The sequence below is a fragment of the Rhinatrema bivittatum genome, chromosome 8 (assembly GCF_901001135.1).
Source record: "Rhinatrema bivittatum chromosome 8, aRhiBiv1.1, whole genome shotgun sequence".
Lineage (NCBI taxonomy): Eukaryota > Metazoa > Chordata > Amphibia > Gymnophiona > Rhinatrematidae > Rhinatrema > Rhinatrema bivittatum.
In genome coordinates this window covers 169,848,018-169,974,364 of record NC_042622.1, presented here as the reverse complement: position 1 = coordinate 169,974,364, position 126,347 = coordinate 169,848,018, and the positions used below count along the sequence as shown (strand labels likewise).

Here is a 126,347-nt window from a genome sequence, read left to right as displayed (position 1 = left end):
TCAGTTTGAGGGTCCATCAAGCCCAGCATCCTGTCTCCAACAGTGGCCAATCCAGGCTACAAGTACCTAGCAAGTACCCAAAGATTAAGTAGATCCCGTGCTACTAATGCCAGTAATAGCAGTGGCTATTCCCTAAAGGCCGGATTTTCGAAAGGTTACGTGCGTAAATCTGCCAGATTTACGTGCATCACCGGCCTTATGTGCGCCGGGCCTATTTTTAAAAAGCCCAGCAGTGCATGTAAAGCCCCGGGACGCATGTAAGTCCTGGGGCTTACAAAAAGGGGCGGGGAATGGACGGGGCAGGAGCCTCCAGGCACAGCGGCCATCTGCTGCTGTGCCCAGGATCGCGTGCCGACAGTTGGCCGGCGTAACTGGGTAAGACAAATTTTTTGGAGGGGGGTTAGCTTAGGGCTGCAGGTAAGGAGAGTTAGGGGAAGGGAAGGGAAGATGGGGTGGGGGAGAAGGGAACGGGGGAAGGCAGCGCGAGCTCGGCGCGCACAAGGTGCACAATTGTGCACCTCCTTGCAAGCGCCAACCCCTGATTTTATAATGCGACTGCGCGCACATGTTATAAAATCATGTGTCCATGTGCGCACGCTAGGTAGCGCGTGTATATGGACGCACGAGCACACCCTTTTAAAATCTACCCCTAAGTCTGCTTGATTAATAGCAGTTAATGGACTTCTCCTACAAGAACTTATCCAAGCCTTTTTTAAACCCAGCTACACTAACTGCACTAACCACATCCTCTGGCAACAAATTCCAGAGCTTAATTGAGTGAGTGAAAAAGAATTTTCTCCAATTTGTTTTAAATGTGCTACTTTCTAACTTCAAGGATGCCCCCTAATCCTTCTATTATCTGAAAGAGTAAATAAATGATTCACATTTACCCATTCTAAACCTCTCATGATTTTATGGACCTCTATCATATCCCCACCCCCTCAGCCATCTCTGCTCCAAGCTGAACAGCCCTAACTTCTTTAGCCTTTCCTCATATGGGAGCCGTTCCATCCCCTTTATCATTTTGGTTGCCCTTCTCTGTACCTTTTCCAGTGCAACTATATCTTTTTTGAGATGTGGCAACCGGAATTTCACACAGTACTCAATGTGCAGTCTCACCAAGGAGCGATACAGAGATATTATGACATTTTCTGTTTTATTAACCATTCCCTTCCTAATAATCCCTAACATTCTGTTTGCTTTTTTGACTGCCACCGACGATTTCAATGCATTATCCACTATGATGCCTAGATCTCTTTCCCGGGTGGTAGCTCCTAATATGGAAACTTACATTGTGTAACTACAGCATGAGTTATTTTTCCCTATATGCATCACCTTGCACTTGTCCACATTAAATTTCATTTGCCATTTGGATGCCTAATTTTCCAGTCTCACAAGATCCTCCTGTAATTTATCACAATCTGCTTGTCATTTAACAACTTTTAAAAATTTTGTATCATCTGCAAATTTGATTTCCTTACTCACTCGTCGTATTCCTTTACAGATAATTTATAAATATATTGAAAAGCACCGATCCAAGTACAGATCCCTGAGGCACTCCACTGAGAAAATTGACCATTTAACCCTGCTCTCTGTTTCCTGTCTTTTAACCAGTTTGTAATTCACAATAGGACATCACCTCCTATCCCATGACTTTTTTAGTTTTCTTAGAAGACTCTCTTGAGGGACTTTGTCAAATACCATCTGAAAATCCAAATACACTACATCTACTGGTTCACCTTTATCCACATGTTTATTAGCCACTTTAAAAAAATGAAGCAGATTTATGAGGCAAGACTTCCCTTGGGTAAATCCATGCTGACTGTGTTCCATCAAACCATGTCTTTCTATATGTTGTGTGATTTTGATCTTTATTATAATTTCCACTATTTTTCCCAGTACTGAAGTCAGGCTCACCGGTTGTGCAGTGCATAAACTGCTTGCGAACGATTGCAGGAAGTGGAGTGCAGATGAAATGACAGAGACAGAATCTGATGAACTTCCATTGGGACAAAACTTTTTTGATTCGCAGGATCAATGAAAATGCTATGGACTCAGATTCAGAAGGTAATTAAAAAAAAAAAATCAAACCTGAAGATTTCAGCTGGTGGGGGTGTATAGGATTTCCAAAACCCCAGCTGGTAAATGGTCTTTTTCAAAAAATGACATTTAGATCAATCAGAATGGTGTACAGCATTCTTACAAAGTATTTGGCTGGCATTCGCCATGATGATTGCGATGGTTTTCTTATCGATGAACCAAGTCAAGTGGATCATGCCTGCATCCAGTGGAATGCCTTTGACATCCAGGAAAAATTAAGGACTGTTTGTACCAGGTTGTGCCTAAAATGTGTTTTGAATCTTATTGTTTTAGCAGTATATAAAAGAGGTGTGGTAAGTCTAAACAATGACGATTTGAATCTGATCATTTACCTTATACATAGTGTGAAAAGTGCTCTAAATCCTGTAGAAAAATGAAACAGTATGGACCAGATTTTCCAGAGGATTTACGTACATAGGTGGGATTACGCGTGCCGGGCCTATTTTACAAAGGCCCGGCGACACGCGTAAAGCCCCGGGACGCGTCTAAATCCCGGGGCTTCGAAAAAGGGGCGGGGAGGGTGTGGGGTGGTCCGTAGGCAGGGCCAGAGGCCTCCAGTACAGCAGTCATTTGCCGCTGTGTCGGAGGATCACTTGCCGGCCAGGTGCCGGTGCGTGCAACCTGCGCCTGCCTGGAGACAAGCGCAGAAGGTAGGACAAAGGTCCGGATGGGGGCCTAGAATAGGGATAGGTGGTGGGTTGGTTAGGGGAAGGGGAAGGGAGGTTAGGGTAGGGGGTTGGGAATGGGTGAAGGTCACGGGAGTCGGTGCACGCGCCGACCCCCGATTTTATAACATGTGCACACCTGCACATGCATGTTATAAAATCATGCATCCATGTATGCGCACCGGGTAGCGCACGCACATGGATGCCCGCACGTAGCTTTTTTAATTTACCCCATGCTTAGACCTACAGATGAGATTTTAATGATGAAATATAGAAATGCCATCATCTCTGGGAGAAAGCACTAGTCCTTTTTTAAAAATGCATAATGATAATAAAACAACTGATGTTTGCTAGCAATGTTTTTCATGTCTGTATTTTCAGAAGTGTGTATTGAACATGAAATACCTTGTGAAGAAGAAAAAAATGTATATTGATATTTAATAAATGTTGCCATATATATAAATTAGTTAATAAGGAAACATATAAAAGCAACTAATAAACACCCCATGCTCCCCCCACACACCACCCTCCCTCCCCCCCTCCCACTCCCCCCCTCTCCCCTCCTTACCCTCTACAGCCTCCCCCTCCCCTTTTTACCTTATCAAGCCCTCTCTTAACATTACCTCCTCTTTCTCATCTATTTCCCCCCCCCCCCCCGCTCCCTCCCTCCCCCTTCCCCTCTCCCCTCCCCCCTACCCTTTAACATATAATGGAATATAAGGCACCTGCCCCCTCAATTTGTAAATAAGTTTACATATGTAATTTTAAATATGTGCAACATATCTAATCCATAGCGTTCCAATTAAGTTATTCATGCTTGCTTACTCTTTCTCTTGTACTTCACTATTTACCTTATTCTTTACTATCCAATTATTATCCAATTAATAACCAATTATTATCCAATTTCTCCCAGTTAAACACCCTTGTTCAATGTAATTTCCTTTCCTTTCTCAGTTAATTGTAAACCGACATGATGTGTCCTACGAATGCCGGTATATAAAAATGTTAAATAAATAATAAATAAATCTGAATTAACAAAATGTGTCAAGTGTGATTTAAGGATGTATGGAAGGTTTTGGGGGCTACAAAGGGGTACCCCACCACCCCACACAAGCACACAAAACATGTATAGCAAGTATTACTTATGGCTTTATTAAGTCTCATTGATAACAATGCCCAGACTGTAAAATGACTGATATTGCAACCATTTCATTAACTAAGGAATGGACATTGCAATGACTTAGCTGGGGGGGAAGTTGTCTGGGTTAATCTAATGAGGGAGAAACAACGGCCAGGAACCATTAAATCACAGAAGGTTCAACAGACTGTAGTTTTGTGAAGTGGTCCAGGATCTAAAGAGTATTGATAATACACACAAAAGGCCTATAAATGATAATCCAATCAAGAAAACTATCTTATGCTATAAGGGGGGTCTGGGATAGTTGCAGTAGATGTCCATCATATGACAGAGAAGGACCAAGCAGCTTTTGTGTTACAATACACAATGTTTTTGAGGATTGTTGATGGTTATCTGTTATATTAGAAATAGAAATAAAGGGCTGGATTACGAGCATAACCGGCCTTATGCGCGCCGGGCCTATTTTCAAAAGGCCTGGCGGTGTGCATAAAGCCCTGGGATGTGCGTACGTCCCGGGGCTTGCAAAAAGGGGCGGGGGAGGGGGCGGGGCGGGGGCAGGGAGGGGTGGAGCAGGGCAGGGTCAGTGGCTCCTGACACAGTGGCCATTTGCCGGTGTGTCAGATATCACGTGCCGGCAATTGGCCGGCGCGTGCAACTTGCACCTGCCCAGAGGCAGGCGCAAAAGGTACAACAAAAATTTTGGGGGGGGTTAGAGTAGGGCTAGGGGGGGAAAGGTTAGGGGAAGGGGTGGGAAGGTCAGGTTATGGGGTAGGGAATGGGGAAAGGCTACGCAGCTTGGTGCACACAAGGTGCACAATTGTGCACCCCCTTGCGTGCGCCGACCCTGGATTTTATAACTTGCACGCACCTGCACAGGGAAGTTATAAAATCATGTTATGGCATTTTTGCATGTGTTAAGTGCCTTTAACGCATGCGAAAACCAACGCATGGTGCTATGCAAATCTGAAAAAGAGGAGGAGTGGGCTCACAATAACTACACCTTTTTCATGAGAGAGAGAGAGAGAGAGAGACTAGCCATAATGCCCTCCCACTAGATAGGTATTTATATCTCTATGGGAAGCCCACCTAGTAACTCGAGGTGAGGTTTAGGTATTAGTGTAGGGGTTGGGGCCACTTTAACATTCAAAGTGAGACGTATGAACAGCACAGTGGTCTCTTGTGAAGATTTGATCACCTTCAGAGTGAGGAAACCTAGCCAAAGATGAGATTTATGCAATGTTCTCTCAACCTAGTTTGATGTTACCCAGGTAGAGAGTCCATCAAGCTCCGAGATGAGTGGTAAGGGATAGTGGTCTTTCACAGTGATCTCATTTAGACCTCTGTAGTCAATGCATGGACGTAATGTTCCCTGTTTCTTTCCCATGAAAAAGAAGCCTGAGCCAGCAGGAGACTTGGAGGGTCTTATGAAGCCTTTCTGAAGATTCTCCTATATGTACTCTGACATAGCTTTATTCTCTACTACGGAGAGAGGGTAGACCCTTCCTTTGCAGATGTGGCGGTAGCCATCTTCCCGAGGCTAGCGGGGAGAGCAGAGAGAAAGGTGAGGCACAAAGGTCTGAGAACAGCAGACGGAACAGTAAACTTTTCCCCTTGTAAAATAGTGGCTTGCACTTTTTCCACCTCCTTTAAATGGCTTTCCACTTCTTCTATTTTATGACCTTGTAGTGAAACTTCTTTGGCATTTAAGGAAACTTGATTCTTTGTTTCTTGTATCATTCTTTTTAATGTTGTAATAGATTTTTCTAATGATTGCAAAGAAAACCATATAGTTGACAGTTATTTCAGAAGGTGCTTGTAATACAGTCTCAGCATGAGGCATTTCTTTTCTCTCACCTCTCTCTTCCAATGTTGCATCAGCTCCCAGCTCCAGGCCAGAGGCTCCCAGGGTCTCAGCAAAGTCCAGCCTCTCTCCTTCATCCCTCACACAAGGCAGAATCTCCGAACCACGCTCTGTGTTAGCAAAATCCAATGAAGATTTCCTTTGCTGTACCACTCCTTCCCCTCCTCAGGTTCCTCCTGTCGGGGTCGCGGTTCTCCAGTCTCCTCGATCTCCTTCTAGACCTGGTGGTGCCGGCCTGTCTGGACAGTTGGGGCTTAGCGATGTTTCCAGGGTCAGAGGGGAAAGCACACACTCAGCTGCCGTCCCCTCAGCGACCAGCTCACACGGCGTTGGGTGTGGAACCGCCGCAAAAAGCTACCTATGCAAGTTTGGTTGTTCTCTTTCAGAGTGGAGGTAAGATCCACTCCTCTCAACCTTGCCTTTTTCTTAGTATGAGGCATGCTTAGAGGCAAAATCAAAGTTTCAATAAGGAAATTTCAGGAGCTTTCAGCGACACATCTCAGGTGGTCATCTTGAGAGGACGCATTTTTTATTTTTATATTTATACAAGCAAACCTCCAAATAGTTCTCAGCTATGTAAATGAAAAGATATTACCATGTGTTTTTTTACATAATAGACCAAGAGCAGCATATGCCAAAGAAAGCTGATGAATGACCATACAAAAAAACAAAAGATAAACAGAATTGTTAGCATTTATACTGTTATAGTTTTACAAAATTCTTCTTAAAATATTGTAAAATCAATAAATATTGTAAATCAATAAAAAGTATGACCCCCGTGTTAAATTTTTTATTATTATTTCTAATTTTTAACCCATAAAATGATACAAAAGGACCTATTTCCAAAAGAAAAGACAGTGAGAACTTCAGAGAAAGGGAACCAGTGCACAGTGACACAGTAGAGAAAGAATGTGAAAGCTTGGCCTTAGATAATTGTATCGATGATGACGGTGTTTCAGAGGGTTTGGAAAATGTATCTGCAGAAAATGAACTTGTGAATTATGTGCAATTTGTGAGAAGATGGAGTCGTGATTTAGAAAAATGTTATTTATTTATTTTAGTTTTTTCTATACCGGCATTCGTGAGAGTATCACATCATGCCGGTTTACAATAAACAAGGGTTTATTGTAAAATGTAAAATGTAATGGTATACTTTATTCAGAGGAATTTTGTTTTATTAATATAGAGAATGACTTCATTCAGAAATGCACAAGACATTGTGTGGCAAAGCATACAGCATGTTCTAAATGAAATAAGCAACAGAGTTTCATCCATGATTATGTGCAGGTGCATTTACATTCTACAGGTTTTCATAATTCTTTGTATTCAGGAAAGTTAAATCCTCAGGATCTGAATGCTCATGATTTCTTAGATCAAGTTAGTAAACTCATGCAAAGTTATAGAGAAATACAGATCGGCGAGACTTTCCACATTGCTGTTCTTTTATATGGAACAGAGGGGGAGAGGCACGAAGGTTTTTAAGGTCTATTCTATACAGCCAAATAATACATAAAAAGAGAAGACATTTAACAGACTTGAATAACATAAGTAACAATCTATGCTTTGCAGGGAGCCTTGCAACCCTCATGTTACCAATAAAGCTCACAGATGCAGATCTGTTAGACAATGCTAAAAAAAACTGCATGCAGAGCTAGGTTAGTCAGAGCTCTGATGGCACCTGTTAGAATGTACTATAGTACACTTTTACCTACATTAAATATGTGCCTACATGTAAACCGTTGCGATGGTATATAACTTAGCGACGGTATAGAAAAGATTTTAAATAAATAAATAAATAAAAATAAATAAAAAGGTCATGCTATATGATGTCTCAACATTTGAACAACATTTAGGTGTAAACATAAGGGTTGTACTTTATACAAAAGCATGAGGGTGTTTTAAAACAAATGACAGACCTAAATTCCATAATACTGTTTTTATATTGCTACACAATGACCACTTTTATGGAATCTTAGATGTAAAAAAGTTCTATGGTGTGCGAAACTTCTGTAAATTTTGCCAGAAGCAATACAGTCACGATCATAATTGTGCATTATGGTGCCATCTCTGCTTAACAGCAACATGTATAGACAATGTTGGTACACAACAGAGATGTCCTAAATGCAGACTGTATTGTTGTTCTAAAGAATGTATAGAAAGGCATACAGTTCTGGCTTTAAAAAAAGAAGTTGAGTGCTTGTTTAAAATACTGTGTGTGAAGCGTATGTGGATAAAAGGCATAAATGCAGAGGCAGGCAATGTATGCTGTGCTCTGAACCCTTGACCGCTGGCAAAAAACACTTATGTTTTATGCCCCCTATTGATCAAGCATAGATATCTGAAAAATATATATTTTATGATAGTGAATATATGCAGGAAACTGGCTTTCATGTTCCCAATTATATATATGCAACAGATTTAAACAACAAAAGAAACTAGGAGTTCAAAGGTCTTGAGAGTCTTTTTGAGTTTGTTAAGATTTTTTGTGACAAAAAGTTCAAAAGATACACCTTCATAGCACATAATTCTAAAAGCTATGATGGTTATTTTATAGTTAGCGAGCTGCTAAAGGAAAAGATGGATGTATGCTTGTTAGCTCAGAATCCTAAGCTCTTACAAATCACAATCGAACCCCTGGGTATATGATTTAAAGACTCTAAATTTCCTGCCCATGAAGCTTCCACAAGTCATAGGGTTTCAAGGCTGTAATGTGAAGCAGGGTGGCGGATCTAAAACTGTGAAAAGATGCATAGATCTCTTCCAGTATATAACACTGGCATCTGTGTGCAAGGCTATGTATAGGTTTATGTTTTTAGAACCCAGGACCGTGGCACTTATCCTTTCAGACAACTATCACAGGCACACAAAAAGACGTTCATCACCCTCTGTCCAGTGGCTGATGTATACAGAGGCCAAAGGGCAAATATAGATCACCCATGCTTTAAAGGGGGATGAAAAGCAGGTGGGTCCCTATTTTCTTGATGGTTATGCACTTATTGATGAGGTACAAACAGCTTTTGAATTTAATGGCTGTTTTTTCCATGGTTGTCCGAGGTGTTAAAATGATAAAGACCAGAAACTTTAACAGCTACAACATTTGGTTTCTCAATTACAAAACACAAATCAAAGCAGATTTCCTGAAAAGAACATGTGGGAACATGAATGGAAAAGAATGGTGAAAGAAAATATCAGGGGTTGTGCAGACTTTCTGGTTAAATCTGACTTAGAGCAGCCATTAGTACCCAGAGATGCCCTTTTTGGAGGTAGAACCAATTCTGTTTGCTTGTACTATAAAGTCAGGCCTGGTGAAAAAATACATTACTATGATTTTACCAGTCTATATCCATTTGTCAATAAAACTAAGGAATATCCAATTGGCCACCTGCAAATCATTTATGACAATTTTGGCCCCCCTCAGACTATTTTGGGTTTGTTAAAGCCAAAGTGTATCCACCACAAAAGATCTTTTTCCCTGTATTACTAGTCCATGTGGGTGGTAAGCTCATGTTCCCGCTGTGTCATACATGTGCTGACAACAGTCATCAGGAAATGTTTACCCACTCGGATGAGGAGAGAGCCCTCATAGGGACTTGGTGCACTGTAGAGATGGATGTGGTGTTGCGTTCGTGCCTGCTTTCACCCTCGCTTCACCCTCTCTACCTGTGTGGCGACTCCCTCCATGCCTGATGGACGGCTTGATGCCGCGGCGTCTCCATGCCGCTTCTCCCCAGCATCCCCGGGCCGGCTCGACACTGCGGATCCACCATGTTCCTGATGATGTAGGGCATGTGCGCGCGCTCCAAAGTATATACCAGCAAGGGCACGAACCTCAGGGGCGTCCCCCTGTATTGACGTCATCTGCTTCCAACATAAAAGGTTTTTACTTTTGCTAACAGATCGAGTTAGCAAGGACTCCGATTGGACTAGCTTTGGCTCTCCAAGACTACTTTGCACCCAAAGGATTGTTTGCGGGATTTCCATCGGACCCGCTTCACTCTTGCAACATTGCCTCTCCGGCCCTACCAGGGGTACCCGCTCCTCAGGGGCCTCATTCTCTTTCTCTATTTCAAATTACAGAAAGGAACCGGTTCTCGCTCCTCGAGGGCCCATGTTCCTAAACTCTCTAAAGACTCGCCATTGCCTGGAAGCGATCGCAAGAGACGGACATTGTGAGTTCTTATTTCAGACTACAGATAGGAACCGGTACTCGCTCCTCGAGGGCCTATGTTCCTGAATACTCTGAAGATTCTCCTTGTCCAGAAGCTATTGCATGTACAGACATTGTGAGTTACTATTTCAGAAGATATATAGGAACCGGCACTCACTCCTCGAGGGCCTATGTTCCTGAACATTCTGAATATTCTCTACTGACTAGAAGCTATTCCAGATACAGATTATTGTGAGTTACCATCACTCTCTCAGAGCTTTCCCTGGAACCAGGTCTCGCTCCTCGAGGGCCTAACCCTTTCCAGCTACTGAGCCATTTCAAGACCTTATGTGAGTTATCATCTAGTACTGGCTATGTATATCTGCATACCCTGTCTATTCACTATCTACAGTCTCTTTGCAGCTTAGCAACCTTGGAATCGCAGTTCCAGTATCTGAGGGACTTCAGCCCTGCCGGGCATACCAGCTCACTACTGCCACCTCTGGTGGTTATACTACCTTTCTAATAAAAGATCTATCTGTGTCTGTCTCCATACTCCAGCCTAGCCGGTGGTCCCTCTCGGGACTCCCTCCTGGGGGCGCTGTCATCTGCCATCGGCCCAAGGATTCACCTATCTACTTTCTGTCCAGCTGAGCACCATCTCCAGTACTCCGCTGGTACAGATTGCCAACTCTGCAGTCTACATCATAACATATTGCCATTCCTTAGCAGACCCATAGGAGGCAGTACACAACAGATTGCTACCTCCTCCTTTCCAAAGGAGCCACAGCACAACAGATTGCTAACTCCTCCTTTCCAAAGGAGCCGAAACTAACATGTTGCTGTTGCAAAAGGGTATGTGGTTGCTGAAATTTGTGAAATATGGCACTTTGAACGTAAATCTGACAGTCTGTTTTCTGAATACATAAAAATGCATCTCCGTCAAAAACAAGAGGCCTCTGGTTACCCTCAATAGTGTACTGATGTAGAAAAACAAAATATGTATATATCGGATTTTTATTTTAAAAAAGTGTGGTTTTATGGCCAGAACAGGTTAGTATATAAACCCTGCAAAGTGCCAACTTGCTAACCTTTTCTTAAACTCTTTGTGGTGGAAGTTTGGCCAAAGAACAAATCTACCTGTTACAAGTGTTGTGAGAGATCCTGACGATCTCTAAAAGTATTTGTTTTCACCCGAATATGAGGTTTCATCATGTGACTTTACTGATGATGAAACAGCCTGTATGACATGGAAGCACTCAAAAGACCTCAGCATGCTGTCAGGTAATACAAACATCTTCATTGCCTGTTTCACGACAGCTTATGCTCATTTAGAACTGTACAGCCTGCTTGACAGTTTGCAAGAATGTTGTCTGTACCACAATACAGACTGTGATATTTGTGAGTTGTGAGAGGGACAGTGACCCCCCTTTGGGAGATTATTTAGGTGAGCTGATGAGCGAGATACCTGCAGATGAGCATATCACAGAGTTTGTATCGGCAAGGCCCAAAACATACGGCTACAAACTGTCAAGCGGAAAGACCTGTATGAAAGCGAAATCCGCTCTAAGGAAACATGCACTGTCGACAGCGGGCCCTTCACTTTGGAACTCACTCCCTCCAGACCTGCGTCTGGAACCATGCCACACTACATTTAAAAAGAAACTTAAGACTTGGTTGTTCAAACTAGCTTTCCCCTAGAACCAAGAACAGGACAAAAGTCTTTTCACTCCCACAATGATATTTTTCAGATCTATCTTATTCTTCCTTATTCAATTAGAGATTCATATATTCATGCTGTCTACATACAGTCTACATACATATACTCATGCGGACTTACATATCTCCATGTTATTTATTGATTTATTAACCGCATGTTTATTAACAGTTTAATAGTATTTACTATTTGCTTACTTCTATTAATTTGTTTCAAAGTAAAAACTTGTTTACTTCGTTTGTTTCAATGTAAAAACTTGTTTACGTCTTTTGCTCAATGTAAAACTTCGTTGTTTAATCCTGTTCTATGTAATCCGCTAAATGTAGCGTTTGTTACTGTTCTATGTAAACCGGGGTGATATGTATATTATACAGGAACCTCCGGTATATAAATTATTTAAATAAATAAATAAATAAAGTGAAAGGGATTACGCTAAGGGGTAGATTTTAAAAGAAGCGCGATCAGCCTACTTTTGCTTGCGCATCAGACTCAAGCAAAAGTACGCTGGATTTTAGTAGATACGCGCGGAGCCGCGCGTATCCACTAAAATCCTGGATCGGCGCGCGCAAGGCTATCGATTTTGTATAGCCTGCGCGCGCCGAGCCGCGCTGCCTCCCCCCGTTCCCTCCAAGGCCGCTCCGAAATCGGAGCGGCCTCGGAGGGAACCACAGGTTGTAGATAATGGATATTGCAATTGTCTGCTGTGGTATAATATATCCTCACAATGTTTATTGAAAAAGTTCATAATACTGTTAGGGAAGAATAAGCTATCAGGCTGATCAAAAAATTCTCCTGTGCCATTTTCAGTCACATAAATTGCTAACCAGTGTTCTCCAGGAAGGTCAGTGGGGATGGGTATTTACTACCAAGCTTGCAGGTTTCCTTTCTATTTATACATCTGACAGCCAGTCACTGGGCAGGATGTCTATAAAAGAGTTTGTAACATACGGATCCTTCTTTAAAATATGGAAGATCTGTACGGTATTCGTTATTAGGGATGTGAATCGTTTTTTGACGATTTAAAAAAATCGTCAGATATTTTTTAAATCGTCAAAAATCGTTAGAGTCGCGATACAATAGAAATTCCCCCGATTTATCGTGAAAAATCGTAAATCAGGGGAGGGGGGAGGGCGGGAAAACCGGCACATCAAAACAACCCCTAAACCCACCCCAACCCTTTAAAACGAATCCCCCAGCCTCCTGAACCCCCCAAAATGTTTTAAATTACCTGGTGGTCCAGTGGGGGGGTCCCGGCGCGATCTCCCGCTCTCGGGCCATCGGCGCCATTTTGCCTGCCACTAAAAAAAATGGCGCCGATGGCCCGATAAAAAAAAAAACCACCCGACCCTTTAAAATGACCCCCTTAGCCTCCCCCACCCTCCCGACCCCCCCCCCCAAACCTTTTAAAATTACCTGGTGGTCCAGTGGGGGCACGGGGAGCGATCTCCCACTCTCGGGCCATCGGCGCCATTTTTATTAACGCAGCCGATGGCCCGAGAGCGGGAGATCGCTCCCCGCACCCCCACTGGACCACCAGGTAATTTTAAAACGGTTTTTGGGGGTTTGGGAGGGTGGGGGAGGGTTTTTTTGTTATCGGATCGGGCGCAGCCGATAAAAAAAAAATCGAGCCGGACGATAAAAATTTTAAGATTTTGAATCGGAACCGGAACCGATCAGATTCCGGTTCCAATTCACATCTCTATTCGTTATCATAGATAATCAAAAAGGACATTCCTTCTGTGGTTAATTTCTATCACGTTGCCAAAGACACCATACACAATCATATTCACCGTGTGTGGCAAAACGGATTTCAACCTGCAGATAACCTGTGCACTCCTGGTCAGGTGATAGGTCAAAGGCCAGTAAGGTATAACCTTGCTAAAACTCATGAATATCAATCAACAGAGCACTGTCTTTCAAATGTTTACCCGTCGCTTGAACCAGCTGCATGTATTCTCTGACACAGTATCCATTCTCGAAATCTGGTTGGAGAGGTTTCCCGGGGACTTGCTCAACGTGCAGCAAAGTTAAAATTGTAATGTTTAAAATTGAAGGGCTTATCCACAAAGGCCAATATGATAAGTTTGGGTAACTGCCCCAAAAAGAGGTTTTCCTGGTTGGTCACATGGGCGCCAGCAGGTTTGCTAAAGACTTTCAGCCCTATGCGTCTACCTTGTACTTGGCATTAGCTCTCAGCATTGCTTCTGCATGCCCCAGATGCACTCCCAGGGACACTTTCGCTCTCCTTACAAAGAGGGCTGCAGATAAAATAAGGAGCTTGTAGTTCTCATTGGCATCTCTGCTCATTAAGGAGAATGTATCTTTGTTCCATTTTAGTTTAATTTTCACATCCACGCCATTTATGAGCAGCTTTTCTTGAAAAAACAGATCGCTATGTAAATGCCCCAGTAGCTCTACTTTATGGCTAGCTGTTGTGAAAAAAGTTATTTCGGTAAAACCGGCATTACAGGGCCCCAAGTCTCTCACTTCATGGTTTCCGGCTGTGTCTTTTTATAAAACAGGTCGCTTGTAAACTGTGTTTTGAGAGGTCCTTCACCATAATTGAGAAGCAGCTCTATGAGGGCTCTGTAGGGGTTACAGTTGTTGCTCTGACTAATGAATCGGTCTCCGAGAGTGACATCCAGCTGGCTAAAAATAGAGGCCACAGATAGTTCACGAGAACTACTTTGGCCCCTTACGTGAAGATCAGTCCCATCTTCTTTCCCAGTTTTACAGGTCAGATACAGCAACATGTTCAAATCCAGGTAATCCTCGCCATGTCTGGCTATATAAAAATCTAAAGGGGCTGTTTCTGACAAGGCAGATAATAGTGGAATCTCCACATAAATACTTTTTTCGATGCTGGTTTGTGTGGGGGCCAGTTGAATCAGATCCAATTCTGATTTACAGCATTCTTCAGACCCCTGATGTACAAAAGCCATAGTGCTTCCCAGTGAAGAGGTTTCTCTTCTTAGCCTTGCAGTTAGTCTTTTAAGAGTTGACACCTTTGGGCTTTTTTGTTTTAAAAGGTTCAGGAGACCCCTGTTGATTGGTTCTCTTTCTTTTAACAGCTCTTCTAATAACCACTAATCCTGACCCCTCCTGCTCTGTGTTATTGTTCATTTTATTCAGGATGGCTGTTGTGACATGGCCCATAACATCTTTGGCGATGTTTTTTGCTGCACTTTTCACATGCAGTTTAACAATCTCAAATGCTCTTCTCAAAACTAGGTATTGCTTTTCTAAAGAGGCTACGAAACACATCACCTATCCCCACCCTGTACGTATCCGAAAGACCTTGACTGGCTTGTGCTGCATAATAATTTCTGTATGGGTCAGGGTCCCCAATAGTCTTTAACTACAACTATTTTAAAAAAACAGCTTTCTGAGGTTACAGGTGTAGCTTAAGGATCACTTTACTGTAGCAAAATGAGACGTGTTGGTTCTTGTCTGTCTTTATTTCAAATGTTATGGTGTCAATGTGCTGCTTGTTCACAGGGACATAATGCAGCTTATAATAAGTGAAGGTGATAAACTCGTCTTTACCCACTTTAGAGGGAACACAGCGAAGTAGCTACACAAAATGGTCTCCCACCAACTGGTGCTCTACAATATCTGTGTACAGGTATAGGATATTAAACCCACCTGTGGTATCTGTTGGAAATAGCGAACGCCTCGTATTCACTTTAGCTTCTAGCCCCAAAATGGTCGCTAAATCACTAAATTATTGCATTCTCCTCTGACTTTAATTTGATTCTTCGGCTATTGGGGTCATAAATGGCATGAGTTTAAGGAGACTATTTCATGTTGTGGTTCATTTGGTCCACTAGGCTTTGATTGGTTGCATAATACCCTCTTCGTACAACAAAGTGATGCTCCATGCTTCCTTCTTCTGTGGTTCACAGGGACACATCGCTGTGTCGTGGTTAAAAGGTGAGGTGAAAGAGGCTATTTTAGCCAAAAAAACATCCTTCAAAAATTGGAAGGATCCATCTGAAGAAAATAGGATAAAACATAAGCATTGTCAAGTTAAGTGTAAAACATTGATAAGACAGGCGAAGAGAGAATTTGAAATGAAGTTGGCCATAGAGGCAAAAACTCATAATAAAAACTTTTAAAAATATATCCAAAGCAAGAAACCTGTGAGGGAGTCGGTTGGGCCATTAGATGACCGAGGGGTTAAAGGGGCTCTTAGGGAAGATAAGGCCATTGCAGAAAAACTAAATTAATTCTTTGCTTCCGTGTTTACTAATGAGGATGTTGGGGAGATACCAGTTCCGGAGAAGGTTTTCAGGGGTGATGAGTCAGACGAACTGAACAAAATCACTGTGAACCTGGAAGATGTAGTAGGCCAGATTGACAAAGTAGAGAGTAGCAAATCACCTGGACCAGATGGTATGCATCCTAGGGTACCGAAGGAACTTAAAAATGAAATTTCTGATCTATTAGTTAAAATTTGTAACCTATCATTAAAATCATCCATTGTACCTGAAGACTGGAGGGTGGCCAATGTAACCCCAATATTTAAAAAAGGCTCCAGGGGCGATCCAGGTAACTATAGACCAGTGAGCCTAACTTCAGTGCCGGGAAAAATAGTGGAAACTATTCTCAAGATCAAAATCGTAGAGCATATAGAAAGACATGATTTAATGGAACACAGTCAACACGGATTTACCCAAGGGAAGTCTTGCCTAACAAATCTGCTTCATTTTTTTGAAGGGGTTAATAAACATGTGAATAAAGGTGAACCGGTAGATAAAGTGTATTTGGATTTTCAGAAGGGTTTGACAAAGTCCCTCATTTTATTATTTATTTATTTAATTCTTTTTGATATACCGATACTCAAGATACATGTCTTATCGTACCGGTTTACAGCGAAACAAAGGGATAACCAGCAATATAGGCGAAAGTTACAAAAAACAGGGAGATGAATTCAGGGCAACTAAGATAGGTAGAATTAGCTTAACATAGTGCTAAGATAGAGTAAGCAATAAGCAATTAAAATTTTTAAAATTTTTAAAATTTAAAAAATGGTAGACAACAAGCAATAGTAAACAACAAGCAATTTAAATAGTAACTTGGCATGAGACCTGGATGGCACTCAAACAGTTCTTCAAGGGGTGATTAAATCTATACAGAGTGATGAAAAGAAAAACGGAATTTGTGTTGAGTCTTAGGGGAAGAGGGATAAAGAGGGAATGGGTTAGGAGACCGAAGAGGTGGGTGAAGGGGGATCAGAGGGCTACGAAAACTAAAAAGTCATGGGATAGGAGGCGATGTCCTTTTGTGGATTACAAACTGGTTAAAAGACAGGAAACAGAGAGTAGGATTAAATGGTCAATTTTCTCATTGGAAAAGGGTAAACAGTGGAGTGCCTCAGGGATCTGTACTTGGACCGGTGCTTTTCAATATATATATAAATGATCTGGAAAGGAATACGACGAGTGAGGTTATCAAATTTGTGGATGATACAAAATTATTCAGAGTAGTTAAATCACAAGCAGACTGAGATACATTACAGGAGGACCTTGCAAGACTGGAAGATTGGGCATCCAAATGGCAGATGAAATTTAATGTGGACAAGTGCAAGGTGTTGCATATAGGGAAAAATAACCCTTGCTGTAGTTACACAATGTTAGGTTCTATATTAGGAGCTACCACCCAGGAAAAAGATCTAGGCATCATAGTGGATAATACTTTAAAATTGTCAGCTCAGTGTGCTGCAGCAGTCAAAAAAGCAAACAGAATGTTAGGAATTATTAGGAAGGGAATGGATAATAAAATGGAAAATGTCATAATGCCTCTATATCGCTCCATGGTGAGACCACACCTTGAATACTGTGTACAATTCTGGTCGCCACATCTCAAAAAATATATAGTTGCGATGGAGAAGGTACAGAAAAGGGATGGAACAGCTCCCCTATAAGGAAAGGCTGAAGAGGTTAGGGCTGTTCAGCTTGGAGAAGAGACAGCTGAGGGGGGATATGATAGAGGTCTTTAAGATCATGAGAGGTCTTAAACGAGTAGATGTGACTCGGTTATTTACACTTTCGAATAATAGAAGGACTAGGGGGCATTCCATGAAGTTAGCAAGTAGCACATTTAAGACTAATCGGAGAAAATTCTTTTTCACTCAATGCACAATAAAGCTCTGGAATTTGTTGCCAGAGGATGTGGTTAGTGCAGTTAGTGTAGCTGGGTTCAAAAAAGGTTTGGATAAGTTCTTGGAGGAGAAGTCCATTAACGGCTATTAATCAAGTTTACTTAGGGAATAGCCACTGCTATTAATTACATCAGTAGCATGGGATCTTCTTAGTGTTTGGATAATTGCCAGGTTCTTGTGGCCTGGTTTGGCCTCTGTTGGAAACAGGATACTGGGCTTGATGGACCCTTGGTCTGACCCAGCATGGCAATTTCTTATGTTCTTATGTGGTGACAACGTACTTATGGTCTACTGTAATTTTATCCCATATGTGCGGGTACTGTATTTCCACCAGCCCCACTTCCCATGGGCCATGTAGGTCCAAAGGCCTAGTTAATTGTGTCGTGAAATTAGAGCTGGTGTTTTGTGGAAGTATCCTCACAGAGGCATTACTAAGCAGCATTATATAAAATCCCCCTTCATTCATTTTTTCTTTTTTATGATACAAGGCCTTTTCAAATCAAACATCTTGAATCTCTTATGCTTTTATCCAACTGTTACATTTTTCAGGCCACCCTCGCCATTTCACAAAGCACTGCTTGTTCTTACCTCTCCCTTTTACCTTTAGAACCTTATCAATGTGGTATATTCTATCCTGTCGAGGATTGACTTTCAGCAATTCTTCAGGATAAAAAGAACCTTGAACGGCTTCCTCACCATAATCTTGTATCTTGTACACTGTTTTCTGCCCCCTGTTTAAGGCATTAGTTATTATAAATATCTCATCTGTCCATGTTTGTTCATAATCTTTTTCAATTTTCCCTTTAGTTTTTGACAGTCTAACATGATCCCCCTTTTCAAAAAATGGCTTAGCAGTTTCATATTTATTGTTATTGCCGTAGATTACTTTCCAGAACTGCAGAGAGTTTGAGGCTGTTACATCGATGGGGCAGGCCTATATTGTTCTGTGAAAGCTGTGGTTATAACTATTCACAAAAGCCTGAAGCACATCTTCAATTCTTCATATCGCAAAGTGTTGTGCGATGTAAAGTATCGCCACATTTTGGATTTTAAAATCCTGTTAAATCTCTCCACAACCGCTGCCTTAAATGATGAACGCCTCTGTATTTTAACGAATTTTTCACAGAGCTATTTAAAAACTCTTTACCCCTGTCTGTTTGTATTTTATTGGGAACTCGGTTGCCTTTAAATATAATTTCAAATACCTTGGCCACTTCACAACCTGTTTTTGTTTTTAGGCTCACAACCCATGCATATTTTGACAAAACATCTATCGTCATCAAAATGTATTTGTAGCCGCTGTTATAACTGGACAAGACGGTCAGGTCGACCAGATCAGCTTGCCATTGCGCATCCACATCAGACACTATCAGCTGAATTTTAAATCAGTTACGCACGTGGCCGGGCCTTGCGTGCGCCCTGCATTTTCAAAGGGGCCCGGCCACGCGCGGAACCCCCATTATGTGCAGAAGAGCCGGGCTCAGAGAAAGGGACAGGGAGGGGCCGGGCTGGAGGCAGACAGTACAGCAGCCATTTGCCGCTGTGCCAAGGAAGCACATGCCGGAAGTCAGTTGGTGCGCGCAAGTTGCTTCTGCTCCGACGGAGCAATAAGCAACAAAATAAAAAAAGGGAAGGTAGGAGAAAGGGTTTAGGGGGTAGGGAAGAGAGGGGAAGAGAGGGGAAGAGAGGGGAAGAGGGAGGATGGGTAGGGGGTTAGGGAACTTTCCTCCCAGTCCGCTCCTTAATTGGAGCGGACTGGGAGGGAACTTGGGAGGCCCGATTGCGTCGCCACGCATAATCTTATAAAATTGTCCCCCTCTGCACGCGCTACCTGCAGATGCGCGGATTATAAAATCCCGCAAGTGGCCATGGGATTTTATAACATGCGCGCGTTATAAAACCGGCATGTCCATGTGCGCGCTGGGAAGCGTGCACACCTGGACACGCGTACGCACCTTTTAAAATCTACCTCTATGGTTTTGTTTCTTTTAAAATGTATCCTAGCAGGTCTGTGTAAGGAATAAGCATCTTGATCTGTAAGCCATTCAGTCACTTGTTTTCTGGTCACTGTCTCATTACATGTTGTAGCAGCCTGAAAAAGAGGATTTATTCCACCAAAACTTCCTACAGTGCCTGGTTCATAATAAATTTTATTTAAGAGCTGCTTGTGCTGTATTGTTTTGTATGGCTGTAAACACAGAGATCTGTTTTTTTAAAAGAAAATTAAATCCTTGTTTTATTCACTTTTGCAGTCCCCCAACCTCCAACAGCCAACAAGCTGTTAAATATCCTTTTAGTATACCACAAAAGAGCTGCTCAAATTTCACTCTGCAAGGATAGGGGCCGTTGGGTTTCTACAGTGAGGGGAGGAGGGAAGGGGGTAATTCTCCCTATCACTGTGTACAGAATGAGAGAAAGTTTCCTGCCACATCACATCTAGTAATGTTTAAAACAGAGGGGCAAGAAAAAACCTGCTTCCAGCTCTGTCATCATTAAAAAGTGACAAGGAACATTTCTGTTGATGTTGGGGGGGGGGGGCGCATTTTTGGGTGTGGGTTGGGTTTGTGTTGTACTTCCGGTGAGATCATCAAAAACAGCCGGAGTCCATTCATTTTATCATCATTAAAAAGCAACAGGGCCTTTTCTGATGATGTTCTAGGGAGCGTGTTTTTGAGGGTGTGGTAAGGGTTGGACTTCTGGTGATATACCAGTGACATCATAGGGGGGTTTGGTTTGGGGCAGGGAATGGGAGGGGCCACTCCATTCACTTCTATTGGGTGGGAGGAACATGGGCAGGGTCAGGGATGGAGCTAGAGGCATGGTCGGGGTGGGATGGGTGTGGCCAGGGGTGGAGTTTGGGGGCATGGCGTGGGTGGGGCTACACCCATTCACTTCTATGGGAGTGGGCAGTGCTTAGAATGGAAGTGCATGCTGAATGGCTGATGTCAGTTTTGAGTGACAGTGTACCCATAGACTACTTACAGTACCTGAATGTAATCCGCTTTGAAGTGCTGAAAAGCAGAATATAAAAATCTAAACTAAAATAATAAGAATAAAAAAATAAATAATGTCATCTTTACACTGAAAGCCATGTGCACACGCAGCGTCAGGGATTATGTGCACACCATACATTTAGAATATTGTAGCTTTATTTCCTGCTACCCAGAATTAGTAAGAGAAGAGCTTGAACTTTGGTTCAATTTTGCCACTGCTTCAGCCCCCTTGGAGGTTTGGCAAATCATCATAAACACTAAGATAAGCTGCTAATAATCATTCAGCATCTCCGTTTTCCCCCACCCCCACGCCTTGCACTCAGTCAGAGGCAAGGAAGACAGAATTCCCATCAGACCAGAATGCAACCTTCAAGGGGACCAGGGTCCTGTAATCATTGGGAAAATATTTAAGATCTTGTATTTCTTGTTTCCAGATCTTTTTCTGGTCACAAGCTCTGCAGCATGGCAGGAAGTGGGCACCAGTAAGTGTGAGGAGGTGCCAGGGTCTGTAGGATAGGGAGCTTGGAGGAGGTGTGGGGAGCAGGAAGATAAGACTGTAGTAAGAAGAATCTGTGGGGCCTTTCATTTAAGATGATGCTGAGATAATTGAGTTTCATCCTTTCAGTCCTTGGCCAAGGAAAGAAGCAGTCCTGCACATGGGAAGTGATGGGAAAAGGGAAAGATATGGGAAAAGTCTTCTGCAGAGGAGGATACTGTGGTAAAGGGCAGCCACTGGCACCAGCAAGTCACTGCATGCACTGTGCAAAGGAATGCCCCCTACAGGTGTGAGCTATTTCATACCAGCCCCCAATGAGAGGGTGAGAAAAGTCACAGCAACCAGCCAGACCAGTATTAGCACCAATACCTGATGGAACAGCAGGAGGAGATGTAAATCATCAGGACTCCTAAAGTCATGGGGCCCCATTACTCTCAATCACACAGTGCCAGCCTCATGTAGCGCTAAGATGTCTAGGCCTCAGATATTGTGGTGCCCATCCTGGGCAAGTGGGCTGGTGGGGACACACTTTGGGATATTTTCAACTGATCATGAGATCCAATTTCGAGTGTGATCTGAAACCAAATTTCCATATCAGTATTTCAGCAGGACAAAAGAGATGAACACAGTTCCCATCTGAAAGCATCACTGACCACCATCCTCCTTGGACAGTGGGTCGTGACTTCCTGGCTACCAATGGCTAAAAACAGGGAACAGTTGCCAATGTTTCCTTTTTGGTGGGGTGGGTGGGGGTAGGGGAGGAGCTGGGTCTTTGTCTGGTTTAAAAAAAAATATCATTTTTCCCACATTTTCCCACCTGAAAGCTCCCAGAAGAAGGCCTCTTCATTCTTTATTCCCCAAATCCCCCTTTTAACCACTTTTGCTGGTAGAATGTGAGCACACTTCTGTGTGATGGGCTAGGTCAGTGGCACGTGTGTACAGCAGAGAATCCTGAAGGTTTAAAATCAAGAGGTGAAACTATATGTCAGTAAGGCCTCTGAGGCCAATAGCAGGTATCTGAGATAATGAAGCCCTCCTGTGCAATGGTGGAGGCCCACTAGGTCCAAAGGCCAGGCATGGGACCAGGATGAAATGTTAAGTGAAGAAACACTAACAGAAGCAGCAGCTCCAGGGGTCTATGTCTTCTGAGTCTCTGTCAGGCCAGTTGTGGTCTCCCTTCCAGAGGCCTCTTCTGGAGGGATTACAGAAACTGAATTTAAAGGCATCTTCTCCTCTGTACTCTGGTCCCCGTCCCTGGTTTTTGACCACGCCAACAAGTTTCTCCAACTCTTTCCTGCATGTTAAATAAAAAGATATCAGAATAAATATGGTCCTATCATCCAGGACTCTAAAATGCACTTCAGAGAGTCTGAGGCGCCAATCCTAGGATTCTCAGAATCTGGTCTGGCTGGTACTTGGACAATATTAGGGCACACTCTCCATATTGAATCTATGCAACAAAAACTCCACCAGGGAGGACACTCTTCCTCCAATCCAGGACTGACCCAATGTCCCAGCATGATGTCAGGGGAACAATCTTCCCTCTGATCCAGTATTGACCTAGTGTCACATTATGATGTTAGAAATCACTCTTCCCTCTGACCAATGTATCAGACCAGTATATAGGGTCACTTTTCCCTTTCATCCAGTGTCCCAGCATGGTATAAGAGGGCACGATGCCATCTTTCATGTAAGACATTACTCTAGGGTCCTGTCTATGAACACTGGAAATCCCAGGGCACTTTACTGAGAGACAGATATTTATTCTAAGGTGAGGGCTGAATTACATCGCTGGTCTGGGCGTACAGTCTCTCATCCGGAAGCAGCCCGAGGCAGACAACAGGAATTACCATTGCTTTTTGTGAAATTGGCACCGACATAGTCACAGAAGGCCTCTGCACTTTAGTGATTGTTCTGCATAATGCAAGTACTTGTGACCTGGACTGGCCACTGTCGTACACAGGATGCTGGGCTTGATTAGGGTTGCCAACTGGCTCCAGATTTTCAGGACAGGTTGATCCCATCCTGGTTTTACACCCCTGCATGCAGGTACTTATAGTTTTGCTTTTCTTAGGGAATACAATAGGGAAATCAGAATCAATCCCAGCATGCAATGGGGGAAAACCAGGACAGGATCAACCTGTCCTGCAAATCTGGAGCCAGTTTGCAACCTTAGGCTCAATGGACCCAGCATGGCACTTGCTATGTTTTTATATTGTAAGAATAACACTCCCTCCCCAGTGCAGAAAGATTTCCAGGGCAGGATTAGCAGATGCTGCCTGCACTGGGTCTGTATACAGCACACAACCCACCTCTGGAAGGGTAAATGCCAGAGTCACCAGGACTGCTCTGGTTGGAGTCCTCATAGATCTCAGGTTCTTCATGCAGGAGGCCCATGTCCCGGTTCCAGTTATGCCAGTTCATTTCTTCCACCCTGACAAGACAGAGATTTTAATGATGGCTTAAAGGGGCACTCAGGAAGACAAACAGACAAATAAAGGTACTCTCTCTCCCTGCTAATGTTTTAGAGTTGGGGAGACATATAGACAGGCTTACAGAAGTGATGTCTCTCGCTGCTAAGGCTACCGGAGTACTTTTTCAAAGACTTGGATGCCTGTTAGGTGGGTATAAATAGAATGAACTCACTTAAATTATCTGTTTGCATGTGAGACTGAAAGTATGTGCACAATCTGGGCCACATACAAAACAGGCATCCCTGGAAGGGACATTCTGGTGCCATGTACCCTTAGCTTTTCAAAAGGTAAGCAGGTAGAATAAAAGTGCCTAACTTACACTCCCGTTTTACTTTGTCTGCATTTGCTCCCACAATCAATGTGCCTGGGTAATGTTCTGGCCAAGCTGAGCAACAGAACGCCAACATCTTTTTCTCTATCTGGCACCTCTTTAGCCAATTTTGTGGTTTAAACTGCTCGTGACCAGCAACTCCCACAGTCTACAGGGCCCTGCTTCAGACTGTGAAAGGGCTGGAGTGGTGCCAGGTGGTGGGAAAGGTATCAGCGGTCCTTCTCCCCCCACCCCACATACCTTGTGTGTGAAGTTTGCCGGCTTCTGTGTGGGTTTGTAAGTGTGCGTGTGACTGCAGTTACAAGGGTGTCTGCAGGTACTGCTCACCCAGGGCCTTTGTCGCCCAAGACAAACGAGGCCCTAGACACTTATGCCTCCTGTGGGTGCTTTCCATGACTGCAAAAAGATGCAGGCACCCCCCCCGGGAGCACCTCTGCCACACGAGGGCAACAGTGTACAGGCAATGGGGCACTTTCTGTCTCGTTCAGGGCAGGCTGTTTTCAAAGGTAAGCCAGGGGCTTAAGAGATTGTCCTCACTCTGCCTGGCAAAGGTGAATTAACTTAGAAAGGAGATAGCCCATGGTCACTTCCTTTTTTTGAAGTCCAAATGCCAAGGGAGAATAATAAAACTACTTTAAAAGACAAATGTTCTGTGAACCAACTGGCAGTCCTTTTGTTGGTTTAGACAGAGAGATACCAATGCAAATTCTTTCCTTTGAAGCCACAGAAAAACGTTCAGTTAGCCTCTGTCTCCCCAGCAATAGGAGAGCTATGGCTGGAAGCCAGTGCTATTATCTCCTGGCTTGTAATGACACCCAGTGGATGTGACTGCAATTGCTAGTAGGAAATGCTATAGATAATTTTCCAGGAGCGAAAATTGTGATTCAAATGGATCTATGGCATTTCTTGAATCAAAGCTTGGGTGTGTAATGAGAATAAGGTGATTGAATGCTATTGCTAACAAACCTTTTTAAGGGAAGGAAATGTGAACATACAGATTTATTGATTTTTGTTGTATTTCTAGTTAGATGTTAGAAGAACAGTAGTAGGATTAGTATCTGCACACATGCAGTACTAGGCTGACCCAATTGCAGGGAAATTTGGAAGATTTGTCATAATCTTATGTATTATATAGAGTAGAGAGGGAGTAATTCATTTTTGTGTGTGTGTGTGTGTGTGTGTGAGAATCCCTTGAAGCAAGGGATCTGGCTGTGTACTGGACTCCAAGCATCTGCAATAGCTTCATCAAGCACCCAACAGAGAAGCTCGTCTAAAAAGGATTCAGAGAATCTCAAGAAACTTCACTGAGAATTTATATTATTCTTCTGGCCAGAATTTGGGTGGGAATTTTGAAATATTTTGCAAGAGAAGTGAACGGAGATTTGGGGTGGGAGTAGTCAGTTTTTATATGTAGTTTACAAACTAATTTTCCTGAATTTCTACTGCTAATTAATTTTCTTTCTTTCTTTTACCAAAATGCCAAGCATCTGTTCTTGCTGTAGAGCATAAGAACCATAAAGTGCACAGATTTTATGTGAATTACATGCAATAGTAATAATACATAGTGGGTTCTATTCTATTGTTTCTTGCTTTATCCTCGGCTCCAGGCTCTGCTCCCTATCCCTGGGAGAACCCTTAGTTGTGTGGGCGCACCCTATATACACATCTGAGAGGTGGTCTCTCCCATATATGGTGGGGGGTTTAGGCAAATAAGACCATTTCTGCAGGTAAAACGTTTCTTATCCCAGAACTCACTTTGAAAATGGTGCTCCCAGAGCCTTCCTGAAAAAGTTCTTGTCAATGCTGGGACAGGCGGCAGGCTGACAGACGTACGGATCTGCCAACTCCCGTTGCTAAGGCTGAACCTGACTGCTCTGCTTTCTTGCATATGGCTCAACCAAGGCAGCAGAAATCAAGGATCAGGTGGCTAATGTTGATCATACAAATGATTTGGCTATTGGTTTAATTAGTTAGTTGCTATATTAGCTCAAAATGCCAGTAGAATTCCAACCACTTCAATCTTTGACAAAATGCAAAGGCAAAATGTATTTGTATCACAGAGAAGAAACTCAGCCCTTTGAAGGATGCAAACAGATCTGATTTTCATGTATTCAAAATATACAAAGTAGCCTCACCTACAGACCTGATGTATGCAAATAACCTGACGAACATTCATTGTGGACATCCTGTTAAGCAGACTGGTTTGTGCCTCCTCAGGACCAGCATTGCTCATCCAGTTAGACAATCAAAGCAATTGACCCATGGGACAGGAGGGCATTAAGTACCCCAACAAAGCAGACTAGAATAGCTGCACCACAGGTTCCCTCACCTGGCTCCCTCCTCCCAATTACTATCAAATAAGAAAGTAAAGACACAGAAAACAAAATATACAACTTTTCTGAACAGGTGCTCCAACACAGGCATCACAAATCCGTCCCTTGCACGTCAGCCCTCCTAAAGAGTCATGGAGGAACCCAAGGCATCTTCCATTTACCTAAAGCACAATCGTTCATCATCCTTTCCATCGGGAGTTGTGCCCACCCTGATGAGGCTTCCAGATCTCAACTTCTTCCTCATAAACTGTGGCAAAGTCTTCTCGATATTCAGGATCGTGACAGCTCTCTAAGAATAAAGCGCCTCGTTAGGGTGGACAGAGAGACAGTTAGGAATTACAGTACATATGTGTTTCATGGGTTGTTATTATTATTTATTTATTTATTTATTTATTTATTTTTATATACCGACATTCGATCTCAATCGAGATATCACACCGGTTTACATTTATGTTGTTATTTGTCACGGAGAAGGGTCAGATTCGTACTTCTGTCACAGGAATGTGTATTACAGCCACACCTTGCTGGCAGTGGATGCAGTACATCCCATCCTGAACTCTGGCACTGCCAACAGTGAGGGTAAGGCATTAGCAGCCTCACAGGAGACTGCAGGACTGTGGATGACAGCGCCTGGGAAGTGATGGCATAGCATAGAGGGCAAGCTGTTTCATCAGAGGACAGCTGGGGAAGGCTCACCTGCAGCTTCCAGATGCTCTTGCTCTCGTTGGAGACCTTGTTGACGGTGTCGCTCATCAGGGCAATGAGCATGTTGAGGAGGAGGATGTAGGTCAGCACCACGTACAGAATCAGCAGGAACATAAAGAAGTGCTTAAACTTCAGATTGTCATTGAACTCCAGATCACCCATGCCGATAGTGAACTTGAAGAGTTCTAGGGAGGTGATGTATAATCCCCCATAGTTCCCATGGTCCTCACTGCCTTCGGAGCTGGTGCTGTTCCCCGTCTCGGCTGGAGCTCGTCCATTCAGTGTGACTAAAGCTACCGCAGCAAAGCAAAGAGTCTTGTCAACACCAACCCAAATGCCTAAGAACTCAAGATGTCTTGCAGTGCACAACATAACGCGAGGCCTACCGTATAACAATAAACCCAGAGCTGCAGCGAATGCACAGTACCTGAGGTGCAGCGGCTAATCAAGATACAACGGTGCAGTGTGTGCATGAGCATACATACATTTTGGAATGTCACTAACCAGGTGATAGCAGCTGAAGAATACACTTATTATTCAGTCTGCCAATACAAGGGCTCTCAAACATCAAAATGAGTTGTTAATAATAGCAGCAGAATGAATCCCACCATCACTCACCTGCTGCAAAGCCAAAGAGGAAGACAATGTAGACAAAGAGAAAACGCAAGATGTCCCTCAGGATGGTCTGAAACACAAGGTAATGACAAGCAGTTAGAAGCAACTAAACATTTGACCTAGAAAGTCTCCCAAGAGTCGGCTGAGCCCATGAGCGCCTGCTCCTTACATCTAAACACAAAGCCACAGCAGCCTTTGACTCTTGTTTTTACATGTCGTAGACAAGCTCTTCATGGAATAATCACACTTTAATTAGTATCAGATGCCGAAAACCCCACTTCATTAGTTACATCATTAACAGATGCAATAAGATATGAGAATTTTGCACCTAATGTACAGAAAGCTGCATTCAGCAGGAGGCCAGGCCTCCACAAGGTCCACTTTCTAGACTTCTAATTTCAGCCAGCAGACTGTAGTTAGGCACTTATGTCTTTCCAAATTCATCAGAAGTCTAGCTGACCCATTTGCATATCTATAATTCTATTTCAGACACCTAAATAGCACAAGATGTTAGGCCAAAGATTAAAAAGTGATTTATAAATACTAATTAACAAGATTATGAACAAGGAAAGTCTGTTTCCTTAGAGCCTGCTGTGCTGACCTTCTGAATCATGACACTGTAGATCCCCGTCTGCTGGAATCCTCGGGTGTAGTATAGCATGTTCACCCAGCCAACCACCAGAGAGAAAACCATCAGGGCAACGTACTCCTCATATCCTGCCAAATACATTATGCCAGAGCACAGCAGCACGGTTGACTGAAGCAAGCTGGAAGCAAAGAGACTGAATGATAGAAAAAGACCTCCAGGCCCACCCAATTTGTCCATTCTCCCTTCCTACTGTGACAGCACAGATCCTACTTGCTCTGTGGCTTTTCCCTCACTTCCCTGCAGTTAAGGCTCACTCGGTGTTCCTCGTCCCATGCCTTCTGAAATTCTAATGGAGAAATTACTTACCTGATAATTTTGTTTTCCTTAGTGTAGACAGGTGGACTGAGGACCAATGAGTTATGCGCTCCTGCCAGCAGATGGAGACTGAGTCAGATTTCAAAGTTGACATCACCCCAAATATAGCCCTGCAGTGACCTCAGCCCTCCAGTATTCTCTTCAAAAGCCACTGTGGACATACTAGTGAAAAAACTTGATTAAAATATGATTAAAAAACAGATAACCGTAACTGTATTCAAACAGCCATAAACACTGAACCCCAGTAAATATATACTCTGATTTAGGGATTGGATGAAGGCTTACCCGTAATGTCTTGGATATGATATCCATTCCACGAGCGAATCCTTGGTACCGTTCTTGGGCAGCCGAGGGCAGGATGCTGAGTCCATCTGTCTACACTAAGGAAAACAAAATTATCAGGTAAATAATTTCTCCATTTCCTAGTGATAGCCAGATGGACTCAGGACCAATGGGATGTACAAAAGCTACACCCGACTGGGGCGGGAGGCTGCCCATGGTCCAGTTAACACAGCCCTTGCAAAAGCTGCGTCTTCTCAGGCCTGAACGTCCAGGCGATAGAACCTGTAGAAAGTATGCATTGAGGACCACGTCGCCGCTCGGCAGATATCGGCAGGAGACAGCAGTCTAACTTCCGCCCATGAGACTGCCTGAGCCTAGGTGGAATGAGCTTTAACAGGAGCCTATGTGGAGGCAATGGCTTTCCTGCCTCCACATAGGCTCCTGTAACCACTTCCTTAAGCCAGCGAGCTATGGTAGCCCATAAAGCTGGTTTGCCCTGCTTCCTTCCACCCTGGAGGACCAACAGGCGGTCCATCTTTCGGACCGGTTCTGAGACTTCCAGATACTGCACTAGAAGTCTCTTGACATCCAAATGACAGCGGAGGCAATACTCCTCTGTGTCCTTGAGTTTATATAGAGACGGTAATGAAACCGACTGATTAAAATGAAACTCCAAGACTACCTCAGGCAAGAAGGATGGAACAGTACATCGCTGTAACACTCCTGGAGTCACCCGGAGGAATGGTTCCCGGCACAATAAGGCCTGTAGTTCCGAGATGAGTGAGCCAAGCATAGGGCCACTAGGATCACCATTTTCAAGGTCAATAAACTCAAGGAAAGACTGTGCAGTGGCCAAAAGGAAGGACCTGCCAAAAATTCCAGTACTAAATTAAGATTCCATAGGGAAACCAGCAACTGTAAGGGAGAAAACAGGCCATGTCAGGAGTTCCATTCACCTCACCCCTGAAACAGGAGACAGCCACTACCTGCATCTTCAAGGAGTTAAGGGCCAAACCTTTATTCAAGTCGTCCTGCAAAATTTCCAGAATAAGAGGGATTTTGACTGCCCAAGGGGGGACACCGGCATTTCTTGCACCAGGCCTCAAATACTCTCCAGAACCGCACATATGCTAGGGATCTGGAGAACTTCCAAGTGCGAAGTAAGGTGCAATTACCACTGCAGAATATCCTTGCTTCCTCAGGCGAGCCCTCTCAAGAGCCAGACCATAAGACAGAATCAACTCGGATCCTCATGAAGGACCGGTCCCTGCTGCATCAGGTCCCTGTGCAGTGGGAGGCACATGGGGTCCTCCACCAAGAATCTCCGCATGTCCACATACCACAGACACCTGGGCCAATCTGGAGTTACTAGTAGGACTAAGCACCTGTGGTGTTCGATTCTGCAAATGACCCTGCCCAGCAGGGGCCATGGAGGGAAGGCTTACATTAACTCTTCTTCCGGCCAGAGCTGAGCGAGGGCGTCGATTCCCAGGAACCATGGATCTCTTCTGTGACTGAAGAATCGAGCAACCTTCGTGTTGTGAGATGCAGCCAGCAGGTCGATGGACGGGAGGCCCCAGCAATCTACTATCAGTTGAAAAGCTTTGTCTGACAACACCCATTCTCCTGGATCCAGACTCTCCCTTCTTAGAAAGTCTGCTCTGACGTTGTCTTTTCCTGCAATGTGGGAGGCCAATATCATCTGTAGATGTATTTCCACTCACTCCATAAGGAGGTCTGTCTCCTGTGATACTTGTGGCTCTTGGTTCCTCCCTGGCAGTTGATGTAGGCTACTGTCATTGCGTTGTCCGAAATTACACAGACCGCTTGACCCTGGAGTCTGTGGCCAGATTGTAAGTATGCCAGCCTTACTGCCCGGGCTTCCAGGCAATTGATGTTCCAGAGGGTCTCCACTTTCATCCAACGGCCTGGGCCATGAGTTTCTGATAGTGAGCTCCCCAGCCCCGGAGACTCGCATCTGTTGTGAGAGCCAGCCAGTTCAGGGAGGACAGGGACACACCCCTGTTCAGATGAGCTTCCTACAACCACCACTGGAGATGGGAGCAGACTCCCATCGGTAAGTGATGCTGAATCGATTAATCTTGAGACTGTGGGTTCCAATGTGACAGCAGCGAGTGTTGAAGTGGGCGAATGTGTGCTCTCGCCCATGGCTCTACTTACAAGGTTCTGCCATCAAGCTGAGAACTTGGAGATAGCTCCATACTGTTGGGCAAATTGTGTTTATCAACTGATGCACCTGGGACATCAACTTCCATATCCATCTGGTCAGAAGGAAAACCTTGTCCTGCCTGGTGTCAAACTGGACTCCCAGATACTCTAAGGACTGGGAAGGCTTGAGACTGCTCTTATCCATGTTTACTACTTAACTGAGTTCCTGAAGCAAGGAGATCACCCTGTTGATCACCCGGAGGCTCTCTTCCACAGACTTGGCCTGGATCAACCAGTCATCCAAGTATGAGTGTACCAGGATTCCTTCTCTTCTCAACACTGCCACCATGACCACCATAATCTTGGAAAATGTTCTGGAGGCGGTGGCTAGGCTAAAGGGCAGTGCCCGAAACTGATAATGGCGATCCAGTCCCGCAAAGCGTAGGAAGCATTGGTGTTCCTGACAAATTGGAATATGCAGGTAGGCCACGGATAGGTCCAGGGAGGTTAGGAACTCTCCTGATTGTACAGCTATTATCACGGACCGTAAAGTTTCCATGCAGAAATGACTCACTCGTAGGTGACGGTTGACACTCTTGAGGTCCAGGATGAGGTGAAAAGAACCTTTCTTCTTGGGTACTATGAAATAAATGGAATAATGCCCCGTATTTTCCTGGGGCCTAGGTACTGGGATTACAGCCCTCATCCTAAGCAGCCTTAAAAGAGTAATCTCCACTGCCTGCTTTTCATGCTGGGAATGGCAAGGAGACATCATGAATACATCCGGAGAAGTGCTGCAAAATTCCAGTACATATCCTTCTCGTATGACTTCTAGTACCCATTTGTCTGAAGTGGTAAAAGAGAGACAGTTGACCCCCTATCTCCTCGTTCCGATGGAGGGTTGGAAAAATTTCACTGGGGGGCTTGGGACGAATCTGAACTGGAATTTGCCCCTCTCTTGGGCTGTCGACTACGAAAGGACTGGGTTCACCCAATGGGCTGAGACCTCTGAAATGTCGAGTTTCTGTAGGGGCAGAAATGTTGGGAGCCCCTGGACCGGCCCCTCAACTGCTTCCTCTTATCTTCTGACAGCCGGGGACTGGAGATTTGCCCCATTTACTGGCCAGTTTTTCCTATTCATTTCCGAATAGGAGCGATCCTCTAAAGGGCATCTTTGTAAGGTTGGCTTTGGAGGTTGCATCGGCTGACCAATTCCACAGCCTTAGATGTCTTCTGGCCGCTACCACTGAGGCCACTCCTCTGGCTGAAGTACAGACTAAGGCAGAGCCCCTGTCTGCTAAAAAGGTGGCAGCAGGTTCCATAGCTGCTCTGGGATTCACCCCCGAGTCATTCACCTCCTGAAAGAGAAGTAGGCATGAACGAGCTACTAGGGCACAACATAATGCTCAGCCCCCTTTAAAACTTGCTTCTGGGGCATCCTATTCCAGGTCAACCAATTCCTGGATGGCTTTGAGTACTGGAAAGTAGCAAGAGCCTTACTGCAGGGAAATAAGAATGGGATTCTTCTTTGGTTCCATCATAGAGTCCGCTCCAGGAACTCCCAGGATCTTCAGGGTCTGGGAAACCAGGGTTGGCAATTTGTCTCTATGAAAGGATCGTAACATGGTTCAATAACGGTTCCAACTCGGGGGGAATTTCCACTTCTTCCAAGGGATCTGGCTCCTCCTCTTCATCTGTGCCATCAGGGTCCCAACTAGGGATACCCTTGGTCAGACGAGGAATGCTTTGAGGTCTGCTGATAGGAATGGGAGAGGGAGGGGTACCGGTCTGGACAGGGGCAAGCAAGGTAGTAGACTGCGCCTGTACAAATGCTTGTAGCCCCTAGAAAAATTCCACCCAAGAAAAGGCCGCTGGATCCATGCCTAGCCCGAGGGAACTGGAGTGGTCCCTGTTGAGTTTTCCTCTCCCATGGATGACCCAGTCGAGGGGGTTTTCAGATCCGTAGTACCTCCAGTTAAGGCTGTGACCAACCCATCATCTGAATGGGAGGAGCCAAGCTTAGCAAAGTTCGGGGGGGGGGGGGGGTGGTGCTGATTCCTCACAGTGCTGACACAAGTTGGAATCCAGGCAAAACAGCACGCACAAAGATGTGTGCAAGATGGCACCACTGTGGCCTACCATGCAGTGTGCCAACCAAACCTAAAGAGGGGCCTAGCCCACTGGAGGGGGGGCCGCTCAACCCGCTCGGAAGCCCACTTCCCCTTATCCCAACGGGATCGGAAATGATGTCGGTATGGCAAGCTGAGCAAGGAGACTGGAGGAAGTCTTATCAAAACCCCTCTATACATCTCTGAAGATAAATTTTCTCTCTTTTTTTTTAAACTTACCTGGGCTCAGCAGTTACCGACTGAGAACAGAGATGGTCTCCAGCTGCAGGGAGAGAGGGCTTTGGCCATCACTGCTGCGCTCAGCTTCCTGCACCTGCTGCCTTTCAGCTGCTTGAGCAGCAAAGTCCATGCTAGGAACCAGCTACCGAACTAAGGCACACCTCTGAGGGATCTCGGAAATCGCCTCAGGAATTCTCAGCTGAAGAGGGTCCTTTAGGTATCACTGCAGGAGAGTGGGGCTCAATTTTTCTCTCCAATTTAAAAGTAGAATTTCTCCTTCCAAAAAGTACAGCAATCCCCGTAGGGGGAGGTACATCAACCATCTGCTGGAGACGGAGAAATACTGAGGTCACTGCAGGGCTATATCTGGTGTGACGTCAGCTTTGAAATCTGACTTCGTCTCCATGTGCTGGCAGGGGAGCATAACCATCTAGCTAGGAAATACTGTTTTTGTGAATTCCCCTACCCCACATCACCTCTACTGGAAGGTTGATCCATGCATCCACCTGCCTTTGCTCTACTCTGCCTCTAATCCCCACTAAAGATCAGTTACCCTCATGGTTTGAGGATAGACGAATGGATACATTCCCAGTTCCCAGATATCTTTTCTTGGGATGGTCATTCCTGACACATTCATCAGAAGGAGAATGTTCAAAAACTGTTTTATATATAGGGGAACTTGTTCTTTTGACACCAGAGGAACCAACTCCCCCTTTTTAGGAGGGGCATTTCCTTATCTTTAACCAGAATTGTTCCCATTTTTCCCTACTGTCTTCCAACTAAAACTTCTCCTCTATTGGTGTTTAGTGCAGCTGCCTTCAGCCGGAATCAGAAAACACAGGACTCTGTCTCACATTACTGTCTGTCCCACTCAGCCCCCATGCATTAACTATCATATGCGACATCATCACATATGCAATGCTATGACCTCATAGCACATGAATCTTGGGACAGACAACAGAGAATGCCGGCAAGAAGCTACATCGACACACAAAAAAGGATGCATCTAGCAAATGTGAGAACTTACAAAAGTGCTTCACAGTAGCCATCAATCAACAGCATCCGTAGAGAGGGGCGTCGCTGCCAGAAGTAGATGATCTGCAAGAGAAGAAAAAGTCCACAGTAATGCCTAATGTTACCTGTCACCAGTGGCAAGGAGGAGCCACCCAACTGCCTTGGACAAGCAAAGCGTTACAATCTGTATGAAGTTCTGAGCTGGGTCTTTCTTGTTAAAAGAAGAATTGCTCCCCGAACAGAGGGGTGTCAGGATGATAAATACATAATGGGGTGTCTAAGAGGAAGGCCATAAGTTATCCTCCCACCTTCTTTCATCCCAAGTGATGCCCACCTGGGAGATGAAGAAATAGACTCCTCCAAGCATGACCAGGATTTCACCAATCAAGCGAAGGCGACCCTGAGAGGTTTCTTCCATTGGAAATGGAGGCTGCGAAGAGGAAAATCAATATGCAGTGAACAGTGGCAGGAGTCAACAGTTACCAGGTTTTTCAGGAGCAAAGAATCTATCTTTCCCTCTTTAAATATGCTCACTGCGCTACCTGCTTTCCCAAGATGTTAAACCTCTAAGATCAGCCCTCCTTTTAAGTCCTTGGAAAGCTATCTGTGAGCACACAGAGCTGTTGCTCTATGAATAAACATATATATAGTATGTTGCCGGTCATAAAGTTATGACACAGCGTTTCATATCACACATACCATTATACAGAGGATAATATAGCAGCTACCATGCTCACACTGTGAGGCTCTGCCAATGTCAGTGACCTGTCAGAGTAAAGCTTGCAACATCTAATCTCAGGTACTAGTGGGCCGCAGTGATGTATGGAGAGAGAGAGAGGCTTATTATTGCTGATAGTTTATGGAAAGGAAGTAATGGAGGAGAGAGCTGAGAACTGAAAGCAGCAAGGGAGGAGCTACCTGAAGAGGGGGGAGTATACAAGAGGGTTCAATGACACCTGGCTGGAGGCAGATTAAGGCCATTGGTTGTGATTATATTGACCTATCTATGTCACAAAGGATAATGGAACCAGTGGGCAGGAGAGTAATCAGTACATTGTGGACAGGAATACACTGTGTGGGTGGCATGGTTGGTGGATCATGCAGATATCCTTAACAACGAGGAGTTGATACCTTTCCTGTAAGTGGCCGGTGATAGGCCACAAGAGTGAAGATGATCATGTAAGCCACATACAGCAGAAACTTAATGCAAAATATTTTCTTGGCAAATCTGTCCCACTTCTCTTGCAGCAGATTATTCAGTGGCTCCAAAATGACCATTTTGTGTCCATTCTGTGAAAAAAAAAGAAATTTGAACTGGGAGATACTGAAATAAAGAGCCCTCCTGAGATCAGCTTTTCAGTCTCACAAACTAAACCTTCCTCTCCTTCCCTCATTCCAGGACTAACCATTCTACTAAGTGTAGTTGCTCAGTGTCATCAGAGCTGTGTCCGGGCAGTACACACAGCTGTAACTAGCTGGCAACAACACTTGCTAATAACACTGCTCCTTCTCACAGCTTCCCTTTGGTTGATTTCGTGCTGCCTGCTTGCCTATGCACCCCAAAACTGGCTGCATCTGCACCACAGAACTTGGGAATCTTAGACGCACTAAGGAAATCCATGCTTTGGTAAGAGGGAAGACCTGGGTAACAAGATCTGACACCGGCCCCCGTGTGACTGCTAAGGTGTGCACTTACAGGAGTGTCACCGCTAAACGCAATGATCTCAAGCACTGAGTTCTTCTCAGAGGTGTCCACTGATGTCAGGTCATAGACGGAAGAATTGACGGGTCCATAGGCCCACTCTGTGAACTTCCGTGACAAGTGTCTGCATTGTGGGTCGGTGATCTCCCGTCGGAGGATGTGCTGGAAAATCTAAAATCAGCAAACACAGAATAGAAAATACAGATCATAAATGCCAAGCACACAAATCAGAGATTTTCTGTTTCTTTCAGGAGAAAATAGTTAGGACGGTCTTTGTAGTGGATGATTTGATCATTAGGAATGTAGATAGCTGGTGGGCATGAGGATCGCTTGGTAACTTACCTGCCTGGTGTGAAGGTGGTGGATCTAATGAACCACATCAATACGATTTTAGAGAGTGCTGGGGAGGAGCTGGCAGTTGTGGTACGTGCAGGTACCAATGACATAGGAAGGTGCAGGAGCAAGACTCTGGAGTCTAAATAGAGGCTCTGTTGTGCTTGCCGGCCACGGAATTCCATGGCTGGTCTCGCTCACTTCCCGACACCACGTTCCCTCTTCGCAGCCCGAAGCCGCTGTTGATGCCGCCAACCCTCGGTACCCGCAGCCGCACTCTCTCACTGCTGCCGATGCCACAAGTCCTCTTCGTAGTCCAGAGCCACCGCCGCTGACTTCCTGCACTTGCCAGCACCCAGGTAGGCGCGCACGCACGCCTCTCTTCTTCATTTAAAGGGCCCACGGCGGGAAAACCTCCGCAGCCCTTGTCAATGACATCAGCACTCCGGGACTATTTAAGGCCAGTCCCTGCCCTTGGTCCTGGCCTCTGCATCAGGTCAAACTCCATGTGAGTAGCTGGTTGCCTGACTCCTTGTTCCTGACTCCGTGCTTCTGCCCTTTGTCTTGTCTTCGCCTGGATTGATTTTTGGCCTTGACCTCGGACCTCCTCTGGACTCTGCCTGATCGCTGCCTGTCTCGACCTTTGGCATGCTTCCTGGACTTGCTTGATTGCTGCCTGCCTCAACCCTTGGAACGTCTCGACTCTTCTTTTGCCTGCCATCCGTCGTAGGAATATTCGTCACCAGAGACCTGCGCCTAAGTCCAGCCAGCCCCAGCACCCAAGGACTCAACCTGCAAGGAACATGAGCTATTATTGGTGAAAGTCCTGTTGGGTCTCCGCACCGACCAATACCGCCCGCCAACGGCGAAGACCTGCAGGGCTCCTCCCTTCAGGTAGCGTCAACCTCGTCTCAGTCCAAGGATCCACCTTCACAACAGGCTCTTAGTTAGAAAGCTGAAATCCAGAACCTCCAGGATTGCATTCTCAGAAATGCTCCCTGTTCCACATGCAGGACCCCAGAGGCAGGCTGAGCTCCAGCCTCAATGCATGAATGAGACAATGGTGTGGGGAAGAGGGGTTTAGGTATATAAGGAACTGGGGGACATTCTGATGGGATGGCTCCACCTTAACCAGAGTGGAACCAGGCTGCTGGTGTTAACTTTAAAAAGGAGATAGAGCAGTTTCAAACTAGCACATGGGGAAAAGCCAAAAGCCACTCAGCAGTGCATGGTTCAGAGGGAGGTATCTTCAATGGATACTGGCAAACTAAGCAAGTTAGAATAAGATAAGAGAGGAGGTTGTAAAAGCTGAAAAAACTCAGATGTACTTAAATATAGAGCATGCAGATAAAATTAACTCCTAACTACATGTATTATCTGTGTGGTAGGTACATATAAAAATAGAAATACAATAAAAATTACTTTAAAATGTCTGTATGCAAATACCAGAATTCTGAAAAATAAGACTGGAGAATTAGAATAGATGGCGCTAAAGGGGCTTATAGACATAAGAGGATATTGGTGACCTCATAGACGGAGGATAACCAATGGGACATTGTAAATACCACGGTACAAATTATTTTGACATGACAGGGCAGATAAAATTGGTGGAAGGGCAGCATATGTTAAGGCTGGCATAGAGTCAAACAGGATAAAAGATTTGTAGGAGACAAACTGCACTCTGGAATTCTCTTGGACAGAAATTCCAAGAATGAAAGGGAGCTAAAAACATGGTTGTTTAACATGGCTTTTCCACCTTATGAATAGTTAAAGTCAAGAAGGCAATGATAAGAAGACATGTAGTGTTAATTGTACTGTCAGGTTTCATAATATGTATGTTTCATTGTAAACTGTTACAGAAAGACGGTATGTAAATAAATATGTAAATGTAAATGTAAAATGTAAGAGTATATAGTGGGGATATATTACCGCCCACCTGGCCAGAAGGAGGAAACACCCTGAAAAATGCTAACACTTATCCGGCCGGCTAAGTGACAGCCGCTGAAAATCCAGCTATGTGCAGCTGCTGCCACTGATCTGGGTAAGTATTTATAAGCAGATAGTCAGATATCTTGGGGGCGGGCAATGGGCGTATCGGAGTGGGGCTATTTATCTGTAAGAGAAGGGGAGCTTATGCTTCCAGCACTCCCTCTAGCTCCCCTTCTCTTACGGCTAGATACTTAATGTAAGTTTATGCTTCCAGCGCTGCCTGTCTTAGAGCAGCACTGGAAGTGTCAGGAGTAGGACAGAGGTTCCTTTGCGTGCGGCAACAACAAAGAAGGTACCAGGGGTGGAAGTGAGGAGAGTCAGCAGGAAGGGGGGATCCGTGCCATTTCTCAGCTTTATGAAAGGGTGGGAGGGAAGGGAGGGGAGCAGGCTGCTCTTGAAATTGGTGGAGGAAGTGACGATATCCACTGCAATGGACATTTAGACCCAGGGCTCCCATCGTCTACAAAGCAACAAGATCAATAGCAGCGCTCTCCAAGGACAAAAGAAAATCCCAGAAGACTGCAGTCAAACACTGAAAGCACTGAGGATGGTGGCAACGAAGAGAAAATCTGATCTGCAGTGCTTCTCCTTTGCCTGCAGAGAAGCCTGTGACACGTTGAACCCGGAAGAGACCGGGGAGAAAGATCACATGGCGTCAGCAGCGGCGGACAGCCACGAAATTCATAATGAAAACTGCATCAGTGGAGAAATTAAAGATAACAGCGAAGCAAAGGATGAAGGCTTGCTGACATACACAGAATTCTGAAAGTGGTTTGATGAAATGTGGCAGGATATGGCAACCTTCTATGCTGAAGTCGGGAGGGGGTGGATCGCAGAGGTAAAGGAAGACATAGCAGCGCTGGGACACCGAACAGAAGAGGCAGAATCATGGCTGGACAATCAAGCCTCAGACATAGCTGCCCTGCAGAAGGAAAATATAAACCCCGCTAACTCCATCACAGCACTGGAAGACAAACTAGAGGACCTTGAAAATAGGTCCCAGAGAGCCAACCTGCGATTCAGAGGAGTGCAAGAACTCCCTGAATACAACAACCGCATATGCTCCACCATACTAGAAACCGAAGAAGGCAAAGCGGAAGACACAGTGTTAAAACTGGACAGAGCTCATAGATCCCTAGGCAACACAAGGGGCAACCTATCGAGGGAGAAATCAAAGAGAGAGTAGCCCAGATTGCCAGAAAAATGGGCCATGTGGAGTGGCAAGACCAGAAAGTGGAAGTTTTCCAGGACCTATCAACAACTACAATCAAGAAGCACAGGGAACTCTGCGGAACCATCAATACATTAAAGAAATCTGATATCAAGTATGGTTGGCTAATCCCTTTTGGACTACAATTCACCATACAAGGGAAAACCTTCAAAGTCCAGTCGGTAACAGAGGCCACAGACGCGCTGAAAGAAATTGGAATCGGCATACCAGTAAACCCACAGATGATCCACAACAAAGCACAACCTCAAAACAAGGAAGACCAGACCAGATGGCAGAGGGTTCCAGGAACAAACACCTTCAGAGACAACCGGTCAATACCACACCACCAGGAAAAGTGAATGGATGAAGGCCTCAAAGGCGATAACTGTTAAATAACTGACTTATTTCTTCCCCTATGTTGGTGGAAATGCCTGAGAGGTAACACTTTGCCTCCGACGTTTCTCACCATAATATCGCTAAAGAACATAAGTACATATATGTGCACTGTATGATCTTTTCAGGTACTGGGTTGGATTCAGGGGGCGGGCCAACTTGCCTGGATGGAATCATTCATCTTGGGCACCAGTTCTGTATGCTCTACATACCGTACTAACAGCTTACTGATGTTTAAGTGGCATAGGAGGTGGTAGTCTTCCAAGTCCTTGTGTCTATCTAGGGACGGTAAGGAAATGGACTGGTTCAGGTAAAACTCCGAGACTACCTATGGCAAGAAGAAAGGGACGGTCCACATGTACGCCAGGGACATCGAGAACTTCTGCGGGCGGAGCAAGGTGGCAATTACAGCTGCCAAATATCCACATTTTGTCAGGCAAGCCCTCTCAAGAGCCAGACTGTAAGACAAAACTGAGTTGGGTCCTCGTGAAGAATCGGACCTTGTTGGAGAAGGTCCCTGTGCAGGGGGAGGCATCGGGGGCTCTCCACCAGAAGCCTCCTCATATCTGCATACCACGAGTGTCTGGGCTAATCCGGGGCCACCAGAAGGATTAATACTCTGTGGTGTTCGATCTTGCGATTGACCTTGCCTAGCAGAGGCCACTGAAGGAAGGCGTATAGTAAGTCCTCCTCTGGCCAGGTCTAGACAAGGGCGTCGAACCCATGGGAGTGCTGATCTCTTCTGCGACTGACGAATCAGGGGATCTTTGCATTGTAAGATGTGGTCAGTAGGTTAATGGATGGGAGGCCCCAGCAATCTAATAAGAACTGGTAGGCTCTGCTCAATAATGCCCATTCCCCTGGATCCAGACTCTCCCTGCTGGGAAAGTCTGCTCTGACATTGTCTTTTCCCATGATGTAGGAGGCCGAGATCCCTTGTAGATTTAACTCCACCCATTCCATAAGGGGGTCTATCTCCAGAGACACTTGGTGGCTTTTGGTTCCTCCCTGGCGGTTGATGTAGGCTACCGTTGTTGCGTTGTCCATTATCACATGGACTGCTTGTCCCTGGAGCCTGTGGCTAAATTGCAGACACGCTAATCTGACAGCTCAAGCTTCCAGGAGGTTTATGTTCCAGCACGCCTATTCCTTGGTCCATTGCTCCTAGATTATCAATTCCTGACAATGGGCTCCCCACCATCAGAGGCTTGCGTCCATCGTGAGAACTAGTCAGTTTGGTGAGGACAGGCTTACACCCTTGCCTAGATGCACTTCCTGTAGCTACCACTGGAGCTGATGACATATTTCCATCAGTAGGTGGAGGCGAATCGAGACAGTGGGTTCCAATGTGACAGCAGGGAGTGTTGGAGTAGCCACATGTGTGCCCTTGCCCATGGTACTACCTCCAGGATTGTCGCCATCAGGCTGAGGACCTAGAAATAGCGCCATTCCCTGGGCATATTGTGTTCATCAACCAAACACACTTGGCACATCAGTTTCCTTATCCTCAAGGGAGGGAGGAAGACCTTGTCCTGCTTGGTGTCGAACTGGACTCCCAGGTACTCTAAAGACTAGGAGGGCTTGAGACTGCTCTTATCCATGTTCATGACCCAACTGAGTTCCTAAAGCAGGGACCTGAACCTGCTGGTCACCTGGAGACTCTCTTCCAATGAATTTATCCGGATAAGCCAGTCGTCTAAGTAACGGTGCACCAAGATCACTTCTTTCCTCAGTGTCGCCGCTACGACCACCATAATTTTGGAGAATGTTCTGGGGGCGGTTGCCAGGCCGAAGGGTAATGCCTGGAACTGATAATGGTGGCCTACTATTGCAAAGCGTAGGAAACACTGGTGGTCTTGATGGATTGGGATATGAAGGTAGGCCTCAGAGGTCCAGGAATGTTAAGAATCTCCTGGTTGTATGGCCATTATGACAGAGCAAAGAGTTTCCATGCGGAAGTGAATTACCTGCAGATGACGATTGATGCTCTTGAGATCCAGGAAGGGGCAAAATGAACACTCCTGCTTGGGTACAATGAAATAGATACCGGGGTTATAGCCCTCAAACTGAGGAGCCTGATCTACGTGGATTCTACTGCCAGTTTTTTGTGTTGGGAGTGATAATGTGATATCATGAACATGTCCCGAGGGATGCTGCGAAATTCTAGAGCATATCCTTCTCATATGATGTCCAGTACCCATTTGTCTGACGTGATCTCAACCCACCTCTGATAGAAGAGGGATAGTCTGCCCCCTATCTCCGCGTCCCATGGATGAGTCAGCCAAACTTCATTGGGAGGTTCGGGTCTAACCTGAGCCTGAACCAGTTCCTCTTTTTGGTTGTCGGCTCTGAAAGGATTGAGACCTTCCCGAGGGTCAAGATGTCTGAAATGATGACTTTCTGTAGGGCCGGAAGTGCTGGGAGCCCCTGGCCTGACCCCTCATGGGCGAGGGGTACTGTGACCTCTTTTTCTTATCTTCCAATAGCCGAGGCACTGGAGATTCACCTCGCTTACTGGCTAGATTTTCCAATTCGCTTCAGAATAGAAGGGATCCCTTAAAGGGCATCTTTGTGAGGTTTGCCTTAAAGATCACGTCCACTGACCAATTTTGCAGCCATAGCTGTCTTCTTTCTGCTACCACTGAGGCTACTCCTCTGGCCGAGGTATGCACTAGGTCAGATCTTGCATCCACTAGGAAGGCCACAGCAGGCTCCATCGCCTTTCTGGGAAGCGCAACTGAGCTATCTGCCTTTCTTGAGAGAAGCAGACACAAATGAGCTACCAGGGCATAACAGGAAGCGATCTGCAGTGTCATTGCCGTCACATCAAAGGCCTTCTTAAGGATGGACTCCAACCGCCTATTGTTTGCATCCTTCAAGGCCACTCCTCTCTCTACTGGGATAGTTGTTCATTTCGAGACAGCGCAGAGCAGGGCATCCACTTTTGGGAAACACAGGCGTTCTTTGGCTTTCGAGTCCAAAGGGTACAAGGCCTCCAAAGCCCACCTCATTTAAAACCGGCTTCCAGGGCATCCCACTCCAGGTCAATCAACTCCTGGATGGCTTCCAGCATCAGGAAATAGCACTGGATTCCTCTTTGGTTCCAACATAGGATCTGTGCCAGGAACTCTCAGAGTCTTAATGGTCTGGGAGACCAGGGCCGACAATTAATCTCTGTGGAAAAAAATGTAACATGGTCCAGTATGGCTCCAGGCGTGGAGGATCCCCGACCTCCAATGAGTCTGCATCCCCATCATCATCTGTGTTGTCTGGGTCCCTTTCAGGGATACACTTGGTGAGGCGAGGCATGTCCCAAGGCATGCTGATAGGGCTGGGAGGATGAGGCCTTCCCAGCTGGAGCTCAGACCGGACAAGGGCAGCAGCTGACTGTGCCTGAACAACAGCTTGAAGGCCCTGAAAGAATTCCACCCAAGAAAAGGTAACTGGGTCCAAACCTATACCAGGAGGAACTGGAATACAGGCCAATGAACTGCCCTCTCCTGGGGAGGATGCAGCCCCGGGATTGCTCAGATCCGGGGTGCTACCAGATAAGGTCGTGGCTGACCCATCCTCTGACTCGGTGGGGCCGGACTTGCAGAAGTTCTGAGAGTCCAGCCCTCCCTGGGCTTCCGCAAAGAGCTGACACAGGAAGGATTCTAGGTCAGACTGTGCAGCCCTAATATGGCAGGCAGCACAAAGGGTGTGTCGCTTGTGCTTCTTTGTTGCTGGACCCATAGTTGCCAGAGCTTGTGTGTTTGGCCAGTTAGCACGTGAGCTCAAGTGCGCATAAATCCACCCCGACGCGCGTAAGTATAAGCGTCCGGTTGTGCGCAAATATATCCGTGTACTTATGTACGCAGGTATGCATGCAGTTATGCGCACAGGTGTGCACCCACTTATGTACGCGTTAGGCGCACAACAGGGTCAGCCCGCACCACGCATGGGGGGAAATGGTGCCACACCAAATCGCGTGCAAGATGGCGCCGCCATGGCCTGCCACGTGGAATGTCCACCGAGTCTGAAGCGGGGCCTAGCCCATCGGGGGGCCACTCAACCGACTCGGAAACCCCCTAGCCTCGCCCTAACGGAATCAGGAACGTTATCAGAACGGCGTGCAGAGTAAGGAGACCGGAGGAAAGACTTACTGAAGCCCTTCCACGTCTCTGAATCAGAGGAGTTCTTTACTTACCTGGGCTCAGCGCTTACCGGCTGAGTACAGAGATAGTCTCCGGCTGCAGGGAGAAAGGGCATAGGCCGTCACCGCTGCTTTCGGCTTCTTGCACCCGCTGCCTTTCAGCTGCTTCAGCAGCAAAGTCCAAGTCAGGAACCAGCTACCGGACCAAGGCAAACCTCTGAGGGATCTCGGAAATCACCTCAGGAATTCTCATTTGGGAGAGGGACCATTAGGTATCACAGCAGGAGAGCGGGGCTCAGTCTTTCTCCAATTTAATGGTAAAATTTCCTCTTCTAAAGAGTACTGTATTCCCGATAGGGAAGGCACAAGCCACATCTCCTAGGAGAAGGAGAGATACTGAATGGCTGAGATCACTGCAGGGGTGTATCTAGGGTGACATCAGCTTTGAATCCTGACTCTATCTCCATCTGCTAGCAGGGGAGGACATAACCCATTGGTCCTGAGTCCATCTGGATACACGCTAGGAAAAAATGAGATACCTCAGAAATCTCATATTAAAATCAGGGTTGCCAATCTTTATACTATGTATAGACTCACCACTCTTATACATGACTCCCTACCTAAATTCGAAGGATCATGGGCACCATACATTGAGTGATGAAACACCCAGACTGAGACCCAGAATAAGATCTTGAACTTCTTCACAAGGTGAATATGAGCACAGCCACAAACACATTGACACCAGATCAAGAGCTGGATACCACAATAGGCATCACAAGGGAGGGGGGCAGGGTGGAGGGAATCTTTTTGGAAGGGGACATGGGGTTCAAAATTAAATAACACACTGAACACAATATGTTATCCTTTTGAGTTGTCACACTTATGTTTGTTGTATGCTTATGTACAGTACAATGCTGTAATTGATGTGTCATTTATACAGAACATACCAATTATTGCTTTAACTGAAATAAGGATGGATTTGTAATACCTTAACTTTGTTATTGTGCATTAAACAGATAATAAAAAAAAAAAAAATTGGTTTAAAAAAAAAAAAAACGGGACAGGTAGCCTCGGCTCCATAAAAACGTTTTTGGGGGGTGTCAGAAGAGTACAGCCCAACAGGGTCTTTATATGATATTGTCGGGGAGGAGGAAGGGGATTACCCCAGAATCTCCTATATTTGATAGCTTTTCTATTTTTATGACAGTACTACTTAGCTGGATATCATTTAAAGATATCCAATTAAGTAGTAAGTTATCCAGTCACACATGGCTGGATAACTTTAGAACTGCTCGATGCAGGGCTAAAGTTATCTGGTTAACTTAACTGGATACATGCAACATTCGACTAAGTTTGCCGGATAACTCAACTCCTTCGCAGAATGCCCCTGAAAACCCCTTTTTTTATATAGCTATACTTTAGCTGGATAAGTGGCTGAATATGCCACATTTGCTATTTAGATGGATAACTTTTGACTTATCCATCTAAATAGCTTTTGAATATAGATCTCAATAAAACCTTTTTCTTTTTTTTTTTTTTTTAATTATTTATTTATTGAATTTTCAAGTGCATGACAAAGAAACCTTTGTACAGTAATTAATGAACGTTTACAAATAAGCAATATATTTCAAATTATTTAAATCATTCACCAAACGAAACAATTCTTTCATATATTTCAAAGTAATATTGGAGAGAGAGAATTTAGGAAAACATCAGGAGCATTAAAGAAGAACTTAAACTAAAAAGGAAATAAAACCTTTTTCAAGTAGATTTGAAGCAAAACGTCTGTGAGGATGTCAGCTGGGCTTTTAGATGACCGAGGGGTAAAAGGGGTGATCAAGAAGGAGAAGGAAATACTGTAGCAGAAAAACTAAAGGAATTCTTTGCCTTTGTCTTTACTGAGGAGGATGTCAGAGTCATACTCACACTGGAAACATTTTTTGATGGTGATGACTCTGAGTGACCAGATGGAATCACTATTAAACTGGAGGGCATAACAACTCAAATTGACAGGCTAAAGAATAACAAATCACTGGGACCAGATGGTATTCACCCCAGAGTTCTGAAGGACCTATAAAATGAAATTGCAGACCTGTTTCTGGTGCTTTGCAAGCTATCATTTAAAACAGAAGACTGAAGAGTGGCCAATGTGATGCCAATTTTCAAAAAGGGCCCCAGGTGTGATCTGGGAAACTATAGCTTGGTGAGCCCAATATCTGTGCCAGGCAAAATGGCCAAAGCTATTCTTAATAACAAAATTACTGACCACATAAATAAACATGTTTTAATGGGGAGTATCAACATGGGTTTTGCAAAGGGAAGTCTTGCCTTACCATTTTACTAGATTTTTTTTGAAGGTGTAAATAAGCGTGCAGATAAAGGTGAGCTGGTTGATATAGTGTATTTGGATTTTCAGAAGACATTTGCCAAAGTCCCTCATGAGAGACTTCTCAGGAAATTGGGACATTATGGGATCGGAGTCAATGTCCTATTGTGGATTGGTAACTGGATGAAAGACAGGAAACAGAGGCTAGGACTACATGGTCAGTTTTACAAATGGAGAAGTGTTGTTAGTGGAGTGCCCCAGGGGTCTGTACTGGGATCTGTGCTATTTAGCATATTTATAAATGACCTGGAGAAAGGAACAACAAGTGAGGTGGCCAAATTTGCAAATGACACAAAATTGTTTTAAGTCGTTAAAATGGTAGCGGATTGTGAGGAACTGTGGAAGGACCTGGGGAGACTAGGAAACTGGGCTTCTAAATGGCAGATGCAATTTAACATGGACAAGTGAAAAGAATGCAGGTAGGGAAGAATAATCTCATCTGTACAGGTACATGATGCTGGATTCCATGTTAGGAGTCACCCGGGAAAGGACCCTGGAGTCCTTGTGGACAATACCTTGAAATCTTCAGCTCAGTGTGCAACGGGGGTGAAAAAGGCAAATAGAATGTTAGGAATTATTAGGAAAGGAATAAAGAATAAAACTGAGAATATCATAATGCCTCTGAATAAATCCATGGTGCGACCGTAACTCGAGTATTGTGTGCAGTTCTGGTCGCCCCATCTCAAGAAAGCCAGAGCGGACACAGAAAAGGTATAGAGAAGGGTGAAAAAATAATAATAAAGGGAATGGAAAAGCTCCCTTATGGAGAGAGGCTAAACAGATTATGGCTCTTCAGTTTGGTGAAGAGATGGTTGAGAGGGGATATGATTGAGATTTATAAATCAAGAGTGGGGTGGAACTGGTAAATAGGGAGTGGTTACTCTACACTTTCAAACAGCACTAGGACTAGGAGACATGCCATGAAACTAGCAACTGGCAGATTTATAATAAATCATAGCAAGTATTTTTTCACTCACTGCAAAATCCGCTGCCAGAGGATGTGGTCAAGACAGCTAACTTTTAAAAGGTGTGTGTGGAGCCTTTACACACATGTGACTGGCTGGAGATGGGGAGAGAGAGAGACTCTTTTAAAGAGCCAATCTGACACTCTATCTATATCCACTATAAGAGGGGCACTTTCAACTCAGGGTGGGGTTTTGGGGAGGGGGCAGTGTTATATTGGTCTGCTTAGGGCACAAGGGTCTGTAGACCCTTGTAACACTGCCCTCCCCCCCCCCAAAAAAAAAACCCCCACCCTCTTACAGTGGGATATATATAGTAGAGATGTGATTCAGCCGAACCTTTTGGTTCAGCCTTCGTTATCGGCCCACTGCGGGAAATTTCGTTTACCGCGGTTCGGGCTGAGTTTTTTTTCGGTTCGGGACAACCGAAAAAAAACCCCCACCCCAACCCTTCAGATTTAATTAATTACAACCCCTCCAAAACGTACCAAAAGTCCCGGGTGGTCCAGCGAGGGTCCCGGGAGCGATCTCCCGCTCTCAGGCCATCAGCTACCAGTAAACAAAATGGCGCTGTGGCCCTTTGCTCTTACCATGTGACAGGGGCTATCGGTGCCATTGGCCCTGTCTGTCACATGGTGGGAGCAAATAGCATGGACCATCCATTGCTCCTACCTTGTGACAGGGGCTGACCAATGGCACCGATAGCCTGTCACATGGTAAGGGCAAAGGGCCATCGGCGCCATTTTGATTAGTAGCAGCTGATGGTCCGAGAGGGGGAGATCGCTCCCGGGACCCCGCTGGAATACCAGGGACTTTCGGTAAGTCTTTGGGGGGGGGGGTTCAGGCAAGTCTTGGGGGGGTTGCAATTAATTAAATTTGAAGGGTTGGGGTGGGATTGGGTTTTTTTGGAGTTTTTTTTAATGTGCCCTTTCTCCTCCCCAAAAAACAATAAGAGAATCGCACAAAATTTCATGGGTTTTCCTATCTTTTCGTCAGCCCTCCGAAATGCAACAAAATAGGAAATATCATCTATATTTCCTATTTTGTCGCAAACGAATGCAAATCCCTAATATATAGTGTCAGATTGTCTCTTTAAAAGAATCTCTCTGTCTCTCTCCCTCCCTCCCCCACCCCCACTGTCAAAATCTCCAGACTTGTGCCTCACCAGGACCTGTGCATGTTGCCATGGTCAGCCTTTCAAAATTCAGGATTTATGCACACAGCCCACATATGTGAGGATGGGGTTGTTTTTGTGTGAACAATGCTTTTAAAATCTACCTGCTAGTGGGGTTCAAAAGAGGACTAGACAAGTTCCTGCTGTAAAACATAAGAGTTATTAGCCAGACAGCCTTGGGAAAGCCAGCGCTTATCCCTGGGAGAGTGATACAAGAAACAAATCCATTATGGAGATGATGGGTACTCGTGCTCAGACTGGCCAATGTCGGAGACAGAATGCTGGGCCTGATGGACCTTGGTCTAACCCAGCATGACATTTCTTATGTTCTTACCTGTCCCTCCAACCATCCAGTATAAAATGTTAAATATCACTGCTGTAATGAATTAGCTTCCCTGTAACTCCAGTTTGCTTTATTTTAAGAAGGACCTTGAGGAGGCTTCATAGTTGAAGTGATTGGCACAAGGATACAGATTCAGTCGGTTCTAAGACTGGAGGGCTCAGGCAATCGGCACAGTTGAGAAGTAGCCTAGTGGTTAGCACAGTGGGCTAAAAACAGGGTTCAAATCCCACTACCACTCCTTGTGACCTTTGGCAAGTCTCTTTACCCTCCGTTGCCTCAGGTACAAACTTAGATTCTAAGCCTTCTGGGGATAGGGAAATGCCTACAGTACTGAATGTAATCTACTTTGCAGTGCCTGAAAAAGTGGAATATAAATCAAATACTACAGAGCCTATCACATCTAGGACTAGAGATAGGGCACAGTGATACAGAGCTTATCACCTCTAGGACTGGAGGGCACAGGAATACAGAGCTTATCACCTCTAGGACCGGAGGGTGCGGGGATACAGAGCTTATCACCTCTAGGACCGGAGGGTGCGGGGATACAGAGCTTATCACCTCTAGGTCCGGAGGGTGCAGGGATACAGAGCTTATCACCTCTAGGACCGGAGGGTGCGGGGATACAGAGCTTATCACCTCTAGGACTGGAGGGCACAGGAATACAGAGCTTATCACCTCTAGGACCGGAGGGTGCGGGGATACAGAGCTTATCACCTCTAGGACCGGAGGGTGCGGGGATACAGAGCTTATCACCTCTAGGACCGGAGGGTGCGGGGATACAGAATTTATCACCTCTAGGACCGGAGGGTGCGGGGATACAGAGCTTATCACCTCTAGGACCGGAGGATGCGGGGATACAGAGCTTATCACCTCTAGGACCGGAGGGTGCGGGGATACAGAGCTTATCACCTCTAGGACCGGAGGGTGCGGGGATACAGAGCTTATCACCTCTAGGACCGGAGGGTACGGGGATACAGAATTTATCTCTAGGACTGGTGGGTTCATGGGACGAGCACAGGTATACAGAGCCTTTGATATTTATAGCTGGAGGGCTTAGGAGATGGGTGTAGAAGGATACACAGCCCATCACATTTAAGACTGGAAGGCTCATGGGAGGAGCATAGGGACATAAGCTTGTCATCTTTAGAGCTGAAGGGTTTAGGGGATGGATGCAGGGAGGAGACAGAGCACATCATATCTCTAGGACTGGTTGGCAAACTAGGCTGACTAAACTTATATTTGGTGTCTTCTGACTGAATGGCAGATCTGTGTTCATATGTGCAGAGCTTCAATGATCGCTGAACCTGGCCTGAAAATGGCTCCAACAGTTTTACTCACCTCTATTTTTCCTGACTTTGCTGCCAGCTTCAGTGGTGTTAACCCTTTCCAGTTTGCTATCTCCTCCAACTTCAGTGTTGGGTACAGTTTTGCAGCCGACTTTAAGATGTCATCGTACATCCTGGTTATAAACCTGGTGTTTTCTTCTGTGTCATCAGCTACCATCACCAGGGCATGGAGGACTGTGTTACCCTGGGAATCCCGGGCGGCAAGGTCAGCTCTTCGGTAAGGGTTCTCCAGTAGGAAGCTGACTATGTGAGGTTGGTTGGTGCAGGCAGCCAAGGAGAGAGGAAGTTCTCCTAGAAAACAGGAAAGGATTTAGACTGATAAGAGAAGTGATTCTCTGGTGCTGTACAGTTATAAAATATCATGCAGAACTTTGATATTATCCTAGTCATGATATTTTCTCAGACACTAAGGCTGCTGGATGCCACTTGGACTAGTTAAAGATACATAAGGTGTTTAGGAATTCAGCAAGCAGCAGGATCCCAGCACTGACACCATTCAAATACACTGATCCTGAGCCAGCTGCTGATTCTGTGGTGATGACATACCAAAATAAAAGCCAATGCCCTTTTTCTTTGGTTTGAAGAAGTCTCCGTCTGCTTTCATATGAACATCTGCTCCGTTCTCCATCAGCAGTTTCACCAGATCCAGGTTCCGTCTCTCTACAGCGATGTGCAGAGCTGTCTGGCCTGGGGAGACAGCAGAAATCAGAAGGGCAAATTACTTCTGGAGTCAAAGTCCCACAAGAACTGCCAGTGTTGGAGGATCTCTCAAATTCATGAGCGCAGGTACAGCACAGGAGTCTGAGCTGAAAAACACTGGGTCACCCAGTGGACAGAGCCTTGGTGCAAAGGATATTCAGGCTCTCATCCTGGAATGCCTCAGGGTTTTTTAGACCTGAATCAGTTGTTACAGTTGTTGAGCTGTAAAAGTGCTGTGTTGTGCTATAATGTGTTGTGCCAAGCTAGACTCTTGCCATACAGGCTTATGCTATTCTCTTCATTGCATTGCCATTATCTGTTTCTTAATTACTTCTTGTGGCTCTCCCAACAGGGAAGGGATTACTCAGACCTAATGGAATGGAATGGGCTCAAAGAGGTGGAGACAGAATTCAGATATTACTGACATCATCATGCATTAAATCTTTTATGGAGCAAGAAGATGAATTCCTAGCAGCTTGGAAAATGTATGAGAGGTTCCTATTACTTGGTCACAGCTGATATTCACAGTCTGAGTGCACTCAGAAAGAAAAATGTTTTAAAGCATTTTTAAACCTGTAAAAAGTGCAATGGGAGCCTCACCCCTTGCTGCCACTAGTCTCAGGAATTCTGGATTGCTTTTGTTCCTTTCAGTGCATGCAATTACAATTAATATGCAGTAAATTAAATGAATATGTGACAAAACAAAAAATGAAACAAAGCAAAACAAACTTTTCAGCTGCACACATTTGCTTTGCATAGGGATTCCCTCTCTTTTGTATTGCATCATACAGTTCGCTATTATGCTACGTTTTTATTGATAAATACTGCTCTTTCTATCTGACATTTGGTTTCCCATGTAGTTCTTCCCGGATACAGGGGTGCATGTGCATGAAAGTTGTGTTTGAGGACATGTGTACAGTGCTGGTCCCAATAGTGTATTTGCTATATTTATGTAAGAATGTGAACCCTGGGCTGAGATGAGAGGTGTCTCCACCCACAGGGAGGAGCCCTGTGAGCCTCACTGTCAGCAGGCACAGTCTCAGTGGCGTGGTACACAGCTAGAAGTGGAGCCTTTATTATAGATAAAGGAAACAGTAATGTCCACAGAAATGCAGATGTAGTAGTACAGTCCTGAGCAATGGGAAATGCCCAGAGTGAGGCCACAGATGAGAAGATCCGGTAGTGTCCCACAGTGTGGGGTACACCGGGGATCCCCTCTGACGAGTGTAGGCACCTCAGGAACACAGATCCGGTAGTGGTCCGCAGAGCGGGGTATGCTGGGAATGTCCGTACAGTAGATGTTGAAGAACTGGTAGAAATGCCGGAACCCGGAAGTGGCTCCCGTAGTTGATGTGTAGATATTTTGCAGAGCAGGAAAGCTGAATGACTTCTTATTGAAGAAAGACGGTAGTGGCCCGGGGTTCGGGATACACCGCGTGGAATCCTCAGTACAGTTCATAAAGAAGAAGTCAGTAGAGATGCTCACAATAGATGGTTCCTGGAGAAAGAGAAAGACCTGAGAAGCAGGTCGTTGTAGTCAGGCAGATAGGCCCTCCGAGGAGCGGATAGCTGGGAACACAGGGGAGACCCCGAGGAGCGGGTACTCAGAGCGTTTAGATGCCAAAACCAAGTCAGGAACAGGACGTCCTTGAATGAGGAGAATTCAGCAAGAGAGAACTCCTTGCTAACTCAAAGAAGGCAAGGGCTGGTCGGATTAAATACCCAAGCGGGTTGACGCCATCGGGAGGGGACGCCCCCGAGGTTTCCCGCCATGACGTCTTCAAAGGAGGCCCTTGCAAGCGCACGAGCGCCTAGGTAATTCCAGATCCAAGATGGCGGTGGGCAGCACCCACGCCGTCCCGGGAACACCGGAGAGGTCGGCGGGGATCGGCAGAGACCGCCATTCTGCCCAGACTTGATGGAGCGAGGGAAAAAAAGAGTTGAGCATGAGAGGTCGCAGCCGTCTGCAACCGACAGGCATAACAGTATTCTTGTGTGAGTGACTGTGAGTAGAGAGATCTAGGAGTGAGGAAGGGGGGGGGGACGTATATATTGTTGTGAGAGTGATTGTGAGTGGAGAGAGCCAAGAGTGAGGAAGGGGAGGGACATATGTGTGTTCTTATGAGAGTGATTATGAGTGGAGAGAACCAGAAGGGATGGGGTACATGTGTGAGAGAGTGACTGTGCATGGAAAGAGCCAGGAGGGAGGAAAGAAAGAGGAGGAGGGACATGTGTGTATTCTTCTGAGAGTGATTGTGAATGGAGAGAGCCAAGAATGAGGAGAGGGGGAGGCGCATGTGTGTATTCTTGTGAGAGTGATTGTGAATGGAGGGAGGAAGGGAAGGAGGAGGGACATGTGTATATTCTTGTGAGTAAAGAGAACCAGAAGGGAGGGGGCATATGTGTGAGAGTGACTGTGAGTGGAGAGCCAGGAGGAAGTGGGGGGCATGTGTATGAAAGTGATTGTGAGTGGAGAGAGCTGGGAGGAAGGAAGGGAAGGTGGGCATGTGTGTATTCTTGTGAGAGAGATTGTGAATGGAGAGAGCCAGGAGAGAGGAGAGGGAGAGACATGTGTGTTCTTGTGAGAGTGATTATGAGTTGAGAGAACCAGCAGGGCGGGGAACATGTGTGAGAGAGTGACTGTGCATGGAAAGAGCCAGGAAGAAGGAGAGGAAGGGGGAGGGACATGTGTGTATTCTTGTGTGAGTGACTGTAAGTAGAAAGGTCTAGGAGTGAGGAAGTGGGGGACATGTGTATATTCTTGTAAGAGTGATTGTGAGTGGAAAGAACCTGGAATGAGGAGGGAGGAGACATGTGTGTGTTCTTGTGAGAGTGATTATGAGTGAAGAGAACCAGAAGGGAGGAGGGACATGTGTGTGAAAGAGTGACTGTGTATGGAGAGAGCCAGGTGGGAGGAAGGGAAGGGGGAGGGACATGTGTGTATTCTTGTGAGAGTGATTGTGAATGGAGAGAGCTGGGAGGGAGGAGGGGGAGACATGCATGTGTTCTTGTGAGAGTGATTATGACTGGGGAGACCAGGAGGGAGGAGGAACACGTGTGAGAGAGTGACTGTGCGTGGAGAGAGCCGAGAGGGAGGAAAGAAAGGGGGAGGGACATGTTTGTATTCTTGTATGAGTGACTGTGAGTAGACAGATCTAGAAGCAAGGAAGGGGGGAACATGTGAACATTCTTGTGAGAGTGATTGTGAGTGGAGAGAACCAGGAGGGAGGAAGGGAAGGGGTGTATGTTTGTATTCTTGTGTGAGTGATTGTGAGTAGAGCGAGAGTGGAGAGATCGAGGAGTGAGCAAGGCAGAGGGGGGACGTGTATATTCTTGTGAGAATGATTGTGAATGGAGAGAGCTGGGAAGGAGGAAGGGAATGGGTTATGTATGTACTCTTGTGAGAATGATTGTGAATGGAGAGAGCTGGGAGGGAGGAAGGGAAGGGAATGGGTTATGTGTGTACTCTTGTGAGAATGATTGTGAATGGAGAGAGCTGGGAGGGAGGAAGGGAATGGGGTATGTGTGTACTCTTGTGAGAATGATTGTGAATGGAGAGAGCTGGGAAGGAGGAAGGGAATGGGTTATGTGTGTACTCTTGTGAGAATGATTGTGAATGGAGAGAGCTGGGAGGGAGGAAGGGAAGGGGAGTATTTGTGTATTCTTGTGAGATGACTGTGCATGATGGCAGGGATTGTCAATGGTGTTTTCCAACAGACAAGGGCTGTATCATCTCTATAAAAGGGTAATAAATGGTTCCAAATTGAACTTTTTTGCAATTTTTCCCGGAGACTTTTTCAGCATAATTTTGTATAACAGGATAAGAAAAGAAAAACCATTTTTTTTTCTCCCAAAGGAATTATTGGTGCTGCACAGGCAGCAGGGACCCCTTTTGATTTACTCCCTCTTTGAGCGAGAGGGAATCTGTTTGGGGTGAAGGCCTCAGAGAGGTGTATATAATGACATATTTAGATAGGTGAATCACTGCTTGTTGGCAGAGGTGGAGATGGAGGGATCCCAGTAATGGAACGTACTGACAGATTCTGTCTCCAGCGCACTCCAAATATCCTTATGTCGGGACTTCCAGAAAACCTTTTAAAGAATTTAAAAAAACAGTGGATGGCGATCGGATATTCCCTTTTGAGACTGTAGATATTCAGTAATACTTGATCTTGGCCACTGTTTGTCCCCTGGAGGTCCAAACAGCCAGGGGTTAAAGGAGCCCATAGTTTGTACAAGATGCAATCTCAGGGCGCAGCTCTGCTTGGGGTGAAGGAGGAGAGCACAGAGCTACTTGGAAAAACTTTCAACCAAAATAGTAATTGAAATGCAGGAGCCGCAAAGTCATTTACTTAAAACAAACAGACTGGTTTGTTTAGTAGGAATTCTTTTAATAATCACAATAGAGACATTCATTCTGAGCATGCAGTCGCACATAGAGGTGCCTAGGATCCACCCTCTGAATACACCAAGAAAATTGTGCAGTGCAGTGTCTGTTATTACATGCCCTTCTTTCCTCCCACCTAGATTATACACTCTTCAGGGCAGGGACTCCCTTCATCCAATCTTTCACTGCAGCTGTATTGTCTCAGCCATGTTATTATGGCCGTGAGAGCATACACCGTCAATGTTGTAAGAAATAGAATAATAAAAAACTAATAACAATAATGAGGGGCTTCTCGAGCAATTGAGCAATGTCTTCTGTAAGTATTGTCTATCAAAATCAACAACAAAGGTAAAGCAAGACTGAATGAGCCGCCTCGTGAGAGATGGGCAATACTGTGAAGTGTACCCAGGTTCACATTCTGACTCGAAGATCAAGAAGCAGAAATTCAAGTGTGCCTCATGCAGCAGGTGTGTGTGCCTGCATTTACATAAGACCAGAATTCTGTCTCCAACAGTGGCTAATCCGGGTCACATATGTGCCTCATACAGCATGCAGTGTGCATGTGTGTGTGTGTGTGCCTGCATTTATATAAAACCATAATCCTGTCCCAACAGTGGCTAATCCGGGTCACAGGCGCCCAGCTGATCCTGAATGATAAACCATTTCTTGTTGCTCACTCACAGGGGTAACCAGTGGCTTTCCCAAGTCTTTATTTATTTATTATTATTGTTTATATACCAACATTCGATCTGAGATGAGATATCACATCGGTCTTCCTGGCTAATAATATGTTTTGGACTTTTCCAAACTCCTTTTAAAGCCCAATATGCTAGATATCTTGACTGGCAACTAATTCCACAGCTTGATTGTGCATTGAATGAAATAATGTTTTCTCGAATTTGTTTTACATGTGCTACTTTTAAGTTCCAGGGAATGTCCCCTAGACCAGTGGTTCTCAACCTTTTTTCTGTCGGGACACACCTGACAGATGGTTCTCACATGCATGACACACTGAACCCATGATCGTCACAGGGCTAGATGTAAAAGTACAGTTTGCATCCACGGGAACCCCCCCTGGCCCACAATAATGGATGTAAAGCAGAATTATGACATTCCCCATACAACTCACCCTACAAAAAAGATATTCTGGTTCTGGTATCATCTCAATAACAGCAACTCAAACTCCTTCTACTACCAGGCTCAATAGCCCTACTTATGAAAAGACAGCAGTTTACCACCAATGCATGTTCTCTTGAGAAAACACAACAAATAAAACTGATACAAATGCTTACATGCTAGTAAAATATCTCATCTCCGTAACAGACACAGAACCGACCTAACATACTCCCAGGATCTGCAGTTACTGGTATGTACATAAACTAATCCGCACACAGTTACACCTCTATTATGGAATGAACTGAACCAGTAACAACCCTAGCTATGAAAAGGCAACACTACAAATATTAAATCAGGCCCTAAACACCAATACACCTCCTATTAGGAAAACAGATCTAGCAAGCAGCTATAGATCCCCACACAGAAATAATTATAAAACTATACTAATAAGCAGAATAAATGTTTCAAAACAGTTATGAACAGAATAACATCCAACAATTAAAAACTATTAAAAATTCTCCAAACACCAATAAAATATTTTAAAAAAGCAGACACATCACATAATATTAAATAATTTAAATGGCAGTCAATCAAGAAAGATAAACTTAAAAAGCCACCTTTACTTACCCACTCCAGCAGCTCTCCTACTCCTGTCCTCTTCCATGCAGGCCATAGCACACACCAGAAGCAGCAGTAGTGGCTGAAGCTCTATACTCATGGTCCTCTTCCTTAGGGCCCATGACCAGTCTCTCTGTTTCTCACACACACACACCATACCAGTCACATCCCCATGACCAGTTTCTGTCTCTCACACACCAATCATCTCCTAACCAGTCTTTGACACACACACCAATCACCTTCCTGAACAATTTCTCTCATGCCATACACAACACACAGGCTTCTCACTCCCGTGTTCTATCTTACATATATGGGCTTCTCACTCCCATACTGTGTCTTACACACACCCAGGTTTCTCACTCCCATGCTCACTCTCTCCAAATGCACAGGCTTCTCATTCCCATAATCACTTTCTCTCTCTTACACACACAAGCACCAGTCTCTCTCATATTCCCATGCTCGCTCTCTCCACATGCACAGGCTTCTCATTCCCTTAATCACTTTCTTTCACATACACACACCCCAGTCTCTCTCTCTTACACACCATCACCTTACCAACCAGTCTCTCTCTCATGCATGTACACACACACAGGCTTCCCACTCCCATGCTCTCTCTCACATATACAGGCTTCTCAGTCCCATGCTTTCTTTCACACACACCCCCACAACACCAGGCTTCTTACTCCCATGCTTTCTCACATACCCAGATTTCTCACTTCCATGCTTTTTCTCTCTCTCACACACACACACACACACACACACACACACACACCAGTCACCTCCCTGACCAATCTCTCACTCTCTCACACATACTCCAGTCATCTCCCTGACCAGTCACTTTTATTGTCTCTCACATATACACAGATTTTATTTATTTATAGATTCTTTTATACCGCGGTACGTATAGACATACATCACCTCGGTTTACAGATCACCTCTCTGACCAATTTCTCTCAATCACACACATGCTCTCTCTCACACATTTACACACATGCTCTCAAATACATGCTCTCAATCACACACACATTCTCTCACTTACAGGCTGGCTGTCTTCTCTCTCTCTCGCTCACTCCCCCCCCCCCCCCCCCCCCCCCCCCCCCCCGAGCACAAAGAAGAATCCCATCGGCCGTGGGAAGCTTATACTGCTGTCTCCTTTGCTGATTGCCAGTTGCTTCGATTGCTCCGGGCCACGCTACTGCTCGGGGGCTAATACTGCTGCCGCCGCCGCTACTTTTCCATACGGCACAGCTTTCTCCTTCCCGCACACTGCACTGCGTATCACTTCCTGTTCTGGGGCAGGCGCGGGAAGAAGAAAAGTCCAGCCGCGGATGCCACAGCTTCCTCTAACAACTCTGCCGTACCCATTGGGCTTGAACGTGCTGATAGCCCGGCGGCAACGGCAGCAGGAAAGGAAGAGCAGCGGGAGAGACCGGGAACACACGACACACCTGCTGGTGCTTGGCAACACAATGGTGTGTCGCGACACACCGGTGGAGAAGCGCTGCCCTAGACTATAGGCAGCTACTCTTATCATGCCCATTTTATCTCTCTTCTAAAATATCCTGCACCGTCTAACAGGGCAGCATCACAAGGGTCTGAGCACTTGGTGTGCTCTCCAGCAGCAACGCCTGGATTCTGGACTGCAGGCTCTTCCTATGAGCTTACCTCTATAGTGACGGTCTGTGTACCCAGATTTCACCAGCTCCTCCAGGTTGTCTGTTTTCTTGGCTATTTCCAGTAACAAGGGGATGGTGTCATTTTTCCCATTCTTTAGATTCAGCATTGCTTTTAGCAGACAAGTTTTCCCGGTGATTGAATCTGCCAAAGGGAAGGACACATGGAAAGGCATTTCTATGGTATAGATGATTGACCTGTGTCAATGTCATTTCCCTCTCTTCCACAGTCCTGCATAGGAGGGGCAGGAAAGACCTGTGGCCCTTGGCAGGACTGGAACCAAAACAGATATTCTAACACTTCAGCTAAAGGAGTGTCTCTATGATCAGTCAGTAACAATACAACGAACAGATTACTCAGGCCTCCACCCACCAGAAAGGTCACTACTTTACCAGTCCTCCTGAGCATAAGCAATGCATGCTGGCTATGAATTTTTCATGTCATTTCCGACACAGTCTTTGAAGGAAAATTAAGCTGATTAAGGCCACTAGTGGTGTGCCTTGTAAAAAAAAAATATATATCCCCAATCTAGGGTCTCTGCGATTAAAAGGGGACTTAAATGAAGTACAGTGACTGGGAAATTCAACGCTCATTAACATGTCCCATCAGAACCAAGGGGGCTGATGGAGAATGCTTGGACATGCTGGGTAAAGATGCTGAATGAACGTCCATTTGTGACGCAAATGGCGAGAAAGGGAAAACCTTCTCATCGGACTAAGAGGATGTCTTATGCAAGCTGTGAACTGCAACACTGGGACGAAATGTTAGCTTGCTGTGCAGGGGACAGAATGAGTCTGGGATGATCGGGGCTTGGCATCTCGGGGAGGAGAGTGGGGAGGGGGGCGGTTACCTCTGAATTCTGAGTTTGTCAGAAGTTTCATGGTCCTGCGCAAGTAGTCCAGAAGGCCTCCCAGCTCCTCCGTGTCCTCCCTCACCACGGCGTCGTAGATCCTCTGCCGCGTGTATACGTCTAGCGCCTTCTTCGAAGAATCCCTTTTTGTGGCAGAATAAATTGCAGATTATTCTAGAACCTCTTAAAAGAACCATATTAAAACTGCACCAAGGAGCAATGGAGAAAGCCTCCAAGAACGTTTCAGTCATGGGTAGGGATTTGCCTGTAAACTACTTTCCACAATTTCATAATTCAACTTATGCAAAAAAAGGTTCACCCGGGGGGAAGAAAAAACTCACTGGAATTTTTTAAATGACTTCACACTGAAGGGTGCAAGAAGTCTTTAAGTTCTGATAGGCCATTGACTTGTCCCGCCAATAAAATATCATGAAATCAAAGACAGAAAAAAGGGAAATAAATCCTAGAAATACGTCAAATCATAGGAAATGCTGAATCCCACAAGAGCAGATTTCCGAAAGATTTTTTCATATGGATCGCTCTCTCCCGGCACAGGATTGTGGATGACTGCCTACACTTCCAAGCTCCTGAGAGAGAGAGATACGGTGGCAGAAGTGGAACAACGATGCCAACTTTCCTGCCAATGCAACAGAGTGGGCACCTCAGTATCCGGTTATTGTGACAAAAAAAAGAAAAAAAGCAGTAACATAATATCATTCAGTGATGTGCTATATCAGCTTCGTATCAAGGGACCTCCCTCCTGCACTGTACTCACTGAAATATTTGATTAAAACTAACCCTTAAGGTAAGCAGGGGCACCCCTGTGGACTCCTCCGACACGTCACTGGCCCAGACTGTATCATGGGCTTCTTCCCGCCAGGACCCATCCTTCCACAGAGAGCACGATGCAGCTTAAGAGCCAGGGGTGCTGCATGGTATACAAAGCCTGTCATTGTCTGCAGTTTACGCACAGAATCCAGCCCCCAGTGTGACTTCTCTTCCAAAAGCAGCAGAGCTGGGGAGCTGCTCTGATGTCACAAACAAAGAACAGTGGAGTCTGCGTGCAGGAAGTGTCCCGCTCAAGTGCTCTAATGCTGGCAGGAAGTGGAATCTATAGGGTGAGGCTGAACTGCATAACTGATGCCTTAGCTTGGTTAGTTCTAATTGTAGATGCATAAATTAAGATTTGGCCTGCTTCAAGTAAGTTGGGAACGGAGATATTTCATGAAGTAGATCATTTCTGACCACAATCTTAGCCTATTAAAAAGAAAAAAAAGAATAAATGCTATGATTGTAGTGTGGTGTGCTAAAGGGCCTACATGAGGCTGCTGGTAGCCCAAAAATCACCACACCCAGCCCAAATACTTGTGCTCTGGTTTAAGGGTTGAGGTTGGTCATGGGTGAAGACAGCTGTCAGCACACGTTCTCCCTCCCATGCTCCAAAAATATCATCTTAAACTCTCCTCATCTTTAGCTGTTGCAAGACTCCCTGAGTCTTTATCTTCATTAAAATGTATGAATCGCCTGCAGGATATCAGCAATGTCTACATACACAATCAAAAAAGCAGAAATTCACCGCAATAATCATAGACGAAATAAACCTTAAAACAAAGATGGAAAAACATCAATGTCAAAAATTCGCAGGGCTTGGAACTGAACAAATTCCTATAAGACAGGCATTTATTATTAAGCTACTATTTTCTCACAGTTTCCCCTTCCCTCTCCTCTCTTCCCCTGCAATACTTTTGTTGAAGTTTTTTTCTAATTCCCAAGAAATAATTCTTATCCCTTCTACCAGAACCTTATGCGTGTGTGTGTCCCCTGTACCAGAATCTCACATATGTGTCCCCTCTACCAGAAACTCACATATGTGTGTCCCCTCTACCAGAACCTCACACGTCTGTATATGTCCCCTCTACCAGAAACTCACATATGTGTGTCCCCTCTACAGAACCTCACATGTATATGTGTATGTACGTGCGCATGTGTGTCCCCTCTACCAGAACCTCACACATCTGTATGTGTCCCCTCTACCAGAAACTCACGTGTGTCCCCTCTACCAGTACCTCACGTGTGTGTGTGTGTCCCCTCTACCAGAACCTCACGAGTGTGTTCCCTCTGCTTGAACCTCATATACACGTATGTCCCCTTTACCAGAACCTCACGTGTGTGTGCATGTGTGTGTGTGTCTCCTCTAACAGAACTTCACACAAATGTGTCCCCTTTACCAGAACTTCACGTGTGTGCATGTACATGTTTGTGTGTCCCCTCTACCAGAACCTCACATGTGTGTCCCTACCAGAACCTCACATGTGTATGTGTATGTGTATGTATATGTGCATGTGTGACCCCTCTACTAGAACTCATGCATGTGTGCGTGTGTCCTCTCAACCAGAACCTCATATGTAGGTGTGTCCCCTCTACCAGAACGTCACATCTGATTTGTGTGTGTATGTGTGGAAGGGGAGGGCAGAGCAGGGAATGTGTAAAGGGGTTGGCGTGTTGCTTTTCTAATGTAGAACGTCAAGTGCCTTTATCACTTTGCTCCATTTCCTGTCTTACTGCTGCTGCTCCAGCATGGACAGCTGTAATCAAGTGAACTGAAAAACTGCCATGACCCCCGAGCATGGAAGACATCAGTGCAACATAGCCCAGCACACCCAGTCCTCCCTCTTTCCAATGCAGAAAGACTTCCCTTTCCCAAGTGAACCAGCATAAGCTGTTGTAACTGAAAGGGAGCCCTAGCGCCTTACAGATGTAAGCAGGAAGCTTGAAATAAATGTCCTGGCTTAACCCTCCTTTCTGCAGCGTGCTGCAGCAGTCACTGTTAGTTCACAGACATGAATCGGCCATGGCCATCCCATCTACTGCAGGTAACATGGGTATCTGCTGATAACTCACGCCATAAAAAGGACCTTAAGGGTGGCTTGTGCAGAACTGTTGCTTTCTGGTTAAAATCACGTCTCTCACATCTTCAATGACTTGATGACTTACAAAGCTCAGGGGGTATTCGGTCTGGAGGTGACATCATCAGGCACATGCCTTCTTACTGCAGACCCGGATTTAGGAATAGGTAACACTGGTGATTGCCTAGGGCGCCAAAAACCCAGGGCAACTGTGCCAAGGAGGAGCCTGCTCCAGCAAGCCACTTCGACGGGGCACTGCCACAGCCCTCTGGGCGTATAAGAGGCGGGGAAGGGTCTTTCCTCCACTTTCCAATCTCCCCCCCCCCCCCGCCCCCCTCCCCTTCCTATTTTCCAATCTTGCCTATGGGTGCCAAATCCTTAACTCCGGCCCTGCTTACCGACCAATGATGTCATGGCTCCTGAAAGAACTATCCAGAGCTTTGCATTCCTTGTGAGGGAGGTGAGTCACAGCAAAAAGCACAAGGGCCCTGAACATTTTCTTACAGCAAAAAAACCCGAGATCCTTTATATGGGCTACCTACGTGTTTCCATTCTCCTCGACAGTGCCCAGAAATTCCAGGTTGAAGCCAATGGTGTCAGGGAAGCGGTCACTCTCTGGTTGGTACGAGGACTCCATGGGGGCTTTTCCTGTCTCGTCATCACCTTTGCTTTCCTTTGACCTTGGAGGTCTCGAGTCCTTGTCATGGGCTTCCAAAGAAAACTTGTTCTGATCAGCAGGCTCAGACTGCCCCACCTCAGAATCGGAATCAGAATCCGAGTCGGAGACGGAGTTCTGCATGTTCCTTCTGGACGGACGAAGATCTCAGATCTTCAAGGATGCAGCAAGGGTCTGAAGACTTCCAGAGACTGATGTGTGCTAAAAAGAAACAGAGGGGGGGGGGGGGGGGAGGGGGGGAGATAAATGAAAGAGTCACACTCCGGAAGTGCTGCCTGCTGACTTTGTAGCTCTGATATGCAGCTGCAGAAGACAGCGAGCCTGACTCGCTACTTCGACTCTTGTCGTGCAGTGCTAATCTCTGCCCTTTTCTGCATCCGCCCCTGGTTTTTCACATCCCCACCCCTATGCATTCTGGTCTTGGTTGTTGTGATGAAAAGGAGCAGACTGTGAATGCTTGAATGCTGAGGAACTGGACAGGACCATTCTTCTAGAAAGAATGAATGGTTTGGCCTCGACTGGGATCCCTAGCACTAGACTGGCCCTGCCTGAGGAACCTAATCAGAATGATGGGAAAAATCTATTTCTACATGACCTGGAACCAATTCCAACATCTGTTGGGAAGCAAAGTCAAAATCTGGTTTTCCACCCCTAAAAACATCCTTAAAGTGCATGGATTTATCACCGACAGTGCAGTCTGCTTCACTTCAGATCAGCTTTGGAGTGGACTAGAACCAGACTTATCTCTTAGAACCTCTCAGTACTTTCCAGTATCTACCCAATTTCTTTTCTATACAATACTTTTTATGCCTTCTAGCCAATGAGCCACCGATAGAGGGGATACAGCCATACTGTTGTCCTGGGCTCAGCAAATCCACCTCACACCAGGTCAAGTAAAAATGCTGATGCATTCCTGGCTTTGTCCAATTGCTTGCATGGACTTGTTCTGATTTTCTCATTGAGTCCCATAAGAAAAGCAGAACTACAAGTCCCAGCATGCAATGGGTCAAAACCAGGACTGGAGCAGACTGTTCAGTTGATCTGGGGTGAGGTGGCACCCAGTCAGAGGCAATAAAGTACAGAAACTGTGCCAGAGTTCCTCTGAGCCATAGCCAGGACTGACCTACTTCCACAGGTCCAGAGCCCGCCCGGCCAGGGCCAATGCCCACCTAAAGGCTATCAACTTTTTGGAAGGAGTGGGCTGCGGCAGCTGCTGTGCCTATGCCAGGTACCGAGGATGGGGATGGGAGAAGTGCTCCAGGTGCCACTGGACCTCTGGGTCCTCAAGAGTTGCCAGCTGGTTCCAGTTTTTCAGGATTACATTGATCCAGGCCTGATTTTACCCCCACTGTATGCAGGGACTTGTAGTCCTGCTTTTCACAGGGAAATTTAAACTACAAATCCCTGCAGGCAGTGGGGTAAAACCAGGCCTGCAGCAACCTGTCCTGAGAATACTGGAGCAAACCAGCAGCTCCTTGCCTCTATCCTGCTACTGCAGGACTTGCAGAGTCAGGGAGGAGAGTGGGACCCGAATCTCTGGCCCTAAGGAGCTGGAGAGAGGATATGAGTACTGACAGACTCGGTATCAGCAGCAGCCATTCAGGGTGCAGGGAGGGAAGGGGGGCCTACTTTCTCTATCTTTCCTGGGCCCAAGAAGCACCATAACAAGCTTACGGCCTCTGAACACAGGCGCCCTGTGCAGCTGGACTGGAAAATAAAGTTAGGACATAGCAGTAATTATTGGGATTTCTGGCTATTAAAGCTCTTCCTTTTCCTAATGGATTCTGCTCCTCTGGCTGTGAGTTTCCTTCACAAGTGAAAGACTTGTGATTTCATTAGGGAGAAAACTCTTGAGATTGTGAGATGGAAGATTGGAGCTGATGGCAGCTTTTCTTAAGTGCAGCCAGTGAATGATTAGTTAGCATCAGACAGCCGATCGGCCCATCCAGCCTGCCCAGCTGAGATTCCTCCTTGCCGGGTCTCGTCCACTTTGAGTAGATGAGCAAATAAATTCCTGTTCTTAAATCAGCACCAGTTTCCCCACCCCCATATCTTTTCCCCGACCTCGCAACCCTTTTTACCCACTACTGCCCTCTGTTGCCTTACAAGCATTGGCCTCCCTCACCCCAGGCCCCTTGTGGTCTTCTCTTTCAGTTCTTCCCAGACTTAATCCAACACCCGCCTCACCTCCGAGCTTTTTGTTTGTAATGATCCTCACAGCCACCAAAAAACCAGCGAGGATGCTAACCAGAACCTCTGCCTCCTGCCCCCCCATTAGGCTGCTCTCTGCAGGCTAGGCCAGCCTTCTCGGAAGCCCAAGGCGACCATACCCATCTGCCATGCATGGCTTGCACCGGGCCTGACACGGCTTACGCTACAGCTCTGCTGTTAAATAACATTTCCTGAATGGCTTCATAAATATTAAATTATCCTAGAAAATGAAAAGAGAAGTCCAGCGGATGTTATGGTGTTCTGACAATTAGTACATGGGAGGGAGGGGGTGAATATTTGACCAGCTGGATTTAATTGCCAAATGGAAGAACTGAAAGTGATGCATCAGAAACTGTCTAGGCCACCAGCCTGTCGTAATTATTTAAATTGACTCTGACACCGTCTAAAACCTAGGAGCGGGTCTGCTGTACTGTTTAATGACACTTAAGCTGCGGTACACGATATTATGACATGGCCGAGGGTGTGGTGCACTGTGTGTAATATGACAACATGCGATGTACGCCAAGGGTGTGCTACACTGTGTGCTGTGGTGTGAGAGGGTGTGGTCTGGTGTTGTGCAGTAACACACTGGGTGATAACAGGCATGGGTGAAGTCAGTTCTTCACTCAGTGCATCTCAACGTGCCCTGCACCCATACAACGGGACGAACGCAGCAGCAGCACTAAGGCATGGATGGAGTCAGCAAAATGTCTGAGCCTGTAATGACCGAGGAGGCCATTAACTGGGGGCGGGGGGGAGTCGCCTCCACTGTGCAGAATTTGGTTTTTCACACCAGCAGACTTCTAACAAAGGGACGTTTTGTAAAACATCGTAAAGTACTGCGGGGCTAACTTCACATCATGATTTGGGGTGCACAGATTCTTAATCTCGTGCAATCAATTTTGTGCACTGTCCGAGGTTAAGTGAAATGATAATTATAAAGACTGTCTGCATTTTGTAACTCAACCGCTTTCTCCCTCTCTCTCGCTTTTTTGTGGTGAGGCGCAGCTTTTGAGAAAGTTATATTTACATTTAAATAATAGCATGCTTGTTATTCCCTCCCTGCCCTCTCATTCCGCCTGTTCTCTGGTAGCTCTTTGCCTTCTTTTACAAGCTTGTTGTCTGGGTTTTTTTTCTTTTCTTTTTAGATCTGAGATTTATACTAAAGATAACATTGCGCACTTAGTGAGCCTAACGTTAATAAAGCAGTCACTATACACGATCATATCATTTTCATTACCAGAAAAATCCAACTCATTCCCACAGCTGGAGGAAGCGCAGAATAATATTTGATCAGTGCAGTAATTCAGCTCGTTATCCGTTTTATTTAACATCGCCTTTTCATTATATCTATGTCCAAGGCAAGCTTACAACAGGAATAAATTCAATTGAATAAAAAGCAGCGATAGCGGCTTTAGTCTCTCTGCAGACTAATCTAATCTTTGTTTTATTGCATTTATTCCATTTGTGCTGGGATCACAAATCTGGCAAGAGAGGACTGGGGGGCCGCTCCCTTTCCCCATATCCACCCCAAGCGCTTCTCCTGAAATAACTATTGATAGGAAAGCTGAATGCCAGTGAGAAGGTCCAAGCGGACTCGGAAGGGATCTCGAAGTCGGAGCCCTGCAGAACTTCGCGCTCGGGCAGGTCCGGTCCCTGCAAGCTGGGAACAAGTGGTCGAGGGCGAGGAAAGTGGGAGTCGCACTTACCGCGGTCCCGAGGCAGGAGGCACCGCCACCCGAAGCCGAGCGCTGTCCGGAGCCCAGTGCAGTGCAGGGGCCACCACCGCTGCTGCTCCTGCCCGGGGGAAGGAGGCGCGGATCTCAGCAGCAGCGCCACCTCCCTTCGCTCATCCCCTGGGCTGCAGCAGGAGAACATCTGCCAGGGGGGGGCAGGTAGCAAAGCAACTTCTGCACTCACTCAGCTCGGAGACTTCCTCTCTCTCTCTCTCTCTCTGGCCCTCTCCCCGCCCCCTCTGGCTCGCCGAGCCCAGGGCTGCAAAGGAAACATCTGCTGGATGACGGTCTCCTGGTCTCAGCAGCCACCTGTACGAGGGCTTTCCTTCTGCTTAAACGGCATCGGAGCTGCAGGGCAACGAAGCCCAACCACACATATATGCAGACATAGCTCCACTCCGCCTTGTCCACTCTCTGTTACACAGAGCTGTCCATACACCCCCCCAAAGCTGGACATTCCCATCCTCAGTCATGGAAACCTGAACCTGCAAACACAGAGCCCCACCCAAACGCATCAGGATATGCAGGGATCCGCGCTGGGACAGAGTCAACCATAAACTAAACCGGCTGCTAACCGAGGACCTGCTGGGTGGGACTGCCAGCTCTACAGCCTGCTCCCAAACAGAGCTGCAGCCTCCCTCCCTTCTTCGGTTTGCTCTCCCTTTGGGGACCCGGGGTAGCTGCGCTTCAGACACTCCAGGTGCAGACAGGTTTGGTTGTGTGTTTAAGGGGGGGGGGGGCATTTTATAGAATTATGTTGTTTGAAGGGTCAGATTGCTTTGGTCACTCTCCTGTTAGAAATCTGGGTTTTTGAAGCCTCTAACTCCTGCCCTCTGCACATTTCCTTAGCTGCCCTATTACTGTCTCCAGCCCTGAGAATAATGGATAATTTTGCAGTACTGGCGATGTTTCCATCATAACACACACAAAGCCACACATGCAAACATGCTCACTCACACACACTCTCTCTCTCTCTCTCTCTCTCTCTTCAGCCCTCACACCTCTCAAATCGGACACATGTTTGCGATCAGGCAATGACGTGTATACTGTCTGCCGCCATGACCCCCAGCTGGCTGTTATCAGAGGACTCCAAAATCCCCATCCCTGCGGCTGTGGCGAGGTGATAGTGAGCAGCAGGACTTGGGTGTGAAGAAGGGGTAGCATTCATCCTGTCTGTATGAGCCACTGAAGAAACCTCTTTGCTGTGTGAGGGGCGCAGGTATGGTTGCCTCTCTCTTTCTGACTTCCCCAAAATCCAAGAGTTCTCCAACCTTGGGAACAGTTGCTTATTGGAACAGTGTTTTCTGAACGTGTTATTGTTTCTTTAGCAACATTCAGTCCATGCTGTAATGGAGTATGATCAGAGGAAGTTACATAAGTTTCTTTTATACAAAAAGCTATCCTTTCACCTTGCAGGTTCATTTGATTTGATATTCTGGCTTTCAGCACTTCAAAGCAGATTACATTCAGGTACTGCAGGTATTTCCCTGTCCCCAGTGGGCTCACAATCTTCAAGGCCTGATTCACTAATTCACAATGGTTTTTCTTCCATTCTGAGTCTATGGGGAAAATGCTTTGGGGCGGATTTTAAAAGGCGCGCGAATAGCCTACTTTTGTTTGCGCTCCAGGCGCAAACAAAAGTACGCTGGATTTTAGTAGATACGCGCGGAGCCGCGCGTATCTGCTAAAAACCTGGATCGGCGCGCGCAAGGCTATGGATTTTGTATAGCCGGCGCGCGCCGAGCCGCGCAGCCTACCCCCGTTCCCTCCGAGGCCGCTCCGAAATCGGAGCGGCCTCGGAGGGAACTTTCCTTTGCCCTCCCCTCACCTTCCCCCTCCCTTCCCCTACCTAACCCACCCGCCCCGCCCTGTCTAAACCCCCCCCTTACCTTTGTCGGGGGATTTACGCCTCCCGGAGGGAGGCGTAAATCCCCGCGCACCAGCGGGCCTCCTGCGTGCCGGGCCGCGACCTGGGGGCGGGTACGGAGGGCGCGGCCACGCCCCCGGACCGCCCCGGGCCGTAGCCACGCCCCCGTACCCGCCCCCAAAACACTGCCGACACGCCCCCGAAACACCGCGACGACCGGGCCCGCCCCCCGACACGCCCCCCTCGGAGAACCCCGGGACTTACGCGAGTCCCGGGGCTCTGTGCGCGCCGGGAGGCCTATGTAAAATAGGCTTCCCGGCGCGCAGGGCCCTGCTCGCGTAAATCCGCCCGGTTTTGGGCGGATTTACGCGAGCAGGGCTCTTAAAATCCGCCCCTTAGTGAATCAGACCCTAAGTTTGTACCTGAGACAATGGAAGGTGATGTGACTTGTCCCAGGTCACAGGGAGTGGCACAAGATTTGAATGCTGCTTTTCCAGGTTCACAGCCCACTGCTCTAACCACTGGGCTATTCCTCCACTCCGTAGATGCATAGATGTAATTCTCAAAATGCTAGATGCTGAAATTTGATGCCAATGTGTGCCTAATGCTGCATCATATTTTCAAGTATCTGGGAGTGCTTAATTGCATTTTCTTAATTTTTTAGCATCAGTTTCCACCACTGGCATCCCATGTGTAGGTGCGGCAGTGTAAATATACCACCAAAGAGATCTGAGATACAAACAGGTAATGGAGAAGGATGGGGAGGAAGGGTGGAGAGAGGTGAGAGGAATGAGACAGGTGGGAGGGCCGAGAAAGCAAATGGAGGGAGGGAGAAGCAATGGCAATGGTGTTTGTCGCACCATGTACTGGGAGTAGGGCAGATTTAAAGAAAATTAAGAAAAGTCATTTTTCAGTCCATGCACAATTAGATTGTGGAATTTGTTGCTGGAGGATGTCGTCAGGCTAGTAGTATAACTAGATTAAAAAAAAAAAAAGTTTGGACAAAGTCCTAGGGGAGGACAGATCCATTAACAATTATCAGTCAGGTAAATTTGAGGATCACCAATCACATCTTGCCTCTGGAAGTCAGCAAGAGAGAAAGGATCTCCCCTCTCCATTAGGCACTTCCAAATGACCTGGATTGGCCACTGTTGGTCACAGAATGCTGGACTTGATGGACGATTGCTTTGACCCAGCATGGTACCTCGTATGTTCTTATGTACTCTTTAACCCACCAGCTGCCACTGGTTTACACCCACTGTATATAAAATGCTTGTATTGTTTGAGTGTGTAGACACTTAAAGATATTTTTGAATTGCACAGGTGTCTTGTTAATTCCCACATAGTCTTTGTTATCACCATTTGGAGATTTATAGAGCTATAAATATAGAGAGATACATGTTTCTTTGGGCTTCCAGGTCAATCAGACATGGCCTCTCCTTAGGTTATGACACCATAAGCCTTAATTCACATCCATCCAGGGGGGTTTTCTCCCCATGTTTAACCCGCTCCCCCTGCTATCTAGCTCAGCCGTCATGGTAATTATACAACGACACACATTGCAGAACTGTGGTGCTATGACCGTGTGCACACCGTGCTATAGGATAGCCATGAAAAGGCATCAGTAGGGTCAGGTCAGGGCTTCTAGGGGTTATTGCACAGGTATGGTCTGGCACAAGAGTCTCTTTCTGTGCGACTATAAACCTCTGGAAGCAGCAGAGATAACAGCAAAAAATCTGATTAAAGGATGAGCTGAGTAAGGGCAGAGCATGGAAAACGATAGAAGCCAAGAGGTGAAAAGTGAAGGAAGTTCCACCCGGCTCCTGTTAGCAGCTTCAGCCTGCATACAAGGATCACTTCTGAGCCTCCTGGTTTTCTGTGGTCCAGATAAAGCCAGTGTGAGATCTTTGTACGTGTTCTTTATCAGAGAGCAGAGGAAAGGGTCTCATCCAGATGCCTGCTTTGCTCTCTCTCCCAGGCAGCTGGGAAAGTTCAGAGTTGGAAATGCAACATCAGGCACTCAGCTGATGGACGGAATGAGATCCCAGAGGGTTTGCAGAGATGCTAGAAGAGGGGCTACAGTGGGAAGAGCTTTGCAGCTTCTCTTGGGTCTGTTTTATTACATCATAAAACTAATAATTGCTCCTGGAGATACCTGCATGAGCTGCTTTAGCAAACCAATGTAAGGGTCCAAGCCCCACCAGGGTTCTCTCTTGGATCTAGGTCATAAGGGTCAGACTGAACCAGTTCTAAACTTGATGGATTGAATGTATGGACTGCGATGGGAGGAACGCACCCCACAAATCAGACAGGATTAAGAGCTTCCCCTGCCTTCAAGAACCATTTTAAAGAAGACTAGTGTGGTAAGGGAGCCCCAAGAATAAAGTATTGAGGTTCTGCATCCCATGGTGTGATTCCCCCCCCCCCACCCCCCAAAAAAATATCTCTTTAACAATATAACTCTTTGGGTGATTTCTCCTGCAGTCAAGAAGCTGGAGTCAAAAGGTACAGCCAGCTGAGCCTGGGAAATGAATGAGCTGGGGGGGGAGGGGGGGCAGCTGCAGCAGGGCTTGTTAAGAGAAGAGTTTTTGCTGCATTTTTTTAAATAGTTCTTTAGGAGCAGAGCCCAAGGTGGACAGAAAGGAAGCTGGGACAAGGGCTTTTGCGTTCCCTTAGTGCAGAGCTTTCCAAACTTTTCATGTTGGTGACACACTTTTTAGACAAACATAATTTCGTGACACAGTAATTCAGTCTACCAGCAAACCAGAAGTTAAAGGTTAAACGAACAAAATGTATTTCAACAATTTATGTATGTTTCCTTAAATATATACATAAATAAAATGTTTCACAACACAACCTATCTCATAATAAATATTTGCAGGCTTCCACTTCCTCCATGCTGATCTCGTACATTGTGAGATCGGCATAGAGAAAGTGCTACTCTTGCACATTCCCAAAGATTACATGTGCCAATCACTAAAAAGTAATTTTTTTTTTTACCTTTGCTGTCTGATCTTAGTTTTCTAATCGGTTGGTCACAGGCTTTTTTTTCCACCTTTCCTTTCTTGTTTTTTTGCCAATTCCTTTTACAGGGTCTTTTTTTCTATTTCTTTTCTCTCCATCTGTCTTCCCTCAAACACACAATCAGGTTCTCATTCTCACACGCTATCTCACACATTCTCACACACACAGGCTCTCACTCACATGCAATCTCACACATCCACAGCTCTCACTCTCACATGCCTCTCTCTCATACATACATACATACTGTCTCTCTCGTGCACATGCTGTCTCACTCTCACACACACAGGCTTTCTCACTCCTACATGCTCTCTTGCTCAAGCACAGGCTCTCACTGGCACATGCTGTCCCTTTGCACGGGTTGCCGAAGGATGGGCTCTTCAGAGGCCCTGATCTTCCCTGGCCGTGACATGGGATCTGCAGCGGCCCTGCTATCGGGTTTCCTCCTCTTCTCGGGCTGCCGCGACGTGGGATCCGCAGTGGCCCTGCTATCGGGTTTCCTCCTCTTCTCGGGCCGCCGCGACGTGGGATCTGCAACGGCCCATTAATGCTGCTCTTCTTCTGTACGCAGCAGATGCTCCTCCTCCTTCCTGCCCACGCGGCTCCGGCAACGTTTTTCTTCCAGGGCTGCACAGGCAGGAAGGAGGAGGAGTGAACGTGACCCTTTTCTTTGGGCCGTGGTGATGTAAGCTCCACCACTGCCCGCCGATCTTCCTGCTATAGTTCCCTGCTTCCGCCGGCCCTGTGGACCGGGCGACACACCTCCACACTACAGGCGACACACTAATGTGTCCCGACACACACTTTGGAAAGCTCTGCCTTAGTGTTTTCTGCCCACTGTTTGAAGCTGTTTCTCTGGGACAAGGGTAAGACACTACACTGTTAGATAAAGGACTTCTCTCAAGGACAGTGAAAGTGAGATAATTAATTGTATCATTTGGAAAATTGTCTTAAAATAAAGCGATTCCAGATCCTCTGAATCAAGGTTATCAGAACAAACACAATATAAAGAATTTGTGTTTTAATTTAATGTAATGTGCCATTTCCTTCCAGTATGTTTGGTTCTGTGGTTAGAGCAGTGGACTATGAACCAGGAGACCAGGGTTCAAGTCCTGCTGTTGCTCCTTGTGACCTTGGGCAAGTCACTTTACCCTCCATTGCCTCAGGTGTTTTAGTTTATTGGTTTTTATATACCGACACATCAGACAAGCCTTCACATCGGTTCACACATGATAAAAAAGATTAGAAATACAAAAGAGGTACAAAAACTTAGATTGTAAGCCCTCTAGGGATAGAGAAATACCTACAGTACCTGAATGTAAACCGGTGTGATATCTCAATTGAGATTGAATGTCGGTATATTAAAAAAAACAGTAGGCTGGGGAGAGGGGCAAGGAAGAGGCATTAATGATGTATTGGTTCATTGTCATTTTATTAACTGAATTGTGGTAAACATTCTTTCAAAGTTTGCCCTGCAAGACACTGAGGCCTCCTTGTATTTGCTGTGTCTCACTTCCTCACAGGGTCAACCCATTTTTCTAAGAAATCTGAACTACAAATCCCTGCATGCAATGGGACAAAGTCAGGCCTGGCTCGGTTTCTTCATTCAGTGTTCTCCTCCTGTCAGAAAGTCTGTCTCACTGCTCGTGACATGGCACTGGAAGATGGGAGGAAAGCTGCCCCCCACCGAGCTGTACAGGACAGAGACTTCCTTTTTTCTGTTCACTTCCCTAAATGAATTTCTCCATCCTCGAACTCCAGACCTTTGTGGATTTTTCACAGTCATTGTCAGCTGACAATGTCCTGTTTTTTTTAACTAGGACTTTATGCCCTTTTTCTTGCCAGTAAATGAAATATTTCACTGCTCTGGGCAGGTGGTTGGTCTGGCTCCATGTCATGACGAGTGTTTTGCCCACTCCTGCTTTTCAATGTGCTTTGTTACTTGTTTCTCTATTAGAGCTCTTCCATTCAGTCCTAGCCCTCAGTGATGCCTCACAGAGGGGTTGTTTTTTTTTCCTTTTTTTTTTTATGAGGACAAACTAAGCATTCTCTGGACTAAACAGAGGTCAAATTCATGGCATGTGTGAGCCAGAGCCCTGAGACACCGCTGCACATCATTGTATAAAATTTCCAGTCCCTCCAGTTCACTGACATTTTCCTGATGGCCCAGGGAATAAAGCAGAAACACGCACTACAGACAAAAAGAAGGCAGCTCCTGGCAAAGCTTCGGTGTCCGTTGTCCAGTGGTTTACAGTGTGAAAGGCACCACATGAAAGACAAGGGGCTTCTAAATGGAGCCTGTGTGTGGGAAAGTTTGAGGGTTTCCATGTGACCGGATGGATGTTTATCCTCCTCAGCAGTGGGAGGCCTGCCCAGGCTCCAGTGACTGTGGGAAAAGCAACTTAATTAGGCATTTAGGTCCTGTATGCAAAAGGTCCTCCTTATATGCAAATACATTAAATGCAAAGTCTTTGATGTGAGAATATGCTAAATACAAAAAATGTTACATAACAACGTAACTTAAATGCAAAACTTTCCTTTTTTCTTGGTAGGAACAAAGTATTTGTTACCATGGAAACCTGTAATTAGCTGAGCCCAAATGACCTATGCACATACTGGGACAACGATGTAATCTTTACTTTTTTAAAAGAACTAATCTCCAAGGACAGGGCCTGACGGAGAGCCTGTGTAGGGATCATAATAACTCCTCCAGTCCTGAGGATGTCAAGGGTAGAAGCTCCTCCGAGAGAAAAGAGGCACAGCAGCAGATGACTAATGGAGGGTGAAAGTGGGGAAATAGTAACTTTTTGTCCAGGTGCAGAGTCAGTCTGATGTAGAGTTGCCAACTTTTTCCATAGACCAGGACTGGACATTCGAGAACCGGGGGGTGGGGGGGAATGGGACCCCCTCATTTGCATAAAGTTTAGATCCTGCCAGGGAACTGCCTAAACAGTGTATCTATGTATCTGCAGAACCACTGGGAGCTGAGGGCTGTGCTGTGCACCACTTCCTCTCCCTGTGCTGTCCAATCACAGCATGGGAAAGGAGGCAGGGATACAGCACAGCTCTCCTGAGATAGGCTCCGACCTGCTTTTCTCTTCCTCTAACTAAGAGGCTATGGGAAAAAGCAGGATCCACCTGCAAAACCAGACATTTAGTGTCTGGTCGGTACTTTTGACTGGACACTGTACAGAATGCCTGAAAACCTGGCTGTCCAGTCCAAAACTGGACAGTTGGCAACCCTAGTCTGATGCCACGTTCTTATCCCAGATAGCCAGGTTTCGGGAGTCAGAGAGACAGGGGCAGGAATCATTGCGTGTTTATAAACTCCAGGCCAGGCGCTGGAGAAAGACCACAGCCAGGTCCGGAGGCACCAGGTGGCAAACCGTGCAATTGCACAGGGTAGCACACCCGGTGGGGCGGCATCGGGAGCAGAGAGAGGTCCGTGCTACCACTGGTGGACCTGATCCCAAGCGGCGGAAAAAGGAGGTCCATGATGCCACTGGTGGACCCGATCCCATTGGCGGCAGAAGAAGAGCATCCTTAGTGCTGCCAGTAGAGGTCCGTGCTGCCAGTAGAGGTCCGTGCTGCAGGGCCCTGCTGAAATCGACAGCGTGATCAGCGCTGTAGGGCTGCACTGCTTTTCCACTTACTAAGGCTGCACCGCTTTTCCATTTACTAAGGCAGTGCTGACCATGCTGTCGACTTCAGCGGGGCCGCACTGCTGAGGAGGAAGAGGAGCACACCCTGCAGGAAGTAGTCCAATGCCCTGTGACTGGAAGTCATTTCCTTGGCCATGGGAGCTGAAGAAGGAGACTCTGCTGCTGCTGCTGCTGCTGCTGCTGCTGCTGCTGCCTGCTAAGTCAAGGGAAGTGAATAAGAGAGAGCTGTTTACTTGTGTGAGGGAGAGTGAGAGAGACCATGTTTGCTTGTGTGTGGGAGAGTGAGCATATGTGTGGGAGAGAGCATGTGTGCTTGTTTGTGGAAGAGTGAACATGTGTGCATCTGTGCATGTGTATGGGAGAGAGAGAGAGAGAGAGAGCTGTGTGCGGGAGAGAGCATGTGTGTAGTATGTGGGAGAGTGAGAGAAAGCATGTGTGTGTATGAGAGGGAGCATGTATGTGCCCAACTACCCCAGTTACTCGCTGCCTGAAAATCCATGACAATTTCAGGGCATCTGGAAATCAAAAGTTCCCAGGTATGGAGAGTGTGAATTTTTAAAAACCTTTTTAGTTTTATTTTTTAGGTGTTATTTGCTGTGTCTGCTGGTTTGAAATATGTTATTGGTGTTTGGGACATTTAAAAAAACTTGTATATGAGTTATTAATATTTGATCTTTTATTCATAGTTTTTAAATAATATTATTAGTATGTTTTTAGTATTATGATTATGTATTTATTTTATTTCTTGATTTTATTGTTTGATGTTTGAGGAATGATGATGGTTCTGTTGCTCTGCAGAGAGTCCAGCTTCTTGCTGTTTCCAGTTCAGTTTTTGTCTGCGTGTTTGTATTTTTACTTTATGGTTGCTCTATTCTGTATTTGGTGAGGGTCTGTTTATGTTCTGCATGTGTGACTGAGGTGAGGCATTCTCCTAATAGGAAGTGTATTAGTGTATTCAGGCTTTCAGAGGGTCAAACCCACACCCAACACCCATCACAATAGGCCTAATACCATATGGGTTCCAGGTGGGGTTTTTTGCAGGAATTTCTGGTTGGTATCACAGCAGTGCATGTAAATAAAATGTAAGTGATGTTTTTACCTCAGAATTCTGTGCTTTGATATTTTTCATTTGTAATATAAATGCATAACTCTTTAACTGTGTGTGTGGAATGGAGCGGGGGGCGTTGTACAAGACTATAAGGTTCACCTGGGGCACCTAATACCCTTGCACCAGCCATGAGTTCGGGGGGGGGGGGTCAGTTTTTAAAGTTTGTATCACTGAAGGGAGCTGGGCTTGTTTTTGGTGGGCCCGAGACGGAGAATGAATGAACGGGGGGGGGGGGGGGGGGGCAGCACAGAAATTGCTCGCACAGGGCAGCAGAAAACTTAGCATCGGCCCTGACCACAGCCCTGAAGAAGTCACACTGCGGATGGTGGGCAGGAGAAGAGGGGAAGGGCGAGCTTTCAGGTGCCGCTTTGGCTCAGTATCTGTGTATTTTCTGATGGACCAATATGTTTCATTAGGAGAAGAAATTCTGCTGAAGCTGGGAACCTCCCTATCAGGGCAAATTCCCTGTCATAGCTGAAAGTGGTAAAACGTAAAATGACAAATATCAACTTTGAAGCTTCCTTTCATTTTTAGCTTTTGCGCTCGTATTTACCCAGGATTTTATTTGCGCTTTTCTTACGAATGTTTTTTACATGAATTGTGTATGTACTTTTCCTACCTGCCTAGAGCTGTGGATGGTGCGGGTTATAAAATAAATAAATAAACAAATGAAAGGTTTGATTCTTGTTAGCTTCTAATTGCTAGTTACACAGCCGGAGCAGCTAATCCGGAGTCTATAGGACCATTGCACATATGACATTTTTAAAAAATCTTGATACTGAAACAACCCAGGGATGATAAAACAAAGCATTAAAAAAAAAAAAAACCCAACCCTTTCAATATCATTGTGAGATCCGTTCTATTCTGATATTTCTTTTTAAACTACAAAGGGCGTCTGAGTTTTTGAAGTTTCAGAAAACTCCTTAGAAAGTCGCTCTCACCATTATGAATGTGAGAAAGCTGGTGAACATGAGAAGAGAGATGGGGGAGATATGATACAGACCTTTACATACCTGAACGGTACTGTATCATTGTACAGAGAACAAACTCTGCCATTGTAATGCAATTCCTCTTTTTCCTATGCAGGGCTAAAGAGATCTAGATGGGTGGGTGGGGACTGCTCAGACAGCACAAGATTGTGTGCTTGAATCAGGAAGCTATGTGTGGCATTGTGTCTTCTACAAAGGGCTGGGTGCCCACAGGATATGGCAGTGTTGGTAGGCACCAGCAGGTGCCACACTAACGTACGACACGGTTGCATGTCAAGAATGATTGGAGATATTCTAGGAAACATTCGGACTCTTGATCCTTACTGACATAAACATTTTGCAGTCTTGACCACCACTTTCATCCCCCGATCCCTTGTCCTCTGCTAAACCTGCAAATGTACCCCGATACACAAAAGCTGACACTCTGGGCCCAATATTCAAACAGGCTGATACAGAATGGTGCGCTCTCTGAGCGCACCGTTTAACACACGATTGGTTGTGAGTTTCTCACCGGTGTCTATTACTCCTGATACTGTAAGGAGTAAAGCGCATGGAAAACGCATGCCCCCCTCTCCCCTGAAACTAATAGCACTCATCACATGCAAATGCATGTTGATGAGCCTATTAGTTAGTCCCCCTGAATACTAAAAGTAAAATGTGCGGCCAAGCTGCACATTTTACTCTCATAAATTAATGTCTGCCAAGGGCAGGCGCTAAGTTCAAAACAACCCTGAAAAGTGTACAGAAAAGCGGAAAATACTGCTTTTCTGTACACCCTCTGACTTAATATCCCAGCGATATTAAGTCAGAGGAACCAAAAATTTAAAAAATAAAAAAAAATCTGCCCGCCAGTTGGCGGGTTCGAAAACGGATGCTCAATTTTGCCGGCGTCCGTTTTCCAAACCCGTGGCTGTCAGTGGGTTTGAAAACCGACGCCGGTAAAATTGAGCGTCGGTTTTCTGACCTTCTGACAAGCATCCCTAATACTAATAAGGAGGCGCTAAGGACGCGCTATTGTCCCTAGTGCTTCCTTATTAGCGCTTGGCCTCCTTTAAATACAGAATCGCATGCCCAGGAGAGGTGTCTGGGTGTGTGTCGGGAGAGCGGGCGCTCAACTCAGAGCGCCAGCTCTCCCGCACCTTTTATTGAATCGGCCTGAAAGTGTGTTCAGTGCTAATTATCCGGATAAGCGAGACTTATGCAGCTAAATAGTGGCTGTTGAATATGGGCTCATGTTCAGTGGCCGCCACTTAGCTGTACAAGTCCCTTATACAGCTAAAATGTATGCACAAAAAAATGGATGTGCATTGGGCAGATCGGGGGTGGAACGAATTAGGTGTATAAGTGTATGTCTAAATTTAAGCGCCGCATACAGCAGGTCTAAGTTTAGCCGGGAAGACTTATTCATTAAGTACGCACATATACACGTATATTCAGCAGCTTTGCCATGCCACTGAATATACATCATAACTTTGCCGGGTTAGTCATATCTGGCTTTAAGTTACTTAAACAGCCAGCTTTGAATATTGGGCCCTGTGTCTGTAACAGTAACAAGTGACAACTACTGATTATGAGTGCCACTGTTCTGAACTGCCTCTTTTCCCTGGTGCAAAACAGCTGGGCAGTGGTGAATCTGGCTTCTTGGAGGCAGATACTCCATGAAATACTGTCCATCTATCTCTCTAGCCTTTCTGGCATTCAGTCTCTTCAGCAAAAGCTGCAGATTCCTCATCTCGTTGACCTAAATTCAGATCATCATGAAATTTCAGTTGAATTCTGGTTTCCAGGCAGTCTTCCCCAGGCATTTGGCAACAGGAGAATAGCAAGAAGCAGAGTGTGGTTGACACAGAGAAGAAGTCCACCGATAAGGACCACTTGGTCTGCCCATGTGCTGTCACAGGTCTTACTCCATCTGTAGTCTTCTCCCTCCATCCCTCTGTGTCTATCCCTGGCGTGCCCGAATTCTGCCACTGTCCTGGCTCCTATAACTTCCCCTAGGAGTTAGAACAGAACTGATTCATCATTTTTCATGGCATGGATGTTAGTAATTGACTTTGGCAAAGGGATCTCTCAGCATCAGGCGCAATGAAAGCATGACTCGCCTGTCATTATTCTCTAAGTGTTCAGTTCAATCAATCCATTTTCTGTTGTGCCAATGGAACAGGGCTCTGGGACATCTGGTTCCACCTCCCTGTACCTTGCTTTACCCAACTGTAAATGAAGAATAATATGAATGATAAGCACTTAGATAATGAGCTGTTTTGGGCAGGGATTATGCTGAGTAATCCCTTTGTGTAGCAACAAACACAGCATGTTGTATATACTGATATCCTCAGCAATGTTTTCTAAAGAGACTGGTGAACACTGTATGCCTGTCAGGGAGATTTGGTCTCTGAAAGTATTAACACCGCCCCCACCCCAGGGGGGAAGGGGTATTTGAGTCTGTTCTAGAGGGTGACCCCTGTATATAATGTTTTGCACACTTGCAAATCTGAAAGACTGGCAACTTCGATGGTTTGCGTTGCCTCGCGTGATGCTTGAGCAATAGAATCAAACAGTACAATGTTATTTTTAATGGCTCCAGGGGCAAGGCTGCAAGGCTGCTCTATGAAAAAGAGCGGGGTTTGGTTCCTGGGCTTAGGGGGTCTGCTTCGGCAGCATGCGCAGTCCCTGGGCAGAGGGAGTCTGCTCTTGCGTGATGGCGATGCCCAGAGTCCCATGTTACCTGGCGGGCGCTGTGGTTTGGGAAGCCCTGGCAATACTGGGAGGGGGGAGAAAATCCCAGACAGCTTTAGGTTTCGTAGCTGCTTTGCTCCTGAAATACCCTTCCTTTAACGAGCAGGACAATGATTTATTATTATAATTAAGGGTCCAGTTTGCACTACTGTATTCTGGTTTTTATTCTGTAAGATAAATTATTTTGTCCTATTTTTGGTCCTTATAATATTTTTATGGTCTGCTAATTATCGCCTTTGGCAACTGCTGTCAAATTTCTACGTAAAGTCCTTTGCTTTTATCTGTATATAAGCTTTCTTGTTTTGTAAAGCTCTTTGAAGATGGAAATGGAAGTGGGGCACATCAGATTAAATGAATAACAAGTTGTGAATGAATGCTCATGGTGGTGACCAGTTCCAATGAAGCTCGGAGCCCGGAGGAGGAGGAAACTGCCCCAGCCAGACCGATTCAGAAAGCAGGCTCCTGCTCTCACTTTAAGCTGAAAGCGGGCTCTGCCCAGCCTCCTCGGTGCCAGGCAGCAGGCTTGGACAGTTTGCTGTGGTAACCAGAGTTCCTGGTGACTGCAGGCAGGAAGTGAGCAGCACACTGGGGTGATGGCAACAGCCTCCCAGCCTCTTCCCTGGCTGGAGAACGTCAGGACCCAGATCGAGAATTCACAGGTAGGGGTGGGAAACAGACCTGCCAGCTAACCTCATCTCCCCCCCAGTCTTATGTGATTTTAGTTTCTCCCGGCAGGGACAGTAAGCCAGCATTACCTGTCTGGCTCAGAGCCTAACAGCAGGACTCTGGAGTATCTCGTGGGAAGGGGATACATAGGATTTCCAGCTGAATGGGAGCAGAGTAGACCAATCTTGCAGTCCTTACCTAATCTGGTTCTCTTTTTTACAAGTTGCTTTACAGCAGCAGTGTTTTCTCATATTTTGGGTATCATTGAGATGAGATTTTGTTCTCTGTTGGGTCATTCACAGTATCATTACCTTAAAATATCAGAAAACCAAGCGCATGAACTCCAAGCAGTAAAATCTAGGGGGGAGTCACAGACAGGCCGATACAGTAAAACCCGCGGGAGAGCCGGCGTTCCGAGGAGAGCACCCGCTCTCCCGACGCGCGCACAGGCCACTCTCCTGTGCGCGCGATTTAGTATACAAATGAGGGCCTGCGGTAAACAGAGGTGCTAGGGACACTAGCGCTTCCCTAGCGCCTCTTTTTTGACGGAAGCGGCGGCTGTCAGCGGGTTTGACAGCCGATGCTCAATTTTGCCGGCGTCGGTTCTCAAACCCGCTGACAGCCACGGGTTTGGAAAACGGATGCCGGCATAATTGAGCATCCGTCTTCTGACCTGCGGGCCGATTTTAATTTTTTTTTTTTTTTAATTTTAAATTTTTTTTAAATTTTGGGGCCTCCGACTTAATATCGCTATGATATTAAGTCGGAGGGTGTACAGAAAAGCAGTTTTTTCTGCTTTTCTGTACACTTCCCCGGCGCAGGCAGGCGTCAATTTTTGAAAGTAAAATGTGTGGCTTCGCTGCACATTTTGCTTTCTGGATCGCGCGGGAATAACTAATAGGGCCATCGACATGCATTTGCATGTTGCGGGCGCTATTAGTTTTGGGGGGGGGTTGGCCGCGCGTTTTCGACGCGCTATTACCCCTTACTGTATAAGGGGTAAAGCTAGCGCGTCGAAAACGTGCGGCCAAACCCGGGCTAACAGAGTGTACTGTATCGGCCCGAGAGTGGTCACAGAGTCAGAGAAACGAAATATCATTCCCTTGGATAGAGCCGGACAAATCCCCTTCATTTCCTCTGGGGATTAGTGATTATGGTGGTAATTGGTGATTCAGCCCTGGCTCGGGGTGACACTATGGCATGAGTCTTTAGGCAACGCATGGACCAGGAAACTCTTCACCTAACTGTGTAAACTGGTGCAAATTTTGGGGCCCTGTTTACTAAAGGTTTTCTCTCACTTTGGGGCTGTGGGGAAAATGCTTAGTCAGTAGGGCCTCTGTCTGATGATGCAGAAGTAACACATGAAGTGAAAGTGCTGTTTGACCTGGACAGGAGTGGAAGGACTTCACAGGGAAACTGGGTGACGCAGTCCAGCAGCAGATGAACGAAAACCACGTCGGCTTCTTCACAGACCTCTCGGAAACAGAAAAGACTTTCATCCTAGAAAAAGCCACCAGGACCATTCAAGGAGGTGATCAAAAAAAAAAAAGCTGCTGTAATCCTGTTTTAACTTAACTGAGTTCTTCCCTTTGTTCCTTGTTTGGTTGATTTATTTTCAATGTTTCTGACTGTTTTTGAGAATGAATATATATGAATGTAGAAATGCTGAGGGAATGGCAGTGGAAGCTGAAGCCCTTTCTGCTACACCAGCCAAACAAGTTCCATTGTGCACAGGCAGTGTGCAAAACTTCACCCTGCCCTCTCTCCCTGCCTTCATCCAACATTTCCACCTCTACCACAACTGTCGCCAATGATGCCACTACTTACTGGAAGGGTCCACGCTCCCCAGAGTGAGACGGCATCCTCCCACAATGTCAGGTCAGGCCTGAGCTTCGCTGGAGATTTCCTGTTCAGATCTTAGGACTAAATACAAAATTACGCATTTTATTATCCAAGGGAATTGGTAGAATCACTAGTGCCAAAAACTGCAGTTGAAAGATAGGTGAGAAATAAAGCACGATGTGGCGTCTGAATGTGCTATGAAGAGCTGACTATAGCCTAGCATGACATGAGCAAAGGAATTAACGCCACGGGGACTTCTGCTATGGGCATTTTTTTCCTCCACTCAATATCTCAGTTATAGTTTAGTAGATTATGATGTCCGTTCCAGCCAAGGCCATTTCACATGATGGATCAAAAGTTATTCTCATGCATTACGAGAGATGGACATGGTCCTCTTCGTGTCTCCTTTTCTGCACTGCTTGAAATGCTTCTTGGCTGATTATCCTGTTTCTTCAGAGATCCTATTACCTGTTGCAGGTGACTTGTATCATGCACTCAAGGCTCACATCAGCACTTGTTTGGAAGAACAGCTCTATGGATTTGTTGCTCAGGAAATGCAAGATGGCTGCCTTCTGAAAAACAAGTCCGAGTTGGTGATGAGCAACGTGAGGAATGGCATGGTATGCTCAGAGCTCTTTATCAAAAGTCAACATTGTATTACATGAAAATAGCCACGATTCCATCCCTCCACGTGCTTAACTCTCCCTTCTCCCCACCCCAAAAAAGTTTAAATAAGTTAAACACCTTCTGAAAATGATACAAAATAATCCAGATACAGAAAAGAGCAAAGCCCAGACAGTTGCCTGAACAATGTCCTTGATTTAATAGTGGTCCTTTTGTAACTAGCTCTACTTTATGAAAATATGACCTTTGAGAAACCTTTACAGGAGTGGTCATATCTGTGCCTGGTTCCTGCTCATTTGTACTCTGTATACTGGGTACGTTTATATTTATACAACTGTGCAGGGGTGGGTGTGATGGCAGCTGACTGATGATGTTATCTTGTGTTTAAGGCTCTCACACAATGGACAGGTTTTTTCCTTAGGACAGAATGTTATGGAAGGCTGGGCCTCAGAAAAACCCCCGACAGCTGTGCATTAATTTTTCAGATGTATTTGCTGGAGAAAAGGCCGGATATGAAAGGGAAGTTGCATGTTCTCTTCAATCAGCATTTGCCTGCATCCTTGAGAAGACTAATCTGGAGACTCTACCTGTCCAATACAAAGAGTAGGAAATTTTAATGTAGTGCATCTGTAGAAATGGCCTATCACAGTCTGATGTTCATAGACATAATCTATAAGTATTAGGGCCGGGTCCAAGGCTAGCCCATTACTTAATGTTAACACTGCAAGGCAGTACTAGGGGAGGTGTTACTCCAAGCACTGGTCTTCCAGTTCTGACAGTATTAGGGAAAGCACTGTATCGCCAAAAAAGACACTGTCTTCCAGTGCTCATGCTGCTGGGTTCTGCTAGGGGAAGCATTGCACTATTGGAGGTGATGTTCTTCCAGTGCTGCTGAAATTGTAAGCAGTGCCAGGGGAGGGGCTGGAAGCACTCTCCTTCCTGTGCTGACACTGCAGGACAGTACTAGGGAAAGCACTGCATTGCCAAAGACACTGTTCTTCCAGTGCTCATGCCTCAGGGCTCTGCTAAGGGAGGCATCGCACTATCGGAAGTGATAGTCTTCCAGTGCTGTCAGTAGAAGAGATCCAAACAGTCAGGGCTTGAGTATCAGAGGTTCTGAAATCTCTTTTTGCCATAGAATTTCATTCCCATCAATGCTTTTGGCTCTTTTTCAGCTCGCATGGAATATTTGTCACATGTGTCTATGAATAAAGCCACATCAGTGCTGGACAGAGAGATTTCACTTCAGTGTCTGTCTGTGCTCACCTCAGAAAGAACCTTCCAGCACTTGCAGGATAACAAGCGTAAGTGAGGCCAGATCATCAGCCTAGAACGTGGCTACAAGTGATGTGAGATCTTACCACAAGGGCTGCATTTTTAAGACAGGGGCATGAGGACTGTCCAGCTGCTTTCTGCACATTATTAAGGCCTGTTATTGCATTTTAACAAGCGCAGTCACATAAATGGTGTTGATGTTTGTGGGACTCTTTTTCTCTTGCACACTAGTGCTAGTGTTACAGTGTTCTTGAGCCTTTTTGTTCTGAGCTTCATCCCAATGTGCTATGATCTAAGGGAGAATAAACCAGCAAAACTCCACTGCATAATGGATATAGTGACCAGCTTCCCACTGTTACATGGCATTAGCTTAGCCTCTGTGTTCAGAGAAACCGCCATCGTGCAAACGTGTTGGGACAGAATGCGATCAAACTTTCCATTGGTCCAGCCAGAAAGGGCACAGAGAGGGGAGAATTTCAAAGTTAGCCTACACTGGGAAAGGACGGCGTGTGCTTTCCACCCTAGGGCTTTGCATGCACATGCTGCCATGTTGACACTTTCTGCATGGTCACTAGCACCGGCTTTCTGTGCAGGTAGAACTTTGCTTGAAAAGTGCACGCATGTAAATTTGAACATAGAATCTCTGCGTGCTCTTTTCTTTCCCTGACTGGAACCCGCCCTGGGAATGCCTCCTCCCAGTGCAGCTACATGTGTGTGGTCTGTGGGACATGGCGCAAACCTTTTAGTCACATCTTGCAGACAGACGCCTTTAATCAGCATGAATTACTTTGGAAATCCTCCTCCGACTGTTTTGTTTTTGACCAGTAAGGACTAAATGCTTTGTGATTCTTAACAACGCTGTAACTGATGTTGCTGTTTGTTGAAGTTGCACTCAGGGCTATGAGAAACGTCCTCTCTTACTACCACAAGCGTCAGCCCCTTCCGGCCGGCCTGCACCACAGCGATTACTTCCTGCTGGTGCCTTTGCTCCAAGCTGTGATTGACACAGCCACTCCCAGTACCTCCCTGGACTCCGTATCCACTCTCCTGGTCGAGGAGTACTTTACATTCATGGACCTTCGGCCTTCTTGCATGAGGCTGGCATCCACTGAGGTAAATGACCTCAAAATATTCATGCAGCAAGGCAGCTTCCTGATTGGCTACAGGTCTGACCATAGAAAGACCCGGAAACCTTTCTTTTCAGCCAGAATAAGCCACTGTTGTTGCTGTGACTTTCTCTATCACTGATTTTTTTTTATTTTTTATTGTTGTTTCCTGGTGTATAACAGTAATAAGGTTGAACATTTTGTAGTGGTTTGGTCAAGCAACCTCAGCCTTTCCTCAGGACTGAAATTCCCAGGCACTCATTAAGTGGCAAGAGATACCTCCCTCAAAGACTCTCCTTGATCAATGAAAAGATGATTTAGTTCCATGTCGATTTCTTGAGAACAGTACTGCAGAGTGGTTTATTGCTACTGTAGCAAAAGCCATTCTGTCAATGGTACTGTTGACCCAGCACAAATTGTAATTAGAGCATCTAAGTAAGGTTAATGTTAATTAAAACAGACCAGTAATTAATTTTCTGCTGTACTGCTGATGTACCTGGTCTGCTGTAATCTTTTTTTTTTTTTAAGAAAAATGTTTGCTTTACTTGTGTGGCAATGCCCACAGAGCAGTGCATGCCTCATCAAAGCCCTTAACTTACCCAACACATCCTTTATGTTTCATGCTGCAGGACTCCACTGGCAGAAAAACATACGAGAAAGTTGCTTCTCTGTTAAGTCAACTGAATCGGGATCTGGCCAATACCATTCAAGGCATTTACACCCAGCAAGGTCTTTCAGTGGTGGAGAATTATGGAATTTCTATATCGTTAAGATGTTTCTGCAATAATGATTGGTTGGCTATAAGCTTCGGCTAGAAAGCACCAAAGATCATTTAGGAAATCAACTCGTTAGAGAAACTGAACGTTCCAAGTCCTCTTATTCTGTGTACACTGTGTTCTCGCAAAGGAATGGCACTGAACTGCTACAGAAAGGGCAGACCCTAGGAGGGTAGGCACAGAGACAGATTTAAGATTTTGCTACCCCCAGGCACTTTTGGTGCTTTCACCCTCCCATCTCCTGCGAGGGGCTGTTACAGGTAGCAGAGGGCTGTTCTCGGCTGAATGAGATTCAGCAGAGCTGGAAGGCAGCAAATCTTAGCCAGTCTGCTGCCCCTAAATGTTTGCCACCCTAGGCACAGACATAATGGGTGCTTGTTGACAAATCCAGGGCTGGGTAGTGGCTGTGTGGAATTTCTATTTTGGGGGGGGGGGGGGGGAATAATTGCCAGCACAATTTGATGACTGAAGGGGGTGTGGGGGATGCCGGTGGCAGAGTGCAAGCTCCTCACACACAGGCAGACCAAGCAGCACACACCTTGGGACACTTTGAGTGCCAGAATCAGGGGAAGTCACCCCATTCATCACCCCATAGACCACCTCTGGCTACACACACTCTCTTTCCCTCTGCTAATCAAATGAATAAGGGCATTTTTTTTTTGTATGGTGACTAAATTTCAATAACAAATAAATGTCAGCGTAGGAATAGCAGACATCATAGACTCCCTCACCCACTGGGCGTGATCAGTCTTTCTCTTTGGATTTCTCAGGCTCTATGAGGGAAGGACGATGGTTGTTACTACCACGGTGGTCCCCAGCAAATCAAAAGATGGCACTGAAGGTGGGCCTCAGAGGAGGCGTCCTCCAGCTCCTGGGCCAGCTGGTGGTCTCTAGAGTCAGCTGGGCAAGCTGTCCTCGGGAAAGAGGGGAAATAAAAAATGGAAGGAGGAAGAAAAGGGAGAAGACAGCATAACATAAAGTATTTCTTATTTTGGGGGGGGAAGAATGTAGACATCATTATTTGGACAATGTTGTGCAGACCCTTGGCACAGATGATGCACTGTCGTTAGTGTCATTGCTCCTAACACTCTTCTGTCTTGTCGCACTGTAGCCTATAACGCCCAGGAGTCCCTGCTGGTAGGGGTACAGCATATGTTGCAGCCAGTGCTTCAAGTTCTCTTTGCTGGTAAGGGGTTTTAAAACTTCTGATTTACAAAAGAGATGAAAACCGCAGAACTGAGCTTCTAATGGCACCTGAACTGTTGGCTGCTGTTTGTCTGCCTGCCTTTAGCACTGGAAAACGTGGCTGAGCCACAAACTTACAGATAACCCCCACCACCAGCCCCCCACCCCCTTTTTGGGGGACAAAACGTGGGGCCCCAGCAGGAGGGAAATTTTTGTCTGTGGAGATCAAGATGCCTTAAACCTGATCCTTGGAACATATCTACCCCTTAAAGAAACAGCCCCGAACGGGCACACGTTGAGTCCAACGCAGGGCGGATGATGAGCACATGTCCGTGGACCTACTCTGGGACCCCTGCTCACAAGTTTCATTTCTTTCAGCTCTTACACTCAGAACCAAAATTAAGGCATTCCCGATTTAGTCAGCAAGTCTCCCTGAGTAGAGCACCCAGTCTGGTAAATGCTGTGTTATAAGCAAATGGAGAGGCAGGCAGACAGGTATTCCAGCCTACTGGAAATCACTGCTGACTGCTTTGTTACACACGGATGGGATTTCATAGCAATAACTGTTTGCTTGCTTTGCATTGCAGACCCAGGAGCTAATAGATGTTGATTTCTGAAAGGAAGAACAAGCTTTACCCTCCCTCCCTATTCCTCCTCATCTGCCCCTGGAATCTGCCTGCTTAACCTTGCCTATAATTGTTATTGGAGACCAAGGAGAATGGAAGAGCAATTGGATCTAGCATTTGTGTCACTGACCCTGTTGGCTTGATTCCTGATTATCTTTGCACTTTCCAGTCTTGTACAGTCACCCCCCCCCCCAATACACACACACAATTGTATGAAACTACAAAAGCTTTGTTCCCTCTCTCCCCAGGCTTCCTGTGCATGAGCACCCTCCTCTATGTCTGGGATCAGTTCATCCTGGGACTCGGTCAGCCAGCGTATAATTGCCTTCCAGCTCTCAGTGTGGCCTTCATCCTCCTGCTCCAGGAGCCTCTCGCAGCATGTCAGACGGTAGGTGGCCGGCTTCCTCTCTGTCAAACCCAATTGTTTTAAAACGGTCGCCCCAAATAAAACAAAATAGGACTTGCGTCTGAGCAGAGGGATGCCCACACCTGCATTCCTCCGTAAACTCCCCTCACACCCACCTCAATGTCTGGCGCCCTCCAGATAGCAGTGGCCTGCAGTGACTGAAAATTTGTCAAGATATTTTGCAACAACCCACCCAAAACGTATATAATGCTTGTGAACCTGTGTAAAAACACGGCAGATCATTGCATCTGTTCAGAAGCTGCTATCTGACTCTGTGTCCAGGGGAGAGGTTTAAGAGTGGCTACTAGCAATGGCTGTAAGAAAAGAGTCTTCTGCATGCCAAGGCAGAAGAAGCAACCAGAGGACATGAAATAAAAAACTGGCATCAAGATCCCTTCTGATAATGTTGTGAAACTCCTGAAGGAAGCACAAAATAACTAAGTAGTCATCAGCTTAACCAATACTCACAAGACAACATTACGAGCTTTAAAAGGCTTGCTTTAATACCACGAAAGTGTAGTGCTGGGTGGTGCAATAGGTAAGAGATATAGACAGAAATGTCTGGACACCGGGCTGTCTATTTTATTACCTCCCATTTGAGAGGCACGTGGGGGTCCTAGAAGCACACACGGTCTTGAGAAATTCCAACCATTATGTCCAAAGAAACAGAGTAACAGAGAATCTGACAGAGAACGTGCTGGGCAGCTTGTCACCAACAGAAATGCCTTCGCTTCCCCACTACCGAGGATCCCCTCTGCCTATCCAGAGCGGTTTTGAATTCTAGTACCTGTTCTGAATTGGAAGGCTGAAGGCTGTCCCATGCATTCTTCCCTTTGTCTGTTTCCCAGTGCTGCTTCTGCGTCTGCCTTCTTCCAGCTCTTCCTTTCCAATGAAAAAGGTCTCTTCTGTGTTATTTATGCCACTGAATGGGCTCTAGGGTAGAGCGGCTTTCTGTAAGCACCTGGAGAATACCACAGAGGACTAAGCATAAACTTCTTAAGGAACTAGTTTTAGGATGTGAGTTGAGAAGTATTTACTACTGGAGCGCTTCCAGCATGAGAAAGCCATCGGGGGGAACCATTATTCTCTGACGGACCATAAACTCCAGTCTGATCAAGCTCATGAGCCACCTGCAGGACCAGAAAAAGAAAAACGCTAGCTTTCCAAAAGAAATCCCACAAAAACAAGCAGAACGCTGTACAGCCGCATCATTAGGTAGCGGAAACTGCCGGCTTCAAAGCTACTGGCATTTTACCCCAGGCCGGTCAGCCCCTCAAAAGTGGACAGAGTGCAGGGATCTTTTGGGTCCTTTCTTGCAGTTCTCCGGAATGCCCGAGATGATTGCTTCGCGCAGGGCCCTGTGGCCGATGCCTTTTTGTGACATTGTCACTAGTTAGATCTGGGGTTCTGCGCATTATTGATATCTTTTATTAGCATCGCTATAATCAGGAATTTCCAGTGACTCAGCTTTCAATTAGCTTTATTTGTTTTCCTAAAAATATCTGTTTTCTGTCACTCTTCATTATTATTACTGTAAGCTGAACACAACAGGTCAGTAAAATAGTAGATGACAACAGATAAAGACCCATTCATTCTTCCCTGTTGTCTTCTTCCCTGGTTGTCTGCTAAGTATCTAAATTCCCATATTTAAACCAGCATCGGATCTGCCTCTTTTCACCCTGCTCCCCTGCTGAGCGCACTGTATAACCCGCAGTTGGATGTGGGTTGTATAGGCGCTAATTAATCCCCTTATGCAATAAGGGGATTAGCGCCTCTACAACCCGCGTCCAGCGCGGAGTGAATCTAATAGCGCTCATCACTAGTACGGAAGAGCAGAAAAATCTGCTTTTCTGTACTGCCTCCTACTTAATATTGTTGCGATATTAAGTAGGAGGAAAAACAAAACTAAATAAAGTTAAAAAAAAAAAAAAACACCTGCAGTCGGGTGCAGAAAACGAATGCTCAACTGACAAGCATCCTTTTCCTGAACCCCTCTGGCTGTGCGCCTGTGCAGCATTTAGGGAAACCGACGCCGATAAACTCAGCGTCGGTTTTCCTAAGCAGCGGACGGCCAACGCCAATCGAGTTCTCATAAGCAAGGAGGTGCTAGGGGCGCGTAAGCAATCCTGGCGACTCCTTGCTAACGCGTCCCCCTAATTTAAATATTGCATGGCACTCGCTTTCTGCGCATATTTATTGCATCGGCCCCTCTGTGTTTTATTCAACCTCTCAACCCTGTTCCTACCGCTGCCCTCTGTATCTCTTCCACTCGTGCTCAAATTCCCTTACAGTGGTGGCCTCCAGCACCTCTGCTCTTATAGGCCTTAACCTCTTCCTTACTGGTTCTGACAAGTCCCATTACAAGTCCCATACTTAAACCAAGTCACAGGCCTCCTCCCATGTCTTAGTGCCACATTTCATAAATCTGAACAGCTGTGTCCAAAAGATCTGTCCACTGCAGCGCTCTGCTCTGTGCAGGTTACCACAGCTGCCTCAGAGGCGAGATGCAGTCATACCTGCGATGTGAGGGTTCTAACGTGGCCACTCCATGCAGGTTTACTTCAGCCTTGGAAACCTGAAGCAGCCCAACCACTACTCTCTGCCCATTGGCTTGTTTACTTACCTCTTTGGCCCTCTCATATGACTGAGCAAGCACTCAAGCCCCCACCCTAATTTTTTTTTTTCTACCTGATAACCGCTCATCTGCTTTTACCCCACGTTCCATGTCTGTTTTAAGCAAGTAAAATTCGGTCACGGTTTTGATGGTTACCGCCTCTGCCATTACATTATTCCAGGTTTAAATTCGGTCCTGGTTGTGGTGGTTACTGCTTCTGCCAGTACATTTTTCCAGGTTAAATTCGGTCCTGGTGGTGGTGGTTACTGCCTCTGCCATTACATTATTCCAGGTTAAATTCGGTCCTGGTTGTGGTGGTTACTGCTTCTGCCATTACATTTTTCCAGGTTAAATTCGGTCCTGGTTGTGGTGGTTACTGCCTCTGCCAGTACATTTTACCAGGTTAAATTTAATCATAGTTTTGGTGGTTACTGTTGCACTGGAGGTGGTCCCTTGGCCTGGTGCAGGATTGGTACGGCCCTCTGGTCGGACCCAGAGAGCGCCTGCCACCAGGAGGCGGAGCACACAAGGAGACAGAGGCTAGCTGGAGCTTCACCAATAACAGTCCAGGGTTTCCGCAGGTTGAGCCCTTGGGTACCCGGACCGCCTGGCCTCAGAGGATCTCCCGGAGAGGTAGCGGAGAGGTGTGCCCACCACGAGTAAGGGTGCGCGATTGATGCAGAGAGGATGGTCCAGACCTGAACTGAAGACTCCGGAGACCTCAGGGAGGTAGCAGTTCAGGAAGGCTCTCCAGGCGGAACAGGCAACGCCTGTGGGTCTGGTCGGATGAAGGCTGTGGTCAGAGTCCAAGCAGGTCGGTCTGGTGGTCATGGAAGGCAAGAAGAGGTTGTCCAAGTGAAGTGCAAGGGTCAAAGCCAGGGTATCCATCCAGAAGTGGTCAGCCAAAGCGGGGGTCAAATCCAAGGTCAGTCCAAGCGTAGTCAAGGCAAGCGAGCGTCAGTTCCAGGCAGCGGTCAACGTGGTCAGGCAGGCAGAGGTCAGTTCCAGGCAGCGGTCAACATGGTCAGAAGGCAGGCAAAGGTCAGGTCCAGGCAGCGGTCAGTCGTAGTCAGGCAAGCAGATGTCAGTACCAAGAATCAGTCCGAAGGGTACTACCAAGGAACGTGGAGCAGGAACAAGACAGACGCTGGAAGACACGGAGGACCACTGGAGCACTGGGACACAGAGATGCTGGAACACAGGAGATGCTGGAACAAGGAAACACTGGAACAAGGAGACACTGGAACACAGGATCAGGCACAGGAGCAAGGAACAGGCAAAGTAGAAACACAGAGGTGTTGACCCGATTGCCAAGGCCAGAACTGGTGGAGGGCAGCACGAGGTGAGCAGGCCCGACCGCAGCGCCAACGCAGCCGGGACGTGCAACAGTTACTGCTTCTGCCAGTACATTATTCCAGGTTAAATTTGGTCCTGGTTGTGGTGGTTACTGCCTCTGCCAGTACATTATGCTAGGTTAAATTTAGTCATAGTTTTGGTGGTTACTGCTTTTGCCAGTACATTATTCCAGGTTAAATTCGGTCACGGTTTGGTGGTTACTGCTTCTGTCAGTACAATATTCCAGGTTAAATTCAGTCCTGGTTGTGGTGGTTACTACTTCTGCCAGAACATTATTCCAGGTTAAATTCATTCACGGTTTTGGTGGTTACTGCTTCTGTCAGAACATTATTCCAGGTTAAATTCATTCACGGTTTTGGTGGTTACTGCTTCTGTCAGAACATTATTCCAGGTTAAATTCATTCACGGTTTTGGTGGTTACTGCTTCTGCCAGTACAGTATTCCAGGTTAATTTTGGTCATGATGTTGGTGGTTGCCGCCTCTGCCAGTACATTATTCCTTCTATCTACCCCCTCCCTTTGAACCTTCCAGCCTGCAGCTTTATAACATGACCCTTCGGCTTGAGTGTCCCTTTCTATGGACATTTTTACCTTCCTGGACTTTATTGCAGTTTGTCAAATATTCAGATGTTTCTGTCATCTCCCCCTTTCCTCCAGAAAACACATTTGGAGAGTTTTAGACCCTCCTTAGGGTTTGTGGTGAAGGCCGTGTATTATTTTGGCAGCCTTTATCTCAACTGCTTCCATCTTCCCAATGTCCGTAGAAAGGTGCGGCCTCCTGCCCTGAACACAGTACTCAAGATGGGCTCTTACTGGATAATTAATATTGCCTCTAATTATGCCACTGAGCACACTGGGAGCTTTCTCAGTTACTTATTACCCTGCCTGGATACCTTTAAGCCATCCCAGGAGATTACTCCCAGATCTCGTTCTTGTTCCTCCGTTTCCAGTTCTTATTTTTCTAATTGACATGTGGCTAATGGATTGTTACACCTCCAATGCATGATTTTACACTTTGTTTTAGCACTGAAGCTCATTTTTGAAACCTTTCACATGTCTCAGTTTGTTCCAGTCACTCTTTTTTTTTTTTGCCCCTGCCAATGTGTACACTTCATTAAGATTTTTGTATCTTCTGCAGACTAGCAGATTTTCTCCTGTCGCTAATAAAGATGTTGAAAAGAACTGGTCCTAGTACCAAGGCCTGGGGTACTTCACTGCTCCCTGCAGTCTGTTGCTCAGCCAGTCCCTGCCCATTCCATCCTGCAGCCTCCTTATCCGTCTACTCTGTAGAAAAGCCTTACAGCCAGATAGGCAACATCCACCGCACCGCCCTGATCACAGCTTCTACCGGCTCCGGCTTGCTGGAGGGCAATTTTAAAAGTTTCAGAAGTAACTTATGTGAGTAAACAGTGATTAACCAGAGAAAGATGACTGACTGGAAATCATCCTCCCTCGATCCGGCGAAAAGTCCGTACAAGGTTCCGCAACGTGCAGACTTCCCCTTGCATCTGGGGGAGGCGTTCCTGAGGGCCCTCGGGCATTGTGTTTTCAAGTCTACCTGCGCAAAGGGGTACAGCAATCTTCAAAGGGAAAAGTCCACTTACATCTTCCTCTTGAAATCGGGTGCATCAAAGCAAACAGTTTAAAAAAATCCCCTCCTCCTCCTCCCCCTACGTTTCCCGAGTTTTGCCCATTCCTCCTCATCCCCGCTCTGGTGTAGTTGGACTCCATCTGCACTCGTCCGGTTCCCCAAGGCCATGGCGAGGGGTGCGCTCCGTGCCGGACTGCCTGTAGCTGGGCATTTAGCAGCACTGCAGCGCCATGGCAGCATTTCACGATGACTTCGTGGCATCCTCCTTGTCAGCAAACAGCACAAGGGGCCCTGTGGGAAACGCCCCGGAATAAAGAGGGTTAAACAGCTTGTGTGCTCAGAGCTTAGAGCCGGAACCGCCAGCAGGATGTTGGTGTTTGCGAAGGATGGATCAGAGGGCTGCAAGGTGCCCTGGGAGGCAAACGTCTTCCCAGCATGATCAGGCAGCGGCTGGGCCTCCACAGCTACCAGCAGCTCTGGTTACTGAATATTCAGGACATTGTGCTTGCTTTGAAGAACTCCTTCCCCAGTAAAAGAAAGAAAAGTTGTTTTGCCTGGAGAGAACCTTCTCCAATCGAAAAACATAATTCTCAATTTAACTTACTGGTATAATGTTAAAAATAAATACATAAATAAATGCGGAGCAAATCTGAAACCTGAATTTTGTGAGGCAAAATGAACACAAGAAACCTGTTGTGAGGAGGAAGAAGTGATTGCAGATGATTCCTGCGGTGCCTCATACCCCATTGCCTGTAGATAATCGCATTAGTACCTCTGGACTGTGCCAGAGACCTTAATGATATCTCCCTCTTGACTATCAACCACCACCCCCCAAAATCTCACTCAGCACAGACATCAGCCCTGTGTGAGACTGCAGAAAACTGGTTGAGGAGGGATGCACAGAGTGGTTGGGAGAAATGAACGGGGTAATGTGGGGAGGGACTTCTGATATGGGAGGGTGCCAGAGACATCCAGGCTAGGTCCAAGAAAAATCTTTAGAAGAAAATACACAGTGAGCGGAGGGAGGAGGGGGCCTATGGCTGGAAGCAAAAGGAGAAAGCTGGAGAATCTTACAGAAATGTTCTCTCAAGAGATATCCAGTTTTCGTTTACACCGGAAAGTTAGCCACAAATTCTTCATGGACCAAAATGTTTTAACTCTGATAGGCACTTACAGGCTGAGTCTACAAGGTCTCAGGAAAGTGGGTACACAAAGCAAAGAGTTTGGCCCTCAGAACTCACCGCTCCTTAGAGCGGAACTCGCTAGCACCCCGTTTTCAGTGATTAAACAAATCTTGTTTCTTTGGTCCAGACTGGGGAAGTGGAAGAGGTGATGCGGACCCAAGGCCCAGCTTTATCCATCCAACAGTTTCAGAATGTGATCAGCAAATATTTCTTTACGAGCCTGTACAGCACACTGAACAAGGAAGAACATGAGCCCTACCCAGTACGTGATTCCTCTCAGGGTAAGCCCACATTCTGTGCCAAGCCTGGAAATTGGTTGAGATCACTGCTGCTTAGTAAATATGAAGTATCGTGTCAGAAAGTGATGAGCTCTGCCATGGGTTCTGCTGGAGCCTGTGATACTTTTGATGGATTGTCAGGAGCTGTAGATACCAGCAAAATGTGGGAAGCAGAGAGCAAAAATGCTGGGAAGTGGAAGGGCTGGAAGATGCCCTTTGTTCCAGCTGGCAGAATGGTGCTAGGAAAAACTTACATGAGGGGATGTAATGTGGATTGAGCTAATGTCTCAGTGCTTCAAGCAGATGACTCTTGAGAGCATCCCACAGGTCCAGAACTGCTGGTTGGTCCTTAGGTGCTCTTTTGAAGTGAACATAAAGTTCATTTAGTCCAATATATCGCAGAAAGGCACTGTCTTTACTCTTGATCCCAAAGAGCTGAGGAAATCTACGGCTAATCCAACCAAGGTTCGTTATGATTTTCTCTTAAGCTGTGCCGCTATGGAGCCATCTGTCCAGAGCACCCCAGCTTCCAAGAACCAGGCCTCAGGACAGAAGACAAGCAAGGTAACTCAGTCTAGCTGCAAGGAGAATATACAAAGAAATGCAAAATGCTTTATTTATAAGATAAATAAAGGTGAAGATGAAAGGTGCTAAGTTGGCCCTCGGAACTGAGCTTTATAACTATGTTGTTTCAGTAAATGGTATTATTTCTTGTATCTTATTCAAAGATGCATTATGAGTTAATTTGTCTCCATCCAATTAAATCATTTAATTCAAGTTACCATAGGCTGTGTTGGCATGACATTCAAGTCACAGTCAGTACATGTGTCTAGTTCACTCAACTTTAAATACCTGACTTAAAGAATCTATGAAAATAGATGCAAGAACCCAGTCTGTACACAATAAATATGAGGATGCATCAGAGCAGTTACAAATACAATCCCATTTTGGTGGTTACAAGTTACTGCAGTAAAGCAGAACAAAAAAAATATGATGACACACAAAAACTACATAAATGGCACTACCAAAATGTGAATTCCAGTATGTGGTGTGCAGGTGCCCAAAGAGGAGTTGCTTTTGATGGTGCTGAGGTTGCTCCATGGCATTGCATGTGTGCAGTCCACATAAGGCACATAAAGTTCTGTGGTGCATGCATGCAGTACACATGCAGTCCTCTAGGCGGAGCTGCATGAAAAGCATTTTGCATCAGGTCTGTGGCCTGCGTATGTGGCTGCATTTCATCCTCAGTCCGAAAAAGATTTGCTCTGGTTTTCCAGAGAGGAGCGTGAGATGCTTCGAAGACAACGAACAGAGAGACAGAAAATGGAAGAAAGTCTGAGGAGAAACCGAGAGGAGGAACAAAAGAGGTAAAAAGAAAGAATCATTCTCCTGCTCCTGTCAGGCTGAGACCACTCAGCAGGCAAGATGCACAAGACTGATTTTCCGAGCTTTGCTTGAGGTGCTGAGAGATTACTGGATGTGTTTTCCGATGGTGAAAGTGAATGGACTCTGTGCAACCCATTGCTCCCTTCCCCTCCTTCCATTCCAGTTCTGTTTCATCGTTTTGTATTTCTGTGATATTTCTGCTGATGATGTCCGTAGTCTTACTGTAGTATGAAGTTAAAGTCTGACTATTTATTCTCAGTTTCCTTTTCCCCATACAGTTCTGGCCACTGAAAAGCTGCAGGTTTCCCAAGCCATACTCTGGGCACCTGTGGGACAAGTTCCTTGGGTTGCATGGAGCCACTGGCAGACAGTCCTGAGCTGTTGAACAGATTTACGCAGATCCATGCAGGTTTTTTTAGTGAGCTGCTGTGGTTGTGGCACTGATCCCGAAACCTGACCTCATTAATCTTCCTGTCTGGTTGTTCAGCAGTTTTCAGCCAGGTTGATTCTGATTGCAAATGCCAGTGTTTTCCCCCCAGCTGAGGCCTTCAATTAACTTGGTATTTTTATTAGATAAGAAAGGTTCATCAGATGAACAAAGTGGGATTTTTCATGTCTTCAAGGATCCACAAAAAGAGATACTTAAGCCATTTTGCTGCAGATTCCCAAGTTCCTGAGTACTGTTTGATTTAATAAATAAGGTGAAGCGGCTAGATGTGTTGTGAGTCTGAGCAGAATGACTTTCTGCATTTGTGCTGTCAGATCCAGCTTTAGGAGGATTGCCTCACTGTCTCCAGTAATTAAAAAGGAAGTGGTAGAATGTGGATGTGTGAGATGGTCGAGTCCATCTAAGATAAGTAAATGACTATGTGTAGCACCATATAGTATGTGCGAGGGTAGCATGGTACCCTGCAAATACAGGGACCTTCCCTTTCTGTTGTGTCGGAGGTGGACCCTTGGGCCGAGGTGGGGTTGATGCAACCCGTAGGCAAGGGCCTACGGGTCCCCACCATCGGCAGGTGGAGTGGACTGATAGACAGAGGCTGCTGGAGCTTCACCTATACCATCCCTCGTTCCCTGCGGGTTGAGCCTTTGGGTGCCGGGGCCGGCAGGTCTTAGGGGGGCCTCTGTATGTAGTTGCAGAAGAAGTTGGTTCAGCCCAGAGACAGCAGGTGAGAGATGGTACAGTCTTACTCCGGACTGGGTAATGTCCTGGAAACTCGGGCGCCAATGGAACGAAGGCAGACAGGGGACGCTTGAACAAAAGCAGGCCGAAGCCTGAAGAAACCACGTCCAAGGAGTAAGTTGGAGAGATGTCCAAAGGCAGGCTAGAGTCAGGGCTGGCGGAAATCCGAAGGCAGTGGCAAGCAAGGCAAAGGTCTGATCACGGAGATAGTCAAAGACATAATCAGGCAAGCGAAGTTCTGGGTCTGGAGATAAGCAATGAGCAGTTGGACGAAGCAGAAGTCTGGGTCTGGAGATAGGCAATGAGTAGTTGGACAAAGCAAAGGTCTGAGTCTGGAGATAGGCAATGCATAGTCGGACGAAGCAGAGGTCTGGGTCTGGAGATAGGCAGTAGCGTAGTCAGGTGAAGCAGAGGTCTGGGTTTGGAGACAGGCAGTAGCTTAGTCAGGCGAAGCAGAGGTCTGGGTTTGGAGACAGGCAGTAGCTTAGTCAGGCGAAGCAAAGTCAAAGTCTGTGTAGTCAATCTGAAGCATAAGCAGGGTAGGAATGAAGAGACAGGAACCAGGAACAATGAGGAACAGGAACACAGGGATGAGACAAATCTCTAGGAAGCAACGAGTACTCGACCAGCGAGGAGACCTGTTGCAAAGGCAACTCTAGGGAGCGGAGCCTGAGCTTAACTACTATAGTCAGGTTGATGTCATCATCTGGGGCTGCGGTTAGGTTCCCGCCGCGGTCCCTACTTAAGAATCAATGATGCGTGCGCGCCTAGGGAGGGGCGCAGCACGAGTAGCAGCGTCTCTCCGGGCCACACAGAGAGGCCCAACGAGAAGTGGAAGCAGGACCGGGAACACTGGGGACTGTGGCAGAGCCGGAGGCACCGGGGGAGGCCCGAAGACGGAGCTGATGGCCCACTGCCATCAGCGAGGAGGAACCAGAGGCTGGAGTCACTGTAGAAAAGTGAGGGGACTGTGCCGCGGGTCTGCCGCGGACAGCACACGTAACACTTTCCCCATCACCATTCAGAAACCCTCCACACAACTCTGTGCATCCTCCAGTTTAAAAGAGTTAGCACCATGTAAATGCTAATGCTTATATTACTGAGCTAGACTTTCAAGGCTGTTTTAAAAGCTGTTGTGTCTGACGTATTGTTTAAATATAAAATATAGGCAAGAGGAAAGCAGACTACAGAGGCTTCTAGAAGAAACGAGACATACCTTCACAGTACAAAGGGATCAGCTGCTAGAACAGCTTTCACAGGTACGGCAGAGGAAGTTCTAGAAGAAAGGGTCCATGATCGAAAGCTGGAGAGGGCTAATCTCAGGAATGCGAAAGGGTGGAGGAGCCTCCCAGAGGAGGTGCTAGAGGCAATAATGATGTTGGAATTCAAAGAGACCAGGGACAGAAACGCAGGAGTCTTGGGAGTGGAAAGTGAGGGAAAAGCCGAAGATCAAGTGGTGTCTGTGGTATTGCAGTAAATAGGGGAAAAGGAGCAGGGTTAGATAAAACATGCAGTCACCATCTGCTGGCAATTTCTTTGTTATGCTGTTTCCATAGAATCAAAGACAAAACCCAAAGAGTGCTTAATGACCACATTAGTTATATTTTGTGAAGAGAGATGGCCTAGTGGCTGAGTATTGAATTTTTCAAGTACTCTAAAATTTCTGATTATTTAATATCTAATCCTGAAGCTAAATTTTTTTGTATTCTGTGTATGGCCAATCTTTCAGGAGCAGCAATTCCACTATGAAACACAGAAGGCGGCCGATGAACAGATCAAGGGCTTACAAGCTGCCATCAGAAGACTCCTGGAACAGAGAAGGGTAATAAGATGTGGATTTCATTGAAATAATTTGAAATCTTTGATATGTATAATCAAGTGTATACATAAGAACCACTATATTGGGTCAGCTCAAGGGTCTAACAAGCCCAGTATCCTGTTTCTAACAGTGGCCAATCCAATTCACAAGTACTTGACAAGATCCCAGAGTGTAGATAGATCCCATGTTTCTTACACCCAGGGATAAACAGTGTCTTCCCCCAAGTTTATCTGGTTCATAATGGTTTATAAACTTTTCCATAGTAATATATTAATCCTTCTTTCCTCTATGGATCAGAATTACCAATAAAACAGACACTTATAAATTGACCTTCATACTAGGCATCATCCATGTGAATGACCACTTTGTACTCAGCCTTATATATAATCATTGGTCAAAAATGAAACCATAATTATTCTTATTTTCAACTGATAAGGCAAGTTTTATTTTATTTATTTTATTTATAACTTTTATATACCGGCATTCGTAAAAAAAAAAACATCATGTCGGTTTACAGACAACTGAGAAAGGAAATTACAATGATAGATGGAGGAAGGATAGGAAGTTAAAAGGTGACAACTTTACTGTAGAGCCAACGGGCGCCACAGTTATTAAATGAGATTACATGTGGTTAACCAGGTTGGACATAAATTAATTATATACAAGAGGCGACAGAGTGGGGGGTAGCGCGGGGTGGGGGATGAAGCGCATAGGGGAGGCGGGGTGGGGTAGGAACTGTACAAGGGGGGCAGGTGGTGGCGATGGGAAGGAGAGGTGGTGACTGAATATCAGGAAGCCATAAAATGGATGGGGTGGTGAGGGAGGGAGGGTGTGTAGGGGGGAGGGGGGACACTGTACTAGGGAGAGGGAAATAATGAGTGTTGAGGAGAAGTCAAATGCTAGGGTTGAGAGGCGTTGGGATAGGCCTGTTTAAATAACCAGGTCTTGATTCCTTTTTTGAATTGATTAAGTGAAGGTTCTAGTCGGAGCTCGGTGGGGAGGGAGTTCCAAAGGGTGGGGCCGGCGATGGAGAAGGCTCTCGCTCTGGTGTTTGTGAGGTGAGCAATTTTGAGTGAAGGGGTGTGGAGGGTGCCCGCAAGGGAGTTTCTGGTAGGACGGTTGGCCTGGTGGAAGTGTGGCATATCTTCGATCCAGGGGGAGTTATTTTTATATAGCGTGTTATGTATGATAGTAAGTGTTTTGTATTGAGAGCGATAGGTGATTGGTAGCCAGTGGAGGTTTTGTAATATGGGAGTAATATGATCAGTCTTTCTTGAGTTTGTAAGGATGCGAGCCATGGCATTTTGTAAGATTTGGAGGGGTTTGATTGTGGAAGCTGGAAGGCCTATTAGCAGTGAGTTGCAATAGTCAAGTTTTGATAGTATAGTGGTTTGCATAATGGTACGGAAGTCATGTGCGTGGAGGAGAGGCTTAAGTTTTTTGAGGGTTTGGAGTTTATAGAAGCCCCCTTTTAGGAGTGATTTGATGTGGGATTTGAAGCTAAGTTGTGTATCTAAGAGAACTCCTAGATCTCTGACAGTGGACGGAGGTGTGAGATTTTGTGAAGTGTTCTGTTGCAGTTGGTGAATGGATAAGCTGGGTTGATTAGTAATAATTAGGATTTCAGTTTTTGAAGTATTGAGTGCAAGGTGTAGGTTGGAAAGGAGGGCGTTGATAGATGTGAGGCATGTCTCCCAGAAGTGCAGGGTTTCGTTGAGGGAGTTTTGGATGGGGATAAGTATTTGTACGTCGTCAGCGTACAAGAAGAATTTTAGTCCCAGTTTGGATAATAAGTGGCAAAGAGGGAGAAGGTAGATGTTAAAGAGGGTGGAGGAAAGGGAGGAGCCCTGGGGTACGCCTTGTGAAAGAGGAATGTGTGTGGATTCGGATTTATCAAGTTTGACTAAGTACTTTCTGTGGTCAAGGTAGGAGGAGAACCATGATAGGGCTGTGTTAGAGATGCCTATCTCTGCTAAGCGTGATATTAAGATTTTGTGGTTCACCGTATCAAAAGCTGCTGAGATATCTAAGAGGGCTAGAATGTATGATTGGCCGTGGTCCATGCCTTTTAGGATGGTGTCTGTTATTGCAAGTAGGAGCTTTTCCGTGCTTCGGTTTTTGCGAAAGCCGTACTGGGCGGGGTGGAGGATATTGTTATCTTCTAGGAAGTCGGTAAGTTGTGTGTTGACCACTTTCTCCAGAATTTTAGAAATAAAAGGTAGGTTGGAGATGGGCCTGTAGTTTGCTGGATCATTTTGGTCGAGGGTGGGCTTTTTTAGTAGGGGCTTTACGATGGCGAGTTTAAGCGGGTCGGGAACCGTCCCGAAGGTAAGGGAGCAGTTTATGATATCCGCTAACGGTCTTGCTATGACGGAAGGGATAGTGAGGAGGAGTTTAGATGGGATGTTGTCGGCGATGTGGGTGGCTGGCCGCATCTTTTTTAGGATGGCGTTGACTTCCATCGTAGTGGTGAGATCAAGGGATGTGAGGTTAATGTTGTTGGTGGTGGGTGGGAGGTCGATGTGAGTGGGTTTGGGGGGGAGACGATTGAGAATGTTGGTGATTTTGTTTTTAAAGTGATCTGCTAGTTTATTGCATTTCTCTATGCTATTATCTTCCTGGGGGGAAGGAGTGGTGGACTTTGTGAGTTCTACTACATAGGAGAATAGGGCGGTGGGGTTGAATTTGTAGCTGTGAATTTTTGCTGCATAGAAGTCACGTTTGGCGTGGAGTGTTGCTTGTCGGTATAGGTGTAGGGTGTGTTTGTAGGCTACTTTGAGTGTGGGGGTGGGTTGTTTTCGCCAGGAGCGTTCTTTGGCTCTAAGGTCTTGTTTTAATTTTTTGAGTTCACAGGTGTACCATGGTTTTCTTTCTGTTTGGTTGGGGTTTATTACTTTGTGGATGGTGGGGCAGATGTTGTTGGCTATGTCAGCAGTAAGCTTATCCCATGACAGGAGAGCATTATCTGGGTTGGTGAGGTCGAGGTTTTCACTTACGTTATTGAAGGCTTGGGAGAGTTCTTCTGAGGAGCATGGTCTATGGTAGGAATGGTCTATGGTAGGAAGTTGCGCACATAGACTTTTTTTGCAATCAAAATGTCTCTGTAATTCGTTTATGATGAATCATTCAACACATATAAAGAAGTGTGCAGTCTGTAAAATATCAAAATTAGACGACAAAGACTTATCTCAATATTTTAATGGAAGGCTTGAGGCTTGAAAACAGGCTGCAGAATTATTCAGTAATTGTGCTGGAACACAGATGCCTGCACTAAATCACACTGCTCGACACGGAACCGCATTTCGAACTCTATTACTTCTTCTTCCAGGAGCAAAACACAAATCAGCGTTCATTTGCATTAGCATTTTTATCTCATAGCTGCGGCAAACCGGAAATCCTGCTATAAACCTTTCCTCCAGGAACTTGTCCATACCTTTTTTAAACCCAGCTACACTGGAAATGAATTCCAGAGCTTAACTGTGGATTGAGTAAAAAAATATTTTCTCCTATTGGTATTAAATGTGCAGTAACTTCATGGAATGTCCTCTAATCTTTGTAATTTGGTGAAATAGTTAACAACCAATTTGCATTTATCCATTCTACTCCACTCATGATTTTATAGACGTCTACCATATCCCTCCTTCAAGTTGAATATAGCAAGCATAGATGGCTCTCGAGAGCGTGAGCCCCTGTGCCGTGAAGCGACCTGCGCAACCCTGGGGCTGTCTGTGGTCTATGCTGCTGGCGGGCGAACACGTCTGAGCATGGGTAGGCTGAAACAGGAATAATCTTGGCTTGGCATAGGAACACTCGGATATCCACCATGCACCAGGAACTGAGACCCAGCAACGCAATGCTGTTCTCTGGAGTAGTCCTTCAGCCACTCAAAAGCACTTTTCAACTGCTGCTTGGGAGTGGTTTGTGCATGAGGACAGACGAAGACTGAGGACTCATGACAAGACGTGATGAAGGCTTGGACATGACTCTGAAGACTTGGACAAGATGAAGGCTCAGGACTTGGGAACACGTTGAAAGCTCTGAGGGAGTCCAGCGCCATTGTGCACCCTACCTGGGGACTGGCCACAGACCACGCCAATAGTGGCACAGGCACTGGACTCAAAGGCTTGGAACAAGATGGAAGCTAGAACAAGAACACTGAAGAATGTGGATGGGACTCAGGAACTTGGAAACAGACTCAGGAACTCAGACTCACACTTTAAAACCAAGGAAAGACTTCCAAAGACTTTAACCAGCAGCAAAGACTCTGAAGACTCTAGACAGGATGAAGGCTGGAACCAGGAATAAGGCAAATGTGTGGATTCAGGAACAAGGAACATGAAGAGAGACCAAGAAATTCACGGGAATAAAGACATGGAGGACCTCCAACGATGAAGACAGGAAATAGAAGACCTTGAAGATCACAGGAAGACTGAAGACCTTGCAAAGGCCAGAAGCAAATACTGAAGAGCCATTTTATAGGGCTGGTGGAAGGACATCAGCAGGAGGGGCCTTGGGGCTTTTCCTGCCACCTTCCCTTTAAATTCAAGACAGAGGCACGTGCACCTAGCGAGATGTGCTGGGCAGGAGCAGAGATGGAAGTTGGCGGTCCCCAGGCCACAAAGACCAGGCTGGAGCATCAGTGAGGCTGCCGGCGGTGGCGAACTGGGCCACAAAGATCAGGCAGCTTCTCTCCAGCCATGGAGAGCAGCAGCCTGGATCGGCGGCGTCCGGGCTGCACTGAATCAGGTGACATCCAGGTTCAGTGGCATTTGGGTGAGTGAGGCCACTCCTGCGAGCGGAATCACAACACTGAAGAGCCCTAACCTATGTAGCCTCTCAACGTACGGAAGCCGTTCCATCCCCTTTATCATTCTGGTCCCCCTTCTCTGAATCTTTTCAGCTACATCTTTTATTGAGATGTGGTGACCAGAATTGCACACAGTATTCTAGGTACGATCTCACCCTGGAGCGAATCAGAGGCATTATGACATTCTCTGTTTTATTCTCCATTTCTTTCCTAATAATTCCTAACATTCTGTTTGATTTTTTCACCATCGCTGCACACGGAGCCAAGGATTTCAAAGTATTATCCACGATGACACCCAGATCCTTTTCCTGGGAGGTAACTTCTAATATGGAACCTAATATTGTGTAACTACAATTTGGATTACTTTTCACCATGTGCATCACCTTGCACTTGTTCACATTAATGGCCGGATTTTAAAACCCTGGCACGCATAAATCCCGGGTTTACGCGCGTGGCCGGGCCTTAGGTGTGCCGGGCCAATTTTAAAATGGGCCCAGCCATCGTGTAAACCCCAGGACGCAAGTAAGTGCCGGGGGGTTGAGAGGGGCAGTCTGCGGGGCGGGGCTGGAGGCACTGGTACAGCGGCCATTTGCCGCTGTGCCAGGGGAGCATGCGCCGACAGACAGCCAGCACACGCAAGTTGCTTCTGCTCCGGAGGAGCAGCAACTTACAGAACAAAAAAAAAAAAGGTATGGGAGATTAGGTTTAGGGAGTGGGGAGGAGAGGGGAAGGGGAAGGGAGGCTAAGGTAGGGAATAGGGAGTAGGGAACTGGGGGAGGCCCCGATGCGTCGCCACGCAAAAGTTGCTGATTTCGCCCCCCCCTTGCGTGAGTTGCCCCCAATTTTATAACATGCGCGCACTGGCACGTGCATGTTATAAAAATCACGTGTCCATGTGTACGCGCCGGGTAGCGCGTGCATTTTTTAAAAATCTACACCTAAATGTCATCTGCCATTTGTATGCACAGTCTTCCAGTCTCACAAGGTCCTCCTGCAATTTCTCAGAATCTGCTTGCAATTTAAAAACTTGGAATAATTTTGTGTCATCTGCAAATTTGATCACCTCACTCATTGTTCCCTTTTCCAGATCATTTATAAATATATTAAAGAGCACTGTTCCCAGTAGAGATCCCTGAGGTACTCCACTGTTTAATTCTCTCCACTGAGAAAACAGACCATTTAATTCTACTCTGTTTCCCATCTTTTAACCAGCTCACAGTCAACATGTTGCGACCGTCACTTCCCGACGGCTTCACTCCGCCTACCTTTCCTTTCTTGCGACTCCTCCTGCTCCTCATGGATGCCTGGCTGCCGCGGCGTCTGCCTGCCGTCCTCTCCGGCATCCCTGGACTGGCTTGGGCGCTGCCTCCTGCCATGTTCTTCAGGTACCTTAGGGCGCTTGCGCTGCGCAGCCCTCATTCTTATTTCCTCATTGGCGCGTTCCTCAGGGGCGTCCCCCTGTGATGACATCACGCTGCCCAGATATTTAAGCCTACTGTTCATTGCTAGCCTCTGAGTTAGCAAGGTTGATCTTACGGATGGGATTCGCTCTCCGGACCCAGCTACTCTGCTCCAACTCCCATTGGACTCTTTCTGCTAACGGGGTACCCACTCCTCGGGGACCTCATTGTTTCTTTCAGGTCGCTGTTAGGTAACCGGTACTCGCTCCTCGAGGGCCCATGTTCCCTGTCCCGCTGCCTGCATCTATCTCCTACAGACACCATCAGTGAGTATTATTATCATCTACTCCTCAGAGCTGTCTCCCTGGAACCAGGTACTCGCTCCTCGAGGGCCTGCCCCCGTTCCAGCGCCAGTGCCATCTCCTACATGGAACCGCTGTGTGAGTACTTTGCCAACAAGTCTCTCTAACTCCCTATCTCGGGGCTTCTCCATACTGGGGACTCTGTGAATGTTCTGTTGTACTCACTTTCTCAGTTCTCCCCACTACAGCACTGCTACTGGAGGAACCGCTGTCCCAGCGCCCTGGGGAATACTAGCCCAGCCAGGCTACATCTTCTACTCACTAACGCCATCTCTGATGGCTTCTCAAACTGTCTAAATAAAGAACTATCTGTGTTTGTGTGTCCAGAGCTGAGCCTGACCTGTGGCCCCTCACGGGACTTCCCCCCGTGGGCATGGTCAGCTGCCACAGTGTCCAAGTGTCCCCCCAAACCTCACTAACTACCGTATAACACTACAATAGGACATTTGCTCCTTCCCCGTGACTTTTTTATTCTCTTAGGAGTCTCTTATGAGGGACTTTGTAAAATGCCTTCTGAAAATCCAAGTACACTACATCTACTGATTCACCTTTATCTACATGTTTATTAACCCCTTCTAAAAAATTTAGCAAATTGGTGAGGTAAGACTTCCTTTGGGTAAATCCATGTTGGCTCCGTCCCATTAAACCATGTCTTTCTTTATGTTCTGTCATTTTGTTATTTAGAATAGTTTCTATGATTTTTGCCAGCACTAAAATAAGACTCACCAGTCTATAGTTTCCCACATCACCCCTGGAGCCCTTTTTAAAGATTATTATTACATTGGCTACTCTTCAGCCTTCAGGTACACTAAACAATTTTAATAAAAAGTTACAAATTACTAATAATAGATCTGACATTTCATTTTGTTAGTTCTATCAGAACTCTGGGGTGTATACCACCTAGTCCAGGTGATTTGCTACTCTTTGTATTGTCAATCTGCCCTATTATAGGCTCACCATGATTTGTTTCAGTTTCTCCAAATCATCACCAATAAATACCATTTCTGGCATCATCTGCAGCAAACACCAAAGCAAAGAATTAATTTAGTTTTTCTGCTATGGCCTTGTCTTCCTTAAATGCCCTTTCAACCCCTCAATCATCAAACAATTCAACTGATTCCCTCACAGGCTTTCTGTTTTGGATGTATTTGAAAAAAATTTTATTTTAAGAATTTGCCTCTCAACCAGCTTCTTTTCAAATTCTTTTTTTGTTTGCTTTCTCAATGTTTTGCTATTTAACTTGACAGTGCTTATTCTCTTTCCATTTTTTGAAAGAAGTTCTTTTGAGTAAAATAGCTTTCTTCACCTCACGTTTTAACCATGTCGGCAGTTGTTTGGTCTTCCTTTTAAATGTGTGGAATACATTTGGTCTGGGCTTCAAAGATGATATTTTTAAACGCTGTCCATGCCTGCTGTAAACTCTTACCCTTTGCAGTTGCTTTCAGTTTTTTCTAACCATTTTTCTCATTTTATTATAGTCTCACTTTTGAAAGTTACATGCTATCACAGTAGGTAGCATGTAGATTTCCTTAGTGGGCTCCATCCAGTTATCATGTCAAATTTGATCATGTTTTGACAACTATTGCCAAGTGTCCCCAACACAGTTACCTCTCACATCAAATCACATGTTCCAGTGAGGATTAAGTCTAAAATAGCGCCCCCTCCTGTCGGTTCTTATACCAGCTGCTCCACGAAGCAGTCATTTATTTTTATCTAGAAACTTTACTTCCTTAGCATGTCAATTACCCCAGTCAACACTGGGGTAATTGAAATCACCCATTGGTACTGTTTTGCTAATTTTGTTAGCGTCCCTAATTTGTGCTAGCATTTTATTGTCTGTCTGTTCATTCTGGCCAGGTGGTTGGCAATATAGCCTAACGCTGAACTCTTTCTCACCTATCCATAAAGATCCACAGTGCATTTCTGTGATATTTGCAGAGACTGTGAGAAATTGCAAGAGGATGAAGCAAAACTGGGAGACTGGACGTGCAAATGGCAAATAAAATTTAATGTAGACAAGTGCAAAGTGATGCACTTAGGCCCGGATTTTAAAAGGCCTACATGCGCCGGGCCTATTTTAAAAAGGCCTGGCCACACATGTAAAGCCACGGGACGCGCATATGTCCCGGGGCTTCGAAAAATGTGCGGGGAGGGGGCGGGGTGGAGCAGGGTCAGAGGTTCCCGGCACAGCGGCCATTTGCCACTGTGCTGGGGGATCATGTGCCGGCAGGTTGTCAGTGTGCGCAACCTATGCCTGCCCAGAGGCAGGCGCAAAAAGTAAGATAAAGGTCGGGGGGGGGGGGGGGTTAGGGGAAGGGGTACGAAGGTTAGATTAGGGGATTGGGAAATTCCCTCCCAGGCTGCTCCGAAATTGGAGCTGCCTGGGAGGAAATGGGGAAGGCCGCGGGGGTCGGCTCACTCAGGTCGCACTAATGTGCACCCCCTTGCGCGCGCCGACCCCCAATTTTATAGCATGTGCGCATGTTATAAAATCAGGTGTCCATGTGTACGCGCCGGGTATCTCGCGCACATGGATGCCCGTGCGTACCTTTTAAAGTCTACCCCTTAGGGAAGAGTTACCCAAATTATAGCTACAAAATGTAAGGCTCCATATTAGGAGTCACCATTCAGGAAAAGAACCTAGGTGTTGTCGTTGAAAATATTTTGAAATCTTCAGCCAAGAAAGCAAATAGAATGTTAAGGATTATTAGGAAAGGAATGGAGAATAAAACAGAGAATATCATAATGCCTCTGTATCGCTCCATGGTGCGACCTCATCTTGAGATTTGTGTTCATTTCTGGTCACCACATCTCAAGAAAGAAATAGCAGAATTAGAAAAGGTTCAGAGAAAGGTGACAAGGATGATAAAGTGGATGGAACAATTCCCCTATGAAGAAAGGCTAAAGAGGTTAGGACTCTTCAGCTTGGAGAAGAGACGGCTGAGGGGGGATATGATAAGAGGTCTATAAAATAATGAGTGGAATGGTACAAGTAAACATTAATCAGTTGTTTATTCTTTTGAAAAATACAATGACCAGGGGACACACAATGAAGTTACTTGGTAATACATTTAAAAATAATAAGAGAAAATCATTTTTTACTCAACGCATAATTAAGCTCTGGAATTCGTTGCCAAAGGATGTGGTGAAAGTATTAGTATAGCTGCGTTTAAAAACGGCTTGGACAAGTTCCTGGAGTAAAAGTCCATTAACAATTATTAAGGGAGAGTTGCAGAAATCCACTGTTTATTCTTGGGATAAGCTGGTTGGAATCTCTTTACCCATTGGGATCCTGCCAGGTATTTGTGACCTGGATTGGTCACTGTTGGAAACATAATGCTGGTCTTGATAGACCTTTCGTCTGACCCAGTATGGCAAGTCTTATGTTCTTATCATAATACCCTCTGTCAGTGATTAATGCTGCCCGTAATCAACCATCAACCTCGATGGCTGGAGGTATCAAAACTATAACAATCCCAGCCCTATGTAATGTGCTCTTCACCTATCTCCTACATGGTAATGCTTAGTATTTCAGCCAGCCCAAAGTACTTCCATTGCTTAAAGTCAATGTGGGAAACGGAGGCCATGGGGATCATTTTAAACACAACATTCCATGACCAGTGGAACTCCTACTAAATAAATATCTTAAATCATAGCATATGGGATGGGGAGAAAACCTGATATCACTCCATTAACAGCCACTCTGCTCTCTGTTTCCTTTAGCTTTCCATGGATGCGTATTCTGTTAGAAGGTAAGGTACTACAATGAAAGGTAATTTTTTAAAAGTTAAACTATTAACTCTTTCAGCAGATGGCATGCATTTGTTGCACAGAGTAACAAGTTTGATTTGTGTCTTGCAGCCTTGTTGTACCCCCACCTTCTGTGGATTCCCAGGCCTCATCTCAGACATGGCACCCTTTTCCATCCTCTCTGATGCCTGCAGGTTGGTGAATCACCTGCTTAAAATGCACTTGCAATTGGTAAATGAATGTCTCTTCTCACCAGTGGCTAATCTGAGGGCGATTGCAAACATAATTTACTGTTCTTCTTGCTCCAAGATATTTGATAATATCAGAGAGGACCCCCTACTCTTTTAGGGTCTAAGATTGTGCTGTTTCCACTATCGACTTTTGTCTGGCAGATACTTGCTCTGATTGCGATGCACTAAATCAAGTCATGAAATGGCCATAGAGTTCTTAATAAGAATTGAAAAAATGTGGCTATGGATAATCAAAGGAACCACAGAATTGTATCAAAAATGAATGAATGAACGGGCTTCCTATTACTGACCTGAGCCTTTTCATTTTCACTTTGCCACTACACTCTTCATGATAGCCACATGGTGCTCTGGACTGGAGGGTGGATTTATTAGCCTGAATGTAAAATTAATTTATAGATAAACAGCCCAGTATGTCTTGGTGCTTACTTATGGTGTAAGACACTGTACCTCTTCTGACCTTTCTATACCAGAATGTCTGACTATCTCTGCCCTCTCTTCAATTCCACTAACAGCTTTTATCATGTTAGGACTGGTTGTCTTGACTTTAAAAAAAAAAAAAAAAAAAAGACAATAGCAAAGGTATTTATCCGTGTTAGGCTCAAAAAGTGCCAGTAAGATCAAGCTGCAGCCATTCCAGCTCCGATCAGCTTAGCCGGAGGTTAGATGTCCTTGGCCATGGCTGCATTTGACATTTTTTTTTCATTCTTTGTTTTGATCCTAGCAGTTTTCCCCTGCTTCTTTGAGCTTCTAGTCTCTGTTGGGTGCTCTGAGAGGAGTGTGGCAACTCAACCCTCTCCTGAAAAATAAATGTAAAAAAAATGTAGCGGTTGCTAAAATTGATAGTCCATTGCCCTGAAATCCATTAAAACAGCCTTTCCATTCGAAGCTTCATGCCAAACTGACAAATATGCATCTGATAAAAAGGAAGCAGGGTTTTGTTGCCAAACATCCATGGAACGATAGTGACATCCTGTGGACACACAGGAACGCAGATTCTGGCATCTATAACCTCAGCTAAAACATTCTCTGTTCATCAATAGCATTATTCCTTTGGAAGCTGTCATGCAGTCTTGGTGCCAAAAATGTTCTGACAGATCACTCACCCTCAGGCTCTTGCATATATGCTCGAGTACTAATATCTAAAAGTGAATTGGGATCCTGTTTGAATTCTGACCTGAAGGAGAGTGCATTAGCTCTTTAAAGCTAGTCAAGAATAAAAAGATATCACCTGGTATATATATATATATATATATATATATATATATATATATATATATATATATATATATATTTGCTTTGATTTGTTAACCTTTTATTTCTTGAATGAAGAGTATAAAGCTGGTCATAAGATTTGCTACTGAACTCGACCTTTGAAAATAATTATTCAATATTCCCTTATCTGATCATGCCTGCAGAGTCAAATACTGTCAACATCTGCTTTTGTAGGCTAAGAAGCTGATCTTGCGTGTGCCATCCACAGCAGGCCCGTGGCCAGGCCCTCTTACCCCCGTTTGCCTGCTCCAGCGCCTGGTTCTGCTTCTCTTGCGGCCATGGACCGCCGCCTCCGATCCCGGGCCGCTCCCCATGCTCTCAGCTCCACAGCGGATGCCTCTGTTCTCTGGTGGGCCTCCCCACGTGGTCTGTGGGGAGACGCCGCTGTCTCACGCCGCACCCCTCCCTAGGCGTGCGCGCACATCTGGTCTCCCTTTAAAGGGGTCGCGGCAGGAAACCACCCCATGGCCCTGGATGATGATGTCACTGGGTCCCGGTATATAAGGCCGGACCTAGCCACTGCTTCTTTGCCTTGGCAACAGGTCTCCACGCTAGTCATGTGCTTAGTTGCTTGTTCCTGCGTCTCCTCCGTGTTCCTGGATCCTGATTCATCTGCATTCCTGTTCCTGATTCTGGTACCCGTTCCTGCTCCTGTGTTCCATGTCTACCCTGCTTGTTGCTACTGACGGACTCTTGGCTTTGACCACTGCTTCATCTGACTACGCTACAGCTTGTCTCCTGGCTTTGACCACTGCTTCGTCTGACCACACTACTGATTGTCTCCTGGCTTTGACCACTGCTTCGTCTGACTACGATCCTGCCTGTCTCCTGGTTTGACCTTTGCCTTGCCTGACCATTCTCTAGCTGACTTCTGGTATTGACCCACACTTGTCTTGCCACTCTTCCTTACCTGCCGCCTGCCCTGACTTCAGCTTGCTCTATGACATTCCTCTTGTCTTCTCTCTGGACTTGGTCTCTCAGGCTTCGGCCTGTTCTTACTCGGGCGCCCTCTGTCTGCTTCCTGTTCTTATTGGCGCCCGGGTCTCCGGGAATCCGCCTCATCCAGATCAGACCACCTACTCCTACTACCACTGCTTGCCCTTAGTTGACCTCCTCGTCGTCCAGAGAAGACCTTGGACAGAGGCCCACCTAAGTCCAGTTGGCCCCGGTATCCAAGGGCTCAACCTGCGGGGAACGAGGGCTGGTATTGGTGAAGCTCCAGGCGGCCTCCGTCAGTCAGCCATCTCCGCCTGCCGACGGTGGGGACCCGTAGGGCTTGCCCTGCGGGTAGCGTCACCCCCACCTCAGCCCAAGGGTCCACCTCCTGCACAACAGCTGATGTGCTAAACTGAGCAAAAGTTGCAGTTTTCAGACAAGTCCTCTGCAAATAAGTCTGATAGAAAACTTACATACAGAGGCTTCCCTATGGATAACTTTGCAATAAAGACAACTATATCTCAATGAGGCAGTTATCTTTTTAGAGAAAACTGGTCTGGGAAGACCTTTTCACACATGTTTTAGCACTTCATACATAGTTAATGAGCTGTTTTGCATGAATGTTCATTGCAACAGCTCATTCTTTGCTTTTGCATTTCATTTTGTAAGTGTTAACTTATACATGCAAGTCCACTTCATATATATAAAGGGACACTGATGCGCCTAAGCACCAAGTTGCTGTTTTTATGTGTGAGGTAGACTTTTCAAAGTGCATTTCAGTACATTGGCCTCTTAACAGGAAGAGACTTGTAATCACACCTCTCCCAGTCCAAATGTATTTCCATCTCTGAAACCTTTGTGGGCGTTAGGTTGATAAAACTTCTAATGATCAAAATATTTGTGCTTTGTATGAACAAAGAGATCCCTCAACTAATTGGATTCTAAAATAACACACAAATGAAATAAACAAAGGCATATTATCCTAAATGTGTTGTAACAGGCAGAAGCAGAGCAAACTGTGTTCAGATTGAAATCCAGAGGGGAAGATTTTTAAAGTAAGGCTTTCTTTTACAGTTAATGGGAAGAGTGATGCAAAACGAAACTCTCTAAATGCAATGACCAGTGATTACCTTCACAAATGCAGAAGTATTGCTTGCTTTTCATAAAAGTTTTTGATTCCTAGAGGTCTTGTCTGCTGTGCTCACTCCAGAGGGCATGCCTAGGCAGCTCCCTGTGGAAGGCCACCCTTGGCACTGGTCAGTGACCAGAACTTGCTGCTGGCTCTGCCTCCCTGCCTAGGCATCAGCACATATGCTTACTGATCCCGAAATATAACAGTTTATATCACTATTATATTTAAAAGTGAATTTTCAAAACATTACTCGCAAAAATTAGCATATATGCATGTAAGTAGCCTCTACTCACATACTCCAATTTTATAAAAATTGAAGAGAGGTCACGTGATGTGATGTGAGCGACAAGACATGCCTTGCTTCGCTCCAGGGCCCCACTCCTCCTCACCATTCTAATTGCCTGCTCCAATGTGGTCCAGCACCGCTGCCTGGGTGAGATACCCTTCTACTACCTGCCTGCCATCCTTCCCGTGTCCTTGGCAATATTTTGGGCACCGGATGGCCGCTAAACTGGCCCGAGAAGAGTCGTCTGTCTTCCAAGATGGTGGCAGGCGCCAGTAATCCTCCTTCCCTGAGAGCCAGCAGTGAAGACCTTAGCGATGTGACTGGTACGATCCTGCAGGCCCTAGATGATAAAATGGACACTATCCACGAGCGCTTTGATACTCTACAATCACATTTAGCAGCAAATACAACCCGATTGGGGGAAGTGGAGACTCATTTAAATGATGTGGATGACGGGTGAGAACACTTGAGCGTGCTTTCAATGTCACAACAACGTCCTTAGCGAAAGTTTCTGACCGGCTTGAGGGCTTAGAGAACTGATCCCGGCGGAACAACTTCCGCTTCATCGGGTTGCCGGAATCCATCGCAGATGGGGACCTTTGCCTTACCCTAGAAATCTGGCTCCCTCGAGTGCTGTGTAATAAATTTGCTGTTAGTTAGACTGCGGAGTTAGCAATCTGTTATGACTGGCTCCTAAAGAAGGAAGAGTCAGCAATCTTGTAGTGTCTCATGTATCGTCTTGCTAAGGAGTAGCAATCTGTAATGAATCTGATATAGTTGTGGGTGGGTCCCTGGGCCGGTGGCAGATGACCACACCCCCGGGAGGATATCCCGAGAGGGACCACTGGCTAGGCTTGAGTATGGAGGCAGACACACATTAGTTCTTTTATTAAACAGGTTTTTGAAACCACCAGAGGTGGAAGTAGTGAGCTGATATGCCCGGCAGGGCTGTAGTCCCTCAGGTACTGGAACAGCGATCCAGGATGGCTGAGCTGTTGAGAAACTGTAGAAAGTGAGTAGGCAGAGTAGGCAGAGTTCATGAACAGAACTAGATGACAAAAACTCACATAAGGTCTCACGGAAGCTCAGGAGCTGGAAAGGTTTAGGCCCTTGAGGAGCGAGTACCTGGTTCCAGGGAAAGCTATGAGAGAGCGATGGTAACTCACAGTTGTTTATAGCAGTGATAGCTTCCAGGCAGTAGAGAATCTTCAGAGTGTCCAGGAACATGGGCCCTCGAGGAGCGAGTACCGGTTCCTATCTGTAATCTGAAAGTAAAGAAAAAGAGCAAGGCCCCCAAGGAGCGGGTACCTCTGGTAAGATCAAGGAGGCAGAGTAGCTTGGGGGGAGTAGTCCGTAGGTAGCGAGACACATTCCCATAACCAACCCCTTGCTAACTCAATTAGACAGTGAAAAAGAGACCTTTAAATACTGGAAGCGGATGATGTCATCTCAGGGGGACGCCCCTGAGGTTCGCGCTCTTGCTGGTACTTCAATCAGAGTGCACGCGCGCCCTAGGTCTTCAGGCAACATGGCAGAACTGCAACGTCGAGCCGGTCCGGGGGACACCGGAGGGAGATGGCAAGGAGATGCTGCGGCAGCCAGCCGTCCATCAGACCTGGAGGGAGTTGCCACAGAGGTAAAGAGGGCGGAGTGAGGATGTCGAGCAGTGACGGTCGCAACACGTTGGCCCTGCCTGCCATGCTGGGGCCTATAACAATCGAGCGCGCACACCGGCTAGGTAGACGGACTCCTGACTCAGGCTGTCCCCGACCAATAATCACAACATTTTTTAAACTTCCTGCAGAAGGACGACATTTTGCGCAGCTACCGCAGGCAGGGGGCTGTGAAATACGAAAACCTCCTGATCTTGTTGTTCGCTGATTACTCTGCCGCCTTTTCTGCAAAGCGGAGGGAGTTTGCCTCGGTGTGCTCGCTGCTTGTGAAGCACCATATCCGATTTACTTTGCAGTTTCCAGCAAAGTTAAGAGTGACATTCCAAAATGCCTCCCACACCTTCGACTCTGCTGCTGAAGCTCAGACCTTCTTCAACCCTTGGCTGCGAGACTCCAGTTCACCTATGAGAGCCGTGGACTGATCTCATTTTCTTGAACCTCTGCAACCAGCACAATAAGGGACCTTTTGTTTATCTTGGTGATTTTTTTCTGTGGGTTTCATATTGTATTATAATGTCTCTGCTAGCATATTTCCAAATTTTTCCTATTTATTCCATCTGAGAGACCATTTGGTTGCTGTTCCCTTGATTGTTTAATTGGGGAGTGCGGCCCCGTCACATATTACAATGACCTCTCTAGCTTTTAGCTAGCATGTGATTTAGGAAGGAAACCGTGGTTGTGTTTCTTTTGTTGTTCATAAATGGGATTGGGTACTTGGGGGTGAGGGAGGGAATGGGGGGGGGTTATAGAGAGAGAGAGGATTTTGGAAGGCTCGTGGGCTTTTTCTGGGTTCAAAGTTTCATTTATATTTTTTCTGTTTCGGACGGGACTGGGCCTAGGCTGGGGGGCCCGGACCCGATTTATGTTTCAATATTGTCCATTTGATCATGACTTTTCCCAGTTCTTGTTATGACAGCTCCTGCTATCTGTTGTATTACTTGGAATGTTGGGGGTTTAGGCTGTGGCACCAAGCGTTATAAATGTCTTCAAGCTTTGCGACGCTGGGGCACATGGGCACAGGTGGCCATGTTACAAGAGACACACCTCGACACCTGAGAGCATGATAAATTAAAGAAACAATGGGTGGGTGGGGTATATTTTTCCAAATGACAAGGTATAAAAGTGAAGCAATTGAAACCCACACAAAAATTGCAAAACTTCACAAAGTCATATCTTATTCATCCTTATTACATGGATACTCATGGATGTTTAAAAAATGGAGGAAAAAAGACCTCAGGGCCTCATGTTATGTTCTAAATAGAACTTATATCGTGGATGAGGTAATTTATAATCATTGGTCTTTTAGAAAAACCTCCAGCCTCCAAAACTTCTTTATTCAATCAAAAATTTTTTATTTAATCCAAAAAATTTTTTTTATCCTGTTCATTTTTTTGAAATTTTCTTTAAAAATGTGCATAGATACTGCATGAAAATAAACAATTCAAAAATAGGCAATGAACGTTGCTCAGTATTGAAAACTTTTTTGAAACCATTGTAGATTATTTCCGGACATGATAAAGATTCAACTTATTTGTGTAGGGCATTGGAACAATGCTATCATTCTGCCGGATGCATATTGGATCTGTTCATTGTTCTTAAGCTGACATCAGCTGATGTTTCACCGTGAGGCTGCTTCAAGGCAGTTACTATATGAACACAAAATCCATATTGAACAACACACATTCATGGCAACTTGCTCAAATAATGCTTTTTAAATCTTTACATATCCCCTAGATCACAACATTTAACATCCAAACAGTTCTGAATGCAGTCTACGACTGGAAATGGTGATTGAAATCCAAAAATGCCAGCGCATGCGCCCTATATTTATATCAGTATCCAACCAATCATCCTTCTTATACTGAATACCCAAAAAAACATAGGGGCAGATTTTTAATCTTACGCGCGCGGGGTACATTTGTGCGAGCTACAAATGTACACCCGATTTTAAAACATGCGCGCGCATGTTATAAAATCCAGGGTCGGCGCACACAAGGGGGTGCACACTTGTGCACCTTGCATGCGCCGAGCCCTAGGGGAGGCCTGATCACTTTCCCTGTTCCCTCCGAGGCCACTCCGAGCGGCCTCGGAGGGAACTTCCCTTTCGCTCCCTCCCCACCTTCCCCTCCCTTCTCCTATCTAACCCACCCCCTGCCCTATCTAAATCCCCCCCTACCTTTATTGCAGGAGTTACGCCTGCCTCTGGCAAGCGTAACTTGCGCATGCCGGCCAGCTGCCGGCGTGCCAACCCCCGGCACAGCCGCTGTGCCGGAGGACTCGGGACCGACCCCGGACCGCCCCTTTTTCAAAGCCCCAGGACATATGTGTGTCCTGAGGCTTGTGCGCGCCGCCGAGCCTATGCAAAATAGGCTCGGCGCGCGGAGGGGTAGGTTTTAAAGGGTTACGCATTATGGGGCAGATTTTAAGAGCCCTGCTCGCCTAAATCCGCCCAAATCCGGGCGGATTTAGGCGAGCAGGGCCCTGCGCGCCGGTGAGCCTATTTTACATAGGCCTACCGGCGCACGCAGAGCCCCGGGACTCGCGTAAGTCCCGGGGCTCCAGACCCGCCCCCAGGTCGCGTCCCGGCACGCTAGCGGCCCGCTGGCGCGCGGGGATTTACGCCTCCCTCCGGGAGGCGTAAATCCCCCGACAAAGGTAAGGATGGGGTTTAGACAGGGCCGGGCGGGTGGGTTAGGTAGGGGAAGGGAGGGGAAGGTGAGGGGAGGGCAAAAGAAAGTTCCCTCCGAGGCCGCTCCGATTTCGGAGTGGCCTCGGAGGGAACGGAGGTAGGCTGCGCGGCTCGGTGCGCGCCGGCTATACAGAATCCATAGCCTTGCGCGCGCCGATCCCGGATTTTAGCGGATACGTGTGGCTCCGCGCGTATCTACTAAAATCCAGCGTACTTTTGCTTGCGCCTGATGCGCCAAAAGTAGGCCAAATCGCGCGGTTTGAAAATCTACCCCTATTAGTGTTGAATACATGAAGGAAACCAATCAATCTGCAAATTTAATCCCAGTGGGGGAAAACTCTGTAATTTATAGATCCATCTGGTTTCTTGTTGCAATAGTCTCTTAGCTTTATCTCCACCTCTAGTGGTAAATTTAATTTGTTCCAAAATAGTATACTTTAAGTCACTGAATTTATGTTGCATTTCAATACAATGACTGACTATGGGTGCATCTCTTTTCATGGTTTTCAGGCAACTTTTGTGCTCTGCTAATCTTATGCGGAGTGATCTAATCATTTTGCCTACATAAACTAACTTGCAAGGGAAAATTAAAACATAAACCTCAAAGTCAGAGTTGCAATTAGTGAATGCTCTTAAAGTATATTTTTTAGAATCTTTAGGATTGAAGAAAATATCACCTTGCATCATGTTTCCAGGCTGGAGGTTTTTCTAAAAGACCAATGATTATAAATTACCTCATACACTATATAAGTTCTATTTAGAACATAACACGAGGTCCTGAGGTCTTTTTTCCTCCATTTTTTAAACATCCATGAGTATCTATGTAATAAGGATGAATAAGATATGACTTTGTGAAGTTTTGCAATTGTGGTGTGGGGTATATTTTTCCCAGTCAGGTACTCGCAAAGTAGGGAGTCATTCTATTAATTGGGAAACAAGTCCCCTTTCGTGAGTCTAAGATAATCTCAGATCCTGCGGGGCGTTATTTAATAGTAGAAAGCACTATATTTGGTCACCCTATAGTGTTTTGTAATATATATGCTCCAAATACCTATGATCATGCTTTTTTTTGCTCACATCGCCACCTTGTTGCTAGCCTATACTGATACATCACTGATGTTGAGCGGTGACTTTAATTATGTCCATGATAGGCATCTTGACCGCTCCTCCTTCAGCGGCGGCCCAGCAATGAAATCTGGCAGAAGTATTGATTATCTCTGCCGGAATCTGGAGCTCGTCGATATTTGGTGAGTACTACACGCAGGGGATCGGGAGTACACTCATGTATCCCGAGCACGCCACTCATACTCCCGTATTGATTAGCTTCTGCTTAGCGAGAGTTTAGTGACGCAGTCTCAGGATGCTCAAATTGGGCCTCTTATTATTTCCGGTCATGCCCCCGTGTAGATTGATATATTGGGTTTTCGACCCATGGATGGTGATCGGCTTTGGCAAATTCGCAAACATTTATTTTCCGATCTGGATTTCCGTGATTATCTTAAATAAAAATGGGAGTTGTTTTCAGAATCCAATGCGTGTCATCAGGATTGTCCCATTTTATTTTGGGAAACCGCTAAGGTTGTACTGCATGGTGAATTTATCTCAAATGTTGCTGCTCGTAAGAAAGCCTTAACTAAGTCGATACTCACCCTTGAAAAACAACTCTCCATCACAAAACGAGCTATGGAAATAGACTCTACCCCAGCACATAAAGCCGCCTTTTTATCAGTATGGGCTCGCTAAATACGCTCTTGCATCCGCGGGCAAAAAAGGGGATTATGTACTATAAATTTAAGTTATATCAATTCGGCAATAAGATAGGGAAACCTTTGGGGAATCTGGTTAAACGGTGAACTGGAAATAAATTTATTCGAGTTATTAAAGAAGCTAAGGGGACACTGGTCACCTCCGGCAAAGCGATATGTCATGATTTTAGGGATTACTACCAAGCCTTATACACAGCACAACCTGTAGATGCGCAGCAGATTCAGGCCTATTTACAGTCCATCTCTCTCCCTAAAGTATTTGCTGAGTGATTGGCTCAATTAAACCAATCTATTCAGCTGCAGGAAGTCTTAGATGCCGTCACATCCTCTAAACTGTCCAAGATGCTGGGACCCAATGGCTTTCCCTCGGAATTTTATAAAATTTTGGCTCCACAAATAGCCCTTCCCTTGGGAGAGATGTTTAAAACATTGATTTACAGACCTTTCCGCTGACACCAAACCAGGCGATGATCACGGTATTGCCTAAGGAGGGCAGGGACCTACAGCTTCCCACTTCTTATCATCCAATATCTCTCTTAAACTTTGATGTTAAGCTTCTGGCCAAGATTATGGCCACTCGGCTGGCTAGGATCATCTCTGCCCTCATTGGGCAAGACCAAGTGGGGTTTGTTCCTGGACTCTATAGCTAATATCCGTAGGCTCCTAGCATCTATGGAGTGGAGTCATCTCCATCAGATGCTGTCCCTTTTAATGAGTTTAGATGCAGAAAAGGCCTTTGATAGATTGGTGTGGCCCTTTCTGTTTCAAACCTTACAGGTGTATGGCATAGAAGGTTTTTTTACATGTGCCATTCACACTCTCTATAGTAATCCCAGGGCCATCCTTTATGAGAATGGTTATCTTTCAGATGATATTTTCTTGGCCCGAGGTACACGGCAAGGATGCCTCTATCCCCTTTACTTTTTATAATGGCCTTAGAGCCCTTATTATGCCGTTTGCGACTTAACACCGACATTTGGGGAATTGCTATGGGAACAGGAGTGGGATCCTCTTCAGAATTTAAACTTGCAGACTTTGCAAACGATATCCTTTTACACTTAACTAATCCTGTGTTCCCTGACTGAGTTGCTTGGAGAAATCTCTTGCTATGGCTTACTAGCCAGGCTAAAACTAAATCTGGATAAATCAGAAGCGTTGCCACTCTCCCAGGCTACACAACAACTTTGGGGGGCAGATGTTCCCATGCATTGGGTAGAAGAGCCCATGAAATACTTGGGGGTCCTTTTGCACGCTGATCTGAGTCGTATTTATCAGATTAACTTCAATAAGCTGCTACACACTATCGGCCGGATTTTAAATGCCCTGCGCACGTAAATCCGGCCGGATTTACGCGCGCAGGGCCCTCGCGCGCCTATTTTGCATAGGCCGCTGGCGCGCGCAGAGCCCCAGGACGCACATAAGTCCTGGGGCTTTGTAAAAGGGGCATGTCGGGGGCATTGCGTAAATGACGTGGCGTTTTGGGGGCGGGCCTTATATTCAGTCACTACCTCACAAGGTGCAAAGTATGCTTCTGAATGACTTTTCTGGGACTATTTCCTCGGAACCCTCTTGAGGACCCTTCCTGTAGCCTTCCGGGGGGAGGGGAGGTGTTACTGTGGGAAGCTGGGGATTTTGTATTGTTGGGGCACTGGTCAGAGTAACCCAGTGTTCCCGAGTTGTTTTTCTTTATTGCCTGTTTGTATTCTGAAAATTAATAAAACAGATTTAAACATAAAAATTGAAATGCATGTTTTCATTTTCATGCATAAAAAAGGGCATTCCAGGATGGGGTCAAGACGCCCACCACATAAGTTATTTTAAAAGATACTTACGTGCATACTTTTTACTCGTGTATTTTTACACCTGCTAATTATCTGGTGTAAGTTTATTGTGTAGTACTGACTGGGTGGAAGATCAGCTCTCACTGAACCTGAAGGACTGGGCAAACTGTTAAATTTCATTTACACATGCATGTTTTAAAATTGGCTGACTTATGCATGTAAATCAGGATTTTTTGCGAGTAAGTCCTACTTTACTTTTACATGGAAAAATATACGTGTTCAATGCATTTATATAGATGGTCTCAATACATGTATTCATATGTAAGCGTACATATGCACATAAGGCCCTTGCCAGCGGGCTACCAACTTGCTTCCCAAAGATGGGAGGACAAGGATGCAATCCCTCAGCAGGAATACTCTCTGGACTGTGGTGTGATTGTAACCTCTGGCTTTTCTAGGCATAGGCAGGCCACCTCCCCAGCCTTTTTTTAGGTGAGTCTGCAGTTGGAGAATGTAGTCAATGAGGTTCTGCCTAGGGTTCCCAAATCTTGCGAGCTATGTCAAAGGGGATCAGAGGGAACCACCATAACCAGGCAGCTTTGTGAGTTGGCAGGTAGGGCAGGGCTAGCAATACAACTATACTTGTTTATGTAGGTCTGGCCAATAGAACTGTGCCGATATTTTCTCCTGGGTCTTTTCCTCTCCCAGGTGATCCCCCTAGAAGGTGGCTATGGGCTAGATGCATGACCCTCTGGTGGTACAATTTGAGAACTTCCTTTTGTGACTCAGTAAAGTAAGTCCCCTTTCATCACAAAATAAGGAGGAATAGGGTTTGTAACCTGGGCCCCAGGAACTAACTTTCCATCCACCCTTCATATATGCTTCTGGGCCCACTTAAAGGATTCATCCTCCCTCTGGAACTGCCTGAAACCCCGGGTCACCCCCCTTTTCTCACTCAAAGGGCCAGGTAAGACATTCTAGGTGGATTGCTGTTCTTCCCCTGACTCCTACCGTCTTCTCGGCTGCCTCTAAATTAGCAACATAACTGTATTTGTCCTGTCAGCATTGCCACGATATTAAGTCGGAGGAAGTACAGAAAAGCAGTATTTCTGCTTTTCTGTACTTCCTTTTTGGGCTCCTCCAAAATTAATGCCTGCTTGAGTCAGGGGTTAATTTGGGCAAGTAAAAATGTGCACGTCAGGCACACATTTTTTTTTTTTTTTGCATCTAGGGGAATAGATAATAGCCTCATCAACATGCATTTACATGTGATGAGCACTATTACCTACATGTGCGATTGGACGTGCTAACCCCCGTTTTATGCATCGGCCTGCTTGACTACTCCCAGTGAGTAGATTCCCCAAATAGGTAGCCCACCTCTCCCCTGGCCAGCCTGCCAATCAGGCTACACAATCAAAGTTTTTCAGGAAACCATGTGGGTCTTCTCCTGGGGACATCTTAAATAGTGTCAGTGACTTGGGAGGTGGACTAGTTACAGGGTTTGCACAGCTTGTGCTATCTGGATTTGCACCGTTTGCCTGCTGCTGATCAATTTACGTTTGCAGGGCATTCTGTAAGTATTGCTGCCCTATAGCAAGGACCTGGATCACCTGCTCTATCATCCCTGCTTACCGAGCTGCCTCCAAACTACATACCACTCCAGGGAAAGGAAAACCAAAACCTGCTGGCCTTTACTCACCGCTTGACCCCTGACTTCATAAGTGGGACTTGGCCTGTTCTGCGAAGGCTGGGTGCGTGGAATTGGTAGGCCCCAGGAAAAAGAAAAAAAAATTTTTTTCTGGGTTTTTATTTTCTTCTGCTGCTGTGGCCTCTTGCTTATGCTTCCCACTTAGGCAAGATATCCCACTGTTCCCACCATATGTGATTACTTGGGCGATGGCTTGGAAATAGCCAAAGAAATAAGGAGGCAGATTCTGGCTGTTCTTTAGGTGCAGTTTATTTACAGTGGAAAAATTAAAATCAAAACAATCAGTGCAGCTCACCTTAACTTAACACAGTCCTTAAATGTAACAGGTCCCCTGCTCCCTGGAGCCTGCTTAACCTTTCTAGGCACTGTTATACTCTGGTGTAGGGTTTCTTCCTTCTTCCAGGATTCCCTGTGGATCTGGATCTTAAGGAGGACCATGTGAGATAGCTGTGCTCAGTCCCTTAAGGTAGTCTGAGGGAGTTTCCTATAGACTCCCTCACAGCATCATTTTCCTGAAACTGAAGAATACTTCCTTTATTGCAAACTCCAGCTATTTTTTTTTTGTTGAATGTTATTTGAGTTGTTTTATGATACTGTGTTTTAATGATAACGTTTTATGTTTTAATTACTATGTATGTATGTGATGAAAACCACTTTGATCTAACCCCACTGAAGACCACAGCATATAAATAATTTTAAATAGATAAAATAAATAAGAATAGGTACTGGATAAGTAGGTTTAGGTGTGGGCCTACATTGTTTTGCTTACATTCAAAGGGATCCTTTTTTTCTTTTGCAGATCAAAATATTTGGCCATGAGATTGCCACGAGAAACTGAAAACATTTCAGAGGCAACAAAAACAGAACTGAAAAAGAGATTATCTATTGCAATCAGAAGAGGAAGAGAGAGGCTCATTACGAAGCCCAGTTTTCATCAGGGAGGTCATTTGGTGCCGTTACTTATACCTGTACACTGAAATTACTGAAGGGGGAAATACCACAATGACAGATCAATGTTGTGCGGCACCATTTCTTCACCTCTTGTGGCTAAACGACTATCCAAAATAGTATGATTAATTGCTTTGCCTTTATACAGATGTTCAGCTAGAAAGGAAATCTATCTTATGCCTATAAGAGCTACAAGAAAGTTCAAAAGATAGAACTCCAGACTTTACTGAAACCATTCAGGTCATGCCCAAACTATTACTGTCTGAGACATGTTTTTATTAAATGGTAGTATAATAAAAGTTAAAACTGAAATCACCAAAAATATTTAGTTCTTGTAATATTTTGCAGATAGAACCTATCATAGCTGCAGTGAATACAATCTGTGTAACTTTGGCAATCTTAAATGACTTACCATAGCTAAGATGCAACAATCTTTTGTCCAGAATAAAAATTATTTGGCTTATCCTCCTCTGCACTGTTTCAGCTACAAGCAGATTTTCAGAAGCAACTAATTGATAGTATGCAAATGTGTATACATGTTTCAGATAACAGCAGCTACAAATTGGATAAAGAATAGTTACTACCCATAGAAAGATTTCACTGAAATAAAATTTCAATTTGACATAAAATTTTCTCAATGTGAAGCATGAATAGTATTGTTTAAATTTTAAGTTATTGATATTTTTTTTATATCTCTATTTAAAGACACAAACAGAGCACCAACATCAACATAAATCATATGTAAAAGAATGATACAATCAGGATATCCACAAAAATTAGTTACATATCTATTCTGTAGTATATATATATATATATATATATATATATATATATATATATATACACACATACATACATACTACAGAATGTCATTGCATTTGATAATATTTGGCATATATATATTAGCAACGGAGACAATCTAG

At 45.8% G+C, this 126,347-nt stretch overlaps 2 protein-coding genes across 7 annotated transcripts; one reads left to right on the top strand and one right to left on the bottom strand.

The window, feature by feature from the left end:
- Positions 1 to 19,923: 19,923 nt before the first annotated feature.
- On the bottom strand, positions 19,924 to 67,806 carry LOC115096548 (transient receptor potential cation channel subfamily V member 1-like). Its single transcript, XM_029611312.1, has 16 exons — positions 67,335 to 67,806; positions 63,281 to 63,615; positions 59,833 to 59,975; positions 58,974 to 59,126; positions 51,035 to 51,175; positions 50,481 to 50,779; positions 36,212 to 36,388; positions 35,647 to 35,805; positions 34,850 to 34,945; positions 34,529 to 34,599; positions 28,340 to 28,505; positions 27,742 to 27,808; positions 27,115 to 27,416; positions 26,580 to 26,707; positions 23,593 to 23,714; positions 19,924 to 22,574 (listed from the first exon to the last, which is right to left on the bottom strand). The coding sequence occupies exons 2-16, from the start codon at positions 63,535 to 63,537 to the stop codon at positions 22,417 to 22,419; spliced, it is 2,439 nt and encodes an 812-aa protein (XP_029467172.1). The 5' UTR covers positions 63,538 to 63,615; positions 67,335 to 67,806; the 3' UTR covers positions 19,924 to 22,416.
- A 13,489-nt stretch (positions 67,807 to 81,295) lies between these two features.
- Positions 81,296 to 126,041, top strand: LOC115096549. 6 transcript variants are annotated; one of them, XM_029611313.1, is made up of 17 exons: positions 81,296 to 81,403; positions 82,803 to 82,941; positions 83,730 to 83,872; positions 84,362 to 84,479; positions 85,052 to 85,180; positions 86,038 to 86,264; positions 86,887 to 86,986; positions 88,145 to 88,219; positions 89,093 to 89,232; positions 96,122 to 96,275; positions 96,761 to 96,836; positions 97,550 to 97,639; positions 100,013 to 100,103; positions 100,574 to 100,666; positions 110,956 to 110,984; positions 111,094 to 111,176; positions 125,276 to 126,041. In XM_029611313.1, exons 1-17 carry the CDS (start codon positions 81,338 to 81,340, stop codon positions 125,293 to 125,295), a joined length of 1,773 nt encoding a protein of 590 aa, XP_029467173.1. In that variant the 5' UTR covers positions 81,296 to 81,337; the 3' UTR covers positions 125,296 to 126,041. The 6 variants fall into 6 exon arrangements, with proteins under 6 accessions (XP_029467173.1, XP_029467174.1, XP_029467175.1 ...); XM_029611314.1 differs by having other exon boundaries at positions 111,094 to 111,213; XM_029611315.1 differs by lacking the exon at positions 100,013 to 100,103.
- The last annotated feature ends 306 nt before the right edge of the window (positions 126,042 to 126,347 follow it).

Coding starts and splice junctions, on each gene's coding strand:
- LOC115096549 (XM_029611313.1), top strand. CDS start 81,338: ATGGCAACAGCCTCCCAGCCTCTTCCCTGGCTGGAGAACGTCAGGACC. Junction 83,873..84,361: donor GCAACGTGAGGAATGGCATG/GTATGCTCAGAG, acceptor TTAATTTTTCAG/ATGTATTTGCTGGAGAAAAG. Junction 86,265..86,886: donor TGAGGCTGGCATCCACTGAG/GTAAATGACCTC, acceptor TTCATGCTGCAG/GACTCCACTGGCAGAAAAAC.
- LOC115096548 (XM_029611312.1), bottom strand. CDS start 63,537: ATGCAGAACTCCGTCTCCGACTCGGATTCTGATTCCGATTCTGAGGTG. Junction 26,708..27,114: donor AGAGCATCTGGAAGCTGCAG/GTGAGCCTTCCC, acceptor CTTTATTCTTAG/AGAGCTGTCACGATCCTGAA. Junction 23,715..26,579: donor GATGAACGATTGTGCTTTAG/GTAAATGGAAGA, acceptor CTGTCTTGTCAG/GGTGGAAGAAATGAACTGGC.